Below are 144,179 nucleotides of genomic sequence, written 5' to 3'. Positions count from 1 at the left end.
TGGGCTGGTCCATTCCCCTTGCACATGTGTAGCAGAGGACTACCTTGTTTGGCCTCAGTGGAAAAGGATGAACCTAATACTGTTGAGACTTAATGCCCTAGGCAAGTGGAATGTCCCAGAATAGAAGTGGGAGTGTGGGTAGGAAGCACCCTTTCAAGAGCAAAGGGTTTTGAGTGAAGAACTCTAGGAGAAGGCACTGAGAGGGGGGACACCATTTGAAATGTAAATAAATAAAAATTTGAAAGACAGGTTTCAATATTTTCTCAATAAAAATAATTTATCAATAGAAACAGTCTTGATTTCTCACAGTTTGCTCTCACAGAAAATATTTATTTTCTACTGCTCAGCATTGGTTATGAGCATAAAGGACAATATTCTATTAAAATGCAAGGACATATTTCTGTTGTATTTTACAGGTGAAGGTTTATAAGTGAGATCCCGAGATGGCAGATGCTGATAGTGGTGTTAAGTGAAAAAACTGGATGTGACATGACCATTGTTTCTGGTTCTCTATCCTTTTAATGCAATTAATTTTTTTACTTATTGTCATATAAGCATTGTAAAAATGTATCATATTTTCATAGTTGATGAAACTACAAACAATAAATTTCAGTAAAATGTTTTAAATAGACATATTTTAATACAAAGAGACTCATTAATCACCACATCAATTATTTGAAGATCAGAATTCATTATTCTAAACAGCTATTTAAATCTCAAAAAAATCATTGTTACATTTATATATGTTTACATTATATTTAAATTTTGGCAAATTTCTTTGGTTCTTATAGTTTACCTATAAACCATTGTAGATTTATATTAAGGTGATACATGATTGGACAGTGGAGAGGTAGGCAAAGAAAAGGTAGGAAAATGGAGGAGGAGCAAAGATTGGGAGGAATACTAAGATGGAGCTTGAGAAGGGTGATCTAGAACCAGGTGGGCTTAATTGGTGTTAGGTAGATATGAATACTTTAAGGAACTCTATATATCTTTTATCTCACATAGAAGGGCAGTTCGTATCTTTGTCCATTAGATATAATTTATTGTGTAGAGAGTTTGTGGATTAAAAGTTTAATATATATATATATACCTACTATAAAAAGCAATTGGGCTAAAGAGTTTGTGTGTTATGGGCAGTGGAGGAAAAAGAAATGAATCGAATCTTATTACAAATGGTTGTGAGCCACCATGTGGTTGCTGGGATTTGAACTCAGAACTTCTGGAAGATCAGTCAGTGCTCTTAACTACTGACTCATCTCTCAAGCTCTAATCTGTATTTAAAGTTAAGGTCAGAGTTAAGTTACCCTAAAGTGCAATTCCAGTAACAAAATCAGTTGCACATTGTACATTAACCTGTGTAACCAAGAAAGATGTCTCCAAATTATGTTAGACGACTTTAGCATTTACAAACTAAAGGCTATCATTCCTCATTACTATTAGTAAAAATGTCATAAGTAAATATTAAAGAAAAATATAGTTAAACTCAAGAAGATTTATCAGAGATATGACATAACTACAATGCCCACTGCCCCATAAATTACAAATAATGTAGTATAAGATTATATCAAAATATTTCCAATACAAGAAAAAAACACTAAAAATTAAGCAGGCACTTATAAATTTTGTGGTAGAAAACTATATTTAAATATGTTTTTATTAAAACTGTGTGAAGGGCCACTATGAACATAGTAGAACATGTGTTCTTGTTATATGTTGGAGTATCTTTTGGGTATATGCCCAAGAGTGGCATAGCTTGGTCCTCAGGTAATACTATGTTCAATTTTCTGAGGAAACACCAGACTGGTTTACAAAGTGCTTGTACCAGTTTACAATCCCACCAGCAATGGAGGAAGGTTCCTTTTTCTCCACATCTTTTTCAACATCTGCTGTCACCTGAGGTTTTGATCTTAGCCTTTCTGTTATGATGTGGAATCCTAGGGTTGTTTTGATTTGCATTTTCCTGATGACTAAGAATGTTAAACATTTCTTTAGGTGCTTCTTGGCCATTTGAAATTCCTCAGTTGAAAATTCTTTGTTTAGCTCTCCACCCCATTTTTAATAGTATTATTTGGTTTTGTAGAGTATAATTTCTTGAGTTCTTTGTATATATTGGATATTAGCCCTCCATGTAGGGCTGGTAAAGGTCTTTTGCCAAACTGTAGGCTGCTATTTTGCCCTATTGATAGTGCCTTTGCCTTACAGAAGTTTTTCAATATTATGAGATTTCCATTTGTCTCTTCAAACCTGGGCCATTAGTATTCTGTTCAGAAAGTTTTGCCCATGCCAGTGTGTTTGAAGAGCTTTCCCAGTTTCTCTTCTATTAGATTCAGTATATCTGGCTTTATATAAAGGTCTTTCATCCGCTTGAACTTGAGCTTTGTAGAAGGAGATAAGAGTGCCTCAGTTTGCATTCTTCTGCATGCTGATAGTCACTTGCACTAGCACCATTTGTTGAATATGCTTTCTTTTTTCCACTGTATGTCAAAGATCAGGTGATCATAAGCATTTGGGTTTAATTATGAGTCTTTAATTCTATATCATTGACCAACCAACACCATGCACTTTTTATCAGTATTGCTCTCTAATACAGCTTAAGGTTAGAGATGGAGATTCCTCCAGAAGTTGAAAATAGTTTTTGCTATTCTGGGATTTTAGTTATTCCAGATGAATTGGAGAATTGCTCTTTCAATCTCTGTGAATTTGTAAATTGTTCTTTCCAGCTCTATGAAAAACTGAGTTGGAATTTTGATGGAGATTACATAGAATCTATAAATTGCTTTTGGTAAGATGACCATTTTTACTATGTTAATCATCCCGATCTATAAGCATGGGAGTTCTTTCCATCTTCTGAGATTTTCTTCTATTTCTTTCATCAGACACTTGAAATTTTTTTTTAATTGAACAACTTTATTTTAAAAAACAAAGATAAATGTACAAATTCTAATAGCATTTTTGCATAAAAGCATAAAAATACATTTTTGTCAGTACTCGATTTTTTAAAGGTTTGATAGTATGCCTTAAAATGTTACTAGTTACATTGAGCATTAAGTACATGTAAAACAAGATGTAACATGAAAATAGTCAAAGTTTTCTTGGAGTGTAAAGATTAAGCATAATGATTTTTCTTTTTCTTTTTCTTTTTCTTTTTTTTTTTTTGGCCTTTGTTTTTCTTGAACTTCAAATAGTCTGTAAGTTGTTTCTGGGGTGTTCAGGGCTTTCTGGGGTTAATATCCAATTATCAGTGACTGCATATCTTGAAGTTCTTATTGTCATAGCAGCCTTATTTATTTATAATAGCCAGAAGCTGCAAACAACCAAGATGTGCCCCAACAAAGGAATGTATACAGAAAATATGGTACATTTATACGATGAAGTACTACTCAGCAATTAAAAACAATGACTTTATAAAATTTGAAAGCAAGTCTTTATAGAGTTAGAAAAAGCAATTTTCAAATTCATCTGGAGAAAATATGCAACCCAGGCTGACCTTAATGTCTCAGTCCTCTTCCATCCTTTTCTAAATGCTAAATTACAGGGTATTCTACATACTCTGCTCTTACTTCTGTTCTCTATTTATAGGGAGAAGATTTTAAAATAAATCTAATGTCCATGTAGAAAAAAGTTCAACATAATGGAATATACAAATAATCTATTTTCAGTGCATGGTAAATAAAGGCTCATCTGTAAAATGCTAAGAAATAAATCATTGCAACAGAAGCTCGGTCATAGACTGAACACAATGGAGTCCTACAGGACCATAGTATAGAAAGTGGTGTTGATTAAATGATGAAATCGTCCCATTACATTCAGAATACATAGGATTTGCCAGTGAAAGAAATAGCATTCAGACTGGCTGTGATAATAAGAATGCTTGAGTTCCTCCCAAATTCATAAGTTGAAACTGAATTTCATATATGAAGCAATTAAGAAGTAGGGCTTTAGAGAGGTGAGTGTCTCTAAGGATAGAGTCTTTCTCCTGATGAGAGAAATTTGTTTTTTTTTTCTGATTATCATCCATCAGTTTTATTTTTCTCATATAGATTGACTATTTACATTTTTGTGTTACCAAAACTACATTTTATTTTATTTTATTTCATTTTATATTGAGCAACTTTATATTAAAAAACAAAGATAAATGTACAGATTTTAAGCATTTATATATAAAAGTATATGAATACATTTTTGTCAGTACTTGATTTTTTTAAAGATTTGATAGTATGCATTAAAATCTTACTAGTTACAATGAGCATAAAGAACATGTAAAACAAGATATAACCTGGAATTAGTCAAAGTTTTCTTGGTGTGTAAAGATTAAGCATAATGGATTTTCATTTTCTTTTTCTTTTCTTTTTTTTTTTTTTTTTTTTTTGGCCTTTGTTTTTCTTGAACTTCATATATAGTTTGTGAGTTGTTTCTGGGGTTCATAATGGGATTAAAAGGTTTGCCTTACCCCTCAACTACATAATAATTGGTAAGCAGAATACTCTGTAAATTGATGTTCACCAGGAATCACATACCATATTGTTGGTCATTCGATTTTAGACATTTTCAGGATTAAGTGTTATAAGAAACAAGTTTATATTGTTATAACATATCTAAGCCTTTATACTTTTTATAGAGGGCAAAATGTACAAAGGCATAAATTTCAGAGAAAGGAAAAGATTTATTGGTTAAAGGAACAACTCCATGCAAATGTAGAATTTGCAACTATGCCAATAGAAATCAGGGAATATTTTTCCTATGATGGTCACAGTGTGAAGTGTCTGACAGAGAGGAAACAGCAATTAAGTTAATTTAGTGTACAGACACAAATTTGCATAACAAATTGTTAATTGAGATAGTAAAATATGGCTGTTATTTTTTTAAACAACTATATTTTAAAAAACAAAGATAAATAAACAAATTTTGAGCATTTTAGCATAAAAGTGTATGAATACATTTTTGTCAGTGCTTGGCTTCTTTTTTTTCCCAAAGGTTTGATAGTGTGTGTTAAGGTCTTACTAGTTACAATGAGCAAAAAGTACATGTAAAACAGAATGTAACCCGGAATTAGTCAAACTTTTCTTGGTGAGTAAAAATTGAACATAATGGTTTTTCTTTTTTCTTTTTTCTTTTTTTTTCTTGAACTTCACAGAGTCTGAGTTGTTTCTGGGGTGTTCAGAGCTTTCTGTGGTTAGTATCCCATTATCAGTGACTGCATATTATGTCTGTTCTTTTGTGACTGGGTTATCTGAATCAGGATGATATTCTCTAGATGCAACCATTTTCTTAAGAATTTTGTTAAGTCATTGTTTCTGATAGCTGAGTAGTATTCCATTGTGTAAATGTACCACAATTTTTGTATCCATTCATCTACTGAAGGACATCTGGGTTATTTCCAGCTTCTGGCTATTATAAATAGAGCTGTTATGAACATTGTGGTGCATGTGTCTTTGTTGCATATTGGAGTGTCTTTGGGGTATATGCCCAGAAGTGGAATAGCTGGATCTTCAGGTAGTACTATGTCCAATTTTCTCAGGAACCACAAGACTGATTTCCAGAGTGGTTGTATCAGTTTATAACCCCACCAACAGTGGAGAAGTGTTCCTCTTTTTCCACATCCTCAACAGCATCTGTTGTCATCTGAGTTTTGGATCTTGGCCAATCTGACTGATGTGAGGTGGAATCTCAGGGTTGTTTTGATTTGCATTTCCCTGATGGCTAAGGATGTCGAGCACTTCCTTTGATGTTTCTCAGCCATTCGGTATTCCTCAATTGAGAACTTTTTGTTTAGCTCTGTACCCCATTTTTTAATAGGGTTGTTTGGTTCTCCTGGTGTCTATCTTTATGAGTTCTTTGTATACCTTGGATATTAGGCCTCTATCTGATGTGGGGTTGGTAAACATCTTTTCCCACTCTGTAGGCTGCCATTTTGTTTTCTTGACAGTGTCCTTTGCCTTACAGAAACTTTGCAATCTCATTAAGTCCCATTTGTCAATCTTTGATCTCAGAGCTCGAGCCATTGGTGTTTTGTTCAGGAAATTTTCTCCTGTGAAATATGGCTGTTCTAACTTACTCAGTTGTGTTCTAAGAAAGTCAAGGCCATTCACTTAGAAATTTTCTGGAACATTTTGAATATAAAAGAAAAAGCTAGAGAGAGAGAAACAGAGAGAGAGAGAAATAAAAGAAAAAAAGGAAGAAAGAAAAAAGAAAAGAAAATAAAAGAAGCATATCTCTGTATTAATTTCATCTTCATTATAGATATTTTGAGCACAACAATGCTGGCTTGCTACTGAAATAAGAATTTTCTATCTGGTGAACCCTGATACTTCATAGTAACTCAAACTTTCCTCTTAAAGGCCTTCTTCTTTTGTCACAAACTCAAACCTAGAAGCTTTCATTTCTGTTTACACAGTATTAAGAACAATATGTATGAACATGCCTAACTTTATAATAGTGAAGTATTTTTTTTTAATCTTGGGCCACTGGCATAGAAATACTCTTGTTGTTTCTGCAGAACAGCGTTCTCTGACTTCCCTCAAGAACAGACTCTTCAAAGGAGTCTTCAGTTTTGTATGATAGCCAAACCATAACAAATGGCTGAATAATGAAGTCCGCCAGACACCGGGCACTAGCCCATGGAAAGTTGTAAAGCAGCAATCAAATATTCAGTTTGCAAATCAGATCTTCATGTGTTCTAGCCGGAAGACTATAAAGGTGGGTCTCTTTCATGTCTTCAACAGGGATCCCTCCACCCTAGAGTGAGTAAGTATTTCCCTCATTTTCCTCCATAATGAGTTTTTCAAGTTGGGAACAGTTGTAGGGAGTGGCTCCATTTCTAAGAGGATGAGTTGACATGGCATAGTTTACTTAGTGCAGCTCCTCCCTGTTTCTGTCCATACTGGGCCTGAGCCATGCTCTCTAGGTCTGTGGCTCTTCTGGCCAATACTAAGGTCTTGGAGTCAATGCGGAAATATTTCAGTTGGGCCTCTGGGTGATATTTTAAAAACTGACCTGAAATGAAGCTCACTCTAAATTACTCAGACATTTAGTCACTGCAATGAGCAAGTTTGAGATTGTAGTATTAGTACACTTAGGACTAATCACGTTCACCAATGTTAATGTATTATGACCTCAGAATCTCTCTAAATGTTAAAATAATGTAGAATGTTTATCTACTCTAAAATACTCAACTTGTGGGATTTTATTATATTTTTTACAGCAGTGCATACTTTCTGTTGCTTGTCATAAAGTTTCAGCCCATATCTAAATAATCTTTAAGCTTTCAAAGCAGCTGAAAGCTTTCATAGAATAGATAAATGTCTGAAACTTATACAAACTTTATTTCAGTCAGTAATATGGGCCACATTGTTATGTATTACACTAGTTTATATGTGTGCAGCTAATACATTTAGGAAAACAGTATAGGTTCTAAATATATATGATAAAATTTTATGATTTTACTTTATTGTACTGTAATTCATTTCTGCTTTTAAAAAATGCATATAATTTTTCATAATAATGTATCATTCACTAACGAGGCCGAAAAGATTACAGGAAACATACTCAGAACACTGGCAGAAGTATGTTCTTCTTCTGTGTACAAAGGATTAGAGCATTTTTGAAAGTCAAAGTCTCAGATAAAGATGTAAATGTTCCTTCCCAGCCTCTGTATTTCACATTGATCCTGGAAATAAGAGAGAAATTCAGTTGGAAAGTCCAGAATCTCTGTGGTTAAAATTTTTCTTAATCACTGTATATTTGCTTACAGTTGTAAAGCACTTTGTGTTTTTTATACTATACTTTACAACTGTCCACTGCAGTTCACTAGCTCTGTGAAGACTTATAAAAGTTCGTCCCTGTTAGCTATTAATTCTTCACCATGGTAATAGTCATTGTCTCAAAATTGGTCATAATTCTGTGTATATCAACTCATTTTTCTTACAACTATATGATGCCAGGGGTTTTAAATATTTACTTTTAAATTATCATATATACAACTGGTATTAATTTTATTTTATAAAATTTAAGCATATGAAATTTTATATTTTCTTAACTGAAACAATATCCTCTAAGATTCCCATGTTACTTACTGACAGTAATTATACTCATACCTATACCACACAAACACCTTACAAAGGAAGAGAATTTCAGACCAATTCCCTTCATGGACATCATTGCAAAAATACTCAATAAAATTCTTGCAAACTGAATCCAAGAACACATCAAAATGATCATTCACTATGACAAAGCAGGCTTTATTCCAGGGATGAAGAGATGTTTCAATATAAAAAAAAACCATCAACATAATTCACTATATAAACAAACTCAAAGGGAAAAAAACACACATGATCATCTCACCAGATGCTGAGAAAGCACCTGAAAAAAATCAACACACCTTCATGTTAAAAGTCAAGAGGACAAAACAGCATCCAACAGATTGGAAAAGGAACTTTACCAATCCTACATCTGTTAGAGGGTTAATATCCAATATATACAAAGAACTCAAGAAGTTAGACTCCAGAAAATCAAATAATCCTATTAAAAATGGGGTAAAAAGTGGAACAAAGAATTTTCAACTGAGAAATAGAGAATGGCCGAGAAATACCTAATAAAAATGTTCAACATCCCTAGTCATCAGGGCAATACAAATCAAAACAGCCCTGAGACTCCTTTTCACACCAATCAGAATGGGTGAGATAAAAAACTCAGGTGACCGCAGATGCAGGTGAGGATATGAAGAAAAAGGAACACTTCATTGGTGGTGGGATTGCAGGCTGGTACAACTACTCTGGGAATCAGTCTAGCAGATTCCTTCTAATAGCCCCCAAAAATTGGACACAGTACTACCTGAGGACTCAGATGTACCACTTTTGGACATATAACCAGAATACAGTCCAACCTATATCAAGGACATATGCTCTACCATGTTTATAGCAGTCATATGTATAATAGCCAGAAGCTGGAAATAACCCAGATGTCTTTCAACAGAGGGATGAATACAGAAAATATGGTACATATACACAATAGAGTACTACTCAGCTATTACAAACAATGACTTCAAAAACTCCTAAGTAAATGGATGGAACTTGATACTATCATCCTAGTGAGATGAACCATTCACAAAATAATACACATGATATACACTCACTGATAACCCAAAAAGCTTGGAATACCCAAGAAAAATTTCACAGACCTTATGAATCTTAAAAAGAAGGAAGGCCAGAATGTGGATGCCTCAGTCCTTTTTATAAGGGAGAACAAAACAGGGACAAATAATGGAGCAGGGATTGAAGAAAAGATAACTCAGAGACTGCCTCAACTTGGGATACACTGTACATACAAATACCAAACTCAAGCACTATTACTGATTCCAAGAAGTGCTTACTGGAAGGAGCCAGATATAGATACCACCTCAAAGGTCTACCAGAGTCATAGAGATAAAGTTGAAGATTCTTGCAAATAACTATCAGACTGATCAGGGGACCTCAATGAAGGAGGTAGAGAAAGGGCTGAAGGAGCTGAAAGGGTTTGCAAACCCATGAGAAGAACAACATTATCAACCAACCAAACACTCCAGAGCTAAAATACCAACAAATGAGTACATATGGAGAGACCCATGGCTCCAGTTGCATATGTAGCAGAAGATAGCATTGTCTGGCATCAGTGGGAGGAAAGGACTTTGGTCCAGTAAAGGCTTGTTTTACCAGTGTAGGGGAATACCAAGGCCCTGAGATGGAGTGGGTGGTTGGGAGAGGGAGCATCTTCATGGAAGTAAGAGGAGGAGGATTGGGAGTAGAAGGAAAGGGGGATAACAGTTGAAATGTAAATACAGAGAATATCCAATGAAAAATGAAAAAAACACAGATTAAAATTAAAAGAGAAATTGCAAGAAAGAAAACTGAAGGGAAACTATTAGAGTTAGAATGTACATCAAGAATCCAATATTTACATTGCAACTTTTAATGTTATGGTAGTTTTGCTAAAAATTTTTGTTAAATTATTTTGCAATGCTACACAAGACTTATGTCAATGTAGCAACATCTTACACACAGAGGGTTAATTTGTTCATGCTGCTTATTCTTCACAGGATAACTATAGCTTTTCTTAACATTGACTTCCATTTTAAGATCCAACCTATCATTAAACGCCCTGACATTGTGTCAAAGTCAAAGAGGACAGCCATGTAAAAACCAGAAAATATTGGAAAGGCTTCTGGTCCACTGTATTACACATTATTTTTACTCACATGACAATGGTCAGAGCTACTTGTAATCCATGCTGGCAGTGGATATGATTCAGACATGCAGTCTTCTCTTGGCTATGCCCTTGAATGACATATAGCAATGGGCAGCAGGACATTGAAATGTTTTCTCAGAGGGAATTAGGAATAACAATATCGCTTTCTGCATAGACTTTTAAGTATGTTTTGTTGTTGTTGTTTATCGGTTTGTTTTGGGGGTTCTTTCTCTACACTCTTTTATGAATACAGTACAAGTGACTTAAAAGGGTATAATTGCAGATGTAGTTCAAAAAACAGTAGGAAAAAAAGGAAGAAAAAAGGAGGAGATAAAAAGGAAATAGGGGCGTAAAGGCTGAACAACTGGTGAGTGGGGGACCTAGGCTGCTGGGGAGTGGAAGGATCTCTGCGGAGTGCACAAAGAAAGTGCATCCCCTGCCTTGACCTGCCCTGTCCTGCTCGATCCAGTGACCTGGAATAGAACTTAGGAACTTCTGTTTCCACCCGGAGGCGACTTCAGGACGCAGAGTGGAGCCTGGCTCATCTGCCACCCGGAATGGTGGCTCGTAGAGGCTGAGCAACTGGTGGGTGAGAGACCTGGGCTGCCAGGGAGCAGAGAGATCTCTGCGGAGGGCACACTGAAAGTGCACCCCCTAGCTTGCCCTGCCCTGCCCTGCCCAATCCAGCTATCAGGAACAGAAATTTTGAACTTGTTTCCACTCGGGGGCGACTTCAGGACGCAGAGCAGAGCCTGGCCCATCTGCCACCCGGAACGGCAGCTCATAAAGGCTGAACAACTGTGACCTGGAACAGAACTTAGGAACTTCTGTTTCCACCCCGAGGCGACTTCAAGACGCAGAGCGGAGCCTGGCCCATCTGCGACCCGGAACATCGGCTCGTAGAGGCTGAGCAGCTGGTGGGTGGGAGACATGGGCAACCAGGAAGCAGAGAGATCTCTGTGGAGTGCACACAGAAAGTGCATACCCTGCCTTGCCCTGCCCCGCCCTTTCCTATACAGCGACCAGGAATAGAACTTTGGAACTTCTGTTCCACACAGACGACTCTGACATAGAACAGGGCTCGACCCATCTGCCACCTGGACCAGTGGAGATCCAGGGACACAGACCAGATACAAGGGAAAGGCAAGAACATATCACTGACGCCAAAATGGCAAGAGGAAAGTAAAAAAGTATATCCCAAAGAAACCAAGACAACCTGGCAACAAGAGAACCAAGCTCTCCCATAACAGCAAACATCGGAATTCCAAACACTCCAGAAAAGGAAGACACAGACCTGAAATCATACCTCAAGAGGCTGATACAGATACTTAAACAAGAACGGGAGGAAAAGCAAAAAGATTAAGAAGCTTTTAAAGAGGAAACAAGAAAAACACTCAAAGAACTCAAAAAACTAGAGGAAAACAGAATCAAAGAGATGAAGGAATGGAAGAGGGAATTTAAAACAGAAATTGACACAATAAAGAAAACACAAAAAGAGATAACCCTAGAGGTAGAACACCTAAAAAAGAAATCAGGAATCACAGAAGCAAGCATTTCCAATAGATTACAAGAGATGGAAGAGAGAATCTCGGGGGCAGAAGACAAGATTGTAAAACATAGACAAAACAGCCAGAGAAGATGCAAAAAACAAAAAGCTCCTAAACCAAAATGTCCAGGAAATCCAGGACACAATGAGAAGACCGAACCTAAGGATAATAGAAATTGAAGAGGGAAAAGAGTATCAACTAAGAGGAACAGTAAATATATTCAACAAAATCGTAGAAGAAAACTTCTCTACCCTCAAGAATGAGATGACCACGAGCATAAAAGAAGCCTTCAGAACTCCAAATAGGTTGGACCAGAAAAGAAATACCTCCCGACAAATAATAGTAAAAACATCAAGTGCACAAAGCAAAGAAAGAATACTAAAAGCAGTAAGGGAAAAAGGTCAGGTAACATATAAAGGCAGGCCAATCAGACTCACACCCAATTTCTCAACAAAGACTATGAAAGCTAGAAGAGCCTGGACAGACATCATGCACACCCTAAGAGAACACAAGTGCCAGCCCAAGCTGCTATACCCAGCAAAACTATCAATCACCATCGATGGAGAAATGAAGATATTTCAAGACAAATCAAAATTTACACAATATCTGACCACAAACCCAGCAATACAATGAATTATAGGTGGAAAACCCAATACAATGAGGGAAAATACAGCCTAGTAAAACATGAAAACTACTAAACAAGAAAACTAAAAGAAGAAAAAGACACAGACACAACTCAACCCAAAAAAGCAATAATGGCAGGAAACAGAAACAACTATTCCTTTATATCTATTAACACAAATGGACTCAACTCCCAAATAAAGAGACATAGGCTATCAGACTGGATATATAAACAAAATCCAGCTTTTGCTGCATAAAGGAAACTCATCTCAGAGACAAAGACAGACACTTTCTGTGAGTTAAAGGGTAGGAAAAACTTCCAAGCAAACAGCTCCAAGAAGCAAGCTGGAGTGGCTATTCTAATATCGAATAAAGTAAATTTCCAACCAAAGTTATCAAAAAAGATAAAGAAGGACACTTTTTACTCATTACCGGGAAAACCGGTAAGAAGAAACTCTCAATCCTTAACATATATGCTCCAAATAAAAAAGTACCCACATTAATAAAAGAAATCCTACTAAAGGTCAAAAAATACATTTCACACCACACAATAATAATGGGAGACTTTAATACCCCACTCTCAAAAATGGACAGATCATGGAAACAGAAACTGAACAAGGACACTGCAAAACTAGCAGAGACTTTGAACCAACTAGAATTAATAGATATATACAGAACATATTATCCTAAAGTAATAGAATACAATTTCTTCTCACCACCCCATGGCACCTTCTCGAAGATTGACCACATAATTGGACACAGAGCGAGCCTCAATCGATATAAGAAGATTGAAATACTCCCATTCATCCTCTCAGATCACCATGGTCTAAGGCTGGTCTTTAACAACAACAAAGACAACAAAATGCCCACATACACATGGAAACTAAACAATGCTCTGTTAAAGGATAGCAGGGTCAAAGAAGAAATAAAGAAAAAATTAAGGACTTTCTAAAATTCTACGAAAACGATAACACAACATACCCAAACCTATGGGATACAATGAAAGCAGTATTGGGAGGAAAACTCATAGCCCTAAGTGCTTCCAAGAAGAAACTGGAGAGAGCTCACAACAGCAACCTGACAGCACAGCTAAAAGCCCTAGAACAAAAGGAAGCAGATATACCCAAAAAGAGTAGACGGCAAGAAATAATCAAAATTAGGGCAGAAATAGACCAAATAGAAACAAAAAGAACCATTGAAAAAATCAACAAAACAAAGAGTTGGTTCTTTGAGAAAATCAACAAGATTGATAAACCCCTATCCAGACTAACTAAAGGGCAAAGAGAGAGTATACAAATTTAAAAAATCAGAAAGAAAAGTGGTGACATAACAACTGAAACTAAGGAAATTCAAGAAATCATCAGATCCTACTACAAAAACTTATACTCCACAAAATTGGAAAATCTGGAGGAAATGGACGAATTCCTAGACAGATACAAGGTCCCAAAGTTGAACCAGGACCAAGTAAACCATCTAAATAACCCTATAACACCTAAAGAAATAGAAGAAGTCATCAAAAGCCTCCCAACCAAAAAAAGCCCAGGTCCAGACGGGTTCAGTGCAGAATATTATCAGACATTTATTGGGGATATAACACCAATATTCACCAAAATATTCCAAAAGATAGAATCAGATGGAATATTACCCAACTCATTTTTTGAGGCTACATTAACCCTCGTACCTAAACCACACAAAGACCCTACAAGGAAAGAGAACTTCAGACCAATCTCACTTATGAACATTGATGCAAAAATACTCAACAAAATCCTTGCAAACCGAATCCAAGAACACATCAAAACCATCATTCATCATGACCAAGTAGGCTTCATCCCTGGGATGCAGGGATGGTTTAACATAAGGAAATCCATCAATGTAATCCACCATATAAACAAACTTAAAGACCAAAATCACATGGTCATCTCACTAGAAGCTGAGAAAGCATTCGACAAAATCCAACACCCCTTCATGTTAAAAGTCCTGGAAAGAACAGGAATCCAAGGCCCATATTTAAACATAATAAAAGCAATATACAGCAAACCAACAGCCAACATCAAACTTAATGGCGAGAAACTTGAAGCAATCCCACTTAAATCAGGGACTCGACAAGGCTGCCCACTCTCCCCCTACCTATTCAACATAGTACTGGAAGTCCTGGCTGGAGCAATTAGACAGCAAGGGGATACAAATCGGAAAGGAAGAGATAAAAACATCACTCTTTGCCGATTACATGATAGTGTACTTGAGTGACCCCAAAAATTCCACCAGAGAACTCCTCCAGCTGATAAACAAGTTCAGCAAAGTGGCCAGATACAAAATTAACTCAAGCAAATCAGTAGCCTTCCTATACTCAAAGGACAAACATTTGGAGAAAGAAATTTGGGAAAAGGTTCCCTTCACAATAGTTACAAAAACTATGAAATACCTTGGTGTGACTTTAACTAAGCAAGTGAAGGACCTGTATGACAAGAACTTCAAACCTCTAAAGAAAGAAATTGAGGAGGATCTCAGAAAATGGAAAGATCTCCCATGCTCATGGATTGGAAAGAACAACATCTTAAAAATGGTCATCCTACCAAAAGCAATCTACAGATTCAATGCAATCCCCATCAAAATTCCAACCCAGTTCTTCATGGAATTGGAAAGATCAATGTGCAATTTCATATGGAATAACAAAAGACCTAGAATAGCGAAATCCATCCTCAACAACAAAAAAACATCTGGGGGAATCACTATCCCTGACCTCAAGCTATATTACCAGGCAATTGTGCTGAAAACTGCATGGTACTGGTACAGAAATAGGCAGGTGGATCAATGGAATAGAATAGAAGATCCAAAAATGAGCCCTTATGTATATGGTCACCTGATTTTTGACAAAGGAGCAGTAAACATTCCATGGAAAAAGGACAGCCTATTCAACAAATGGTGCTGGTCCAACTGGCACTCAACATGCAAAAGAATGAAAATAGACCTATTTTTATCTCCTTGTACAAAGCTCAAGTGTAAGTGGATTAAAGATCTCCACATTAAACCAGATACACTGAAACTATTAGATGAGAAAGTAGGGAAAACCTTAGAACACATAGGCACAGGAGAAAATTTCCTGAACAAAACACCAATGGCTCAAGCTCTAAGGTCAAAGATTAACAAATGGGACTTAATGAGATTGCAAAGTTTCTGTAAGGCTAAGGACATCGTCAAGAAAACAAAACGGCAACCAACAGAATGGGAAAAGATCTTTACCAACACCACATCAGATAGAGGCCTAATATCCAAGGTGTACAAGGAACTCAAAAAGCTAGACACCAGAGAATCAAATAACCCTATTAAACAAATCATTTTCAGTTGAGGAACACCGAATGGCCGAGAAACAACTGAGGAAGTGCTCGACATCCTTAGCCATCAGGGAAATGCAAATCAAAACAACCCTAAGATTCCACCTCACACCAGTCAGATTGGCCAAGATCCAAAACTCAGATGACAGCAGATGCTGGCGAGGCCGCGGAGGAAGAGGAACACTTCTCCACTGTTGGTGGGGTTGCAAGCTATTACAACCACTCTGGAAATCTGTTTGGCGATAACTCAGAAAATTGGATATAGTACTACCTGAAGACCCAGCTATTCCACTTCTGGGCATATACCCCAGAGACACTTTAATACACAACAAAGATATATGCACCACAATGTTCATAGCGGCTCTATTTATAATAGCCAGAAGCTGGAAGGATCCCAGATGTCCTTCAGAAGACGAATGGATACAAAACTTGTGGTACATATACACAATGGAATACTACTCAGCCACCAAAAACAATGACTTAACCAAATTCTTAAGAAAATGGCTACATCTAGAGAATATCATCCTGAGTGAGATAACCCAGTCACAAAAGAACAGACATAATATGCAGTCACTGATAATGGGATGCTAACCCCAGAGGCTTGCACTCCCCCAGAAACAACTCACAGACTGTATGCAGTCCAAGAAATAAAGAAAACAAAAAATATACATATATTCACAAAACACAAAAAAAAAATAAAATAAAATAAAATAAATGTCTAAATGGGAGGTGTTAATCAAATCCCTCCCCTCAGAGCTAAAGGAGTCCCACAGAAGAGGAGGCAGAAAGATTTATAAGTGTCAGAGTGGAGGGGGGACACTAGAAAAATGTAACCCTCTGAATCAAATAACAAGTCACATGTGAGCTCACAGAGACCTACATTAGGTCCTCTGCATATATAGTATACTTACTTGCTTGAGATTTTGCCTAGGACCTCTGACTATGAGGGTCTCTGATTTTTTTTGCCTGCTCCTGAGACTCTTTTTCTCCTGTTGTGCTGGCGTCTTTACCTTCAATATGAAATTATTTGTACTGGATAATTTTGTTTCAACTTGACACAGCTGGAGTTATCACAGAGAAAGGAACTTCAGTTGAGGAAAGGCCTCTATGAGATACAGCTGTAAGGCATTTTCTCAACTTGGGATCAAAGGTCCAGCCCATTGTGGGTGGTGCTATCCCTGAGCTGATAGACCTGGGTTCTATAAGAAAGCAAGCTGAGCAAGCCAGGGGAAGCAAGCCAGTAAGTAACATCCCTCCATGGCCTCTGCATCAAATCCTGCTTCCTGACCTGCTTAGGTTCCAGTCCTGATGTCCATTGGTAATAAACAGCAATGTGGAAGTGTAAACTGAATAAATCTTTTCCTCCCCAATTTGCTTCGTAGTCGTGAGGTTTTGTGCAGGAATAGAAACTCTGATGAGGACAATATTGTTTCATCTTATCATATTTTGTCATGTTTAGTTATTATCTCATAGAAGCTCATTCTTTTCTAATGAAAGACAGAAAGGGAACACATCTAGAGGAGAGGAAAGGTAGGGAGAAGCTAGGAGGGGAGGGCGAGGAAACTATACTAAGGATATATTGTATGAGAAAAGAACCTTTTTCAATAAAACTAATAACATCTGCATAAATACTGATGTGATATTGGCATTGCATAAATATACTCTATATTCTTGTGGTATAACCACAGGCCACAATGAACCTTTCAGGAGCTCACACATCACCATCTCAGAGCACAACACTGTTGAGATATCAGGTAGTATTTCCTACCTGCTCAAACAAGATAAGAATGCAGTTTTAAAAAGATGCAAATGAAAACAATTTCTTAATTCCTCAGATATTACCTTTTGGCAAAGAACTATCCTATTTGACCCTTATATTAACCTGTGATTCTATGGCAGAGACTGTATACTCCTGTCTATGTAAAAATAAATGAAGAAACGAAGACGTAGGGGGTTTAAATTGCACAGGTAGTTAGCATCTGTGCCAAAAAAAGAGAGTATATTTTCTGCCTGAATCTGGTGCCAAATCTATAATCCTTAGTCACATTGAGAAAAAATATTATAAAGACAATTTATCTTGGATCACATTCGAGGGAATTATTTGTACTCACATTAAAGAGCAAATACATTTATAGGTTTTTCTAACATCTATGCCAAGGATAGTATTACATAAAATTGCTACTGTTTCTAGCTTTCACATATTAAATATATGAGACATTATCTGTCTCTGACTCAGGTATGTTTTATTAGTGCTGAAATATAACCTAGTTATTGTTAAATATCATAAAATTTATTTGCTCAAATTTTTAAGAAGAAAAAGAAGTGAAATGCAATGAAAGAAAAGAAGGAAAGTTCACGACAAATGTCATTCAAATTAATGAACTGCCAGACAGACTTTTTATATAAATTACCTGAGGGCTCTTACTGACAGTGGCTTATTTCTTGGGATTTCAGTGACCAGTTTCACTCCTTTAACTAGAATGGAATGCTCAGGTCTATTCTAACCTTCAAGGTTTACACTCCTGTGGGCATTATCAGACACTAAAAGGTTGTAGTTTCACCAACCTCGCTCACACAAACCGCTGGCTCTTCCACTGTGTCTGTGAGCCCAGAGCTGTTCAGAAGAAGGTATTATATTTTTGGTATTGTTTTTAAAACACACTTACCTCTTTGAGTAGAGCTTTGAAAGTAGTTGTCGATAACAAAACTAGACCTGATGGGCAACTGAACACTTGACTACATTTTCCAGTTGGACATCCCCAAAAGGATTATCGTACTCATCTCTGGTTCCAATGAAGGGGAACTTTCTACAGAATTCAGAATAGGAGTCTCTTGGCCTACTAGGCACAGAAAATCCTGCCAAATTCAACCTGGATAGCACAACTTCGGGTTTGTACAAACAGAGTAGTGGCATATTGGATATCTGTGCCCTTCTTTCATATCATTGACAGCAAACGTTGCTTGTTTGCCTCAGATATTATCAGAAAGATTTCTTTGGAAAAGAAACAGAAAGTGAGAAGAAACATGATAATAAGACAATGAGATAAGTAAGCTGACTTTGAAAACAGATCCCAAGCGAATAAACAGGAATTTTGGCTTAGAAGTCTTTTCTTTGGGGATTGATTGCATTTCACTGTTTCTTTGGTGTTTCTTGATATTCATGTTAACCAACATTAGAAATATTGGAGCATAATCTTTATTCTCAGAGGAAAGCATAAACTTATCCATATCAGCTTATTTTTTCCACATAATTCTACCATATAAGATGTCACTCAGACAGATATTAGCCATGTTTAACTCTGTTGAAGTGTTTATGAATTCTTCCCATAGTCTCTCTAAGTAACACCCATGAGAACATGCCAAGAATATGTGATAATGATTGGTAATTGTCAAGTTCAGTCACAATTACAAACGTGTAGTGGTTTGAAAATTAACTCTCTGCTATTCAGAATGGAGGCAGTACAATTATTAAAGTCTTGTATGTAAGAGTCTGTTAGAAACTAAACTCTTTAAGAACCTGATATTCTAAATTAATGCCTTATCTAACATGTAGCCAGAAACTTGATGGCCCTCTACAACTCCCCATATTTTTTCTCTATAAAAAAAGTAATGTTCAGTGAAAAGTATGAGTCTAATACAATGTAAAGGAAGTCTCTATATCAATTATTAAGTTTAGTTTAAAGTAACACATTAATATGAGACATTATTTTTATACATATAAACACTAGCCCCAGAAAGCTCTGAATACCCAAGAAACAACTCACAGACTTTATAAAGTTCAAAAAGAAAGAAAGCCAAAATCTGGAAGCCTCAGTCCTTAGAAACAAAAGAAAGAAAGAAAAATCATGTATTCATCATATATTATTATGTAACAAATTTTATGAGCTATAATAATATTTTATAAAATAAATTAATCAATTAAAAAACATTTGTCTTCAAAATCATAGGTTATGCAGTTCAAATAAGGGATGATATGTAAATTGCTTCAGACAGAATTTACACATATATGAATATACTTTAGTGTAAATCCTATATTTGACAATTTCTTCCTAGAGAAATATTCAAGGGGGTAGAAAATGAATGATTAATTATGATGGTAACTGCAGCATTGTTTTTATGTTATATCATGGTTCTTGACTTCACCCCTCCCCCAAACTTATTGTCTTTGATTTAAGGACAGTGAGTACAAGGACTAACAAATCCTGAGGGATTTACCACTCTTTCCCCCAATTTAACTCTTAACTCCAGTTAGAACTAGAAAAACATATTCCAGATTCCAGTGGCTTCCAAGACTGGCCATCTGAGCAAGTAGCATGATCTGAAAAATATCAAGAAGCCCCACCTGCAAAACATACCCTTTCCTAAGGGACATTCCTGGAATTCCCATCAATGAGGACAAACAGAGAGTCCTTTGAACACACATAGCAGTGCTAATGTAGCATTTGCCTATGTAACAGTTTGGTTATAAGATTTAAAAAATGATTGGACATAACCTTGATGGAGAAAAAGAAGTGTTTAAACATTTATCTTTGCTCTGGCAAAATGGTTTTGAGTCCCATACCAAAAGAAAAATTCTGTTTAATATTTGCCAGCTTCTTCATACCCTGAAACCATCTAGTACATATATTATGTGCTATTATACATTTAGTATCATATTTCTGCCTATCATAACATATATGGCTTTATAAAAGAAACTTCAACAACATTTCAAAATACTCTTACAGGTCCTTAGAAAACATGAGTTGATTTGACAAGCTCCTTTCTCAGGCAGATATTAACCTAGAAAAAATGGCCAATATTAACCTAGAAGTAAAAAGGCTTACAAATAGCAAACAGGAAATTCTCAAGCAATAAGCATGCAACATTATTTGGCATTTCAACTCCAAAACAAAGGAGAAACTTGGTAGGTTTGATGTCATGGAATTTTTTTTTAAATCATGATTTCTCATTGCCAGGAACAACTTTTTGCTAACTCTCTGATAATCCTAAGAAGCAAGGCTACAGCTATAGGCTGCACTATGAACTCCTGACCTTCACCTCAAAGTACTTGTTTCTGAAACTCCCTCAAAAGAACCATCTTATCTAGATAAAAGATTTTTTTCTATTGGAATCTTATGTCTAGCGTTCTTTTCTTCAGCACAGTCTCCTCTGCCTTTTAAGTGTCTCTGAAGTCACACTTTATCACACATTATTGCCACCTTGACTAATAATAACATATTCTTCAAATTCCTTTTAAACACCCATAGCCTTTTATCACCAAACTCAAGAATCTGGCATTTCTTCAATGAAGGGATTCTGTACATAATACACTGGAGCATTATTAAAGAGGTAAACATGTTTGCTTCCTTTTAAAAATTTAGAATCCATTATACATTATACTGAGTAAGCTGTTCATGGAGTAGGGCAAATCACTTAACCACCAGACTCTTGTGATGAGACAGTCAGAGATACTCAAAATGTTTCTGGATAATTGGAGCTGTTATAAATTTATGAAATTCTTTGGTAAATGGATGGAACTAGAAAATATCATGAGAAAGATAACCCAAACACACACACACAAAAAAATACACACATGGTATGCACACACTGATAAGTAGCCCAAAAGCTCTGAATACCCAAGATACAATTCACAGATTTTCAGTTCTTAGAAGGTGGAACAAAAACATTCACAGGAGGAAATACAGAAACAAAGTTTGGAGCAGACATTGAAGCAAAGCCACCTTATAGATCCATCCCATACATAGACACCAAACCCAGACAATATTGCTGATGCCAAGAAGTACATGCTGACAGGAGCCTGATAAAGCCATATCTGCTAGAGCCTGACAAATATGATGCTCTCAGCCAACCACTGAACTGAGAGGTTCCCAATGGGGGAGTTAGAGAAAGGACTGAGGGAGCTGAAGGTGTGTGCAACCCATAAGAAAACAATATCAACTAACCAGAGCTCCCAGGAACTAAACCACCATCTAAAGAGTACACATGAACAGACCCTTGGCTCCAGCTGCATATATAGCAGAGGATGACCTTGTTGTGCATCCATGGGAGAAGCCCTTGGTCCTGCCAAGGCTCAATGCCACAGTGTAAAAGTGTAGGGTAATGTCAAGGTTGGGATATGAGGGGGAGAGTGAGTAAGTAGGAAGGTGGGGTAGCAACCTCATAGAAGCTTGGGGATGGAGGATGGGATACAGAGAACTGGGAAAGAGGATAACATTTGAAATGTAAATAAAAAATATTCAATGAAAAATATCAGAATAAGAAAATCAGTTGTGGCTGGAGCAGTGTCTTTAAATCTAAAATGCTTTTATAGAAGACCTGAATTCCATACCAAGCACCCACATAGTAGGTCAGAATCATCTAGTTCTAGGTGAGATGATGTGCTCCTCTGACCTCAAGCATGAAGCAGGCATGGGGTACATAAATGTACATACAGAAAAAACTGTCATTCGCATAAAATATGGTAGTATAAGAAAGATAGTCATATGTTACTCTCACAAAACTGTAATATTGGATATAGTTTCAGTTTGTCAGGATATGAATATGTCAAATAATGGACTATGGATTAAAATGTGGCTTGAATTGTACATCATAAGTTTGACTTGTGAGTTGAAACAAAATCTAGGCTAAGCAAGCCATAATATTTTAATTTTTCAATATTTTTATTAGTAGTATATACAATTCACAAAATAATGATTTTAATTACGACATTTTCATATATATGCACATTTATCCCTCATTACCCAGGATATTATCCAGCCTCCTCCTTCTGATAATAAGTAGCCTTTCACCTTCAAAGAGTCCTCTTTTTACTTGTATATCTTGTGTTTTTAAATCTAGATTTCACATGTGAGAAAATACATATTTGTATATTTGAGTATGTTTTATTTTGTTTTACATGAAATCTGTTTCTATCCATTCAAGGAATTACACGTAATTATTCTTTACACCAGAATAATACCCCATTGTACATATGGATCATATTTATATCTATTTCATTAAGCAAAACGTAGATATAAAGATTAGCTTGAAGTAGCATACAGCCATAGACTTGAGTCAACTGTTCCCTTATTCCTACTGATTTCTTTTTGTGATCCAAAGTCATGATGATTAAATAGTTCTTTAAGTATGTTACAATCCATTAGCTAGTAGAAATAAAATGGATAAATTTTACAGAGAGAAAAAGTATGCTTTTGTTTGCAAATTATTTTAAGGTCATGTATGGGACTAGAAACAATTCAGTGTTGTGAAAAAAACTATATATGAGACAAAACATTTACTAAACAAACTGAATGAAAAATGAAAGGATACAAAGGGTACTTGGGGATCTCTTTTGAATTAAGTATACAAACGAATATACTTTGTCTTAAAGAAGTAAAGGACATATACAGGTACTATGCTGTGGTTCATACAGAACGTTACTATTGAGATTAAAAGTAAGCTTCTAAAATCATATTTTACATGAGAATTGAATAATAATGTATTGAAGCCATGTTTTTCTGTGTTAATATTATAAAGATATAGATAAGGAATTTGCATTATAGGGCCTAGGCTCATATACTAATATGATAAATTTGGTGACATCTGTATGAATGGATTATACATTAATACATACAATTTTTCCCTTTCTAAGACTATGGCCCAAACCTTCATTAGATCCTTGAAATTTTAGATATTACCAAATACTGCATTCACTGTATTTTGTCTATTACACATGTACTATCAAAGTTTAGTTTATAGATACAATAAGAGAAGAGTAATAATATTTAATAAAAAATGGAATAGCTATACAAATAGGCTGTAGTATGTTAGCATCATTACTTCTGTACTTTTTGAATCACAAGTAATATAAAGATAAATGAACAGAAGAAGATAGAAATTGTAAGATATAATAAGGAGATGGTCAAGTAATCTATATCTTTATAATATTAATACAGAAAAACATGGCTTCAATACATTTTTATACAATTCTCATGTAAAAATATGATTTTAGAAGCTTACATTTAATAGGAGGACATTGTAGGCCATGGGGATACACTAGACAAAGAGATGATTCATGTACTAAGAGAGACTGTGAGATGTTATCACAGTGCTCAGAACAAACAACACAACTTAGCGCATGAGTTATTTCTGTAACTTTCCGCTTAATAGTATTACACTATGTATATCTATAAATAAAATTACAGAAAGTTAAAAAATAAAAATATAGATCAACTGTTATACTACTCACATATGTGCAAGTAAACATACATGTATGATATTCTTTGCCAGGTGAAAGGCACAAAAGTGACATTTCTAACATCGATCATATCTAGTGCCCACACAGAATATTTCAATACCATTGTCATCGATACAACTTCTACAGCTGATAAACAATTTGAGCAAAGTGGCTGGATATAAAATTAACTCAAACAAATCAGTAGCCTTCCTCTATTCAAAGGATAAACAGGCTGAGAAATAAATTAGAGAATTGACACCCTTTACAATAATTACAAAGAATATAAAATACCTTGGTGTTGACCCTACCCAAGCAAGTGAAGGATCTGTATCACAAGAACTTCATGTCTCTGAAGAAGAAAATTAAAGAAGACCTAAGAAGGTAGAAAGAGCTCCCATGCTCATGAACTTGAAGGATCAACATAGCAAAAATGGCCATCTTGCCAAAATTAATCTACAGGTTCAATGTAATCTTCATCAAAATTCCAACTTAATTCTTCATTGAGTTAGAAAGAGCAATTTGCAAATTCATTTCAAATAGCAAAAATCCCAAGATAGCAAAAACTATTCTCAACAATAAAAAAAACCTCCTGTGGGAATCACTATCATAGACGTCAAGCTATATTACAAGGCAATTGTGTTAAAAAAAAATCTCATGGTACAGAGACAGGCAGGTAGATCAATGGAATTGAACTGAAGACTCAGAAATGAACCCACACATATATGGTTACTTGATATTTGACAAAGAAGTTAAAAACATTCAATAAAAAAGGGCAGCCTCTTCAAAAAATGGTGCTGGTTCAACTGGCAATCAGCATGCAGAAGAATGCAAATCAATTCTCTCCTTGTACAAAGCTCAAGTCGACATGGATCAAAGACATCCAAATAAAACCAGGTACACTAAAACTAATAGAACAGAAAGTGGGAAAAAGCTTAGAACACATAGGCACCATGAAAATTTTTCTGAACAGAACACCAACTGCTTATGCTCTAAGATCAAGAATCGACAAATGGGACCTCATGAAACTGCAAAGCTTATGTAAGGCCAAGGACACTGTCAAAAGGACAAAATGGCAGCCAACAGATTGGGAAAAGATATTTACCAATCCTACTTCTGATAAAGGGCTAGTATCAAATATATACAAAGAAGTCAAGAAGTTATACTCTAGAGAAGCAAATAATCCTATTAACAAATAGGGTACTGAGCTAAACAATAAATTCTCAACTGAGGAATATCAAATGGCTGAGACCTAAAGAATTGCTCAACATCCCTAGTCATAAGGAAAATGCAAATCAAAACCACTCTGAAATTCCACCTTATACCAGTCAGAAAGGCTAAGATCAAAAACTCAGATGATAGCAGATGCTGGCAAGGATGTGGAGTAAGAGGACCACTTCTTCACTATTGATGGGGTTGAAAAATGGTACAACTACTCTGGAAATCAGTCTGTAAGTTTCTCAGAAAATTGGATGTAGTACTACCTGAGGACCCAGCTATACCACTCCTGAGCATATACCCAAACAATGCTCCAACATCTAACAATGACACGTGCAAAACTATGTCCATAGCAGCCTTATTTATAATAGCCAGAAGCTGGAAAGAACCCAGACTGTTTTTTTTCAGCAGAGGAATGGATACATAATTTGTGCTACACATAGACAATGGAGTACTACTCGGCTGTTAAGAACAATGAGTTCTTTTGTGAATGGGTTATCTCACTCAGGATGATATTTTCTAGATGCAGCCATTTTCTTAAGAATTTGGTTAAGTCATCGTTTCTGGTGGCTGAGTACTATTCCATTGTGTAAATGTACCACAATTTTTGTATCCATTCATCTTCTGAAGGACATCTGGGTTCTTTCCAGATTCTGGCTATTATAAATAGAGCTGCTATGAACATTGTGGTGCATATATCTTTGTTGTGTATTAAAGTGTCTCTGGGCTAATATGCAGTCACTGATAGTGGGAAGCTAACCCCAGAGGCTCGCACTGCCCCAGAAACAACTCACTGACTGTATGAAGTCCAAGAAAAAAAAAAAAAACAAAAAAAAATCAAAAAACAAAAAAAAAATAGTCATGCTCAATCCTTACCCACCAAGAATACATTGACAAATTCCGGGTTGTACCCTGTATTACATGTACTGTCTGCTCATTGTTAAAAAAAAAAAATCTTTACACACCAAGAAAACTTTGACTATTTCCAGGTTGCGTCTTGTTTTACATGTACTTTTTGCTCATTGTAACTGGTGGGATCTTGATCACACTATCAAACCTTAAAAAAAAAAAAAAAAAAAAAAAAAATACTGACAAAAATGTACTATATACTTTTATGCAAAAAAATGCTTAAAATCTGTACATTTATCTTTGTTCTTTAAAATAAAGTTGTTAAAAAAAAGAACAATGAATTCATGAAATTATTAGGCAAATGGGTGGAACAAGAAGCTATCATCCTGAGTGAGGTAACCCAGTCACAAAAGAACACTCATAGTATGTACTCACTTGTAAGCAGATACTAGCCCAAAAAGCTCAGAATAACCATGAAACAATTCATACAACTTATGAAGCTCAAACAGAAGAAAGGCCGGAATGTGGATGTTTCCGTCATTCTCAGAAGAGAGAACAAAACAGTCAGGAGAAGAAATAAAGAAACAAATAGAGGATGGGAGAGGGAGCACCTTCATGAGGCAATGGGAGAGGTAGGGGGGTTTGGATTGGGGAAATGGATAATGTCTGTAATGTAAATGCAGAGGATATCCAATAAATAAAAATGTGAAAAATAAAAGTAAAAGACTGGTTGATTAACATTGATAAAATAAGAACCTTGGCAATTACAAGAGAAAAAAATTCTCTACTGTCATTCCAAGAATTCTAAATTCCCAACCTTTTATAAAACAAAAAAGTTACTAACATATGTATTCTATTACTGTCATTAAGCAGTATTGAAAGAGAATTATATTATATGCAAATTTAGTGCCCCCCCTAACCCTTCTAATATCACAATATGAAAGAAAAACAATACTAGCCATAATATTTTGAAGGAAAATAAATGATCAATGATAGGCATTTAAAGTAAATTCTGTTGAATATGTATATATATATATATATATATATATGTGTGTGTGTGTGTGTGTGTGTGTGTGTGTGTGTGTGTGTACATATATATATAGTATTGCTCAAATATTGATATTATCTACTATGTTGATTTACTATGCCAAATCAGAACATAGTATGTATAAAGTTCACATTTTTTTCTTAGCATTTTCAGAATTAAGAAACTAAATTAGGTATGTAGCTCCCCTTTACATCCCATAATTTTATGTCTTAGTTCCCTTAATACTATCATAAAACTATTCATTTTAAAAATATATTTTCTAGTTGATGGGTTAAAGGAGATAACATCTATTAAAGATGGCTAGAAAATATTCCAACTTCAATATTTTTAAACATTTAGAACTGGATAATATATAAATCCCAGGAGAATAATTTTCAGACTTGTTTCCCTGACTGGACTATAAAAGATCTATTTAACTTCTAGCTAATGGTCAGACTAGATATGGCTAATGGTTTAATCCTTTTCCCCTGGACTGTGCTTAACACACAGAGCCTTCTATTTTATGTTTTTTAAGTTTCTGCATTTATTTAAATAAGAATGATACCAAGCCAAGTAAAACACCAGTTGGGTAAAACTGAGTTCCAGAAAAAATGAAAAAAGAAAAGCCATGAACCAGTCCCACACATACAAATGAAAGGCCTGGTAGACTCTGAACTTTATTTTCTCTTTACATAGCTACTAATTAGGAGTGGTGGCTGTAAGACAGAACCTAAAACTATATCCTAGAGAAACTGGAGATTTCAACTATGTTCTTCTAGGAAGAAATGATATGTACTCAAAATAACCAATTTCAATCGCAACAAGCATCAAGATATTTTGTTTTCTACACTGACCTACTTTACAAATATATTTGTAAATATCAGATTCCAACCTTTTTCAAAATTCTATGTAGATATTTTAGACATGGGCCATCCTTTCCAAATAAATGTGTCTGTCTGTCTGCCTTCCTGCATATTTGCCCATCCCTTCTTTTCCTTCCCACCTCATATATGCATGTGTGTGTGTGTGTGTGTGTGTGTGTGTGTGTGAGTGAGTGAATGTGTATGTGTGTGTTTGTTCGTGTGTGTGTGTGTGTGTTCGGAGAACTGATATGGAGGAACCAATGGCTCCAGCTACATGTGTAGCAGAGGATGGCATTGTCTGTCTTTAATAGGAAGAGAAGTCCTTGGTCCTGTGAAGGTGCATTTTCTCAGTATAGGGGAATGCTAGAGCAATGAGGTTGGAGTGGGTGGGTTGTACTGGGAACATCTTCCTGGAAGCAGGTGGGGAAAGGAGGAGGAAGGAAGAGGAGAAAGGGGAAAAGGGGGATAACATTTGACATGTAAATATATAAAATATCTAATAAAAATAATACCAGAAAAAAAGAAGCATGAAACTAGTGACACACAGAGACAGATGGTATTAGATCTGCAGTATTGGATTCCTCTGGGAAAAGCAAGTATCAGAAAAGATGCTACATGGTGTGTAAAACCATATGTTAGTATGTATTACCATTGGCCATTGGAGAGTAATGTTAACACAGTAACATGACTGCTCTGGCTAGAGACCACATCTAAAGAACTCCTAGGTCTGTGTCAACTGTCTGGAATATAGAAACATCTTAGATACACACCTTTAATTCCAAATAATATAGGTAAGTTTAGTTTATAGAAGCAGCCATGTTTGAAAGTGATATCTAATTGAGGATCAGACAAGGTGATGCATCAGAGAAAGATTTATCAGAATAAGTCAGACATAGGATATACCCAACTCTCTTGAGAACTGGACTGGAAAGAAGAGTTTTTAAGAGCTGTGCAGGAAAAAATCAGTCTGTTCTGTTTATTCAGTTGAGTTCAGTACAATGAAATTAAGTCAGTCAGCTGGGGTCAGTGCAATGAGTGCCATACAGAGGAGCTGAGTTTAATCAATAGTTCATGTCATTCAGCGTAGCTTAGCACTGTCAGCTGAAGCCAGAGAGTAAGAAGGAACCAGTAAATCAAAACAAATTGCCAGTGTTAGTTTGAGGCAAGTATAGTGAGGGGCCAAGAGAAGCCAGATTGAATTGGTCAGTTTAGAGAGAAATTTGAGTCAGAACATCTGAGTTGAACCAGCCACGCAGAATTCAGAAAGACCTAGAAAATGTAAGCTTAGTTGGAGTAAGTCCCCAAGACAATAATTACTGCTGGCAAGTAAAAGTTACATTTAGAGGCCATAGTAGACATCTAGGCCACTAGATTCATAAGGTTGCATATAGATTTTTCTGAGATCTCCAATGGATTCCTTGGTAAGCACAAATACAACTCTAGTAGGTAGTTGGTATGATTCCCTTCTTTATCTGGTTCATTTTCTGTTGTGTTGTCTCATTAAGGGAGGACTCTGAGCTGATTTAAGGCAACTCCAACAGTGGTCTAAGTTTCTCTCCAGTATGTAAGCTTGCTTTTCCTTAATTATTTCACTTGTAAAAAATAGCATAAATTTCATATAGTTATTAGAATCATAACTATAATTTTCACATTAACATATATTCATATACATACATAATCATATACATATACACACAAACACATATTGTGTACTTTGCATATACAGATGAGCATGTCAATATATATATATTAACACTATGAATCTGGATGTGTATATATTTTATTCATTAATAATAATTAATAATGTATATGCCCCTTTGTCACATATACTGTTCTCAGTCTTACACTTCAAAACAGAAATATGTGCTAAGTTAAGCTGTTATCACAAAACATAAATATCTAAGTGAGAAATACTATGATCACAAATAAAATATATTCATTTGTTAAAAAAAAAAAAACCTGTGTGTGCAGGATGCATATGTGTGTTTCCAAAATATACTAAAACATATATAAATCCAAATATTTTTTAAAGTCACCTTGGCTGGATAAATGACTCAGCAGTTAAGAACATGGGCTGCTCTTCCAGAGGTCCTGAGTTCAATTCCCAGCAACCACACAGTGGCTTATCTGTAATGGGATCTGATGCCCTCTTCTGGTGTGTCTGAAGAGAGCAACAGTGTATTCACATAAAATACATAATTCAAGGAAAAAAATCATTGCCTTATTTTTCTGATTGGTTCTACTGAGGGAGTGGCCATTATTATTTTAACACTCCATGTGCATTACACTTACCCAGTGAATAAATTTTATTTAAATTATTTTTCTCAATATACAAAGCATTTCACATTATTTCCTGTTTACTCATTTTGGTGAATGATGAAAGATGTTGCACAACTGATTTAAGACAGAGAGAAAAGGTAATAGAGGTAAGAAACTCCCTTATCTGGTGGCCTTTGTACTATTGGACATTGCTTGTTTTCCAGGAAGAGGAACAACCAGTCCATCTGTGGAAACCAGTGAGGGATTTCTTAGGAAGATGGTAACGCATGTACCTCCTGATCCAGCTCTATCAGACTTGGGCAGACATACAAAGGATGTTTCATCCTACCAAAGAGATATTTGCTAAAAACAAATTTACTTGCTGTACTCATAATATTCTGAAGCAACCTAGAAGTCTCTCAAAAGATGAACGGATTTTTAAAATGTACACGAAACAATAGACTATTACTAAGTAGTTAAAAAGAATGGAATCACAAAGTCTATGGGTAAATGCACAGAACTTGAAGGAATATCCTTGAGTGAGGTATCCTATACCCTGACAAATATGGTTATACTTATATGTGAATATGAACTGCTAGCTCCATGATAAAAAAGGTACAATTCATAGAACCACAGAGATTTGGTATAGAATAAAGGGGCTGAGGCAGAGGCATAGATCTCCTTCAGAAGAGAAACTAGAAGAAATAATTATGAAAGGATGAAGGTAGGCAACTGAAGTGAGAGGATCAAGGAGGGAACAAGGGGGAATATAGAAACTTGGGAGTAAATACAGGGTAAATACAGCTAAAATTGAGGCCCCTTTGAAAGAAACGTAATGCAGTAGAAGTTTCCTAAAATATATATATCAATGAAGGCTATCTAAATAAATGTCTTCAAATAATGAGCGATCCAGTGCTAGAACTGGAAATTTCCAGTCACCAAATGAAACTTCCAGTCACCAAATGAATCTTCCAGTATTATGAATTGATTACATTTAGTTGAGTCGTTTGCCTAAGAGATTCCAAAGAAATTCCCAAAACAAGCAAGGTTGTTGCTAAGATTTAGGTTGCTCTCTACAAACTAAAAGAATAATGCCAGTGTCCAGAACAATCCCTAAACAGATTATTGAACATATAGATGTCAAGTTGGTGATTACTTAGAACCTTCACACTTATATGCTAGCATTTATGGTACAGGAAGTTACTCTGCACACTACCAAAGGAGAAACACAAATAGTAACAGAGTTGCAAAAGCGCTGATCTATAAAAGTGTCCTGCCTGCAAGATAGTCCAGAGCAATGGTGCCACAAAGCTTAGGGAGATAACCAACCAGTGTCTAATTTGACTAAGGGTCCATTCCGTGAGATAGACAACGTACTAGAAACTCCTCAGGAAACTAAAATTCGTGAGACTAGATAACCCAAGGATCTAGGAGAAAATCAAATGACACTGTTCTGCTAAAGGAGCAGAGCAATAAAATGCCTCCTAATGATACTCTACTACTCTCATAAATCAGGTCATTGCTCAGTCATCAGAGAGCTTCCTCCTATGCTGATGGGAACAAACACAAAGATCCTACACCCAGACCACATTCAGAGTGTAAGAGGCCTTACAACACTTAGCACTAAAAGATAAGTCTCCATCAGATCCCTCCCCTTAGAGCTCAAGGAACCTTGCAGAAGAGGAGTAAGAAATAGTGCGAGAGCCAGAGGGGATGGACAACAACAAGGAAACAAAGAAGGCCAAATAGTGAAAGCCTCATTTCTTCTTAGGATAAAAAATAAGTGTATAGCATCCTCTCAGAGTGTGGTACACCTAGACCTTAAATCATTAATAATCCAAGAGCTAGGAATATAGCCTTGTTGCAATTTTTGGTATTCAAACATCATTATGATTAATCTATACACACCAAGAAAACTCTGACAGTTTTCATGTTATGTTCTGTTCTACATGTACTTTATGCTTATGGTAACTACTGGGATTTCAATGCATGCTATCAAACCTCTAAAAGAATTGCAAAAATGTTTTAAAGATCTATACATGTATCTCTCTTCTTTAAATAAAATTGTAAGAAAAAAAATGTAAAGTTAGGAGATGGTATCAAAATAGGATAGAGTGAAAAATAGGACATAAGAGAATATATGAATACTTTGCTGCCAGAAATATAGAAAATACTAAAATGTTTTATCTCATATAAAATAAATGAAAGAAAACAAAATGATGCAAAATGGAATATTTTTTAAATTAAGAAAATTGAAAATGTATTTTAAAACATTATATGAATCTAAAGTAAACATAATTATTACTATAAAAATGCTCTCTAAATCTACAGGATAGATGTGCATTTGAATGCATGGAGCAGCATGCACAGGGCCCACATGGCTTTACACCATATAGGGTTGTAGAACTATAAGCAGTGGACTCCAATCCTCCATTCCAACTCAGAATCTATCTTCAATTAATAACCACTGGCAAATAAAAATGTCATTTTCTCCAAGTTTCACTGGGGAAACTTAGGCCACATGCCCAGCAGTAGAAGGCCAACAGAAATGAAACTCAATAGCACCTTTGGAGATTCTTTGTCTCATAAGGTAGTAGCAGAGCTTTTTCTTTTACTCTATTAGGTAAGGTAAAAAAGAGACTACTAGTACAATCAAGTGTGTCTCTGTGTTGATATGTTTCTTATGTCTTTTCTTGAGCATGTTTCCTTATAGATTTGTTGTTGTCCTTGTTTTGTTTGTTTGTTTTGTCCTATTCTGATGAGTTAACCTTTTTTATCTCATTACATTATATTATTATCCTTTATAAACCTGTTAGTTTACTAACGACAGACAGAAAGGGTATGGATTTAGATGGCGAGAGAGTTGGGAAGGTTCTGAGAAGCCCAGAGAAGGGGGAAAACAAAATGAAGATGTGAGGGCAAAAATCTATTTTCAGCAAAAAGAAAAGAAATCCCAGACATGTACACAAAGTTATTAACCATATGTTGACAAATTCAGTTCAACTAGAATAAAGAACATAACTATACAGTAGAAGTTGCAAAAAAGAAAGGGAAGGAAGGAAGGAAGGAAGGAAGGAAGGAAGGAAGGAAGGAAAGAAAGAAAAGGGAGACAGAAATCTTGAGATTTCTTCATCTTTACAAGAATCTTCTTCAGTGAAACTTGAGGGAATTTTTCACTGAAGTATTTTCATCTACTTGTAAGAAACTTTGCATGACATTTTTCTATGAAATACTATAAAATTTGTTTTTACTATTTCCTGCTTTCTACTCCTTTTGGGTGTTTGACACAGGAATAAAAATATTTTTGACTTTTCAAAATTGTAAAACTGGCAAATATTTTAGTTACCCATCCACCCTTTCAGTAACACCTTAATTTACTCAAAGACCACTGTTCTAACCTAGGGATTTGCACCAGTTCAATTTAAACTTTCTACCTGAATAGTGTAATGTAACGTCTGATCCCAGGTACTGAGAGAAAGACAGTTACCACCTGAGCTACAGCAAAAACCAAGTGCACTCTTGCCACATGTATTTCTCTTTCCAAGTACATACTTTTGAGCAAGACTTGTTCAGACACTGTAGTTGGAATGGTAGTCTGTTTATTTGAGACTTGAAACTTATTTTTTAACATACTTGATATACAAAAGCACAATCTGAAATTTCATTGTTCTCAGATATGAACCAATGCCAATGTCAGCTTATTTCACTCAGTTATGGAGAGCTTTGATGGAGTAAAACTTATCAAGGAATTTATTCACAACATTTTCCATAGAAAATTCTTTAAATGCACCTGCTATCATTTATAAATGTATGTATTATAATTTATATGCACAAATTCTCTCAATTGTATATTGTCTATAAATATGTACCAAAATTACCTACTTTTGAAACCTTAATTATAGTATAAGTAGTCTTAAGTGTTTTGAATAAGATGCTAGCTAGAATTGTCATTTTAGATTATATGTAGTTATATACACATTTAAACATATACAAAATATTACCCCTCATCACTTCTAAAATGTAATTACACAAACAGATACATCTGTAAACACTAACTTTTATAATCTACTGCCAAATCCTAATGAGAAAATAAAAAAAAAAAAATACTTCTCTTCCATAGGACAGGATGTAAAACTAAATGCAACTTTAGTGGGCCTGTAGTCTGCTCTTGGAAAAATCCAGAAAAAGTGTTGTAATGTGAGTTGAAGACAGACGCTGAAAATGATCCATATTGCACAAGGATCTGTAGAACAGTACGTCTAGATTGCAGCCCTCAGCCACTAGCCAGCCAGCTTTGCCCGTGTTTCCATGATCCGCCCTGTCTTCACTCTTTAAAATACGAACAGGCTTCTTGTGGGTGGGATCAAATGACTGCCCCTCTCCCTTCACCTGTGAAATTTCAGAGCCTAGTTGAAAAGCACTATTGTTTCCGAGGAATGCCAGTTCCAGTCCAGGAAAGAAAGTCTTCATTTCAACAGGAATTTGGAGACTGCGTGAGAAGGCCAGCCAGTTACTTGGTGAAAACTGTGGCGATTCATTCAAGTTCTGAACAGTTATTGTCACAACCCTGGTCATTTACTTTCGACTCCTAAGCATTCTGACTAATCTCTTTTGTGCCCTTAAGTCCTGGGAACTTGAACAAGTGTGTTTGAATATACATGGCAAAGCAGAAAAGGTATACATATGAAACACAACATGTGAACCAGCAATGAGCTACCAGAGGAAATCTCTTTCCCTTAATGGTGAGCTCGAGTCAAACACAGGACATATTGGCTTCTCTGCTCCCGCTTCTACTCCTATGTTCACAGCTCTTAAGTGCACACATGTGAATAAGTTTATGTGTGTAATCAAGAATTTGAAGTAGGCTCCCAATAAAATGTATTCATTACAAGAATTTAAAATAAAGATAAGGTACACGGACTCATTCAACACTGCAGCAGAGGGGCCTTGTCTGAGAGAAATTAAAAAGCAATTCTAGTGTGAAATTCAGAATAGAAGGAAAAAGTATGTTGCAATAAAAGGAGGAGAAGGTAGCAGACGTTCTGATTAGAGTTTACAGGGACTGCCAAGCGGTTTTCCTGTCTGACTCCATACTGCTGAGATTCTCTGACATTTTCTAAAAGATGATTGGGGAATTTTCTAAAGTTTATCATTTAGGTGATAATATATTTAAGAATCCTTAATGTACACATTGTCTATTAAATTTTCAAAGCACCACCTAAGCATTCAAGCAGAATAACACATAAAAGTAACATCAATAAACAACTAAGACACCAGTAAATTTAAATGCAAAACATCTATATGCTTATGCAAAAGAACACAAAACAAAACGTACTGATGACCAAAAGTGAACACAACTCTGGACTGGAGGTTTCCAGAATTTGTTTTGTTTTAGTTTTCTTTTGTTTTTAATGTAAGCAGCCTTGACTATAAATTGACATTAATTCCTATTGACATCTAAAGAGGATTTGGGGTAAGATGTTTCAGACAGCCTCTCACTCATAACAAAGCACTGCTAGTTTCTACTAAACTGTTACCATGTAATTATTTTCCAAAAGGAATGTTCAAAACTCAAAAGAAAAAAAAAAAGAAAACAAAGCTAATAAATTCAATCGATGTCTCTTTTTTTCTTCTTTTTCCCTTCCTCAGATGTTTCCTGTGATTTTGGCAAAAACCTGAGGTGGTGTCATTGTTAGTAACAGGACTTGGGGTAGGTGGTGCACAAAGGAAGCTTGTCCTTTTGGGACCTGGTTTTGAACCAGTTTCAGAGGACAGAAAAACTACTCTTTTGTGGCTGCTAAAGTTCAGGAATGAATTCTGGCCGCTGTATCCAACTCCCTAAAGCAGAGTCCACATTACCAACATCTAATTGGCAGGCTTTGCTCGCAAGCCCCATCAGGGCCAAGGTAATGAATGGATGTAGTGAAGGTATCCTGAGTCATTCTACAGTAGCTCCTCTGAGCAGGAAGGCTCTGCCTTCTAACCTCCCCAGATGAGTCACCCAAAGAAAAGAGAGAGCCCTCTGTGCTTCAAGAACAGTGACATGACATAGAAGTTTCATTAAATCAAATGCTCAAAAAAATGATTTCTTCATTTGATCTAGAAAGCAAAAGAGTCTTAGGAGGAAAACCATTCTTAATGATCACTTTATTCTTTAGTTTCCACTCCAAACACATTCATATTTGGAATAAATCCTCATTTAAATATGGTTGAATGGGGATTCCTCCAGGCCTCCTCCAGAGTATTATTTAGGCAACCAGAGAAGAAATTTGGCCTTTGCAAGCTAGAAAAACCTAAGAATTTATTTTTATTTCTAAGAAGCCTCCACTGTTTACATTTGAGAGAAAAACGTGTCTATCACTTGTAATCAATATATATCAACAGCATTAAGTATTTCATGTTCATTCGGCTTTATCTTGCTAATTTTTAAAAACTTTTATGCCAAATTTTTATCAAGAAATATTTTCACCACTCTTCCAAATCTAACAGCCATAATTGAACACTGACCATTTCTTCAGTGTCAACAACACTACTTCGCTCAAATCAGGAGTGTAGAAAAACGGCTACAAATCAAATAAGTCAGCAACACAAGAAAAAGCTAATGGGTAATTCTTTAGTGTTGGAGAAAGCATTGTCACTTTCTTCAAAGGGACACATAACAGGTACTGTGTATTTTCTTAGCAAACATAGTCCATATTGATTCTCTTTTCATAAATAAGGAGTTGCTACGTATACTCCACAAGGGACAGGCACTTGCGCCCAAGCCTCCTAACCCATAGGTTTATGTTCCAGTTCCTTTCAATAAATAACAACAAAGTGAGTTGTCAAGAACAAAATCCACACCGAAAAGTTAGTTGCTTTGAAGTGTCTCATCACCTTACTGGAGTTTCTGCACGGACAGTCTAAAAGACAACTCACTGATGTTTGAATCAACTACAGACAATGGCTCCTTCACAACCCAGCCTTTAATTGATTACAGCTGTGTTTATGGAAGCAGAAGAGAATTTACCAAAAAAAAAAAAAAAAAAAAAAAAAAAAAAAAAAAAAAAAAAGACAGATTCCCTTCATTTTGAGAGAGTTTTACTGGCATTCATGACTGTGCCCTTTCTCCATTGAACAACCCTGATTTTTTTTCTCTGTCTGTGCCCACTCGAATGCCACCTAACTAAATAAACTTTTTTAAAAAAATTACTTTAAGTTTCTTTTTTTACAAAAATTACCTACTCACTGCTTCCCCTAATTGGTAAATTCACACTCTCTTCAATATTGTTATGCTGCAGTAGGAAGTACGAAAATAAGGTCTGGTTTCCCATGATCCACGTCACAATTTTTTACATATTAGACAAGATAATTAAGTAAAAAATCACTAGAAGTGAAATCAGTGGCATCTCTTCCGTCAGAGGGTCTAAAAATCTGTAGGGAGGAAGTTAAGGAGATCAAACTACTTAGCTAAGCCACACAAGTATTAGTACCTGCTTCATTATTTAATTTTCTAAACATAATAAAAATTTAAAATTGCATAACATTTGTATAATGTACCAGTATTGCATAATATAATCATTCCAGTAATTTGGGATTGTCAGAAATTAAAATTTAGTTATACTGACACAATTTCAGATTTTCATATGTCTGCTAACAGTGACCTCTACAGGTCAACTAAAACATGTCCTTAGATGAGAACTGACTCAGATATTTGGCCTGAGTTGTGGCATTAATACTAAACTTAGAGGAGTGTTCCTCTTTCTGTACATCCTCACCAGCAGGTGCTGTCATCTGAGTTTTTGATAATTCAAGAGCTAAGAATGCAGCCTTGTAGCAATCCTTGGTATATAAAAAATGAAAAACCATTATGCATAATCTTTACACACCAAGAGAACTTTGACTATTTCCATGTTATGTTTTGTTTTATATATACTTTATGCTCATTGTAACTAGTAATTTTTCAATGCATACTATCAAACCTTTAAAAAATCAAGTATTGACATAAATATATTCATATAGTTTTATGCAAAAATGCTTTTAAAATCTTTACATTTATCTCTGTTTTTTAAAATAAAGTTGTTTAATTGAAAAGAATATTAAGCATAGAAACATAAAAGAAACTTAAATGACAAATGATGCATCATATTTATAAATATAACAAAAACTCTTGCACACATAGTACCTGAGGCCTCTAATTTCAATCCAGAGTACTCCTTGGTAAGAACAAAAACTAATCCCTTTACCCACATAGAAACAGAAATACCTAACATGCATACTACGATTAATAATCAGCTGTCAAAAGTGCAGGTGTCACAGTGTGCATTTTTTTCTTAGAAGTAAATAAATTAAAATTTGACATAAAGGAATAAATCTATCTCCCTTGAGGATATTGGTAGTAGGTGATTTTCCTTACCAAATTCTTCTTAAAACAACACTATAATTATTTCTATAACTACATATTTTATTTTATTTTATTATTTTTCTTTTTATTGGATATTCTCTGTATATACATTTCAAATATTCCCCTTTCCCCTACTCCCTTTCCACCTCCCTCTCCACTTGTTTCTATGAAGCTGCTCCCTCTTGATAATCTATATAAATAAACTGAGGAATGTTGTTGTAGTGTTTAAGACACATGCACTACTTTGGAAAGTCATTCTAAAGAATTCTAGCTCAAATGAGCCAAACTTATTTTGCAATGTCTAGACTTTCTTCCTACGTTGTAATATTTACCTACACTTATATCTTAAGTTTTCAAAAAGGGATATTTCGAAACACAGAGGCATTCTCCCTACAGTATGTTACCATTCCTTTTCCCACAGCTCCCCTCCTCACACATTTTGCACCTTTTGCTCGCCTAGAGTTTTACTTTGACTTTCATTTTACGTGTACACAAGTGATTATATCTATGTAAGTCTAAAAGCTAAAAAAAAAAATCTGTTTTTTTTTTTTTTTGGTACCAATATAATCTCTCTCTCTCTCTCTCTCTCTCTCTCTCTCTCTCTCTCTCTCTCTCTCTCTCTCTCTCTCTCTCTCTCTCTCTCTCTCTCGTTCTGGAATTAAAGGTGTGTGCCCCTGTTCCCAGCTGGGCATAATTTGTCTAATATGACTAATAGTTGCATCTTCTCTGTTGCAAATCTTTGTTCCTCCTTGAAGCAGAAAAGTCTTCATCATGCATATAAACATACATGACACATTATTTACCTGCATCTCTATTTTTGAACACCTAGGCAATTTCCATTCTGCAGCTATTGTGAGCACTGCTTCAATAAATATATATTGATGAACAAGTGATCCTGATATGTTCACTTGATGTCCTTTGAGTAAATTAGACAGACATGGTATAGCTGAGTCATATGGAAGAGCTGCTTGTAATTTTTAAAAAAACCTCCATACTGATTTCATTGGTGGACAATGAGTCCGTATCACCAGCAATTACATATCTTTCTTTTTGTCTCCTCATCAGCAGAATTTATTTTTACTTGTTTGATTAATGGTGTTAATCTTAAAGGGGTAAATGGAGTCTTGCCATAATTTTGATTTTTATTTCTTTAATGACTAGTAAAGTTAAAGTATTTTTTTCCATACGTATACTTGCAACTTGATTTTCATCTAATAAGGATGTTATGCTCATTTTATTAGCTCATTTATTCATTTTTATGTGATTTGTTAATTTCTCTGTTCTGTGTATACAGATGTTAAGCACCTATAGGACCCAGAGCTATTTACGATTTTCTGTGGCCCATACCTTTAGTGCATTAAATATTTCCTTTGCTGTACAGAAATTTTTGATTTCATGAGATAACATTTGCTGATTTTCAGCAAATTTCCCATGGCTGGAGCACTATTCAGAGAATCTTTACTTATGGTAAGAGCTAGAAGTGATTTTCTATTACTTTTTCTTAATAACCTTGGAGTTTTGAGCCTCATTCTAAGAGCATTATTCTTTCGAAACAGATTGTCGTGCAGGGGAAGAGGTCCAGATCTAGTTTTATTTTTTCTGTGTGTTGATACCCAGTTTTCAAGAACCATTTGTATTTTTTCTCCATATGTGTTTTCAGCTTGTCAAAAGTATGGTGTCTGTTGCTGTGTAGGTTGATGCATAGGGCTTCTGTTCTACTGATCTGCATGTTTGTTTCTGTGCCAGTACCATCTTGATTTTGTTACTGTGAGCCTGTGTTCCAAATGGCTTTGGAATTGTGATAATAATTACATTGAATCTGTAGACTGATTTTGGCTTTAGAGCTGTATTCACCCTAATCCATGATCTTAGAAATAATTTCCATCTTCTAGTGCCATCTGCAGTTACATTCTTCAGAATATTCAAGTTTTCATTGTAGAAGTCTTCCTCTACCTTGCTTAGGTATATTCTATTTTTTTCTAGGTTATTGGTAATAATATTATTTGTCTGATTACTTTCTCAGACTGTCTATTACATTACTTAGAGACATAATTTCACAGCAAGTTCCTTGATCCTCTTTCTCCTTCCTTTTCTACAATGTTTGCTGAGCTTCAGATGCTGAGTGTCTTATAGATGTATCCCTAGAACTGGGTTCCTTTTTAGTTTTATTCTATACAGTTGTATTCTATGTGACTACATATATAATACAAACAATCAGTGTTTCCATATTTCCTAAAACTTGTTGCATGCTATACAGTGTGATATTAGAGAAACTTTCCTAGACTGCTGAGAAAAAAAAAAGTGTGTATTTTGCAATTTAGATGGAATGTCCCAGAAAATTCTGCTTTTCTATTTGATCAATAGTGTCACTTAATTCAAGTGATTATTCATTCATTCTCAGGATGACCTACCATTTTGTGACAGTGGAGTATTACTATCATTTCTTGTTGGTCTTAGGGTGATCTGTGGCTTCTAATCTTGTCCTCTTTCCTTCATGAAATTGAATGATTTTATGTTTGGTTTTTATAGGTTTGGAATTATAATGTTCTCTTGAAAGATTATTTCCTTAATCTATATAGAATTACTTTCTTTATCATTCTCTATTTTAAGTCTGCTTTGTCAAGCATCCTATTCACACTTGCTAGTTTCCTACTTTGGGACTGGAATATCTTTTTCCATTCTTTTGCTGAAAGTAGTATCTTTCTTTAATGGTGTGATGCATTTCTTAGAGGAAAAAGTGAATTCTGATTTTTAATTTTGCAAATATCTGTCACCACAATAATAAAATCTACTATTTAAAGATTCATGTTAATTCCTACCATTTAGTTTATTTTGCATAGTTCTGTGCTTTATTATTATTACTCATTATATAATGGCAATGTTAAGCTACAAATGCTTTGAGTTTGATACAACAAACATGATAGTATAAAGGTCCAATTGACAGAAAATCAAACACTTGGGTTCATGGGGTTATAGGAAACCTTATCAAGGAGTACGTTGCTTTTTTAGTGGTATTTGAAAAACCACATAGGAACACTGGAAAAAACTATACTATTTGATATTCTGCAGAAAACAAGGTAAAAAGTAGAATTTTTTTTTAGTGTCTGAATGATTTTTCTGTGATTTCTCAATTGTTTCTTTCAAGGTGAATAGTTTACATATTAAGTAATCATAATAATGTTGTGCTGAACCAAAAGTGAGCATCTCTATAATGCTTGTTAGCAGAGAGTACACATTGATACAACTGTTTCTCACAAACTCGCAATGAGAGAACCTCAATTATGATTACCTTTATCATCACTTTTCAGAAGAAACCAAAGCACAGATCTCTCACAATCTCCTGGTAACAACATAAAATTTGAAACCAATGAGATAGATTTTAAAGTCTGTGAATTATTCACCAGACAGTACAGCCTCCTCTTTAGTGTATAGGCAGAAGCCAGATTGTGCATACAGAGGTTTTTAAGTCAAACACAGATTCACTACATAAAAGTGTGTAGACTTGAGTTCAGTTCCTCTCAGCCTCAGTTTCCTCCTTTACACACTTGAAAGAGATCATACATGATCTCTTATAAAGATATGTACAGTAGGGTTGGAGAAACGTCTTGGTGGTTATGAGCATTTGCTTGACACAAGCTAGAGTCATCGGAGAGGAAGGAGCTATAGTTGAGGAAATACCTCCATGAGATCCAGCTGTAAGGCATTTTCTCAATTAGTGGTCAATGGGAAGGATCCAACTCATTTTGGGTGGTACCATCCCTGGGTTAGTGGTTCTGTAAGAAATTAGAATCTATAAGAAAGCAGGCTGAGCAACCCAGGGGAAGAAAGCCAGTAAGTAGCATCCTGCCATAGCTTCTACATCAACTCTGTTTCTATGTTCCTTCCCTGCTCAAGTTCCTACTCTGACAGCAGTGTAGACATTGAATAAACCCTTTCCACCCCAATATCCTTTTGGTAATGATGTTTCACTGCAGCATTAGAAAGTGTAACTAAGATCCTGCTCTTCCAGAGGATCTGATTTTTGTTTCGAAGCATCCACATCAGGCTGTATAAAACCATCACTCCAAGGGGCCCAACACCTTTTCTTAGCCTCCACAAATACATGCACTTATATAAATATACTAATACATATACAAGAACATGGACACGCCTAAATAAATAAATAAATTAGTGGAATACATAAATAAAACAAAAATTAAAGATTTTATCATTATTAAATTATGAAGCTCTTAGAGACAATTCAGCACAATTATTTTGATAAGGAAGTTACTTCTTCTCTACTGGGTGAGAGGGTGAGAAAGATTAAATATGTATGATGTATAGGCAAATACTTTTATAAGGCCAGCTGAGTATAGATAATCAACCACTAAGGAAATATTTTAACACATAGATAATGCATACATTTCAATTTGAATTTAGAGCTTTTTAACAAAATCAGTGCTTGGAAATACTGATTTCTAGTACATGGAAACTTGACAAACTTTAACAAACAGTTCTTTCAGCCAATAGTTCAACACATGAATTTATGTAACTTTATCTCAATTTACTCTCCTGAAAAAATACATCACTTTAATGTTTTCACATTGTACTTTGAAATTACAAAACTATCATTGGTCTCAATAAAATACTAACTGTTACATTCTAGTTCCAACTACATTAGCACTCTTCTAAATGAATGACACTTAAATACCACGGACATGGGAAAATCTCCAAAGGTTCCTAACTCTGAGATTGCCTAGGGAGACTCCCAAGAGCATCCATCCACACTCACCTTTGGAGGTCCTAAGACTAACCAGCTTTGTACCATATTGACCACTGTCCTACTCAGATCAACACATCATCCTAACTAATCTGCTTGGGACAGCCTGTAGAAGTTAGTGACACACATGGTCTCCTGAGACCTTTTGTATAGAGTTAGACTCACCTGTCAGCCAACCTGGGTCTGATGGGACACAGCCTGCAGAGAGAGTGGACTCTGCCCGAGGCACAGCCAACAGAGTAATGTATCCTTACTTCCATCGTTTGGTCTATATACTCTCCTCTCCTAACCTTCCCAAGAAGACCTGCAGCCATCAGAAGCATCCATCCAATATCAGGGAAAACCAGATGCTAAAGGAGAGTATACAACCACAAACAAGTTCCAGGGCAAGATGGCACCAGAGCCCAGCTTTCCTGCTAAAACAAACCCTGGATATTATAATAAAAATTAAGCACAAGGAAAAGATCTTAAATTTAGTCTTATAGGGATGATAGGGACCTTTAATAAGGGCATGGAAAAATTCCTTAAAGAAATACAGGAAAATACATTTAAACTAGTAGCATAAAAGAAGAAGGAAATAAATACAAAAAATAGGTAAATCCAAGAAAACAGGTGAAGGGTATGGGTAAAACTGTCTAAAACATGAAAAGGGAAATGGAAGCAATAACAGAAACACAAATTAAGGCAATTCTAGAGATTAAAAACCTGGGAAAAAGGGCAGGAACTACAGACTTAAATATCATCAACAGAATACAAGAGGTGCATGAGAAAAATCACAGGTGTAGAAGATATGATAGAAGAAATCAATATATCAGTCCCTAGAATGTTCATAACATAAAAAAACCCAGGAAATATGATACACTATGAAAAAAACAAACCTAAAAATAATAGAGATAAAGGAAGATTCTCAATTCAAAGCCCAGAAATCATCCTCAAGAAAATTATAGAAGAAAATTTCTCTAACCTAAAGAAAGAGACACTTATAAAAGTACAAAACCATTACAGTATACCAAACAGATTGAACCAGAAAAGAAAATCCTCCTGTTACATAATAATCAAAACAGTAAATATACAGAACAAATAATCATAAAAGCACCAAGTTAAAAATGGCCAAGTAACCTACAAATACAGAACTATCTGAATTATGCCTTACTTCTCACCAAAGTGTCTAAAAGCTAGGAGAACCTGGGAGGAGGACTTGCAGACCCAAAGAGACCACAGATGTCTTCACAGACTACTATATCCAGCAAAACTGTCAATCTTCATAGGTAGACAGACCAAGATATTCCATTACAAAACCAAATTCAAACCATACCTTTCCATTAGTTCAGTCCTAAACCCAAATCTAATGCAGCCAATTATTCTCAAGAAAATACAAAAAATAAATAATTTTACATCATTAAAACCAATACAAGAAAAATACACACACACACACACACACACACACACACACACACACACGACTGCAACCAACATCAAAATATCAGGAAGTAACAATCATTGGTCATTAATATCTCTCATATTAAGAGATATTAAGAAATTAAGTAAATTTTCCATTAAATTAATTTCCCAGTAAAAAGTCACTGGCTACTAGAATGGGACAGTAAACAGAATCCATCATTCTGCTGCATACAAGAAACACATTTTAGCAACAAAGATAAGCGTTATCTCAGTATAAGGGGTTAGACAAATTTTTTCCAACCAAATGGATCAAAGAAACAAGCTGGATTAGCCATTCTAATATCTAATAAAATAGACTTTCAACTGAAAATAAAGAAAAGAGACAGAGAAGCACATTTCATACTCATTAAAGGAAAAAATCAAAAAAGAATATCTAAATTCTTAACATCTATGCCTCAAATGCAAAGGCATCCACGTTCATAAAATAAACATTACTGAAGTTTAAATCACACAGTAATTAATCCCATACATTAATAGTTTGAGACCTCAATACCCCACTCTCACCAATAGACAGGTCATTGAGACAGAAACTAACCAAAGAAATAACAAAGCTAACATATTTTGATTCAAATGTAGGTAACAGATATCTACAGATTATGTGTTTGACCCTGTAAGACTCCCAAAGTCGTATTCTAGGTGCACTGCACCACAGAACACAACTTGCCAATAGATCACTGCAATGGAAAGAGGTTTATTTTGATCCAGTGCACATATAGGGCGCATGGGGTTGCTCAGCCACACAGGGAGAGTCAACCCCGAAGTCAAAAAGCATACATCTTTTATACCTTTTTGTGGGGGGGGGGGGTTCGAACTACTATATTGTGATTGGTCAGCAAAGCAGCAGTACAAATTTAAACTCTTTGGTCAGAAAGGGGAAAGGGAAGGGGGAGAAACTTGGGCAGTAAGGTTGTTGACAATTTGCAGTTCTTGGAATTCAGTATAGAGAGGGAAAAGGGGGTAATTTCTAAAGCAGTTACCTTTGTTTTGTCTTAAACGCAGGTTGGTCAGCATAGCCTAGTCATTCTGACCTGTCCACTAAAACCTTTGTTTTTTTATATTTTTAGAACCTTGTTTATACATTTTCAAAAACTTTGAGGGGTTTAGGCTGATGATGATGTATATTTGGACTTTTCTACAAGACCTGTGGCTGTCAGCCGGTATATTCTGTCTTCGTTTATTTTCAAGAATGGCTTTTTTGAAAACTCTCAGAGCCCCTAAAAACTTTATTTTTACATTTTCCTTTATAGTTTCTAACTTTGTTTTTTACATTTCAACCAAAGCACAAAAGAATATACCTTCTTATCAGCACCTCATAGAACCTTCTCCAAAATTGGCCATAAAATTGGTTACAAAGCAAACCTCAACAGATACACAGAGACTGTAATAATCCCATTCATTTTATAGATCACCATGGATAAAGCTAAACTTCAACACCAGAAACAACAGAACATCTACATGATCATGCAGTCTTAACAGCTCTCTAGTCAATAATCACTGGGTCAGGGACAAAAGACAGAATGAAATTTAAGAATTTATAGAAATGAGGGTACAGCATAATCAAGCTTGTGGGACATAATACAAGCAGTTCTAAGAGGAAAGTTCACAGCACTAAGTAACCTCGTAAAGAAACTGGAGAATTCATATACTAATGAATAAAAAGTACATCTGAAGCCTCTAGAAAAAAAACAGAAGCAAACATATACAGAAAGACTAGGAAGCACAAAATAATCAAACTCTGGGTTGAAATTAATCAATTAGAAACAAAGAAAACAATACAAAGAATCAACAAACCAAGAACTGGTTCTTTGAAAAATCAACAAGATAGACAAACCCTTAGGCAAACTAACTAAAAGCCAGAGAGATAATATCCAAATCAACAAAATCAGAAGTGAAAAAGAAGACATAAAACAGACACTGAGGATATTTAAAAAAAAAAAAAAAGGTGTTATTTCAAAAGCCTGTACTCATCAAAATTGGAAAATCTAAGTGAAATGGATAGGTTTCCATTAAAAGACAGATTCCAATTACCAAAGCTAAATCAAAATCAAATAAACTATCTGAATGGTCCTATAACCCATAAGGAAAATAAAGTCATTAAAAGTCCTGGGTCAGATGGTTTTGGTGCAGTGTTCTACCAGAATTTCAAACAAGACATAATGTCAATATTCTTCAAACTATTCCCCAAAATAGAAACAAAAGGAACACTCAAACTTGTTCTATAATGCCACTCACCCTTATACCTAAATAATACAAAAGCTCAACAAAAAAAAGATAATTTCATATCCATCTTCCTTACATATATTGATAAAAAGATACTCAATAAAACACTCCCAAATCAAATGTAAAAACATCATCCACCATAAGCAAGCAGGCCTCACCCCAGAAATATAGGGGTGGTTCAATATATGAAAACCCACCAATGTATTGAAGCATATAAATAAACTGTAACAAACAAAAAAAATTCACATGATTATCTCACTAGATACAGAAATAGCATTTGACAAAATCCAATACTCTTCCATGACAAAAGTCTTGGAAAATGCAGAGATACAAGAGGCACCATTAGAATAATAAAGCCAAAATACAGCAAGCCAATAGCAAACGCCAAATTAAATGGAGAGAAACGTAAAGCATTTCCACTAAAATCAGGGAAAAGACAAGACTGTCCACTCTCCCCATTTCTACTCAGTACAGTACTTGAAGTTCTAGCTAGAGCAGACAACTAGACCAGGGGATAAAAATCGAAAAGGAAACAGTCAAAATATTGATATTTGCAGATGATATAATAGTTTATCAAAATGACCCAGAACCAGAAAACTTCTACAGCTAAGAACACCTTCAGCAAAGTGACTGAATACAAAATTAACCCAAAGAAATCAGTAGCCTCCTCTATACAAGTGATAAACAGGCTGAGAAATAAGTTAGGAAAATAGTACCCTTCACAATAGCCACAGATAGTATAAAATACCTTGGTGTAATGCTAACCAAGCAAGTGAAAAATCGGTATGACAAGAACTTCAAGTCTCTGAAAAAAGAAATAAAGGAAGATATAAGAAAATGAAAAGATCTCCCATGCTCCTGGATTGGTAGGATTAACATGATGAAAATGGCCAGCCATCTTTACAAGAAGCAATATTCAGGTTCTATGTAATCCCCATCAAAATCCCAACAAAATTCTCCATAAATTATGAAAGAACAATGTTGAACTTTATTTGGAAAAACAAAAAGCTCAGAATAGTTAAAACAACCCTGAATAATAAGAGAACTCTGGAGCTATCACTGTCTCTGACTTCAATCTGTACTGCAGAGTGTGATGGCTATTTCTGACTGTCAACTTGACTACATCTGGAATTAACTGTAATCCAGAAATCGATCTCTGATCCAGATCATGAGGCCAGAAAACAGGCTTGTGACACTGATCTTGACATGGAGATCTTGAGGTATTGTGTCTATGAAAGGTTTAGACCCAGGCAAGATGGTACATGTCTTTAATGTCAGGAGAATGAAACAAGCAGATCTCTGAGTTTAACGCCAGCCTAGGACAAAGAAAGTTTCATATCTAGCCATATTAGTACACATCTTTAATCTAGGCCACACGTTCTTCTGGAGGCTCTACATGAGAAGACTTGAAGAAGAAAGACTCACTCTTCTTTGCTTGCTAGCACTTACTTCCCAGAACATCTGTTGGAACATCTTCATGATTCCAACTAATACAGAGGACTGGGTGAAACAACTAGTCTTATAGGACTAAGCAACTACTAGATTTTTGGATTTCCCATTAATAGCTGTCAATTGTTAGCTACTAATTGAGTTAGTAGGACTATAGACTGTAAGTCATTTCAATAAATTATATAATATATAAACTTCCACAATGGGCTGGGCCCTCTTCCCTTGATCAGTAGTTGAGAAAATGCCTTACAGCTGGATTGCATGGAGGCATTTCCTCAACTGAGCCTCCTCTCCCTGTGATAACTCCAGCTTGTGTCAGGTTGACACAAAAGCAACCAGTACACTTGTCATGCTAATATATCTGGCTCTGAGACATTTTTGTTTGGCAGACCACTGGCCACGGTGTTTAGGATCTTGACATTCTATCACTAGATTTGACCCCAGAAAATATGGTGTATTATAGAGAAGATAATATATTATATATACTATTAGATGTGTTAGAATACAGAAATTTTATCCAGTTTCTAAATAAACAAAACAAAGCAAAAGAGAATAATATGACAATCATAAAGGTTTAATCAGGTAATGTTTTATGTTGAAATATAAAGTTAATAGTGTCAAACAAAAACAATTATTAAATAACTTGTTTAATAAAAACTAGAAATTCTTGAAAATAAAGAGGCTACATTAAACAATTGATATTTTGTAAAACAAAGGTTGAGTTTAGGAAAAGGATAAGTTTAGGTTTCTCTCCCTGGAGTTATAATTAAAACATGAATTAAGTATTTATTTTAGGATGATTTGTTTATGTCCTTTATATTTATTGAGAAAATTAGAGAATATATTTTGATGATATTCCTTCATTTCCCCAAAACTTCTCTCATTCTATTCCCTACGCTCCCAATTTCCTGAGTGTTTCTCTTTCTCTGTCTCACACAAAAGATACCATAAAAAGAAAAGCAAAGCAAAGCAAAACAAAACAAAACAAAATGTTAGAACAGTGTACTTCAGTACTTATACCACAACTAAAATTTTAGCAATAGATTCAGAGTGGCATCAAAATATAATTACTTTAGAGATTTTGGTAATAACTTGGAAAATTTGGAAAGCATAAAAGAGTAGTTCTGTTTGGCTTACTTTTCATAATTCAAAGAACTACTCAAAAAAATAAACAATAAAATCTGAAATATAGAATCAAACTTACAAAGAAGAAAAGATATTTATCAAACCGAAATCCTGTAATGCTAGAAATAAAGCAGTATTAATCTAATAGATAAGTGAACTTTATATCTAAATAATATAATGTCATCATTAAACTTTTGTCTTTCCTTTACCCTACTGAGGCACAATTAAAATATGTGTATATATATGTATATACATATATACACACACACACACATATATATATTATTCAGATTTGGGAAATCTTTATATTATATGAATAATTAACAAGGAAGCAAAGCAAAATAATGCATTTTATATGGACATAAACATTTATAGACAAAATTATTGTCAACATAACCATAGATGTTCCTACAAAGATTCAACATAAATCAATATAATAACAATAAATATATGGCCAAACCATTTTAACAGTCCTAATATTTTCCTTTTATTTAAATTTTGATGTCATATATTTTCTAGACATGCACTTTCCCATATACTATAACCATAGAGCATAAATATTAAGAAGACTGTATACACTTCTTTCTCTAGTACTAGAAAATCACTAGTCCCTTGCCATCTATAGTAACAGCCAGTCATGTGTAGTCATTATTGTCAACTTAACTTCATTTGGTATTACAAAACATGTAGCTGGATGTGTCTGTGATAGTGTTCTCCCCAAGGTGATGATTGTCAGAGAGCATAGTATAGCTAAACAAAATTTGGAAACTAAAAGACAGATTAAAATCCAAACGATACCTGAGAATGAACTAAGAGAAATTTCAGTTCCTTCTGCCCTTAATTAAGACCATATGGGATTCAACTTTACACATATTTATTCTTCTGGAGAGCTATAATTTTTATGATGGTACTATTCTTTGTTTCTTTTTTTATTGAATATACTTTGTTAGCATTTCAGATGTTATCCTGTTTCCAGGTTTCCCTTCCATATACCTCATATACCATCTCACCTGCCCCTAATTTTATGAGAGTTCCCACGAACCCCCTCTCATACTCCACCTTGACATTTCCCTATACTGGGGCATCAAATCTTGGCAGAACCAAGGGCTTCTCTTCCTATTGATGCCCAACAAAGCCAGTCTCTGCTACATATTAAGCTGGATCCATGGGTTTGTCCATTTGTACTATGTGGATAGTGATTTAGTCCCTGGGAGCTCTGGTTGGAAGGTATTGTTCTTATGGGGTTAAAACCCTTTCAGCTCCTTCAATTTTTTTCTCTAACTCCTCCATTAAGGACCTTGCTCTCAGTTCAAAGGTTGGCTGTGAGCATCAGTCTCTGTATTTGCCATGATCTGGCAGAGCTTCTCAGAAGGCTTTATCAGTCTCCTGTCAGTATGTACTTCTTGGCCTCAGCAATATTGTCTAGATTTGGTGGCTGTATATGGGCCGGATCTCCAGGTGGGGCAGTCTCTGGATTGTCATTGTTTTAGTCTCTGCTTCAAACATTATCTCCATATTTCCTCCTGTAAATGGTTTTACTCCTGCCTCTAAGAAGGACTGAAGAATCTACACTTTGGTCTTCCTTCTTTTTGAGCTTCATGTGATCTGTGAATTGTATCTTGGGTAACCACAGCTTTTGAGCTAACATCCACTTAATGCATACTATGCATGTTTGTTTTGTGATTAGATTACCTCACCCAGGATGATATTTTGTAGTTCCATCCATTTACCCAAGAATTTCATGAAGTCATTGTTTTTAACAGCTGAGTAGCACTCCATTGTGTAAATGTACCACACTTTCTATATCCATTCCTCTTTTGAAGGACATCTGGGTTCTTCCAGTTTCTGGCTATTATAAATAAGGTTACTTATTTATTCCATGAACATAGTGGAACATGTGTCCTTGTTATATGTTAGAGCAAATTTTTGGGGTATATGCCCAGGAATGGTATAGTTGGGTCCTCAGGTAGTACTATGTCCAATTTTCTGAGGAACCTCCAGTTTGATTTCCAGAGTGGTTGTACCAGTTTACAATCCCACCAACAGTGGAGGAGGGTTCCTTTTTCTCCACATCCTCACAACCATCTGTGTCACCTGAGTTTTTTATTTTAGCCATTCTGATTGGTGTGAGGTAGAATCTCAGGATTGTTCGAATTTGCATTTCCCTGATAACTAAGAATGTTGAACATTTCTTAAGGTGCTTTTCAGCCATTTGACATTCCTCAGTTGAAAATTCTTCGTTTAGCTCTGTACCCCATTTTTAATAGGATTATTTGATTCTCTGGGGTCTAAAGTCTTTGCTTCTTTTTATATATTGGATATTGGCCCTCTATTGGATGTAGGGTTGGCAAAGATCTTTTCCCATTCTGTTGGTAGCTATTTTGTTCTAATGACAGTGTCCTTTGCTTAAAGAAGCTTTGCAATTTTATGAGGTCCTATTTGTCAATTCTAGATCTTAGCATATAAGCCATTGGTATTCTGCTCAGCAAATTTTCCCCAGTGCCCATGTGTCAGAGGCTCTTCCCTAATTTCTCTTCTATTAGTTTGAGAATATCTGGTTTTATTTGAAGGTCTTTGACCCACTTAAACTTGAAATTTGTACAGGCTGATAAGAATGGATAGATTTGCATTCTTCTACATGTTGACCACCAGTTGGACCAGCACCATTTGTTGAAAATGCTGTATTTATTTTGCAATGGATGATTTTCGCTCCTTTATTAAAGATCAAGTGACCTTAGGTGTGTGTGTTCATTTCTGGGTCTTTAATTTTATTCCATTGATCTACCTTCCTATCTCTGTATCAATTCTATATGGGTTTTTATCACTATTGCACCATTATGCAGCTTGAGGTTAGGGATGTTGATTCCCCCCTTAAGTTCTTTTATTGTTGAGTATAGTTTTTGCTATCCTGAGTTTTTTGTTACTCAAAATGAATTTGCAAATTGCTCTTTCTAATTCTATGAAGACTTAAGTTGGAATTTTTGACGGGGATTGCATTGAACCTTGCTTTTGGCAAGATGGCCATTTTTACTATATTAATCCTGCCCAGGATCGTAGGAGATCTTTCCATTTTCCGAGATCTTGTTCAATTTTTTTCTTCAGAGACTTGAAGTTCTTGTCATACAGATCTTTCACTTGCTTGTTTAGAGTCATACCAAGATATTTTATTTTATTTGTGAATATTGTGAAGGATGTCATTTCCTTAATTTCTTTCTCAGCCTATTTATCCTTTGCATAGAGGAAAGCTACTACTGATTTGTTTGCATTCATTGTATATCCAGCCACTTTGCTGAAGTTGTTTATCAGCTGTAAGAGTTCTCTGGTAAAATTTTTGGGGTCACTTAATAAATTATACTATTATATTCTCTACAAATAATGATATTTTGACTTCCTTCTTTTTAATTTTTATCCCTTTGGCCTCCTTTTGCTGTCTGAATGCTCTGTCTAGTACTTCCTGTACCCTATTAAATAGGTAGGGAGGGTGTGGGCAGCCTTGTCTAGTCCCTGATTTTAGATGGATTGCTTTAAGTTTTTCTCCATTTAGTTTGATATTGGCTACTGTTTTTCTGTATATTACCTTTACTTTGTTTAGGTATGGGCCTTGAGTTCTTGACCTTTCCAAGAATTTTAACATGAAGAGCGGTTGAATTTTGCCAAATGCTTTCAAAGTATATGAGATGATTATGTGTTTTTTTTCTTTAAGTTTGTTTATGTAGCAGATTATTTTGATAGATTTCCATATATTGAACCATCCCTGCATCCCTAGGATGAATCCTACTTGACAGTGATGGATGATCATTCTGATTTGTATTTGGAGTCTGCTTGCTAGAATTTTATTGAGTATTTTTACATCTAATATTAAGTGTAAATACCTGCATCTGATTCTTTCAGCTGCTCGTTGGGCCTTTTAGAGGGAAGTCATGATAGGCCCCTGTTTGTAAGCACACCATAGTATCAGTAATAGTGTCAGGCCTTGAGGCCTCCCCTTGAACTGGATCCTAAGTTGGGCCTGTCCCTGGACCTCTTTTCCCTCGGGCTCTTCTCCATTTTTGTGCTTGTAATTCTTTTGGACAGGAACAAATCCAGGTCAGAGTTTTGACTGTGGAATGGCAACCCAATTCCTCCCTTAGATGCCCTGTCTTTCTCCTGGAGGTAGACTGGCCAAGCCAGCTCACTCAACTGGGTCTAAAGGGAAGGAGTGAGGATTAAAAAATTAAAAAAAAGACAATTGGACAACACTATAACATGACTTCAGCCAGAGCTGAGGCTGAAGCTAGTTTATTGTTTCCTAGTCTGCTGTTATACCATTATACCTACATGCAAATAATAAAATCATTATAGGTCAAGGAACAGACAAGGCAATAAACACAAGGAGTCAAGGAGCAAGCAAACCAATAAAGAAATTATTTCTAGGGGCTTATGATGACCAAGAAATAGGAAATGTCAGACATTCCTCAGCTGACCCCCCTCCTGAGCTTTGCACTAGTCCAAATGTAAATAAATATTCTTACTCTGAGCCTATCTCCTATGCCTTAGTCCAAAGTCAAATTCCTGCCTGAGCCTACCTCCCTGTCCTAGCCCAAGGTCAAATTCCTACAAGGTGGCCCTAAAAGCTCTCCACAGTGGACTATATAAGTTCCCTTTCCCCACTGTAGGGTATGTCATCTAAGGTCCCTACCTTTGGGTTCAGAGAGTCTCTCACCTTCCAAGTCTCTGGTACATTCTAGAGCCCCCCCTCCTAAATCCCTAGGTTATCTGTTTCCTTTTTATTTTCTGCTAGCCCTTAGGGATTCTGCCCTGTTCCCCTCACCCAATATCTGATCATGTTCCCCTGTTCCCAATCCTGTCCCCTTTCCCACCTAGGTTCCTCCCTCCTGTGATTGCTTTCTTCTCCCTCCAAAGTGGGATTGAGGTATCCTCACTTGGTCTCTTCAGCTTGTTAAGCTTTTTGAGTCCTGTGGATTATATCTTGGGCATTCAGTACATTTTTGGCTTTTATCCACTTATTAGTGAATATGTAGCACATATGTCCTTCTGAGTCTGATGAATACTTACAGTATATAGTCTATAAAATACCACTTAGGATGCTATTTTATGGTTTCATCCATTTGACTACAAAGCTCATGGTATCCTCTTGACCTCATGAAACTAGAAAACATCTGAAATGCAAAGGACATAGCCAGTAGAAGAAATTGGCAACCTACAGATTGGGGGAAAAAACCTCCCCTAACCCCACATTCAATAGAAAGCTAATATCCATTATATGTAAAGAACTCAAGAAGCTAACCACCAAGAAACGAAACAACCCAATCAAAAAATGGGCTATAGAACTAAACAGAGGAATCTTGAATGGCTGACAAGCACTTAAAGAAATGTTCAAAGTTCTTAGTGATCAGGGAAATGCTAATCAAAATGACAATGAGATTCAAACTTACACCAATCAGAATGGCTAAGATCAAAACCTCAGATGACAGCACATGTTCACAAGGATATAGAGAAAGGAACACTCCTCCATTGCTGGTGGGATTACAAACTAGTACACACACTGTGGAAATATATATATGTCAATACTATATCACTGCACATATTAAATCCCAGCACTCAAGATGTAGATCTCTGAATTTGAGACCAACTTGGTCTATAGAGAAAGTTTCAGTACAGTCAGCTCTATACAGAGTAAAACTATCTCTAATACCCCATCCTCCAAAACACACACATTAAAAAAAAGAAAGATCCTACAGGAGAGAGCCAATCCCTGAGACTAATAGCAGTCTACTATGCTTGCAGACATGAACTTAGCATAACTGTCTCCTGAGAGGTTTCATCCAGTTGCTGATGGAAACATGTGCAGATGCACAGCCAACCAGGTAACTCTCAGGAGTCTTATGGAAGAGTTGAGGATAGGACTGAGCTAGCAGAGGGGTCAAGGACACCACAAGAAGACCTAAAGAGGCAAAAAATCCTGGTCACATGGGTGCTCACATAGACTGAACCACCAACCAAAAAGTATTCAGGGACTGGACCTAGGCCCCATATTTAGGTTCTGTAACAAATGGATCAGAGGCCGTCTCTGTTTCCTGCTATTGCATTCCCTCCCCCTAGCTGGATTGCCTGGGTGGGTAAGGATAAGCTTAGTTCTGCTGCGATTTGATGTCTCAGTGCATGGTGGTACCTAAAGAGACCTCCCTTCTCCAAGAAGGGGTAGAAATAGTTGTGGGAGGGATTTGTGAGGTTTGGACTGGGAGGAGAGGAGGACTGGGGTGCTGCTACTGGAATGTAGAGTGAATAAATAAATTAATTAATGGAAAAGAAAGAAGGAAAAAACAAAAAGAAAAATGTAGGAAGAAAGAAAAAATAGAAAGAGAGAGAGAACAAAAGAAAGAAAAAGAAAGAAAGATCAAAGGAAAAACTTCCATTTAGTTTTCAGTGAACTAACTGTAGTGTTCCTTGATTTCTTTGAGTGTTTTTTGTGTTTCCTCTTTAAAAGCTTCTATTTGTTTATGGTTGTACTCCCATTCTTGTTTAAGTGAGTTATTCACGCTCTTCTCAAAGTTCTCCATCATCATCTTGAGGTATGGTTTCAGGTTCTGAGTCTTCCTTTTCTGGAGTGTTTGGCATTCCACTGCTTGCTGTGATGGAAGAGCTGGGTTCTGATGTTGCCAGGTTGTCTTGGTTTCCATTGTGTAAGTTCTTTTGCTTTCCTCTTGCGATCTTGTTGTCTGTGATTATATGTGGTCTTATTGTCAGTGATTGGTACCTGTTTCTCCCGTGTACCAGGCCTGTGTCCCTGAATCTCTGCTGTTCCAGGTGGCAAATGGCTTGAGCATTTGGTCCACATGCAAGGGCTTTCCAGGCGGATGCTGAGTCCCTATGACAGAGCTCCTGCTCCGCTGAAACAACCAGAGGGTCACACCTACTGTGCACTGGGCCTAGCCCTCTCTGTGTCCCGGCTACTCACAGCGCAGTCTCGCCAGGCCTGTGTCCTTGGATCTCCGCTGTTCCAGGTGGCCAACTGTAGTGTTTCTTACAGAATGATGGCCAACTTTATTGGTTATGTCAGTTAAGAAGAAATGACTCTGCCTCCCAGCAACTGTTAATTGCCTATACATGGTTATGGAGTACCAGAGAACTGCGAACACTTCTCTACTAATAACTTCTACTTTCCTATAAATTGGGGAGGGGCAGGATTCAGAGCCCTTTCCCAATCCATGACAGAACATTGATGGGCCTGACCTTGGCTATTGTCTTTTTTAGTTAATCACAGTTACAGGAGTTGAAGAAAACAGAGGCTATAGTATGTCTAGAGGGAAGAATTCAAAGATAAGAATTTTCTTCTAGTTTGCCAAAAATGTTACCAATGCTCATTCTAGTAAGGAACAAATAGTGTATCAAAACTCACATGTAAAGAACAAAATCATACAAAAGGATGCTCAATAAATGTTGCTAAAAGTTCAAAATCAATATGAATGGTAATATTCAAGTTTTAGAAATATATCTAACCAATACAGGTAATAGGGTAGAAGGGATTATATTACATTGTTACAAAGCACTGTCAATATTGGTAAAGTTTTATATGTATTTCTTTCATTTTGTTGGGGAATAGAGTTTCAACATTCAGTACAAATTGCCTTCAGGAGAATAGTAAAGTACATTTTCAAATAGTAATTACTTTTAGCTTAAATTTTTAGGATGACTTAGTATTGAATATTTGCGGAATAGAACTGTAGCTGGAAAATGTACTTAAATGATTCCTTCTCACTATGATAGCTCATCTCACAAAGCCTCAAGCTGGATATAAGACAACTTTGTGAATCCAACCAATATGAGAGAAAATATGAAAATGGGATATAAACAGTAATAAGAAGAAATAGAAGTGAATGGAACATGTCACATTCATACTATAAGCTTTTCCAAGAAATCCCTGCCAATCCTGAGTGTTTTCTTAAATCTAATCTTTTAACTTAAGAAAGTTTGTCCCTGTGTTTGAATTCTTCATCAACATTGGTAATGACAAAATCCTCATTATTTCTAGGAAAACTTGAAGAAAAAATCAATAGAAATATTGGAATATTTTATGTCCCCTGCTTTTAAAAATTCTGTATAGAAATAAGGAATAATTATATTTTTGCCTATGCAGAGACATAGTAATTCAATGTTTCTGCTACCCAGTAATTAACATGATGCAGCTTTAAGTCACAAAATGATGTCATTAAAACAGCCTATTCAGTGGTAACTGAATCAAAAGTTTACTAGTGACCAGGTCCCAGAAATTTTTCTGTCTTTCTGCCCCATAGTGAGAAAACACCATATATACAACAGTAGAAAGTGCTTACAAGACACTTGGGATAACTGGTGCCTTGATATATTTCTCTGACTCAAGAACTGTGAAAATTAAATGCCTCTCATATTTGTAGAAAAATAGCACATGGTATTTTTCTACAACATCCAGAATGGACTACAACAAAAGGAAAACATTTTATTTTAGTTCATAATATGTAGCATCCAGTCATAAAAAGTATGATTAAAATTAGTTTTGTAAGTCCATATAATTCAAAAGATAATTCAAGAAATAAATGTGAATATAATAATTCTAAATACTACTGCGATCAAAGCTATTACCTCTGTCTCACAGTGTTATTGTTTATTTTGTATGTTCACAATTATAATATATTTGATAAAGTTAATTTACCAAACCATATTTAATTATCTGTAATTGATATATAAATTGATCTTAAGTATTATATGTGAGATTAGACACTAACATAATGTAAGGTATTTTGTGTGCTAGTCAAAACAAAATGTATTTTGGAAAAGTAATAAAGATTCTTAGTTTGACAGGATCCAGAAAATTTAAATGTTCATTCAAAATATTTTTGTTTTGTAAAAGATACATGTTAATATAGCAAGAAGAGGTTACAGGGATGATAAAATATCATTATACAAAAGATGAGCTTGTTTTGGAAGATACAGGACAAAATGGAATGAAAAGGAATAAGTCATAAGTAGTTCATATTGCACGAATAAGCTGTCCCCCTTTTGTAATTTTAACAGTCAAAAACCACATATTCAACATTTATCCCTAATGGAAGCCATAGATAATTTGTGAAGGCTTAAAGCAGGCATTTACGTTGCCTAGACAAGATTGCCATCTAGTGCCAAGGAAGTGCAAACACAGAATGTAGACTAAAAAAAAAAAAAAAAAAAAAAAAAACTAGTGAAATGATTAATGATTGAAAGAATACAAATTAAGTAGAATTCAAACTAGGACCTGAAGAGGAAAATCATCCACATACATTAAAAAATCAACAATGTGAATTAGAATATTAACATGGAATAAAAAATCTGGAAGATGGACGAAAATCTCAGGAAGGAACCAGATTTTTTGAGGATGAAAACTATACAGAAATGTTGTAAGTGAAAAATTCAAGCAAGCCCATCAGCTTGAGATCTGGCCCATCTTCCAGTTCACATCTCTAACCACTCAGAGACCTGGCTGAAGCCATCAGACACCAGCTGAGAACCTTACCTCATTCCCCTGTCTGCCTGCCCATCTTGGCAAACGTAGCAGCAACTCCATTCTGTTGCTGGAGGCCTGCAAACATCAGGAACCACCAATTCTGCCCACATCCCTGGAGGACTCCTCCCCCCACCCCAACCCCACCAGGACAACCAGCAGCTGGAAGCCATTAATGTCCCTGAGCTTTGCCTGCAACTCTGGAATCCTGCTGTCACTAGGAACAATAAGCACTACCTGCAATCCCAAAGACCCGATTACCTCAGGGACTAGAACTGCTAATTGAAAACCCGCAGCCTGCTCCCATCAAGGACTACCACGCTTGCCAACACTAGAGACAAAAGGCCACTGAAGAGTACTATTAACCTTGATTTCTTTTTTGCCAGTTTGCATCTCCTTGATCTCCTTTTGTTGTCTTATTGCTTTGGCTAGAACTTTTGAGCACCATATTGAATAGATGTGGAGAGAGTGGACATCCTTGTCTTGTCCCTGGTTTTAGTGACATTGCTTCAAGTATCTCTCCATAATTTGATATTGGCCATTGGTTTGTTGTTTATTGCTTTTATTATGCTTAAGTATGGGCCTTGAATTCCTGATCTGTCCAATACTTTTAACAGGAAGGGGTGTAATATTTTGTCAAATGCTTTTCCAGCATCTAATGAGATGATCATGTGATTTTTTTTCTTTGAGATAGTTCATATAGTGTATTGCATACGTTAATGGGTTTTCTTACATTGAATCACCTTTGTATCTCCAGAATAAAGCCTATTTAATCATGGTGAATGATCATTTTTAGGAGTTCTTAGATTTGGTTTGCTAGAATTTTATTGAGTACTTTTACAGTGATATCCATAGGTGAAATAGGTAAAAAGTTCTCTTTCTTTGTTGGGTCTCTGTGTGGTTTAGGTATCAGAATAATTGTGGCATCATAGAGTGAATTAGGTAGTGTTTCTTCTGTTTCTATTTTATGTACTAGTTTGAGAAGTGTTGGTATTAGCTCTTTTTTGAAGGTCCAGTAGAATTCGTACTAAAGCCATCTGGACGTAGGCATTTTTTGGTTGGGAGGTTTTAATGGTTTGTTCTATTTCCTTAGGAGATATGGGCCTGTTTAGATAGTTTACCTGCTCTTGATTTAACTTTGTCTAGGAAATCATCCATTTAACTAGATTTTCCCGTTTTGTTGAGTATAGGCTTTTGTAGTAGGATCTTGTTTCTGTTGTTTATGTTTCCCTTTTCATTTCTGATTTTGTTAATTTGGATATTGCCTCTGTATTCGTTAGTAAGTTTGGCTAGAAATTTATCTATCTTGTTAATTCTCTCGAAAAATCAGCTTTTGGTTCTGTTGACTCTCCTTATTCTCTTTGTTTCTATTTGGTTGATTTCAGCCCCAGTTTGACTATTTCCTGCCTTCTAATCCTCTTAGGTGTGTCTGTGTCTTTTTGTCATAGAGTTTTCAGGTGTGCGGTTAAGTTGTTATTATAGGGTCTTTTCAGTTTCTTTACAAGGGCACTTGCAAATTTTTTCTCTTTGAAATGCTTTCATTTTCTTAAGAAAATGGATGCATGTAGAGAATATCATCCGGAGTGAGATAACCCAGTCACAAAAGAACAGACATAATATGCAGTCACTGATAATTGAATACTAACCCCAGAAAGCTCTGAACACCCCAGAAACAACAACTCACAGACTATATGGAGTTCAAGAAAGGAAAAAAAAAGAAAAGAAAAAACCATTATGCTTAATCCTTACACACCAAGAAAACTTTGACTAATTCCAGGTTACATCCTGTTTTACATGTACTTTATGCTCATTGTAACTAGTAAGATCTTAATGCACACTATCAAAACTTTAAAAAAAGGCACTGACAAAAATGTATTCATATACTTTTATGCAAAAATACTTAAAATTTGTACATTTATCTTTGTTTTTTAAAATAAAGTTGTTCAATTAAAAAAAAAAGAAAAAAAGAAATGCTTTCATTGTGTCCCATAAGTTTGGGAATGTCAGGTCTTTATTTTCCTTAAATTCCAAAAAATCTTTGATTTCTTTATTTCTTCCCTGACCATATTGTCATTGAATAGAGAGTTGTTCAGTTTCCACAGGGATGTAGGTTTTATGTTGTTTTTGAAGATTAGCCTTAGCCCATGGTGATCTGATAGGATGCATGGGATTATTTCAATCTTTAGTCTGTTGAGGTTGTTTTGTGATCAGATTTGTAAAAGATTCAATGAGGTGCTAAGAAAGTATATTCTTTCAATTTAGGGTGATATGTTCTGTATATATCTGTTAAATCTATTTAGTTCATAACTTCTATTAGTTTAGTGTCTCTGTTTAGTTTCTGTTTCAATGATCTGTCCATTAGTGAGAATGGGGTGTTGAAAACTCCAAATCTTATTGTGTGGGGATCAATGTGTTTTGAGTTTTAGTAAAATTTTTTTTATGAATGTGGGTACCCTTGCATTTGGGGCATAGGTATTCAGAATTGAGATTTGGTGGATTTTACCTTTGATGAATATGATGAGTCTGTCCCCATCTTACTTGGCAACTTTTGGTTGCAAGTCTATTTTACTGGATATTAGAATGGCACCCCTTACTTATTTCTAGTGACCATTTTCTTTTCTTTTTTTTTTTTCTTTCAGCCTTTAATTATGATGTAGTATCTCTTTTGTCTTTGAGGTGTGTTTCTTGTATGAAGCAAAATGCTGGGCCTTGCTGGCATATCCAGTCTGTTAGTATTTTTATTGGGGAATTGAGCCCTTTGATATTGATACTAAAGACACCTTGGGAGGTGGGAGGTGGGAGGTGGGGGACCTTGTAGAATATACCAGGTGAAAGTATCTCAAGACTCCAAGGGTAAGACTAAAGCCCTAGATAAAATGACCAGTAGTGGGAAGAGGAAACTTGGAGAATCCACCTCCAGTAGAAAGACAGGCCATCAACTGAGGTATGAGGTTGCTGTCCCACAGTCAAAAACTCTGACCCAAAATTATTCCTGTCTAAAAGAACTGCGGGGACAAAAATGCAGAAGAGTGTAAGTGAAAGGAGGTCCAGTGATAGGCCCAACTTGGGGTCCATCTCAAGGGGAGGCTCTAAGGCCTGACACTATTACTCATGCTATTATGTACTTATAGACAGGAGCCTGGCATGGCTGTTCTCTGAGAGGCCCAACAAGCAGCTAACTGTGACAGAGAAGATACTTAAACTCAATCAATGGACAGAAGCTGTGGACCATTGTGGTTGAATTAGGGAAAGGATGAAGTTGAGGATGGCAACCCCATAGGAAAGCCAGCAATCTCAACAAATCTGAACCCTCAGGGTCGCTCAGACACTCAGCATAGACTAGCTGAGGTCCCTGACATATGTAGAGCAGAGAACTGCGTAGTTTGGCCTCAACGATAGAAGAAGCACCTAACCCTTCATAGAATTGAGACCCCAGAGAATAGGGAGGACTGGTGGGGTGTGTGGAGTGGGGATGGGGTACATTCTTTTGAAGATAGGGGAAAAAGAATGTGATGAAGAACTGTCAGAGGACAGAATGAGACAGGGATAATACTGGAGTGTAAAAAAAATTAAAGATAAAAAAATAAAGATGTTAATTGAATACCATAAAAAAATACTCAACAAAACCCAGGAAATAGTTCACCACCAGAAACCAGCTCTTCTACTACAGCAAGCCCTGGATATCTTACTATACCTGAATCATAAGAAAATGACCTTAAATATAATCTTATGAAGATGATAGAGGACTTCAAAGAGGAAATGAGTAAATTGCCTGTTTATAAAAAATACAGGAAAATATAGCCAATCATGTAGATTAATTTCCTTAAGGAGTAAATGAATAAGTATAAAGAAATACAGGAAAATACAAGCAAACAGGTAAAAGAAATCAAGAATATACTTGTTCAAGACCTGAAAATGGAAAAAGAATCAATAAAGAAGACACAATCTGAGGCAACTTTGGAGATGGAAAATTGAGAAAAGAGAACAGGAACTACAGCCACAAGCATCACAAAAATTCAAGAGATGGAAGAGAAACTCATAGGTGTAGAAGACAGGATAGAAGAAATAATACATCAGTCAAAGAAGATGCTAAAGGGAAATGGTTTATAACAGAACAATCAAGAAATTTGGGAAACTATGAAAGAACAAATCTAAGAATAATCAACATAGAATAAAAAAAATAGACTCCCAATGTAAAAGCCCAGGAAATAGCTTCAACAAACTCATAGAAGAAAACTTAATGCAAAGAAAGAGATGCCTATAAACCTACAAGAAGCTTACAGAACACCGAATAAAGTGGTGTAAAAAAGAATATCCTCCTGCCACACAATAACCAAAGCATTAAGTATACAGAACAAAGAAAAAATATTAAAAGCTCCAAGAGATAAATGTCAAATAATATATAAGGGCAGAATTACACCAGACTGCTCAATGGAAATTTTAAAAGCCAGAGTGCCTGGGCAGATGTCTTAAAGTCTCTAAGAAATTACAGATGCCTGCCTAGACTACAATACCTAGCTAAACTTTCAACCAGCATAGATGGAGAAAAAAAGATATTCCATGACAAAAGCAAATTGAAACCATAACTTTCCACCATTTAATTTCAACAGAGGATATTAGGGAAAAAACAAAAACAAACAAACAAACATAAAAAACAACTCCAACAGAAGGACAGTAACTCCACCCAAGGAAACAAAAGAAACAAATAGTTCCACACCAGCAAAACCAAAAGAACACACAAATACACACACACACACACACACACACACACACACGGGAACAAACAGATAACAAGTCATTAATATCTCTCAGCATCAATGGCCTCAATTCTCCAATAAAAAGACACAAGCTAACAGCGAATGCATAAGCAGGATCCACCTACAGCTGTATACAAGGAACAAAATGATAGATGTTACCTCAGAGTAAAGGCTGGCAAAAGATTTTTCAAGCAAATGGATTCAAGAAACAAACTGTAGTAGCCATTTTAATATCTAGTAAAATAGACTTTCAGTTAAATGTAATCAAAAGAGATGTGGAAGGATACTTCATACTCACTGAATGAAAAAAAATCCCACCAATGTAACATCTCAATTCTGAACATCTATGCCCCAAATTCAAAGACAACCACCTTCCAAAAGGAAACATTACTTAAGCTTAATCACATATCTAACCTACACATTAATAGCAGGAGACGTCAACACCCCACTCTCACCAACTGACAGGTCATCAAGACAGAAATTAAACACAGAAATAATGAAACAGGTTATGACCCAAAGAAACATAACAGACATGTACAAAGCCTTTCACTCAAACACAAAAGATTATACCTTCTTCTCAGCCCCTCACAGAACCTTCACCAAAATTGGCCATATACTTGGCCACAAAGCAAACCTCAACAGATACTGAAATAACCTCATGTATCTTATCAGAACACCATAAATTAAAGCTGGACTTCAACATCAGAAAAAAACAGAAAGGCCACATACTCATAGAAATTGAACAACTCTCTATGCAATAACCACTGAGTCAAAGAAGAAAGAAAGAAATCAAAGACTTTCTAGAATTCAGTGAAAATGGAGGCACAACATACCCAAACTTTTGGGACACAATGCTGAGTAAAGGTTACCCTACTATGTGTCTCAATAAAGAAATTAGAGAGTTCTCACCTTAACAATTTTAAAGTACAGAAACTTGTAAACATCATGAGGTTCAACTTATTAATTGTGGATTTTATTGACTGAGCTACCCATGTTCTGTTAGGGAAGTTGTCTCCTGTACCAATGAATTCAAAGTTATTCCCCACTTTCTGTTCTGTTTGATTTATTGTATCCGGTTTTATTTTGAGGTCATTAATTTATTTGGACTTGAGTTTTCAGCAGGATGATAAATATGAATATATCTGTATTTTTATACATGCAGACATCCAGTTATACAAGCACCGTTTTTTAAAGATGATCTCCTTCTTCCTTTGTACAGTTTTAGCTTTTTTGTCAAAAATCCATTGTCTGTAGTTGTAAGGCATTATTTTTCAGTCTTCAATTCCATTCCATTGATTAGTGTGTCTGTTTCCATAGTGATACCATGCACTTTTAATTACTATTGATTTCTACTACAGCTTGAAATCAGGTATGGTGATATTCCAGAAGTTCTTTTTTCAGTGGGCGGTTATTAAATATTTTATGTATTTACATTTCAAATGGTATCCCCATTCCTGGTTTGCCCTCCGGAATCCCCCATCTCGCCCCTCCCCTCAGCCACTCCCACCTCACTGCCTATACTGGCTGGTTTTGTGTCAACTTGACACAGCTGGAGTTATCACAGAGAAAGGAGCCTCCATTGAGGAAATACCTCCATGAGATCAGCTTTAAGGCATTTTCTCAACTTGGGATCATGGTGGGAGGGCCCAGCCCATTGTGGTTGGTGCCATCCCTGGGCTGCTAGACCTGGGTTCTACAAGAAAGTAGGCTGAGCAAGCCAGGGGAAGCCAGTAAGTAACATCCCTCCATGTCCTCTGCATCAGCGCTCCTCTTCCTGACCTGCTTGAGTTCCAGTCCTGACTTCCTTTGGTGATGAACAGCAATGTAGAACTGTAAACTGAATAAACCCTTTCCTCCACAACTTGCTTCTTGGTCGTGATGTTTTGTGCAGGAATAGAAACCCAGACTAAAACACTGCCCTAGCATTCCTTTCCTCTGGGGAATTGAGCCTTTATAGGACCAAGGGCCTCTCTTCCTATTGATACCAGACAATAGCATCCTCTGTTACATATTCAGCTGGAGCCATGTGTACTGTTGTAGTTATCTTGTTCAGTTTCCAGGTTCCACATTGGGGTCACCTTCAGTTTCAGGTGTTCAGACTTCTGGCCTCCAAAAGCGCCCACATGCATATGGAGCAAATACAGATAAGCAAACACACACATATGGATACAAATAAGAATGAAAAACAAATAAAAGTGTGACATAGTAAAGACTTTGTGTTTGCTCAGTTAAAAATTAACATTACATGATGGTTGGGAAAGTCAAGGAAACAAGATGTTAAGGGAGCTGTTCACAATGCACCCATTGCTAAGAAGCAGACTGCAAGGAATATCTATGCTTAGCACAGCATTTCCTTTTTAAGTAGCCCATCATCCCACACTAGGGAATGGTGTCATCCACAGTTTTTCCAAGTAGATTAATCTAAGCATACCCAGATCTTACAAGTATACTCTGACTTGTCTCCTAGCTTGTCCAGTTCTTGTCAAGTTGATAATTAACACTCACCATCACAAATACAGAATAGTATCTCCAATGGCATATATTTGTCAAGGTGTTAAAAAAAAACCATAGGGATAATATGAAAAATTTTTATATTATAATAAAATATCTAATTATATTATATAATAAATAATATTGCAATCAAGTACAAAGTTAAACATTCCACTGAAGATTTCCCTTTGCCAACACCTTTCAGGGTTGTCCCTGAAGTGACACTGCTGTCCAAGTGTGAGTGGTGCCTGCATAATGTACTGAACCATCAGTAAACTATGCAATAGTCTTCCCTTCCTTGGTCAACTAATCATGAGGCACAGCCAGTGAGGCTATAGGTGTATGACTGGCAGCCAACTCTATGGAAGAAAAAACATCAGAGGCATTTAGGTATAATTAGCATGGAGCCATGTCTTTTGAGATAGGAAACCAAACTCTAATATGGGCTACACTTTCTACTGTAAACATTATAAAGCACATGGAAGAAAGAAGACTGCTCTTTGACTGCTTGCTCCTGATTCATTAGGAAGTTCATTCCTTAGCTGGCAATAGAGCTTGTATTTTAGCTTATTGAAGACCAGGGGAGTCATACAGACTTGTAGACTGAATGAACTACTTGATATTGGACCTCTTGTTCATAGGAACACTGTTGGATTAGTTGGACCACAAACTGTAAGTAATTCTAATGAATCGTCTACCTATCTATCTCTCTCTCTATCTATCTACCTATCTATTAGAAAGATTTATTCTATCAGTTCTGTTTCTCTGGAGAATCCTAATACAGATTTTGTTACCAAGAGTGGTTTCAGAGCAATAGAAGTATAAAAATGAATCTTTTAAGTATCTGGAATAGGCTTTCCAATTTGCCAACACCTACAGTTATAAAAATCTCTCCAGTTACTGAAGTCTCCCCTGGATTTGGTATATATATAAACTTTTAACAGTTTGTAGAAAAATAAGGACAATGATGATGCTGGGTGGTTGCTCATAAAATTTCTGCATAAGCTGAAAAGGAAATAAATGAGCTTTTGATAACATTAATAGTCTTCTAACATCTCAGAATCCAGTGAAAGACAACAAAGAACTTAGTAACCAAATTGACAGTCTTTATATGTGCACAAATCTTTTATAGGTTTCTTTTTTTTTTAATTGAACAACTTTATTTTTAAAAACAAAGATAAATGCACAGATTTTAAAAGCATTTTCACATGACATTATATGAATACATTTTTTTCATTACTTGTTTTATATTAAAGGTTTGATAGTATGCTTTAAAAATCTTTTTTTAACTTTATTTTGTAAAACAAAGATAAATGTAAAGATTTTAAACATTTTTTGCTTAAAATTATACATTTTTGTCAGTACTGTTTTTTCAGACATTAAAATAAATTTTACATAAAATCATGTGAATATGTTTTTTAGTCAGTACTTGATTTTTTTCAAGGGCTTGACAGTATGCATTGAAAACGTACTAGTTGCAATAAGCGTAAAGTACATGCAAAACAAAACGCAACATGGGAATAGTCAAAGTCTTCTTGTTTTGTGAATATATGTATATTTTTTGTTTTCTTTATTTCTTGGACTTCATACAGTCTGTGAGTTGTTTCTGGGGGAGTGCAAGCCTCTGGGGTTAGCATCCCACTATCAGTGACTGCATATTATGTCTGTTCTTAAGTGTGTCCTGGAAGAGATCTTCTCTACAGCAGTCACAGAGTTCAAGTTGTGGAAAATAAATCTGAATAATGGATGAATTACACTGAAAAAATAAATTCCCTTCCTTAGACAATGTTGACAGTTAATGTAACAGCATTAACTGTAAAGAGTGGGATCTATAACTTGGGATGGTAATGTGTGGGAATATCTTGCTGTAGACTGAATATGCTTGGCTTATTGAAAGTAGTACTGTTAGGATGTATTATGGCCTTGTTGGAGGAAGTGTATCACTGTGTAGATATACCTTGACAGTCTTCTCTTGGGGGTCTTCAGTTCAGTATGTAACACTCTTAGCTTCTTCAGAGAGTCATACATGCATGGACTCTCCCTTTGTGACATTCACACAGCCACACTGGTCATGATTCTTCTCTAACTAGCAATTGTTACTGCCTACATAACCTTGGCAAGGTCCAAAGGGATCTTGTAAATTCAGGAGCTTGCACTAGTTTTATGTTTTGCTTACTTCCTGAATCATCACATAACTTAGAGGACTAAGCAGGGATGTTTAATTCTGAGCAAATCTGCATGTATTCAGCATCCAATATATCCTATGGTTTCTAGCACAGACAGGATCCACAGGTCCAAACACAAAAGGGTAGAAAGTGAATAGTTCTAATCCCTATCACCCCCAGTGACCCACTAAGATTTTCTTTTCTTCTTGTTTTTAGTATAAGGAAAGGTGGTTGGTTGATACAGAGTACCATGGTGAAATTGGATTGCTTCCTCACAACACAGGTAAGAAAGCTTATGTTTGGAGTACCAGAGATCCTTCAGGGTGTCTCTTGGTTCTCCCATGTCCTGTTATTAATGTTTATTGAAAACTATAACTGCCTAATCCAGGTAGGCTGACAAAGGGCACCGACCCTTCAGGGATTAATGTATGGGTCACTGCATGTGATAGTTTGTATATGCTTGGCTCAGGGAGTTGCACTATTAGAAAGTGTGGCCATGTTGGAGTAGGGTTGTCACTGTGCATATGGGCTTTAAGACCCTCACCCTAGCAGCCTGAAAGCCAGTATTCTGCTAGCAGCCATCAGATGAAGATATATAACTCTCAGCTCTGCCTGTACCATGCCTACCTGGATGATAATGGACTGAACTTCTGAACCTGTAAGCCAGACCCAATTAAACGTTGTCCTTTATAAGACTTGCATTGGTCATGGCATCTGTTCACAGCAGTAAAACCCTGACTTGGACACCCATGAAATGTGGCTAGACCTGCTGAGGTAGTTACCAAGGGTAGAGAAAACATAGAATGGGTAGCAGAGGAAGGTATTATAAATAGAAGCAGGGACACAAGGATTCTAATTGACATGAGTAATTTTATTTTGTTAAAATGTATTTATGCAGATACTTGTTTTATTTCTTCAATTTCTTTGTCACATAACATCAATCAAGTGGGTATCAATGAATATCATATTTAAGTTTGAGATAATAAAAGAAAATCCCTCAATGTCCTTCTATTTACAATTTAAAATGTATTTGGAGTTGTATAAGGAGTAGCTATGTTAGACATAATTATGATCTGGTTAAATATATAATTATTTGAGAATTTATATGAGATAGTTCTATTGTGTTTAGGCATTATTATGACTTGGTTATTGTTTTAATTTAGATATTAGTTATGAGATGATTGTGTGCCAAGCTGATAACTGGTAGACTTGTAATGGCCATTGATTGTCAGTTTGACTACAACTGGAATTACCTATAAACTAATAGTGAATGACACATTGGTGAGAGATTGTCGATTATTTGTAATCTGGATCTTTGAGGAAGAGAGACACCTTCATTCCAGATCCAATCAGGGCCAATCACACAGAAGGAAGCTTTTGCACTTTGCCTGCCTGCTTTCACCTTTCTACCAAGTCCATTCCTTCACTGGGATTAGAGCCTACATTTTTGGATTCCAGTGTATACCGAAGAATATTGGAGACAACAGACTTGTGGCTGAGCAGCTACCGGATTCTTAGACTTTTATTTATAGACAGTAATTGTTGAATTAGCTGGACCACAGCCTGTATGCCATCATAATAAACCTCATCCCCACACCCCTCCTTCTGTAAATTAAATTACTATAGAGAACCCTGACTAATACACTAGCCTACAAGCTCCATAGGTCTTTTGGTCTTTATCTCTACAGCACTGATATTACCAGAGCAGATTACGACACTTAACCTTTTGTTTTAAAATTATAGTACAATTACAGCAATCAACAACTTTTAAAATATTGATTCTGGATTCAAACTCAGGTCTACCTGCTTTCAGGGTAAGTATTTTATGGACTAAGCTATCTTTTCAGTCCAAGCAGATTGTTTAAAAATCAAAGCAGAAGTCAACATTAATATGTAAGCTGAGGGGCAGAGCAAGAAAGGCAACTAAATTAGATCATTATAAATCTAAGTACTTTTTGAGGTAGTTCCATTAGGCCCAACCAGTGTAAACCCTCAGCTATGTAAACACAGAACCCATTTTTTTTTTCTATTAGTTGAAATGAACTTCTGGATCAAAAAGCACATGTACATTTTAGTTAGGTAAAAAAGCAATCAAGATGGGCATATGAGACCTGCCCTGCCCTACGGTCAGAGCTTCCAGGTATGCAGGTGTGTGGTTTTGGATTTCTGTTGCACAGAATGGGGTTTGTGAGCATTATTAAGAATAAAGCATACTTTAAGAGATACCATGTGAGATTTAGAAAGTTACAAGAAGGTAAAAATAACTACTATGCTCAGAAATGATTGGTAGTTGATGTAACTTCTCGATTGTTTATTCCTGTAAAAAGGGGATATGATAGGCTGCATAGTATATGTATATGAACTATCAAAATACAGGTGAGAGTTGGCCTAACAAATTACGCTATAGTCTACTCTACTGGCCTGCTGCTGGCCCACAGGCTTTCCAATAGGTTTGGAATGGAGGAGACTAGAGATGAATAGAATTCAGAAAACATTGATATGACTATCAATGCCTGGTGCCTGCACTTGCTATTTGGATGCCCGTTTTGACCAAATTACAAAGACCAATAGGTTTCTTGGTACCTTGAAGGGAGCTGTGACTGGAGACTTGTCTATTCCTTATAGTACCAAACAATCCCCTGGTTTTGATTTTGAAAGCAAAAAGTTCAATGCAGACGTACCTCAGAAGCACATCATGGGTCAGAATGTTGCAGAATATTGGATTACTCAAAAGAAGGGCATGCTTCCTCGGAGCTCAGAAATAAGCTGGTGAGATCTAAAGCAATTCTATATACTTAAAAAAAATAAAGATGAGAAACTTATTGACCAAGACATAAAAAAAAAAAAGATATACTTTAAGAGTTTATGATTGTCATTTGCTCCCATAAATATAATACTGTACTGGTGGGGGGGGTGCACATATTAAATGTTTTTGAGTCTGAAACTTGGGAACTAATAATTTCTTGTGAGATGGAACTAGATTTTCTGAGTGCTCCCCACTTTCTTTTTGTCCTTCCTTTTGTGTCCTTACACAGCTCCAGTTGTCAACCATACTGACCTCAAAACCACTAAGATCCATCTGTCTCTGCCTCATGAGAGCTGAGATGAAAGGTGTGTGCCACCATGCCCGGTTTCTGCTTTCTCACAGTGAAATCAGAGATTTCCAAACATAAAATGTAACTGTTTCTTCCACACACTATTAAGCATGTCGGTTTCTGTTCATATGATCAAGGTTCCGAACAAACCTCACAAAGTCTTTCTGTAGTCGTTCAGTATTTTGGTAATTTTTCTCTCCATCCGATGCTACCTCAAAGCGGAACTTTGATGTATTGTGTACTAAGTGGCTCTTATCAATGAAGCAAATTGGGAGAAGTAAACGACACCCTAGTTATACGGATACACATTTGGATTAATCTGTAAGGGATATTATTTCGGACCACTGTGGCCTAATCTCAATTACAGGAGTGTAGACTCCAATTTAGGTGCAAGGGATCAGATCTCACCTACTGATTAGCAATGTGACTTCATCTACGTTAGTATCCTCACTTGTGGTTAGACGAGAACTTTCACATATGTATGCTTACACTTTCTTACGCTTATTCATGGAAGTAGCCAATTGTTTAACAAACAGTGGCAAGAACTTTCAGCCTCTATATGCATGTTCTCTTGCCTACACGGTCTAATCCTATGCTGGATACCTTGGTGTTTCACCACTGCTAAATGCTAGGTACACACTTTACATTTCCAGAGAGTTCTCCATTTCACCAGCCAGATTCACTGTCTGAAAATCTGGATTAAGATCCCGGGGAGTCGGGGGCGACTTCAGGACACAGAGCAGAGCCTGTCCCAGCTGCCACCCGGAACCTGGGCTGCTGGGGAGTAGAGAGATCTCTGAGGAGTGCACACGGAAAGTGTACCAGGGACACAGACCAGATACAAGGGAAAGGCAAGAACATATCACTGACAACAAAATGGCAAGAGGAAAGAGAAAGAGTATATCCCAAGGAAACCAAGACAATCTAGCAACATCAGAACCCAGCTCTCCGATAGTAGCAAACATAGGAATTCCAAACACTCCAGAGAAAGAAGACACAGACCTGAAAACATGCCTCAAGACGCTGATAGAGTTACTTAAACAAGAAAGGGAGGAAAAGCAAAAAGATTCAGAAGCTTTTAAAGAAGAAACAAGAAAAACACTCAAAGAACTCAAAGAACGAGACGAAAACAGAACCAAAGAAATAAAGGAATGGAAGAGGGAAATTAAAACAGAAATTGACACAATAAAGAAAGTGCTAAAAGACATAACCCTAGAGTCAGAACACCAAAAAAAGAAATCAGGAGTCACAGAAGCAAGCATTTCCAACAGATTACAAGAGATCAAGGAGAGAATCTCGGGGGCAGAAGACAACATTGCAAACATAGACAAAACAGCCAGAGAAGATGCAAAAAACAAAAAGCTCCTAACCCAAAATGTCCAGGAAATACAAGACACAATGAGAAGACCGACCTAAGGATAATAGGAATAGAAGAGGGAGAAGAGTATCAACTAAGAGGCACAGTAAATATCTTCAACAAAATCATAGAAGAAAACTTCCCTACCCTCAAGAATGAGATGACCACGAGCATAAAAGAAGCCTTCAGAACTCCAAATAGGTTGGACCAGAAAAGAAATACCTCCCGACACATAATAGTAAAAACATCAAGTGCCCAAAGAAAAGAAAGAATACTAAAAGCAGTAAGGGAAAAAGGTCAGGTAACATATAAAGGCAGACCAATCAGACTCACACCCGATTTCTCAACAGAGACTATGAAAGCTAGAAGAGCCTGGACAGACATCATGCACTCCTTAAGAGAGCACAAGTGCCAGCCCAAGCTGCTATACCCAGCAAAACTATCAATCACCATCGATGGAGAGACAAAGATATTTCAAGACAAATCAAAATTCACACAATATCTGACCACAAACCCAGCACTACAACGAATTATAGGTGGAAAACCCAATACAAGGAGGGAAAATACAGCCTAGTAAAAACAAGAAAACTCCTAAACAAGAAAACTAAAGAAAAAAAAACACAAAAAAAAGCAAAAATGGCAGGAAACAGAAACAATTATTCCTTGATATCTATTAACATAAATGGTCTCAACTCCCCAATAAAGAGACATAGACTATCAGACTGGATACATAAACAAAATCCAGCCTTTTGCTGCATACAGGAAACTCAACTCAGAGACAGAGACAGACACTATCTCAGAGTAAAAGGGTGGGAAAAAAACTTCCAAGCAAACAGCTCCAAGAAGCAAGCTGGAGTGGCTATTCTAATATCGAATAAAGTAAATTTCCAACCAAAAGTTATCAAAAAAGATAAAGAAGGACACTTTTTACTCATTACCGGGGAAATCTGTCAGGAGGAACTCTCAATCCTTAACATATATGCTCCAAATAAAAAAGCACCCACATTCATAAAAGAAACTCTACTGAAGCTCAAAAAATACATTTCACCACACACAATAATAGTGGGAGACTTTAACACCCCACTCTCACCAATGGACAGATCAGGGAAACAGAAACTGAACAAGGACACTGCAAAACTAGCAGAGACTTTGAACCAACTAGAATTAATAGATATATACAGAACATACTATCCTAATGTAAAAGAATACACCTTCTTCTCACCACCCCATGGCACCTTCTCGAAAATTGACCACATAATTGGACACAGAACGAGCCTTCATCGATATAAGAAGATTGAAATACTCCCATGAATCCTCTCAGATCACCATGGTCTACGGCTGGTCTTTAACAACAACGAAGACAACAAAATGCCCACATACAAATGGAAACTAAACAACACTCTGTTAAAGGATAGCAGGGTCAAAGAAGAAATAAAGAAAGAAATTAAGGATTTTCTAGAATTCAACGAAAACAAAAACACAACATACCCAAACCTATGGGATGCAATGAAAGCAGTATTGAGAGGAAAACTCATTGCCCTAAGTGCTTCCAAGAAGAAACTGGAGAGAACTCACATCAGCAACCTGACAGCACAGCTAAAAGCACTAGAACAAAAGGAAGCAGATATACCCAAAAAGAGTAGAAGGCAAGAAATAATCAAAATTAGGGCAGAAATAGACCAAATAGAAACAAAAAAAACCATTGAAAAAATCAACAAAACAAAGAGTTGGTTCTTTGAGAAAATCAACAAGATTGATAAACCCCTAGCCAGACTAACTAAAGGGCAAAGAGAGAGTATCCAAATTAACAAAATCAGAAAGGAAAGTGGTGACATAACAACTGAAACTAAGGAAATTCAAGAAATCATCAGATCCTACTACAAAAACTTATACTCCACAAAATTGGAAAATCTGGAGGAAATGGACGAATTCCTAGACAGATACAAGGTCCCAAAGTTGAACCAGGACCAAGTAAACCATCTAAATAACCCTATAACACCTAAATAAATAGAAGAAGTCATCAAAAGCCTCCCAACCAAAAAAAGCCCAGGTCCAGACGGGTTCAGTGCAGAATTTTATCAGACATTTATTGGGAATATAACACCAATATTCGCCAAGCTATTCCAAAAGATAGAATCAGATGGAATATTACCCAACTCATTTTTTGAGGCTACAATAACCCTCATACCTAAGCCACACAAAGACCCTACAAGGAAAGAGAACTTCAGACCAATCTCACTTATGAACATTGATGCAAAAATACTCAACAAAATCCTTGCAAACCGAATCCAAGAACACATCAAAACCATCATTCATCATGACCAAGTAGGCTTCATCCCTGGGATGCAGGGATGGTTTAACATAAGGAAATCCATCAATGTAATCCACCATATAAACAAACTTAAAGACCAAAATCACATGGTCATCTCACTAGATGCTGAGAAAGCATTCGACAAAATCCAACACCCCTTCATGTTAAAAGTCCTGGAAAGAACAGGAATCCAAGGCCCATATTTAAACATAATAAAAGCAATATACAGCAAACCAACAGCCAACATCAAACTTAATGGCGAGAAACTTGAAGCAATCCCACTAAAATCAGGGACTCGACAAGGCTGCCCACTCTCTCCCTACCTATTCAACATAGTACTGGAAGTCCTGGCTGGAGCAATTAGACAGCAAAAGGAGATCAAGGGGATACAAATCGGAAAGGAAAAGATAAAAACATCACTCTTTGCCGATGACATGATAGTGTACTTGAGTGACCCCAAAAATTCCACCAGAGAACTCCTACTGCTGATAAACAAGTTCAGCAAAGTGGCCGGATACAAAATTAACTCAAACAAATCAGTAGCCTTCCTATACTCAAAGGACAAACATGTGGAGAAAGAAATTAGGGAAAAGGTACCCTTCACAATAGTTACAAAAACTATGAAATACCTTGGTGTGACTCTAACTAAGGAAGTAAAGGACCTGTATGACAAGAACTTCAAACCTCTAAAGAAAGAAATTGAGGAGGATCTCAGAAAATGGAAAGATCTCCCATGCTCATGGATTGGAAAGATCAACATCTTAAAAATGGCCATCCTACCAAAAGCAATCTACAGATTCAATGCAATCCCCATCAAAATTCCAACCCAGTTCTTCATGGAATTGGAAAGATCAATGTGCAATTTCATATGGAATAACAAAAGACCTAGAATAGCGAAATCCATCCTCAACAATAAAAAAACATCTGCGGGAATCATTATCCCTGACCTCAAGCTATATTACAAGGCAATTGTGCTGAAAACTGCATGGTACTGGTACAGAAATAGGCAAGTGGATCAATGGAATAGAATAGAAGATCCAGAAATGAGCCCTCATGTATATGGTCACCTGATTTTTGACAAAGGAGCAGTAAACATTCAATGGAAAAAGGACAGCCTATTCAACAAATGGTGCTGGTCCAACTGGCACTCAACATGCAAAAGAATGAAAATAGACCCGTTCTTATCTCCTTGTACAAAGCTCAAGTGTAAGTGGATTAAAGATCTCCACATTAAACCAGATACACTGGAACTATTAGATGAGAAAGTAGGGAAAACCTTAGAACACATAGGCACAGGAGAAAATTTCCTGAACAAAACACCAATGGCTCAAGCTCTAAGGTCAAAGATTAACAAATGGGACTTAATGAGATTGCAAAGTTTCTGTAAGGCTAAGGACATTGTCAAGAAAACAAAACGGCAACCAACAGAATGGGAAAAGATCTTTACCAACACCACATCAGATAGAGGCCTAATATCCAAGGTGTACAAGGAACTCAAAAAGCTAGACACTAGAGAATCAAATAACTCTATTAAAAAATGGGGTACAGAGCTAAACAAATCATTTTCAGTTGAGGAACACCGAATGGCCGAGAAACATCTGAGGAAGTGCTCGACATCCTTAGCCATCAGGGAAATGCAAATCAAAACAACCCTAAGATTCCACCTCACACCAGTCAGATTGGCCAAGATCCAAAACTCAGGTGACAGCAGATGCTTGCGAGGCTGCGGAGAAATAGGAACACTTCTTTTCTGTTGGTGGGGTTGCAAGCTAATACAACCACTCTGGAAATTTGTCTGGCGATACCTCAGAAAATTGGATATAGTACTACCTGAAGACCCAGCTATTCCACTTCTGGGCATATACCCCAGAGACACTTTAATACAAAACAACGATATATGCACCACAATGTTCATAGCGGCTCTATTTATAATAGCCAGAAGCTGGAAGGAACCCAGATGTCCTTCAGAAGACGAATGGATACAAAAATTGTGGTACATATACACAATGGAATACTACTCAGCCACCAGAAACAATGACTTAACCAAATTCTTAAGAAAATGGCTGCATCTAGAGAAGATCATCCTGAGTGAGATAACCCAGTCACAAAAGAACAGACATAATATGCAGTCACTGATAATGGGATGCTAACCCCAGAGGCTTGCACTCCCCCAGAAACAACTCACAGACTGTATGAAGTCCAAGAAATAAAGAAAACAAAAACTATACATATATTCACAAAACAAGAAGACTTTGACTATTTCCATGTTGCGTTTTGTTTTGCATGTACTTTACGCTTATTGCAACTAGTACGTTTTCAATGCATACTGTCAAGCCCTTGAAAAAAATCAAGTACTGACTAAAAAACATATTCACATGGTTTTATGTAAAATTTATTTTAATGTCTGAAAAAACAGTACTGACAAAAATGTATAATTTTAAGCAAAAAATGTTTAAAATCTTTTTAAAAAATAATAAGCTGTTAGTCTTTTGTGTAGATGGAAATATCTCAAGAAACACTTCTTGTTATGATTAATAATTTGAGTCTTATTTGTAACAGATAAGAGACCAATGTATTTTCCATGTATTTTCATGTTAAAAAAAAATAAATCTTGTTTTGAAGACAAAAAAAAAAAAAAAAAAAAAAAAAAATCCCGGGGAGTAACAGCCCTTACAAGGTTCCTTCAGTACTGGGTCTCTGGGGCTACGGCCTCTTTTATTTCACATGACTGATGTTCCTCGACTAGATTTCTGGCCTTCTAACATTGGCGTCTCTTTCAGCCTATAGGTTATTTCAGCGTCTCCTTAAAAGCATGGCTTCCAAGGCGTTCGCACAGCGACAGTCCGAGAAAAGAAGCGCTGCTCTCCGCGAAGGAATTCTCGCGAGATCAACTAAGCGGGATTTCCCTGCGTCCAGAATCCTTAGCGCGAAGCGGAACAGGACTTGAGCTCAGCCTCGGAGACCGCGGGCGTTTGGCCGGAAGCTGGCGCGGAGGAGGCTCTGTCTCCGCCGGTTCTGCATGGAACATGGCGGTGCCGGAGCCGCCAATGCCGCTGTCGCGCGGAGGCCCGGGTTCAGCTTCGCTCTCTCCGCCTCGGGGCGACCGCACCCTCCTCGTCAGGCACCTGCCGGCCGAGCTGACGGCTGAAGAGAAGGAGGACTTACTGAAGTATTTCGGGGCGCAGTCGGTGCGCGTCCTCTCTGATAAGGGGCGCCTGGTAAGCGTGAGTAGCTGGGGGGGGGGGGGGGGGGGGGCTGGAGGAGGCCAGCGCTCTGCGCGTGCGCAGCTTGCCTATCCGAGAGGTGAGCATCGAGTTGCGCCTAGAGCGGGTTAGAGGCTGAGCCACTGAGGAATCATTTGCGAACCCAACCCCTCGATTTCAAAACTAGCCCAGACTTAAGAGATGTCATTTCCTTTAGATCCTTACAGACGTATACAATTGTTTTGGCTTTGTGGCTTTTTTTTTTTTTTTTTGAAAATCCTGAGTTGTAGAGTAGGATATACATGATAGCAAAAAAATTGAGTGTGATAGACTTGTTACATTTTTGGCAAGTCATAAGCATTTTCCGAAGTAATCTTTCAGGGAAAGGTATTTTTAGAGTTGAAAGCCCTTGTGGAATTCTCAGTTATTTTCTTTTCGAGAGTGTTTGATTTTTCTGGTCACAAAGGTACCGATTATTAATAAGTTTATAATGTCTCGGATGGAGCCAGACACCAGTGGGTTTAAAGTTTCAGAGATCTCTTAATCGTATAGTCAAAGTCAAAGTTGAACCTTACTGAATAAGACGAAAGACCGGTTTGGAACACTTATTAAGTGTTATATAGTCCAAAAGAGTATTTTTAAACTAAATCAAAATACACTAAGATCACCTTGGATCATATTGGACATATTTAGACTTCTAATAAACAACTCAAACTTACCAGTAATATAATCCATTCACCTATTCATGATGTTTTTTAAAATAGAATTTAAATGAGAAATTAAGACTTACTACTGAAACAAATTATAAAAATAATGCAAAAAGAGATAATGTAACTTGAATGATTTCACTGTTAGTAAATGCATTTACGTTTTATCTTGTATAAGGTCTTTGAGTGTAATGAAAAAGTATTCCATATGTATACATGTTTTATGATTGATTTTGTTGGAAAGAGAAGGTGCTTTAAGCTTTATTTTACTTTTTATTATGTATATTTGTGTATGTCTATTTTAGGGGGTGAGGAGTATAGGTGCCCTTGGAGGCTAGAGAGATTTAGGGCTGGAGTTACAGGAGGTTGGTTATGAAGTTGCTGGACTTGGATATTGGGATCCCAATGAGGTCCTTGAGAAGAGTCATACTGACTTTACCCATCCCTCTAGCCCCAGGAGTAGAGATTTTTAAAGCTGTGGTCTGTTGAACTCTTTGCTACTATAAAATATATGGTGTTTGTCCATGTTCATTTATGTTCAAAGGCAAGGCTGAAAAGCTTTCAAGACCCTAGAAGATTCAAAACTACTAGATTGAAACTTGTAACCAATCAGTTAAATAGTCTGAAATTTCCATCCTTTCTTTTTCTATACTTTTATTAATATGTTAAATTTTAAATACCATGTTTTATTAGACACTATAATCATATTGGAAATAATATGTGCCTTGATTTTATTTCAGAAACATACAGCATTTGCTACTTTCCCTAATGAAAAAGCAGCAATAAAGGTATGTCTTTTTTTTTTTTTTTTTATTAGTAAAGCTTTCAGAGATTTCTTATCCAGTTTTTGGACAAAAGTGGGAAGTAATAATGAATTGTCATTTTTAAAAGCACAATCATTAGTGCTCTGAGAGGCTTTCCACAAGGTCACAATTGGCTTGACAGATATCAGAGCTTATCCAGTGCTTAGATACTGAGACTTGAGAATATAGATTATTAAGTAAGACAAGGATGACTTCAAGTATCATTTTAAAAGAAATTCTGAAGAATATTAGATAACTATATCTAGTGTTTATGGTTCAAAAGCACTTTTATTAGTGTTAAAAGATATAAACCCATTGATCATTTGGAAAAGCTATCACTTTTGAACTAGGCCTCAAATGATTCATTGAATTTTGAGAAGAAAACAAGAAGAAATTGTTCTTTCAGGTTTAAGAAACAATAGAATTGGCCATAAGGCAGGCACGAGCTAAAGGACTGTGGTAGAAATAGAACTAAAAAAGTGAGACTTTATTCAAGTGGACGAAAGGTATTGAGTTTGGCTTAGTAGGTGGCCTAAAAGAGCGTGATACTATTGAGAAGGTTAAAAATATGCTTAGACTGATAAAAAGTGTCATTGGATTTGATGTACAGAAAACTTACAAGTAGACTACAATGGAAGCTGTTGTAGAGGCAGAGGCAATATGAATCTGAAAAGGGCATTAAGAAAGCAGAGAAGTACATGAATGCTTTGCAGAAAGTTTGCGAGTCTTACTTTACAGAATAAAGTTAGTGTAGTATTGCATAGAGTGCACAAGGTCCTATGTCCAGTCCCAGTACTACAGGAGTGAAGTTTGTAGCTCTTAGTGATAGAAGATTTGAGAACAAAAAGTACTTCAGGATCTTAAGTATTTTTCTTAGGCAATATGAATCTGAAAAGGGCATTAAGAAAGCAGAGAAGTACATGAATGCTTTGCAGAAAGTTTGCGAGTCTTACTTTACAGAATAAAGTTAGTGTAGTATTGCATAGAGTGCACAAGGTCCTATGTCCAGTCCCAGTACTACAGGAGTGAAGTTTGTAGCTCTTAGTGATAGAAGATTTGAGAACAAAAAGTACTTCAGGATCTTAAGTATTTTTCTTTTTATTTTAAAAATTTGTTTGCCACTTGCACACATGAGAAGGTCAGAGGACAGTGATTGGTTACTACTTCCACAGTATATGGCTCAGTCTTGCCAGCAAACACCTTTACCAGCTAAGCTATCATTCCATTCATAGTTCAGATCTTTGGGCTGAATAGCTTACAGGACTAAGGAATATGAGGGTCTTTGCAGAAGCATGTAATGAATTCCTATGTTATCTGCTAATATTGAGGTGTCAATAATGTTGGAGTACTTCTATGGAAATAGTAAACATTTCAAGATATTTTATAGAACTGAGCAAACTTAAGAAAATTACTCTTAAGTATGTAAACGGCTATGGTGGGCCAAAGAAAGATTAGCAAGGAGAAAATTTGGCTAGTTTTAAAGAAAAAAAAAAGAAAAAGAAATTGTAAAAGTGAAAAACGTTATATAGATGCAAAAACTAAGTTAGAGATTTTGTCATGACATACTGAGAAGTGAGCATAGTCTTACTAGTCAGGGTTAATCAGGACTTGTTGTTGAAACAGAGTCTCAATGTCCTGTCTACCCTGGAGCTCACTGTGTAGACCACAGAGATCTACCTTGCCACAGCCTCTGCTTCTGCTTTCTGAGTTTTAGACTAAATGTGCCACTATACCCTGCTTAGAGGCTTGTCTTAAGACAGGAAAAAAGTAGAAATAACTCAGATCTTCATGAGGGAGGAATACCATAACTTTTAAAATATATCTTATCTCAGTAACAGACAAATCACACACATTAAACGTAGAAATGATCTTAAGTCTATGTGTGTCCCATATGACACAGGTGGATACTATATTTAGACTTATTGTCTCCACTGTCCTTGCAAAAAATGCAAAAATATAAAACGTGAAAAGACCTGAAAATCTGAATTCAGATTCCAGCCATTTCAGATAAGAGGTATTAAACTTGTTTGCTTCCATATTTTGGACTATAATTGACTAAATTTTATATGATTATTAAGGAATATGGTTCTTATACTTGAGAAGCTGTAAAGCATAATACTTTTTTATATGTCTACAGCAGTGTTTCTCAATCTGTGGGTCACAAACCATTTGGGGATCCAGTATCAGACATTCTGCATATCAGATATTTAATTATGATTCATAACAGCAAAATTATGGTTATGAAGTAGCAACACAATACTTTTATGTTTGGAGTCATTACAACGTGCGGAACTATATCAAAGTGTTTCAGCATTAGGAAGGTTAAGAACTACTACTTTAGAAGGTAGCTAAAGAAAGCTCGATGATAAAAGATGAGATTTAGTAAATCAGTCTAAACTTCTGTATTTAGATAAAGGGACTGTTAATTATGATAACACATGCTCAGTGGAAAATACAGGTGCAAATGCTGGGATTCGGAGTACACAGTTCACATTTAGTCTCCTCAATGTCTCAAAGTAGAAAGTAGTGTGTTCTAAGGATGGGAGAAGAAACTGTTAGGCTACATATCAAGGAAAACATAAAAAAGTTTCTCTCAGAGATTAGTGTAGTTTAGGCCAATATATGTGATATATAATTGTCTGCTGTCAGTAAGGGTCACTTGAGATTTTTGAGGTTGGAATTCATTGGTAACCAGAAGCTTTATTATTTTTTTGTCAGTTACAAGCAAAGTTACCAGAGAATTGGAGTAAGTTAGATTTCATTTTACTAGAGTACTTTGTTTATCAATCATGGTAAAGTAGCCTGAAATAAGACATAACTAAGGAAATTTAGTAAAAAGCATAAATTCTCATCTTTTAAGCTGAGTAACAAGTTTTTTTTGTTTGTTTTTGTTTTTTTATATCATATTTTATATTGTTGTACCTAAAGGCATTGACAAGACTCCATCAGCTGAAACTTCTAGGTCATACTTTAGTTGTTGAATTTGCGAAGGAGCAAGATCGAGTTCATTCCCCATGTCCCACCTCAAATTCAGAGAAAAAAAAAAGGTATGTAGACATTCAGGTTTTCCTACGATTTTGAAATTGTGTGTGTGTGTGTGTGTGTGTGTGTGTGTCTGCTTCAATGAAAATACGACAAAAATGACAATAAAATATGTTGAGAGCATATAAGATGTTTCTCTAGTAATTGTGAAAAGTAAGTAGTTTTGGTTCTAGTGCTGAGGACTGAGGCTTGAAAGATTAACAAGTTACGGGAAAAAGAAGTGGGGTGGGGGCATTCTGCTTGTAGTAGAAGAAGGGCAACTGCAGGCTAATTACCCACTGTCCAAAGCGCATGGGATAAATAGTAGTTCATTTGGAATATTCACTAATACACAATTCATTGTCTTTGAAGTATTTTCACAAGCCTAAACATGAAATTCATTTATTTCCTCTCTGCCTTGTGCACATTTCCTTAAGGTAATTTATATAATATTTTCAGTGTGTCTATGTTTTGTGAGGTTACCAAAAGACTTTTCTAATTAGTACTGCCATGTTGCCTCAGTTTCAGGTTTCTTAGCATTTCAGATTTCAACCTACAGTAATAATAATAAGCAGAAAATTACAGCTTGTTTGTTGCTGTCCTCACATTTAGCCTTTGTAATGTTTGGCTGTGGGTCTGTGTACCTGTTAGCATCTGCTGCAGGAGGAAACTGATGATAACCAAATAAGGCACTGTTGTATGAGAATAGCAGATTACCATTAAGAGTCATTTTATTGATACATTCTTTTTTCTTTTTTTAAGACCAATAATATTTGGGGTTTATTCTGGTCTCTGGGATATCTAGTCTCTGGTTCTTGGTTACCCAAGCAGTGTGAGGCATGGGTTTCCTCTTGTGGAGTAGGCCTTACATCAAATCAGACATTAATTGACTACTCCCACAGGTTCTGTGCCACCATGCTGTAGCATATTTTGTAGTCAGATTGTAGGTCAAAAGTTTTGTGGCTGGGTTGGTGTCCACATTTCTCTTTTGGAATCCTGCTAAGTATCTTTCCACACTAAAGACACTAGAATGTAGGGGTAAAGGGTTCATGTAGGCAGCAGCTTGACTTTTCCCTCCTTGTTCGGTGAGTTTTAACGCTGTTGTCCTTGGCAATGGGACCCCACTGTCGTTTTGTTAAGAATAATCCTTTGTCTTAGCAACATCCTGGGACATTTGGGAATTGCCATGAGATTCCCATGGCCAACAACTCAATTGAATATAACCTAGTCCTGCAACTGGCAACAAGAGTTGTCAAGTTGAGATTCCATGTTTCTGATTAGTAGGTACTTCATTAGGATTACCCTCAGACAGTCTAGGAAGTTACCCTTTTACAAGGTTTTCACACCACCTCTCAAGTGCCTCCCAATTCTAGCTGTTTCTCCCCCAACTCTCTCCCTCCATTCCATCTCCCCAACAGCCTGGTCCCCCTACTCTAGTTCCCTCCTGTCCCTCATCCCATCAAATTCCTCCCCTCAGAGCTCAGGAAATCTCAAGAAAGAGGAGGCAAAAGAGTTTTAAGAGCCAAGGGGAAGATAGAGGATATCAAGAGAACAAGGCCCTTTGGATTGTCTAAACAAGGTGTGTATAAGCTCACAGAAACTGAAGCACCAGACAGGTATACGTGGTCTGCACCAGGTCCTCTGTGTATATGTTGTAGCTGTTAGCTTGGTATTTTTATGAGACGCCTGACTGAGAACAAGTGGGTGGGACTCTTCTAGTTACTTTCTTCCTCCTCTTGGGTTGCTGTGTCCAACTTAAATATAAAAGTTTTTGCTTCATCTTACTATATTTGAATTTGTTATGTTTGGTTGTTGTCTCTTAGAAACCAGTTCTTTTAAGTATGAGAGACAGAAAGATCTAGAGGGGAGCAGAGGTGGGGAGAAATTGGGAGTAGAGTGAGGGGAATATAATGAGGATATATTGTATAAGAAAGAAAAAGTGAAAAACTTAAAGAACAATATTTTAGTTCCAAGATATGAATTTTTATAGTTCTTTAGCCTTTGCAGTTATTTTTATACTAATTGAACTTAAAGTGAAATAACCAAACTACATTCATCATCCAGGAACTTGGCTGAATTATAACATGATAGCCCTTAATGTAAGACCCAATCTTATTAGAATCAGAATTTAACAGATGAGGGTGAAAGAGGTAGTAAGGCCTTGCAAGTCTGGAGTTTGTCGAGAAACACATAAAAAAAAAAAAAAAAAAAAGTTAAGTACCTTAAAACTCTTACAATGTAATGTGTATTTTAGTTTCTCATGATCATTTGGAATTACTATACCATGTTCATAAATGTGATGACTAAGTGGTTTAATTGTGCTTCTCCTCTCATCAGTGCTTTTGTGAGAACTTCTTTACAGTTTTCTGTTTTGCTAATAAAATTGTTTTTATGATGACATGTTTGAAAAGACTTATTTTCTATACACAATTTCTCACTTTTTTCAAATAGAAGATCATCTGTGACTTTGTATGTTCTAGGTTGGATGACACTGTGGAAAATGATAAAGAGAAGAAAGAGCCTGATGTTTTAACAATAGAAAATGGAATTGCACCAAATCATGGGTTTGTATTTGTGTGGGTGTGTGTGTGTGTGTGTGTGTTTAATTTTTTTGTTTATTTTTTGTTATTGTTGTCATGTGTCTGTCCATCTGTCTGTCTGTGTTTCTCTCTGTGTGTATTTTGTATGTACATAATGTAAATTAGGTAGTTTTGAAAGTCAGCTTTTTAAATATGTCATGTGTGATTTAATATATTGAATAAATGTTTTGAGGTGTGAGTTTTTTTTTTTTTTCTCACTGAATTTAATAAAGATGTTTGTTAAAGTGTTCAGGGATATAAGTAAACTCTGTTAAAATGCTTTTGTATTTTTAAGGTAATAGGAATATTAAGTAATAAGATAACTATATGACTATTAAGGTATATTGTCAATTTTCTGTGTTAATAGATTATCTAAAATGAGTTATGCATATGGAATTACTAAAATGTACCTTAATTCATTTTGTTTTGGTAGGCTGACTTTTCCTCTAAATTCATGCCTCAAATATATGTATCCTCCACCTTCAAGCACAATCCTTGCAAATATAGTTAATGCTCTGGCAAGTGTCCCCAAATTCTATGTACAGGTATGCAGAATCAACTATCACTTTTAGTATGAAGTTCATAATTTGGATCCTTAGATACTGTGCTGATATTTGTATATATTTATAGCATTACAAACAACTGATTACAGAGAGCCAGTGTTCTATGTAATGTTTTAAATGAACTGTTGCATACTACTCTCAAGTAAAGGCTTCATAAATACACTGAAAATGGATACTAATAGGGGTCTGCACTGGGAAACTGGTACTTCAGGGTAGCATTGACTTTCAGAAATCCTTAAAGAAAAAATAAGGTATGTTCTTTAGCAAATGTTTGAAAAACTTAACAGAATGTTACTTCTCCCAAGTATAAATATGTGTGATATGTATTTTCTTTATTCTTTGTTTCATAACTGAAAGTGAAGAGGACAGTTAATTATATGAGAACATTTTCAGTAGGTTTTACATTGCAAAGACGTGGTACTCTAGTAATAGGAATTAAAATCCGTAATAGGAATGGCAAGCAATGTAGGATTTAGGTTGGTTTAAGAAGTATTAAGGCCAGAGAGGGACTTTGGTTTACTAAGTAAATCACTGATGTTAGTCATAACATTAATTCCATGTGACTTTTAAATATTTTACACTTTAAGGTGCTTCATCTTATGAATAAAATGAATTTGCCCACACCATTTGGACCGATTACTGCACGACCTCCTATGGTAAGAAGTTCTTAGAAATTTTCAGGAGCCATAGTTTTGTTCCCTGAGAACTGCTTTGTTTTTCCATAAAACTATACATTACAAAGTTTTCTAGCAACTTTGTATATTAAACAACTAACAGTAAAGCGGAGAAGTGAAAGTGGGAGGGAGTGAGATGTGAAGAAAATGCTTTCTTAATAAGCCAAATTTCTTCCAGTTTTTTGTCCTCTGGTGACAAACTTATCATCCTATAAATATAAAATAAATTTACTTGAGTTATCTAAATATTCCATTGCTATGATTTTAATTCACATTCAGCTGATTTCATTTGGTAAGGATAAATAAGGGTACCAAAAGTCTATCAATAATTTACATAGTAGGCTGTCTGCTCTTGAAATTATTTCACTGTGGTACTGGATATTTATAAATAATATTAATGGAAAATTATTTTGGCTGTTAAAATACAAATAAAAAGTTTTTCTAGGTGTTAGTTATTATTCTATTATATAAATTGTTAGCTTCCTATTTTTATTGTAACACCTTCGCAGACTTGTTGCTTAGGTATTTGTTAATATTAGATAGTGTTAATACAGTTAAGTTAGACTGTTAAGTTGTTATGGCTATCCCATTTCGTATAATAGGGAAGATGGATATTTCATTCTTAAGATTCAAGTTGTCTTTACTATGTGCCTGTTCATGTGCAGATCAGATATAAGGGAAGGGGGGACATATAGACGTTTTAGGCTCTTGCTGCATGGGCTAATTTACATGTTGAAATGCAAGGCATATTTGCAAGTATTGTATAGTTAGAAAACAACACCATTATCTAGCAGGCTGCCATCACAGGTGTTTCCTGAAGGTACTCTTGAGTTTATAAAAGAGAAACGAGAATCAAGTATTAATGTGGAATGAGATTTTGTTGATGAGAATCAGGAATTTGTACAAGATACTTTGTTCTGTGAATGCCTTTGGTTTCCATAGTGTTTGCTTTGTTCTTTTCAATAGTATGAGGACTACATGCCATTGCATGCACCCCTTCCACCTACATCCCCTCAACCGCCTGAGGAACCTCCTTTACCAGATGAGGATGACGATTTATCTAGTAAAGAATCAGAATATGAAAGCAGTGATGAGGAGGACCGTCAGAGGTTTGTGATAAAGCAGTCATTTTTGTTCTAAGAATAAGGATGTGGGAAAAGTTTGTCCTTCCTGTATTCCACATACACTTATTCAAAATTTTAGAGTGCATTAAAATGTATTTCAAACCTTTCTATGATCTTTTAGCTCAGTGGATATAAAAATTTATAGTAATTTTTGTATTACAGTATACTTGAACCTCATTGCTTATGGTTCTTTATTTGTTAATTTGCTTATAAAATTTTTTGTAGCTCCAAAATTACCTGTTTTGTTTTTTTCTTTAAAAGAAAAATTTATTTTTTTCTAAATTGTCTTGTTTCTTTACAAGGGCCTGCTGTATTTATAAAGTGTTTTATAGATATGAATGTAAAGAGTGTCCTGAAAATTTTAGTCACTTGACACATGGGCTCACGAGTGAGATATAAAGTAGCCAATTGTTATACTGAAGTGCTTGGAAATTAATTTATAGTAAAAACAAAAGTGTATTTTGGTTTATGATTGGGAAGGTACCAGCTATGTCCCCATTTCATTAGGTCTGTGTGGACAGTCCATGTGACAAATCATAAGACAGCACATACTACTCATTTAACAGCTATACAAACAAAAGAGAAATGGAGAAATCTCCATCCCACAGTCTCTTCTAAGTAAGCCAAGGTCTAACCTCACCAGGTTCTATCATCCTTGAAATCAAGTTTTCCACAAATAGACCACTGGGAAATATTTCCTATCCAATATAGAGCAGTTATATCCCAACTTCCTGTTTTAATTTTCACACTAGTTATGTGGATCATTTTTATTGATGGTCTACTTATATTTCATGTTTTTTATACTTTGGTTTTATTACTAATTATTACATTCAAATTTTCAGTTATAATCTTTAAATACATTCTAATGATGCTAAGTTTAAGAAAACTGTACCTAAAAGAAAATTAGGCCAAAGTTGAAGTAGTATTGACTATAAGTCATTAATAGTTGTTAAATAAGATATCACTCATATAAAACATAGGTGTGTATTATTATTTACTAGGAAAATGTTCAGGAACAAAGCTCATACTTGTCTGGATGTAGCATTTTATTCACTAACTAGTATTTGCTATGATAACATAGAAAATAGCTTCATAGATAAAAAGCATTAATTGGCTTCATATTTTGAACATCCGATTGTCCTGTATTGTGTTCTCTTCAGAATGATTGCTAGAGAAATTTTATAGGATTCTTTGCACAATCATTCATGTTAGTAATTACCAGTAGAACTTTGGTTGGCTTACCTTGAGATTCTATATGTTTATGTAAAGATTCCATAAAGTAATTATAAATTTTTAAGTTTTCTGGCATGTAATCTAAACCTTTCTTAGTACAAGAATTGGCCAAACATTTTCCTTTGAAGTCCAAAGACTAAATAAATGGTTTTTAACTTTGTGAATCAGGTGTGGTGTAGGTCACATTTCACAATTGTGACTCGGTTCTATTTTCATGGCTAGAAATCAGCCATATTTATAGTTCCAGAATAGGTGTGGCTGTGTTCCAAAAAACTTTTATGTGTTTACAAGAGCAGGTAGCTAGCTTTATTTGGTTCTTAGACCAGTCCCCACATCATGATGATTAATGGGTTAATGATACGAATATTAATTAACTATACATGAAAGTCACATATAAAAGGAAGTGTTAGTATGAGTCAGAATCCAACACAGATTCTTGGAATCACATATATTCAGCAATAATTTTATTAAACCATGTCTATCTAAGTAGTGATTCAGTATGAAGTATCTCTCCATGGAAAATCAACATGATTCAGATTACCAAGTAGGAAAGGATAGAATTTATTTGGAATAGAAATATTCTGCCATATTGTAAACTAAAGAGTGGTATAAAACATTGCATTTTGTTAATTATTCTCTTTAAATAAATAATAGTTTTATTTACTTATTTTAGTAAACTTGTAGCCCTATTTAGAAATACTTTAAAAAGTAGAAGTAATGATCTTAATTAGAAATGCAATAATATTCTATCCTACAGTCATTTTTATTTTTATAGGTTTCCATTTAAAAGTATAGCATGAAATGCTCGCCAAGATTCATGTTGAGTTTTAAAATTTCTGATGCATATTTTTATAACCTGGGCGTAAAGCAAAATCTTTAAAAAATATATTTAGCTGTTATATATGTCTTCATTTCTTTATGAGTCTGTTCTTGTTTTAGAAGGTTAGTATAGTTTGGGTGAACAATTTTAATATAGGTACATGATTGAAATATTGAAATAGATGTATTTTTAATGACATTTTTGTTAATGTGTTAGTTTGGGGAAATCTAGAAATGCTCTTCCTCTTTAACTCTAGCTGCTTTGAATTTGCTATATAAATCAGACCACATTTGAAATCTTCCTTCTTTGTTCCTGAGTGTAGATGCTATGAGTTTTTATGAAACTTGGTTGCTGTGAAGTTTCACACAGTGAAGCTAATGCTTATTCTTTTACCTGTTTATTGGGGAAAAAAGCCTAAAGTTTTTAGCCATGCTCTCCTCTTTATTTTTTTGTGTTGGTATATTTATTTTACTTTCAAGTTTTATAAATGAAGTCTTAAAAGTGTTATTCTAATTGCTAGTTGTTTTTAATTGCTCCTCTGTGAAAGATACCAAAATACCTAAACAAGATTCATTATAAACATTAACTGTTCAGGATCATAATGGAGAAAAGTTGTACAAGGGTTACCAATCGCTTACTAATTGAAAGCAACTTTATTATTTGGAATTTTCTTTATTTGTTCAAGTAATCATGTTGTTCATATAATTTATTAGCAGTAAGTATATACAGAAAAATATGTGTTGTACAATAAATACAAATAAAAATATGTAAGAATAAATGTTCTTTTCAAAGAAATGTAATTAAAATAAAACCCCCAAAATAATACAGTATATTTGTATCTCTTGTTAAGTTGTATATCATTTTATTAGACTAGCTAAGAACTCACAATGAAATTTTTTAAAAAACTGATAACGTAATTAGGTTATTTTTTTTCTTATTTGTTTTTTTTTTTTTTTAAGAAATAAGATTTAAATGGTGCAGGTTAATTTAGAAAGTAAATTTTGGTCAAACTGATAATATTTATTGCTGGCCTTAAAGTTATCCTAGTTTTAAATATATATTTTATATTAGAGATATAAGCCATATTCTAGAATGTCAACTCTTGTTTATTTTTCCTTTTCTTAACATAGAATGAACAAACTAATGGAACTAGCAAATCTTCAGCCTAAAATACCCAAAACAGTAAAGCCACGCCACGTGAGAAAAAAGCGAAAAATAAAGGACATGTTGAATATACCTTCATCAGCTTCACACAGGTAATTTTGTTTGTACTTATGAAATGGCTGTCTCTGTGCTGTATTTACCTGTCTAGATTGTTCTTCAGTGTGTTAGTTTGTCAGCTTACTTTGTTGGCCTCTGGGTTACTATTTGCCAAACTAGTAAGTTCTCATAGTTTTCCTTGTTTGCCGGCATTTAATAATACTCAGTCTTTATTTCTCATTAACATCTTTTTTCTGATTAGGCATGCTTATTATTTCTTACTAGTGATTGCAATTAACTTTTCTGTTACATTAAAATGTAACAAATTACATTTTAATAGGAAGAATCTAATGTATAAATGATAAAACCTTAACTTCTTTCTGTTTTGACATTACAGTCCTATGCTTTTAATTCCTTAGCCTTACCTGTGCAGCAGGAAGATTGTAAGCCATGTTTTCTAGTAGCCATATTACACAGTAAAAATGAGCAAGTCAGGACTACTGATAATTATTTCATTCATTAAACTCAAAATATTATTTTATCATGCAGTCTGTAGGAAAATGTTATTGAGCACTTGGACATTTTCTTTACAGAAATTCACTAATTACATGTAGCTAATGACTGCGATTGCATACTAATGCGCTGATGTCAGAGTGTATAGCATAGACTGTATTAAAACGCTGCCAGATGTGGTATATACCTGCAGTCATAGCACTGGGGGAGGGATGCAGAATGAGTACAAGTTCAAAGTCATTCTCTGCAACATATGGCAAGTTTGCACCTGAGCTTAGTTGTCTGGTAAGATAGTTTTCTGGGAAAAGTCTCCCGCGACCAGCGGTGATGTCTCTATTTTGATCCTACATATTTACATGGTGGAAGGAAAGACTTTCTTCCACGGTTTGTCTTCTGAGTTAAACATGTACTGCACCACACATACAAAATAAATGTCAAAGAGACAAAAACACTATTTTATACTGACTGAACAAGTGTAGCCCACTGTCTGAGATCCATAGATAAGTGCTGACCTTTCATTGACAACATGATTTTAAACTTTGAACAGTCTTTATGCTCATGTTTAATAGTACATTACTAAACTATTAAGGTTTATTGGCCTACTATGTCTAGTCACTATATGCAGGGCCTAAAATATAGTGTGTATATATATACATACATACATACATATATATATATATATATATATATATATATATATATATATATCCGCAGTAGCCTTTTAAATTAAGGAAGATAGGAAATTGTGCTTAGAATTTTATTTTAAATTATAAACTTACATGTGATTGTTTGTAAATACCAGTTTGCATCCTGTGCTGTTACCTTCGGATGTATTTGACCAACCACAATCTGTAGGAAATAAAAAAATTGAATTCAATATATCGACCAACATGCCTGCAGCATTTAACAAAGATTTAGAGATGGAACAAAATAATGAGGAAAAAAATTCTGGTAAGAACATCTTGTTACTTTATATGCTAACAACTTTTTTATGCTCATATAAAAGTTATATTAGTGTTTGTCAGCTTTATTTAAAGTATGCAGTTATAGACTTTACAGTTGGTTGAGAACATGCATGGAGCTCTGGGTGTCACCAGTACTGCATAAACTACACATGCTAAGGCAAACTTGTAAATCCAGTGCTTGGTAACTGAAGGCAGGAGACTCAGAAATTCAGGTATATACTTGGCTAATAGTTGGAAGACAACCTAGATTAAATGAGACTAACTAAAGTGTAAAAAGAAAAAATATTTTTTTTTTCAAAAATTAAATTGCATGGTTAGGTGATAGACTTCATATCATGGGCTAACTGAATTTCAGCTGTTCTCTAAATAAAATTTAAGTTAAATGAAAAGATTGTCATTGTTGCTTTTTATTTTCTGATATTTTGATAGGCGCCTCTGTCCCAAAATTCTATTAAACACATGCAGTCCTCCTTTCCCCAGTGCTAAAATCAAGGGTATGCACCAACATTCTTGACTTCTTGTTATATTTTTGCTAGTAGTCACATATACATGAAATTTAGGGTTCTTGCTGGTTTAAATACTTATATTAACTATTATTAATAGTTAAAAGTTAAATTCTTATAATAACTATTCATTGTCTGACTGTTAAGATATTGTAGGATTTTATTAACAGGATTATAATTTAAGGAAATTAGCCTTGCTACTATGCTCAAGTTGTCAGTTTGCGCGCGCGCACACACACACACACACACACACACACACACACACACACACTTACACACTTACACACACAGTCACACATGGGCATATGCACATATATTTTACCTAAGACTCAAAGGAATAAAACATCCCAGTGCTCATTGAAACTCCTGCTTTATTAGTAACCATGGTATTGTTCCTCTAAAAAGATGTATTTTTATTTGTTAATTACATGTGTGAGTGTATTTGAAGGCAGATGGACAGTTGAGTGAAGATGGTCCCTGCTCAGCGCAGTCACCTGCTGAGGCCAGAAGAGGTTATGCGAATGTTGGAATGGAGTTTAAGGCTTACAGACCACCTATGTATTGGGAATTGTCCTGGACCTCTGCAAGAGCTGTATATGCTTTTAACTACTGAGCCATCTATCTAACATCACAACATCCTTCAAAATTTTGTTTCAGAATTAATACATGCTATTAGAAATTTAATCACAAAAATTTTAAAAGTTAATATTTCATATTTTTTTATTCTTTATTCTTCAAATGTGGCTGACTAGTAATTGGCTTTGTTAATGTTATTGTAGCCTTTATGATTTGAGATTTATGTTTGTAACAGAATAACTTACATAGCTTTGAAAAAGGATATATTTGGGTCACAGTTTTAGAAGGTCAGCCCTTTTACTTTGGGGCCTGTGAAAGAGCATGCGTCAGAGAAAACTGCCTACTTTGGTCACTCCTTGTGTTCTCTTTGCTTGGTGGTTTAGTGCCTTGGAGCTCTGGGGGGTGTGGCTGGTTGTTTTTCTTCCTATGGGGTTGTAAACCTCTTCTCCAATCCTTTCCCTAAGTACTCCATTAGGGACCCATTGCTCAGTCCACTCAGGCTGTGAGCGTCAGCCTCTGTATTCTAGTTTATGTGGAAGCGAGTAAGATTATTTAACAGTATTGTGATGAAGTAGGCAGTTCTCATAATTATTGTAGAATATCTTGAATGATTTGATTTAGAGTACTACTAATTTTATAATTTAAATAACTGTACATTTATTTTAACTTGTAATTGCTACTATCTCAGAGTAGGTAGATTAAATAGTCAATTGCTATTTACCAGTATACATACTCTTATCAAACACTGAACATTTTTATCAGGTTCCCATTGATAGATCAACCTGAATATGCTAATGCTTAATTCATTTTTTTTTTCCTATTTGCTCCTAACTAACACTACAAAACAAGCATTTGGCTCTTTGGTTTTTATCTGTAGTCACCTTCATGCTGCAATAATAGAACTGAATAGTCAAAGCCTTGGCCCACAAAGCCATAAAACACTGTTCTTCAGACAATTAGAGGAAAGGTTGTCCTGTTTTTGTTCTGACACATCGAGAAACACTAAAAAATGACTAAATGGTACTTTAGTAAATATAAAACAGGGTAAGAAATCTAAAACATGTTTTGAAACGAGTTGTTTTCATTTGTTTGTTTTGTTTTTCTTTTTTAATGACTGATGTTAATGTTGATCTCTAAGATTTACCAGACACCGGACTTGATGATTCAAATACAGGATTTGGAAAAATCTTCCCCAAACCTAATTTGAACATCACAGAAGAGATTAAAGAAGACTCTGATGAAATGCCTTCACAATTTATTTCTAGAAGAGAGTTGGAAAAGGGTCGTATTTCTAGAGAAGGTAATGTAATGACATAAACTGACACACAATTCATCTTAACTTTTTTGTCTTATTTCCATTTTTCAAGCTTTTAGAAGTGAGAAATTTTTATGGGTCATTTCCATTAAGTTAGAGATGTTAGTATCTTCAGTTAGTTTGTTGACACTTCTTTCTTAGAATTTTGTGTCTTACACTGCGGAAGTTCCTTACCATGCAGTTCAGTCAGTATCAGGTAATCATTAAGTGCCATGAATCTGAAGTTACTTAAGTTGACAAATCATTATCATATAACCTAAAATAGATACAAGGTGATTATTATAATTTGGTGGTTAGAAATCTGAATTTAGGATATTATATCCCAACAATATTCTTTATGTAACTTTAGAAAAATTACATAATAAATTTTAATCACCTCCTATATGACAAAATATCAGGATCTAGGCAACAAATGAAAGAGTCACTTAACTGGGCTCATGTTTTCAGAGCATTAGAATGTATGGTTCCAGGGCAGAGATATCATGGCAGGAATAACGGAGATCTCACCTCTCGATTCATAAGCTGTAGGAAGGGAGAGCACACTAGTAATTGTTCAGGTCGTTTGAAACCTCAGAGGTTGCTCCCAGTGATACACCTTCTACAAGGCCATACTTCCTAATCCTTCTCAAACAGTTCTACCAACTGGGGACCAAGTATTCAAACATATGGATTCAAACCAACACACCACTAAATTACTTTTTTTAGATATGATACACACACACACACACACACACACACACACACACACACATATGTAGTATTTATAATACAAATACCTTTCTCCACAATAATGAGGAATCAGCCTCCAGTTAATACCTTCGCATATAAAATCTAGTTTCCCAAAGCAGATTACTGGCAGTAAATATGAGGAACTATAAAGGAGTATGGAGATCTTTGTCTGAAATTCCTGGCTATTGATTTTTGAATGCATTATTCCTACATTGTGAATATAAAAGTAGTTAATGATTTAGGAATACTTCATTCATTCATTCATTCATTCACTTTATATCCCACTCACTGCCCCCTCCCATTCCCATTCACTTCCTCCCACAGTTCTTTCCCCATTCCCCCCCAGCCCCCCACTTCTCTGCGTTTCCTTCCATTCTAGCATTTCAAATCTCTGGGAGGTTAGGCGCCTCCAATGAGGGCAGACAAGGGCAGCCCAGCTAGAAGAACATGCCCCATATACAGGCTACAGCTTTTGGGATAGCTCCCACTCCAGTTGTTTGGGACACACATGAAAACCAAACTGCTCATCTGCTACATATGTGTGAGGAAGCCTAAGTCTAGCCTGTGTATGTTCTTTGATTGGTGATTCAGTCTCTTACAACCCCAAGGGTCCAGGTTTGTTGATTCTGTTGGTCTTTCTGTGGAGTTCTTATCGTCTTATAGGCTGTAATCTCTTCTCCTGTTGTTCCATAACAGTCCACAAGCTCCAATCACCATTTGGCTGTGGGTATCTGTATATGTCTTGAATCAGTTGCTAAGTGGGATTGCTCAGAGAACAGACATGCTAGGCTCCTGTTTGCAAACATAAGATGTTTTGAAATCTTACTGCAATTTATTTTCTTTAATTTTTTTTAATTTTACTGAAATTTAGGTAGAGTATCAATAGTGTCAGAGATTGGTGTTTGTCCATGGGATGGGTCTCAAGTTGGGTCGTATGTTGTTTGACCAGTCCCATAGTCTGCTCCATCCCAATACCTGCATTTCTTTTAGACAGGATAAGTTTTGGGTTGAAAGTTTTGTAGTTAGGTTGGAATTTCTGTCGGTCAACAGGATTCCTGCCTGGCCATAGGAGGCAGCCTCCCTAATGTTTATCTCCAATGTTGTGAGTCTCATAGATTCTTCTATCCTAGGGTTTCCATCTCTTCCTGAAGATTCCCCACCATCAGTTGTAAATTTCCATTCATTGTCATGGCCATCCAGCCTTCCTTCCTATCCCTCCCTGTACTCAACCCTGAACCCCGTCCCCCAACTCCACTCCTGATCTGGCAGAGTGATTATATAAGTGGTTATCACATACTTACAATAAAGTGACTCCTCTCAAATTTTTAGTATGGCTTTGGGATAAATTTTAGTTCTGTATAATTGAGAAATATTGCTACTATTGTCTGCTGTTAACATTTTTATAAAGCTTATTTTTGCCCTTTTAGCAGTAACAATAGAATGTTATAATTTTACTTAAATTATTAAAAAGATTTTAATTTTATATTTTTGTCTTGTTTCATTCTTAAAAAGAAATGGAAACCCTTTCAGTTTTTAGAAGTTACGAACCTGGTGAACCAAACTGCAGAATTTATGTAAAGAATTTAGCTAGACATGTTCAGGAAAAGGTAAGGAGAAATGTGCATTTGATTTTGTTATTTATTTTCCCACTGGTTTGTTTTCTTATTTGTCTTTTTTTTTTTTTCCTTTTTTTAAAAAATAAATTTCTAATTCTAGGACCTTAAATTTATCTTTGGAAGATACGTTGACTTTTCTTCAGAAACACAGCGGATTATGTAAGTGTTAGTTCTATTCTCTTATCTCTTCCTAATTCATCATGTTTTGTTGTACTTGATTTTTCTCTTCAGTGCCAAGATCCCCATGGTAAGTCATCTGTTCTCTTACATGAGAGCCCTTTTAGAAGTCTAGAACAGGGATGGACAGATTTGTATATACATGAGCAAATAAAATTTTTAATATTTCAAATTAGATCACATTTGCTAGTTCAATTTTTCCTACTATGAAAGCTGATATAAAGTGTACGTTAAGAAATGTTTCTGGTTATATTCTTCTAAATCCTTATTTATAAATGCATATTTTCTTGTAAGCTTTGTCCCAAAGCCTTTTACACTAAAGCATTATTAGTATGCAGCTTTTTACATTGCCTGAGAACTATGTGGAGAGCTTGGATCAATGGGTTCCTTGTCCCATATCCAAAGATAGGTTTTCTAGTTGTGTCAGGCTTCATGGATTTGCATTTCTCTTACCTGCCTTGTCTTTTTGGATATAATTTTGTTCCTGTGTACAAGTACATACAAGATATACTGTAAGGTTATATTTTCTGTATTACCTTGCCCATAATTACAATTTGAGATGAAGGGAAAATTTTATTTGGCGAAAGATTATATATCCTGAAATGATTTTCTACAAGAATAGAAATCATATCTAAAAGAGATTAGTAATTAAATCTAAAATGAAGAATTCACTTCATTCTCACTTGATTTGTGTGTGTGTGTAAAACACATGTACATGTAGGTGGGTCATTCATTATTTTGTGTGGTTACATACTGGTATGCATTCATCATACATCCTTTTTTATTTTGCATTTGTTTGAGACAAAGGTTTTTATTGGCCTAAGAGTTGGCAAGATGGCTAGTCAGGCTGGCCCGTAAGTCAGGGGTCATCTGTTTCTGTCTGTCTGGTGTTGTAATTATGAGCATATATAACCATACCCAGCTTTTTCTTTTATTTCCTTTCTTTTCTCCTCTTTTCTTCACTTTAGTGAGTGTTTAAAGGGTTCTTTGGAGATGAAAGCAAGCACTTTTCTAGTTGATCCGTTACTTAACCTTGTCAGTTGATAGTCAACTATATTTGTTTTCTACTTTTTGGCTTATAATATTAGATCATGTTTTTATTGTTTTAATTTTATTTTTATAAATAGCTCTTAAAAAGTTTTCTTTCAAAAATGTGTATATATTATTATACTGTGGAAAAAAATAACAAGATATTGAGAGGATTAAACTAGTAATAACAGGTGACTTAGGCCCCATGCTCTGAAAAGTCATTCTGTCTCTAGGTACCATTAATAATAATGTTAACTTTGAATATCACACCAGTCCCCAAACTACTCTAAAAGTCCACAAATGTTTATAATAATATAAAGCCAATGATGTAAATTAATACTTTGTTCCCTTAGCCTTCTACTTATGTATTTATTTTTAAATCACTCAAGTGTATATTATTGAACTCACTGCAAGCTATGTATAAAAAGATTAGTTAAAAAATTTTGTTTGGCAGTGGTGACACATGCTTTGAGTCCTAGCACTGAAGAGGCAGAGACAGGTCAGATTTACAAAGCAAGATCCTGAATAGCCTGGGCTACACAGAGGGTTCCTGTCTTGAAAAACAAAAGCAAAACCAAAAAAAAAAAAAAAAAAAAACCCTAAGCAAACAAGGAAACAAAAATAATTTTAGCTTGTTTGCTGGTAGTGGAACCCTGATCATAGTACAACCATAAAGTAAGACTTGCTTATATCCTTGCTAGTAGTATGATTTAAAAATTTTAATTATAACATAATTGTTGCTTTTTAAGACCAGTACAAAATAGAATTTTCAAATATCTAATTCTAATGTTGAATAGTTTTGGTGTTACTTTGAAATAGCAAAATTTTGGATTGTTTTGTCTTTTGATACATGATTTTAAAATTGTTGGGCTTTAAATCACAATTATTGGATTTTTTTGTTTGTTTGTTTTGTTTGCTTGTTTTTTTGGTTTTTTTTTTACTTTTTTTTCTTCTAGGTTTGATATTCGTTTAATGAAGGAAGGACGCATGAAAGGACAAGCTTTTGTCGGACTTCCAAATGAAAAAGCAGCAGCCAAAGCCTTGAAAGAAGCTAACGGCTATGTTCTTTTTGGAAAGCCCATGGTGGTTGTATCCTTGAAAGCAATCATCCTAAAACTATAAGCTCTTTAGTAGTGGGATATAAACAACTAATACCAAGTTATCACTTATAGTATCAACTTAGCTCAGATGACAAACTTAGTCATAATCTGAAAGTAATGTAACTTGAACAATGTAAGGTGAAGTCTAGCTAAGTTTATACATTTATTCAACTCTAAATTATTTCCTCATGTTAAATTCCAGATATACTTTTTACAAATGTACTTGAAGCCCCTGGTAGGAATTCCACTGTAGTTTAATTATAATTCATATTTCTAGTCTGGTACTTCAGTGACAATATAAATCATTGCCTAACTGTCTTGTAGAAAATTTAAGTTTTAAATTAGAAATCAGCAAAATATGGTGATAGAGAAAAGTGACAGTTATAAGGAAAGGCAGATAGCTTCTCTTTTCTTCAGATTGTGGAGATCATGTAAGAGTTAGCAAAAATAATTTTTAAGACTTCTATATTAGATTTTAGTATGGTATTTTATGAATATATATTATATTAGATCTTGATTGTCTAAAGCAGTATCATTTTTATGTTCACTATGAAAGCCTTAATGTTACCCTATTAGCAGTTTGCTCGATCTGCTAGACCAAAACAAGATTCTAAAGAAGGAAAACGAAAATGATACAAACTAATTAAGGTAATTGTGGATAAAACATTAAGTGATAAGACTTTTTCTTGGAGTAAATGTAAGGAAATATAAAAGCTTTCCATATTACTAATTCAAATATTTTAAGAGTATGTAAGAGCATTTCTGTGTATACTGTTCATACTCATTAACTTCACATTTATAACTAGATTAAGCTTCTGTGTAACAATTTTAGAGGATTTTATAAAGAGAATGTATTAGTGCTATTTTATGTTTTCTGCATGAAGATGTTTTTTTAATATCTAACCTGTGTTGTAATCACTGGAAGAGCTTGATAGAAACGGATTGCTGGCCCTTCCTTCAAGAGTGTCTGAGTCAGTCATTCTGAGGTGGGTGACCAGTAAGCCCATTTATCTTGTCAGTAAGGGATTTCTCAGCATGCAGTAACTGCAAATTTTGCAAGGAACAATATCTGGCAAGCCAGAGCTAGTTGGGTATCCTGGTACCTGACCAGTTGCATATTCATTGAGTTCATAGGTAACACTGAGGTGTGTGATTCAAGGAACACATTTTCAGAACTGAAGCAAATAGTTATTAAAATTCTCCAGTGCTATGTACTTCATCCCATTATTAACATTCTTCACAAAAAAATATATATAATTCTGAGGTATTTTTGTTTGAAACAGATAGTTTCAATACTTCAGTGAATGGATGATTTTAAATAGTAGAATTGAACATTTTAAATTGTTAACTTGTTACTTTGAGAAACAAGTGGAAAGAGTAGTTTCTGGAATTATGGGGGTGGGGAATAGGTAGAGATAATTTAGTTATTCTACTCCTAGAGTCTGGAAGAACACTAAAATCATCAGTCAAAATTGCTGTTTACCTGAAAAAAAAAAACCTATGAAAATAGAAATATTTGCTTACTGTTTAATCTTTGTGAATTTCTTGGAATATTTTAAGTTTACTGCCAAGAGAGTCAGATTTCACAACATGCTATACAGGAAAAATGAAGAATTTCATTCTGTACTTTAATAAATTGTTTATAAATCTATTGCTAAAGATTAGAAAAAATAAACTACATTGTACTGTTCTTCTTTCGAAGCATTCCTGCGTAACACTGCTGTAATACTGTCATACAAGTGTATCCTTTCTTGTCGTATCCTTTCGGGGCAGTGGTTTTTTTTTTTTTTTTTTTTTGGTTTCATTTTGTTTTCTAGAAATGCTTTGTCATTTATTCAGATTAAGTTCTTTTATACTTTATTCAGATGAAACATTTCTAAAATAGTCTTGTTTTCTGGACAAATATTTTACGTGTATTTTAGATTCCAAGGTTAATTTTCTGTGCTATTACATAAGTCCATACGTTTTTATCCGGGAAAGTTAGTGAATCAGGTCACTTGGTATATACAATTGCTTGACCACAGAATATGCTAATATTTCTTCTATATGTGAATTCCTTTAACCTAATTCAGGAATATGCTTCCTGTTTTGTGTCATCCCATTTAGGTGTTGTTCTAGTTCCATTTTTGTTGCTGTGACAAATATCCTGACAAAAAGTGACTTAGTGAAAAAGGGCTTTATTTGTCTTACAATTTACAGTTCATTGTTGTGGGGAAGTCAAGGCAAAAGTTAAAAGCATAATATCCACAGTCAAGAGCAGAGAGAGAATAAACGCAGTTTGCTTACTCCGAGTTAGCTTTTCCTGTTGTATGCTGCTCATGCTCTCCTTTCCTAAAGAATGATACTACCCACAATTGGTTAAATCTTCTGTCAGTCAACAGTAAAGATTATATTATGAACTCATACCAACATAGTCTAGATACTGCTTTATTAAGACTTTTCCCAGGTAATCTAATATGTCAAGTTGATAATTAAAACTATCCAGCACAGTTGTTCTGTATAACGTGTTATAAACATTGATTGGAAATGATCTATTGAACACTAACAAGATTTCAATAAAAAAAAAAAACTCAAGATATAGAAAGATTAGTTGAATGCTTTTGACAAGTAGAATTTTCTTTACTCCTAATCTTTTCAAAACAAGAAAATTCCAAAAACAAAATTTAAACACACACACAAACACGAAAAGAACATATAAGACATGTTTATCTAGTTAACTACTTAGTAAATTGTCTTGTAGAAATAAGAACAATGATTCCAGGCTGTATGATTACTAGAATCTTGCGGAACAGACAGTCTCAAATTCTGCACATTTAAATTTTGAGAATTTTGAAATATATAATGCTGTATTGCCCATTGATGTTTTCTGTCTTAGAGTTTCTTTTAGTTATTTATTACTACAGAGAGAACCACCAAGGAAAGGAGTCTATATAAAAATGTTTCTTGAGTTAGGATTCTGTCTGAGAGCTAATAAATCAGAAACATTGGAATACTGTCTTATAATTTGAAAGTTTCCCTTAGTAGTAGAAGGGGACCACTGACAAATTTACATTTTTTCTTTTAGGAAAATAAAAATTCCCTAGATTCTGTGGGAAATGTTACTATTATAAGTGCTTTAAAACTATTCATAATTTTGTTACTTGTCACCCAAAGAGTAGAAGTTTCCCAAATTGAATTTGTAGTCTCTTCATATTCACAATTGAAGTGTTTTAGTTTATGAAGTATTATAAGTAGTCTTTCTTTACATCTATCTTGTACTGACATGATTCACTAATTTTCTGCAAATAAATATTTGGGCTTTTTAAAGTTACTTAATTGAATTATTATAATTATTTTTAATGAGCCTTTGTGATGTTTTAGGTTCCTTCTGAATTGTGGGTCTTTCAAGTACTGTGGAACTTTGAGAGAAGAAATTGACCATCTGAATTATGGAACTGTACGTAACAACTTTGAAAGCATTAAAAAATTACATATCTTCAAATGAGTTTTTGGAAATATATTCTAATGGCTTGTCTCATATATAATAAATTATTATTTTTTCAACATTGTCCATAATTTTTAATTACTTGGTTTATATGTCTAAGGAAGTATAACATAACAATAAATATGAACTTTTACTAATAATTTAATAGTATTATTTATACATTTTTCTTTATGACAGACTTTTCTATTCTTACCTATATACACATATAGGAATTAGAAATAGAAGTGAACCCTGGAACATGCTGATAAATGCTCAGCTGGTGGAAGTTTCTATTAAATACATCAGGGTATTCTGTAAAGGAAGAGTGGCACTATGAAATCAAGAGAGAAAACTAGGTAGTAGGTGCCTAAAAGTAGCACCTTACTATATATATATAAAGCTCAATTGCATGTTCTTGTCTGTTTATACTTCATGTGGCCAGATATGTGATGTGTGTTCTGTGAGGAATAAAGGTTAAGGAAGCAGTTATTTCCACAAGATTTTGGTAATTTCATAATCTTCATTAAGTAAGTCATACAGATAATCATTGAAGTTGCTGTTTCTTAGAAAGTGTTATAAAGGAAACACTTTGTAAATTAAGACAAAAAAGATACATATCTTGGGTATTCTGAGCTTTTTGGGGGGCTAGTATCCACTCACCAGTGAGTACATACCATGAATGTTCTTTTGTTACTGGGTTACCTCACACAGAATGATAGCTTCGAGTTCCATCCATTTGCCTAGGAATTTCATAGAGTTGTTTTTAATAGCTGAATAGTATTCCATTGTATAAATGTACGACAATTTCTGTATCCATTCCTCTGCTAAAGGGTATCTAGAAGCTGAATGCCTCGGTTCTTCTTAGAAGGGAGAACAAAACACTCGTGGGAGGAAATAATAGGACAAATAGAGGAGCAGGGATTGGAGAAAATATCATCCAGAGACATCATCATCCTGGGGATTCATCCGATATGCAACCACTAAACCCAAGCACTGTTGCTGATGCCAAGTAGTGCTGCCTGGCAGGAATCAGATATGGATGCTTCCTCAGAGTCTCTGCCAGAGCCATACTGATACAGAGGAGGATGCTTGCAGCTAACCATCAGATTCAACACGGTGACCCCAATGAAGGAGCTAGAGAAAGGACTGAAGGAGCTGAAAGGGTCTGCAACCCAATGGGAAGAACAAAATGACCAACTAACCAAACCCACCACAGCTCCCAGGGACTAACACAACCAATGAGTTATTATGTAGAGACCCATGGCTCCAGGTGCATATGCAGCACAGGATATCAGTCTCTGGCATCAATGAAAGGAGAAGACTTTGGTCCAGGAGAGGGTCGTTTTCCCAGTATAGGGGAATGCTGAGGTAGGAGAAGGAGGTTGAGAGGGAGCACCTTCATGGAGGCAATGGGTGGGGTAGATGGGATTGGATTGGTGGAAAGGGGATAACACCTAAAGTGTAAATACAGAGAATATCCAATAAAAAATAATTTAAAAAAAGATATATCTGAAAGAAGAAAGGGACAGAGTTTTACCAATATCTTGAAAATCTAAAAACTTGGCGCACTTGCATGTGGTGGTAATCAAGAACTTAGAAATGCTCTACAATCTTAGTCATCAGGGAAATGCAAATCAAAACAACCCTGAGGTTTCACCTCATTAGAAAGAATGGCTAAGATCAAAAACTCAGGTGACAGCAGATGCTGGCAAGGATGTGGGAAAAGAAGAACACTCCTCCACTGTTGGGTTGTAAGTTGGTACACCTGCTCTGGAAATCAGTCTGCAGGTTCTTCAGAAAGTTGGACATAGTACTTACTACCTGAGAACTCAGCTGTATCAGTCTTGGGCATATACCCAAAAGAAGTTCCAACTTCTAACAAGGATACATGCACAACCACATTCATAGCAGCCTTATTTATAATAGCTAGAAGCTGGAAAGAACCTAGATGTCCTTCACAGAGGAATGGATACAGAAATTGTGGTACATTTACACAATGGAGTACTTCTCGGCTATCAAAAACAGCTACTTCATGAAATTCTTAGGCAAATAGGTGAAACATGAAGCTATCATCCTGAGGGAGGTAACCCAGTCACAAAAGAACACTTATAATATATTCACTTATAAGTGGATCCTAGCCCTAAAAGCTTAGAGTACCCAAGGAACCATGCATGGAACTTATGAAGCTCAAAGAGAAGGAAGGCCGAAAAGTGGATGCCCCAGTCTTTCTTAGAAGGAAGAACAAAAAAAAAAAAAAAAAATGTTTATGGGAGGAAGTAAAAGGACAAATAAAAAGGACAAAGAGGACCAGGGATTGGAGGAAAGATCATCCAGAGACTGCCTCATCTGGGGATACATCCCATAGGTGTCCAATAACCCACACCCTGTTGCTGATGCCTAGAAGTGCTTACTGCAAGAACCTGATACGTATGCCTCCTCAGAGACTCTGCTAAAGCCATACTCATTCAGAGGAGGATGCTTGCATCTAACCATCAGACTGAACATGAGGATCCCAATGAAGAAGCTAGAGAAAGGACTGAAGGAGATGAAAGGGTCTGCAGCCCCATGGGAAGAAAAAAAAATCTGTCAACTATCCAAACCCACCACAGCTCCCATTGACTAAAACACAAACCAATGAATTCGCATGAAAGACCCATAGCTTGATGTTCATATGCAGTAGAGGATAGCATATTTTGACATCAACAGGAGAGGCTTTGAGTCAAGTGAAGGGTTGTTTTCCCTGTATAGGGAAATGCCAAGGTGCTAGGTGGGAGAGGGAATGGGGATGGGATTGTGGGAAAGGGATAATATCTGAAATGTAAATGCAGAAAATTTTCAATAAAAATATTTGAGGGGAGGGACTTAGAAAAAGAATGCTGTGTAGGAGTTGCTGCCTTCCACTGCTTACATAACAGTATCAAGGAATTTCTGAAACGCCATCATCACTTTTAATATGGAGACTAGACTAAAAAATTCTCAACAAAATTCATGCAAACCAAATACAGATATGCATTGAACAGTTTATATACTGTGACCAAATTGGTTTTATCCTTCCAATATAGGAATGAAAAATCATACACAAATCAGTAAATGTAATAAACTATGTGAATGAACTTAAGACAAAAATCAGATGATCATAAGCACATCCACAAAAAGAATTTGACAAAATCCAATAGGCTTTCATGATATCAGTCCTAGAAAATGTAATCCTGGATAGAAAATACCCCAACAAAAGTGTATATATGAAACACCCACAGCCAACATGATTCTAAATAGAAAAGCTTGAAGCAATGCCACTGAAGTCAAAAACTGAACCAAATATTATCTCCCTGCGTATTTTCAATACTGAGTCATTACTTGCTGGAGCAATAAGGTATATGAAGAAAATTAAAGAAGTACTAATAGGGAAAAGGGAATCAATATGTTACATGCAGAAGACATGATACTATACGCTAATGATACCCTGTACTTTTTTGCAAAACTTTCCAGAAAAGATAAATTCGGCAGTGTTACAGGATATAGAATTAGCTTGAACAAATCAATAGCTTTTGTATATAACAGGATTGTGGACACACTAATACTTACAGAAGCCTCAAAGTCAATAAGTATAGACCTAATCAAAGAACTGAAGAACCTCTAAATAAACATTTTAAATTTGTGAAGGAGAAAATAAAGACACTAGCACGTGGAAAGAAAAGGAGTTAGTAAACTTAATGTTATAAAAACTATTTTACAAACATTAAATAAAAGCAGTACAGCTCTAGCTTCTTTCATGGGAATATAGAAAAGTACCCTAAGATTCATTTGGAAACAAAAGAGCAGAGATAGCCAAGAGAGTACTGAACAAACCAAAAAGTCTATGGGGATTTTAATATATTTTTATAGAGTTGTAGGATCAAAAATAATATACTGTCAAAAAATGGTGTAGATCAGTGAGACAAAATTCAACACACTAACATGAGCACACATAACTTTAGCCATTAAATATTTATAAGCCTGAGTAGAGAAAGCATCTTCAGTAAATGGTGCTCAGAAAACTGATGTCTGCATAAAAAAGAATGAAATTAGACCCATATTTGTCACCTTGCACAAAACTTGACTCCACATGGGTCAAGTAGCTAAATTAAACCTGAAAACTGAATGCTCTTCATGATATAGGTGTAGAAAAAGACTTTCTAAATAGTACTCCATTTAGTTTAGAATTAAGGTCAGTGACTGGCTGATGAGACTTCATAAACTAAAAATCGGCACATACACCTAAAACCAGACAAATCTAGTTGATGAAGAGAAAGCCCACAGAATCAGAGACAGTCTTTACCAGATAGACATAAAAGAATTAATATCCATAGTATATAAAGAGTTCAAAAATAAAATAACAATAATCAAATAACCAATTGGCTTGAGCGATGAACAGAGAGTTCTCCAAAGAAGCACAGTCTAAGAAGTATCTTTTTAAAATGTCAGCACTTACAATAAGAAATATGAAAACTAAAACTTTGAGATTTCATCTCAACCAAGTAAACAAGCAAAAAAATAAGTAAAACAACCAACAATAAGTACTGGAGAGGGTTGAGGGAAAGGAGAACCCACATTTTTTGTTGGTTAAATTGAAAACAGGAGCAGTTACCATGAAAGGCAGTAAACCCTCCTTTAATTGTTTGTTAGGGTTGTCCACGATATTTCCAATACAACACAACCTTTTGCTATTGCTCTAGCTCCCTCCCAGAGGTGTAAAGTAAGTCCCTATTGCTGAAAACACCCTACACTTCAGAAACAAGGGCCAGAATCCCCAAAGCTGGAACTGATTTGAAAGCCTCCTCCCTGAGAACGAGATTTTATGCCATAAGAAGACACTAAACAAGCATCCAAAAGTGGGAAGCAACCAACAGTTCTACCCAACTATGATGTCTATGAACCAACACAAAAACCAGCATGGCACAATAACCCTAAGGGTGCAATAGAGGCATTCTCACCTCAGTGGCAAGCAACAGCTCTCCAAAATGTTCTGTTGTAATTGGAAACCTAGCCAACTACTCAGGTTGAGTGAAATCATGGTTATTGGAGAAGAACCTATTACTACTCCCTTCTCCCAAATTGTATTATCCCTAACTACTTTCTAAACAACCATACTTATACCCACAGATAAGTGAATTCCTTACTCTCATTGAGGAAACTTCACTGTGCAACATAGAGAAATAGTTATAGATATCTACAATCAAATAAAATGAAGACTTTTGGAGCCCAGTCTTAATGTATACATGTGCAAAACAACTTATGCACCTATGGTTCAGAGCATATTGAAGAAGAAAGGATGGAAAGATTATAAGAGCCAGAATATCAGAAAAGTTGCTGTAATACTGGCTCCTGCTTGTGTCAAATGCTACTACACCAGTTAATTCTCACTAAAATAACTGCTTAAACTTGAACTGAGATAGTACAACAGTAGGTATGCCGAAGTTGAAGGGAAAAGACTTTGTGCCAGAAACCAAAACTACAGGCAACTATGGAATGCTGACAGTGGGAGAAAAATAGTCCTATCCATATAAAAGCAGATAAACTGCATATCTAATACCAAGTCAGCCTTGAAAACGTACAGGTATCATATTCAGACTGAGTTTACTATATTTAGAAATATGTATGTATTTAAATATATACATTTGGCAGTAACTAATAAAAATAAGCCATAATTTTGAAAGAGAGCAAAGAAGAGTATGTGGGAGGAATTGAAGGGATGAAAGGAAAGAGGCAAAAATATAATTTCATAATATTAATATATAAGAAAATATTTTAAAAGAAAAATGTATTTCTCAAATATATCTAAGACATGATAGATTGTTTTATAGTTGTGTTTAAAGACAGTCCAACTGTAATAATTTTAAGTCAGGGTACTTTTTATGATTGAAAAGTGGTCTGCATTCATAATGTATGGTAAAATACCCATCTCTTTTAATTTCTTCATGCTGTCTTTTGATCAAATAGTATTTGCCTGGTTAATAGGATATAGCAAAGTTAATAGTCTATTTCAAATACCAAACCTTTTAATGTCTTGATATCAAATTTATGAAAATTAAAAGTTTAATATAAACAATTTTAAAATCAAGATAAAAGATAATTCAAAAATAATTTAAAGAAACTATGTGATATCAAGATTCAAATTTCTATAATCAGATTTGCCAAGCTGTTTTTATTATTATTATTTTTATTCAGTGATATGACTTATACCATTATATACTTTCACTGGGCTGTGTTCATATCTGGGAGCTTAATGTTAGGAACATCTATTTCCAAACACATATAGGTTGTGAGTAGATATTTTTTGCTGTCATAGAACCCCAGGCCTTTGGTTTTTATGGGATATTAGCAGAGAATGTCTACTGTTCTTCAAAACCTACTTTTGTCCTCATCACATAGCTTTCCTACCAGGCTGCTTCCTTTTCAGGCCTTCAAGGAGAATTTGTAGGGGAAATAGATGAAGCTCTTATCAACCTGATGCAATGCGGCATCCTATTGCCTTTGTCAGATTCTATCAGAAGCAATTCACAGGCATTGTCTACAGTCAGAGATGGGGGCCATTTCCCAAGTCATGAACACCAGGAGGTAAAGATTATAGGGGTAACTACAGGTCCCAACTGAAGGTGTAATTATATGACTATGCATTGTTGCATACGTAAAATATCACTGGCAATAAACCAGTTTATATATAAAAGTAATTTAAACAAACGAAACACCAAGAAAAGAATGATCATTTAGGGAGAATTGCTTTATATCAACATAAAAAATGCTAAGTAGAAAAGTGTGTTTAAAATGATGTTGCAAAAGTTCTAGGTTAACTCTTGATTGAAACTGTAATTTCTGTGAAATTGTAATTTCACATAATACCAACTGTGTTTTGGAAATAAAACATTTACACTGACATTTTTAGAACTTTTTAGGCACATGACACAGAAACCCAAAGGTATTGGATGCAGTCTATAAGAAATACTGTTTACTTATAGACTGCATCCAATATCAGTGATGAACACACAAACTTATATAACCATCATAATTTTATCTTCATTACATTTTAACTTTTAGTTGTTTATAAATAGTATGAGAAAATATTAGTCAACCCTTACAGGTGTTATATTCACATCTTAATTTAATAATTTTACATAGTCAAAGCCATCCAAAGGAATAATAATCCTGCCAGAGAGTCTGCCTTACTTGATTTGAAGCCATACTTCTGAACCATGGTAATAAAAACACAGTAACACTGCACAACGACAGACACATAGATCAGTGGTGTAGAGTAGAGGATCTATATATAAACCTACACAATTACAGGCTTCCAACTTTGAGAGGTTCCAAAAAAATAGAGAAAATAGAGAAGAAGAGCTTATTCAACAATCGTGCTGAAAACTTGTACGTCCACATTTAGAAGAATGGAGCTATGTGTTTCTTTCACATTGCAAGAAAAACAACTCCAAATGAATCAAGGACTTCAATATGAAATTCCAAACTCTGAATCTCTGGAATAAATACTCTCTCTCTCTCTCTCTCTCTCTCTCTATATATATATATATATATATATATATATATATACTTTCTAAATAGGACTTCACTTGCTCAGGAAATACTGCAATTAGCAAATAAAATCTTACAAATTTATAACGTTTCTGTACCACAATGTATACACTCAATCAAGTGAATAAGCAGCATACAGAATGGAAAAATTGTGACACACACACACACACACACACACACGATAGAAGAAAAGTATAGAAAATTCAAAGATCTCAAGATACTAAACATTAGAAAAGCAAACAACACAATCAAAGATTGGTTCATTGAATTAAACATAATTCTCAAAATAAAAAAGAATTACAAATAGCTAATAAATATTTGGATAAAACTTCCTTAGGGTCCATCTATGCCATTCTTTGATATGTACGCAAATGACTCTGCATCCTAATTCATGGATCTATGTAGAATTTTCAGTTAAAACAATCGGCCTAGGTGTACATTAACTAATGAATGTATAATGAAAAACAGGACATATGCTTAATGTAGTATCATGCAGCCATAAATATGAAACAATTTTAAAGAAAAGTTGATGAAAGTGGAAAATATACTGAATGAAGTAACTAGTCTCAGAAAGACAAATGAATCTAGAGCCATGCTTTACACTAAGATTCTGTGAGGTTAAATTTGAATGTATTTACAGAAGCCAATGAACAAGAATGAAGCCATGTGGGAGGCTAAAATAAATGAGGGATATCAACCTGGTCAAAAGCCTACGCCTGGGCGGGATGTGGATCCAAGTTGTGAATACATTATTACTTCCTAAATGAATGAATATATTGTCAAACTTTCTCCAAGGTATGTATTTATATAGTAGTAAAACTCTCAGTCTGTGGCAAAGACTTTGAGTTTTTACAGAGTGTTGGTTAGTAAATAGATTTACATATAGGCAAAGTGTTGAATAAAGGATTAAGAAAGAAAGAAAGATGGATACTAGTACTAGGGATACATGGTCCACTTCATGATGATATTCCAAACTGACATTCAAAACTTCTGCCAGGTGGAAAGAACTTTAAGACTTTTGAGATTTTTGTGTCCTGATAATTCATTGTGATTTTTGTTGCTAAACATTTTGGTTCTTTGAGGAAAATAAATCTCAATAAAAATTATTATTGGTATCTTGTGTCATGTCATATAGTAAGTTTTTTTTAGGCTAATCAAACTGGACATACAAACTCTTGAAGTGCCCTTTGAGGTTTAGGGTTTATACCTAGGGCCTAAAGCCAGGCAACCACCCTTCTTTCCTCAGACCTTCTCCCTTTCTTCTCCCCTTCACTCCTTCCTCCCACAACTTCCTCCCTCCACTTCCTCCATTCTTCCTTTTCTTCTTCCTCCTCCTCCTCCTCCTCTTCTTCCTCCTTCTTCTCCTCTTTATCCTCCTCCTTTTTCTCCTCCTCTTCCTTCTCCTATATCTATCTTTTTTCTTATTCTTTAGCTTGACATATCCTCATAGGGACATAGGTGACAGTACCAGCCAAACAGAGCTCTCAGGGACTAACCCAGAATCCAAAGAGTAGAAATGGATGGACCCATGACTCCAGCTGCATATGTTGCAGAAGATGGCCTTGTTGGGCATCAATAGGAAAAGAAGTCCTTGGTTCTGCCAATCCTTTATACCGCAGTGTAGGGGAATGTCAGGGATGGGAGGCTGGAAAAATTGGGGGCACTGTCATAAAGGCAGGGGGAGGGAGGATGGGATAGAGAGTTTGTGAAGGGGAAACTGGGAAAGAGGATAACATTTGAAATATAAATATAATTTATACAATAAAAATTTGAAAATCTCATATTACTGTAATTATATCATTTATACCCTCATCCCATCCTCCCATCTATTTTCTCTAACATTCATGGTCTCTTATTTAATTATTGTTACACTCTGCATACAATTGTATGTACATGTGCACACACACTTGTTCATGTGTGTATGACTTAAGACTAAGCACTTGGTATTGGATAATCTATCAGGGTCCTTGTCACAAGAGAAGACATATCCTTTCTCTCTCTCAGTAATCATAAATTGCCTGTAACTCTTCATCTATGGGTGAGACCTTATGAACATTTCCACATCCATATACAGTAAAACAAAGAGATGCCTTTATAAACCATGGTATCTAAAATAGATGGTGAGCATTTATCATTCAAACATTGAGTGAATTATTCATATTAATGTAGACTTCACATATTTTAATTTAATGAATAAATATGAGCTTCAACTACATTAGAGTTTCCTTTGAAGTGCCCTTTGAGGTTCTGGGGTTTTCTTGCTTGGCTTTTATTTCATTTACATTATTCCCAGGTTTGTTGCCTTGTGGTGTTTCCTGTTATCATTGTCCTAAAGTAGTAACACATTAAATAATAAGTTAGTGCTGAAGATGGTGCTCAGGTACTATGAGCTTATATTGTGGGTAATGTGCTGATTAATTTTTAACCAGAAACATCTTGACCCATTGAAGATGTTTTCCCCCCTCCATACCTCCATTACTTTGGGGAGCCCAAGATTTGGCAAAATGATGTGTTGCTTAAATTTTTGTGCTGTTAGCCTTTTGTTTCTTGGTATGTTTCTGATGTCTTATCATCCTATTTCTGAATTCTGGTCCTCTTTCAAACTTTTTCTTTTTAGAATAAAATCTATATTCACTCTTTTAAAAAAATCATCATGTGTGGGTGATCCTTATCTGCCATCTTTATCCATTCTAATAGCAATTACAAAAATCAGTAATGTGTATTTATTTCCACAGGAGAATATGATATGCCAATTACAAAACAGCCAAATGTGGTTGAGGCTATAGAATAATTAAGAGTTATTGTTCAAAGCAAAAACACACAGTAGATACTGGTGAGGAAAGGTGATACTGATTAACCAAGAATGGGTTAAAAATTCAGAGAGAGAGAGAACTGCCAAAGAATAGGACTTGCAGGCACAGATCCACCTGGCATCTTTTGAATGTCAGTTTGGAGTATCATCTTGAAGTGGACCATGTATCCTGGGCAGGAGAAATTATGCTTGACCTGAGACCCAGGGACATTCAGAAGTTCACTCTCTGGTGATTGTCCTGAAAAGGTCCCCAACAAATGATGTTTCACAACATGCTATGAACTCTATTGGAGGCCAATTACTCTTTCATAGGCTTATGTTCACATTCTAGAATTTCAGATAAAATGAAGTATTCAGACACAGAATTTTTATGAAAATAATATTACTCCTGTGGTATACTTGCACATTATGTTTATAACTTTTATATAAAATGCAGTAGAATCAGCAAATGGGACCACATGTGATTTATAAAGTTTATATATAGGAAAAAAGTACCAATAGATAAAAAAGATCAAGAATGGTGAAAATTCTTTGTTAGCTATACTTCAGATAGGGGGCTAATATTCAGAATTTATAAATAATAGGGAAATGAAGCTGACAATGGGAAAGTGGTTGAGTAAATAAATAGATATTATCAATGTTCAAACAAATTAAAATCACTATGAGATACCATCTCACTCTCATCAGAATGGCTATCTTAAGAAATTTGGCAACAAATGTTGAAGAGCATATCCAGGAAGGACAATCCTTCTACTGCTTGTAGAAATGCTAATTAATAAAGCTAGTTTGGAAATTAACTTGGATATACTTCAAAATATAGAAATAAAACTGCTGTGTTAGAGCTATGACACTCATGGGCAAGTACCTCAACAGTCCACAAAATTACCCCAGAAACAGCAAGAAAGTAAAATGAGCCTAGAGGGCCAATCAACAGCTGAATAGGTAATAAAAGTGTAGTGCAGTATACAGTATGGAGTGTTACTCAACTATAAAGAAAGGTGCATTAGTGACATGTGCAGGAAAATGGATGGGGTTAGAAAGTGTAGTGTTAAGCTATGAGAGAAAGAATAGAATATTTTCAAAAGTATGTATGCATTATAAAAAAGTACACGAAGCTATTTGCCCCTAATTTCAATTCCATTAGTGTCACCCTCCATGGTGGATTGTGAGTGTAACTTTTTGTGTATTTATAAAGTAACTCTTTTTCACATTCTAAAGAATTCTTCATTCATTACTATTTTGAGAAAGTGGCAGAAAGTTGTTTTTTAAATTACACTGTCTATTAATACAATACAAATTAGATTAGACAGATGAATCATAAAAGAGCATATAAAGCTATTTCTCCTAATTTGAATTCCATTGTGGTCACCTTCCGCCATGATGGATATGTGGATTCAGCTTTACCGAGTTACTGATTTCAGTTGTCACTTGCTCCATTTAAAACAAATGATTTTTCCCCAAAATGTTTTAAGATCAGGGTCTTTTAACTTAGAAATTTTCCCTTTTTTCTGTTCTATTTTAAATCATAAAAACTTTCTATTACCATGTTATTTAGTGTGTTATTGCTATACATAAAATATGGCTAAACGTTTCCAGTAATTTTGAACACATCTCAGTTTACTTTCTATGTTGTATTAAGACATATACAAAAAAAACCCTTTTGGTTTGTTCATTAGAAAAAAACTGAGGGAGCACTCATTCTGAAAGCTTTTATTCAACACAGAGTATTTCAGTACATAATAGTGTTCACTGTCACTCTAGAGAGCAGGAGCCAAAGGGTTCCTTAGAGAAAAAAATCGCCCATTATTCTTTCTACATGGTGCATTGCAGATGGTGGTGCCACATGTCTTACAGATATAGAATCCAAATAATACAATTCAAGAAGAATGGTGCATTAGTAATTTTCCATCTCTGTGACAAAAATACCAGAGACAATGGGAGGAAGGATTTACTAGTCTCATGGTTAGGGAGATTTCATTACATATCTGCTTTCTTCTTGTAAGCTGTGGTGAGGCAGAACATCATGACAGGGATCATGAGTTGGCACAAAACTCTTCATCTAATGTTCAGGAAGAAGAAAAAGACAGGAGGGAGCTGGGACAAAACATTCCTTCAAAGGCATGCCCTCAAGTGACTTTCGTATTCAACAACATACTCCTTTCTGATATCTCAGTCAATAATAACTTATGAATAGATTAATTCATGAATTTAGTTCAAGAAATTAATGCAGTAAGCATCTTCTGACTTTTTAATATTTTCATAAATTGAAGATCAAACATTCATTATGAGTATAGTTTTCAAGATGCTGGCCCCACAGATTCATGTATATATCAAAATTTAAATTACATTTAGCTATTCAAGAGTTCTAAAATCTTAATCATCCTGTATTTCTTACAATTGAAATCCTGAATTGTCTTAGACACTAAAAGAAATGTTTGATATGTGAGACTTTTTAGAAAATTTCAAAGTAAGCTATGACTGTAAATTGGGCCTTGGGAGAAAGGCTCATGTTCCAGAGGAAGAACAGAAAGACAGTGAGATTAAGAACAACAAAAGCACAGAACCCCATAAGAAAATATCAACTTTGGTGTATTCATCCTCAGGACCCTGACCACATTGCATTGTGATGTAAACTTCCAAGTCCTGAGGATTCCTTTCTTGATTCCTTTAGCAGCTGCAGCAGATATGATCTGTTTCTTATCCTGACTCTGTTCATGACCTGTGGCTCTCCTCAATAGATATCCCACACCGATTATATCTATATGGGTCTTATATAACGTCCTAGCATTGGCTTCATTTTCACTGTTTTCTGAATCATACTTTGGAGAGCTATCTGCATGATTTTGGTCCCACTGGCCTCCTGCATATGATGAAAGTATGGCAGAAGATTGTATGGCTCTACAAGCCTTCAGTTTTACACCTAAAACACTACAATTATAGGGATGGCATGGGTGTCTACTAATGGCTTCAGCAATATCTATACCCTCTTCAATCACTGCCACAATAGCCACTGAGAACCAGGATATCTAATAGTGCAAATGTGTAGTTGTGTGAGACAGGTCCTCTGGAGATATGTATATTAAAAATAAGTGTATTTCCAATAATCTACATCTTTTAATAGTTTAGTTTGCAATGGGTATGATCCGGTAAATTCCTGAGATACCATCAAAGAAGGCCCTTTGACTATTATTTCAAGATGAATATCTTTGCGTGTTTGTTTCATTCTCCTTTCCTTCCTTTGTTCCTTCTTCTTTCCTTCTTTTCTTCCTCCCCATCCCTGTGCTCTCTTCCTATTTTTCTTCTTTCCTTTCTTTTTCTCTCTCCCTTCCTCCCTTCTTTTTTTCCTGCTTCCTCCTTTCCTTCACCTTGTCCTCCTTCTCCCTCTTTGCTGTGTAGGCAGGAAAGAGAGTGTGAGCTTTCCAGGATCTCCAAAGTTTCAGCTGTTGGCTTGCATGTCAGAGATGTGCTACCTCTCATCCCAAAAAACAGGTATAACTGTAATAGAACAATATTGCACTGCAATGTAAATAAAATTAACATATATGTAAGAAAATTTTACATACACACCCTCCCCATATATGTATATATGCATATATATGTATACATATGTATTTATACTTTAAAATACTTTACAGTATATATATTTAAAAATTAATAATTTCAAATAGTTTGTCAGTGGCCATTTTATTTATTCTATTCCTTATTTATTGAATAAAATCCTACAAACTCTATCAATTGTCAGGGTGTATATTGTCTTAAATGAATATTTTTTCATAAATTGTATTGCCAGTCATTGAAGTAAAGCTATTCTTTTTTTTTAAGACTTTTATTTATTTCATATATGTGAGTACACTGTGGTTATCTTCAGACACACCAGAAGAGGGCATCAGTTCCCATTACAGATGGTTGTGAGCCATTTCTCCAGCCAGGAACTAAAGCTATCTCAGCTTCAGCATCTGTAGTCTCCTTGTACATTTGAATTGCTTGACAATAAATACTATAGCAATCACAAGTTCTGTGTCATTGAATTTTAAAATCTAAATTAAATAACACTGATTTTACACTGCATTTCACAAAATAATACATGTATTACATATATCATATGTGCAATGCTATCAGGAGCTAAGAAAGTGTTAGAAGAAGCCATGGAATATAGAGTTGCTACTGAAATCACATGTAGAGAAAGTTGCTGGACAAGAAGGCTAATGATTGTCACAAGATGAAAAATAAATCCAGCCACAAAGATGCTAAGGCACAAATCAATCAGTCACAGGTCCTCATAAAAGGTACTTTTGAGTGACAGTTTAGAATGTCTTCCCATACCTGATCATATATCATTGACAAGAGACATCATGCTTGAGGTGAAACCTGGGAAAAGTAAATTCTTTCTCTGGTGTTTCCTCCAGTGGAATCCTCTAAGAAGTGACCGGTCAAATGCTTTTGTGCCATCATCTAGAACTACTACTTCCTTTATAATCTTATGGAGCAAAGTTAGATATGTCTGGTGTTACTGATACCATTTTGAATAATCACAAATAGAATTTTAATTATCATGAATAAATAATCAGTTTGTCTTTTGATGTGCAGGTAGGTAGATAATGGCTTATTAGTTGTTTAAACATGATCTAGGGTTTTCTACTTCATCTATTGTGCCCTGAATGGAGTAATGTATTAAAAAACTCCCTTTTTGCCAAGTAGAGAAATCAGAGTAGTGTATAAATGTGAAGCTGCTATTCTGTTCAGCATTGAATGGCTCGGATCATAGCACAGCCTGTTCTCTCCAGTCTCCCTCGTGACTCTGACAGCAGAAGTGCAATGGCTCTCTGTCCAGAGGATACACACATTGTTCTTCCTACATGGTGCATTACAGAGATTACCGGTGAAAGATTCATGGAAATATATTCCAAAGCTAATGGCCAAAAATAAGAAGAATGTTTTTTTTAGATGATAATAAATTGTACTGCTCAGGTGAGAGCAGCCATTCTCAATCCAAACCAGAAGATTCTACCCTCAGAGGAAGGCAGCACGTGGTATGTAGTCTTTGAGTATGAATTTTATGTGCATGTCTTCATGTTATTTTGTCAATGCAACTGAGTTTGTGTTTAATATGGATGCTGCATGTTTGTCGAAATTCACAGACTTGTTTGCTTAGTGTTAGTGGAAGACATTGAGTGTTATTTTGAATGGAATTAAATGATATTCAGAAATTAATTTGCTTCACGTTAAAATAACTAAACATGCTCATAACTGCATATCTATATCATGGCACAAAGCAATTAGTTAAGGAAAATGTATCAATGACAGTTGCACAAGTTATAAAATTAAGTTATTAAATTTAAACATTCTCTCTCACCAATTTACATATAAATATATCATCAATAAGCCTGCAATATGATTAAAATGATGTTCCTTTTAAAACAGATGCAGTTTTTTATGAATATAATGCTACATGTATTATCTGATGTATACTTCTATTCTTAAAGATGATAAGAGTATTTTCTTTAATAGTTAGTTCTTCATGAGAAAAAGACTTTTCACTTTAGAAATGGTGTGACTACTAAACTTATTCAGATGAACTCTAGATCTTTGTTGACTGACATTATGCTGCTTTTTAGCCCTGTGGTCAAGTACAACAAATAGACACCTAATGTTACATTACAGTACAAGATGGTACAAGAGTTAGCAGAGAGAACTTTTAGACTTTGATTACAAATCTCCATAGGCCTTTGTTTGTATTACCAAAGAGATAATGTGTTTGAAAAATTGTATCATTTTATATATTCTTCATTGGTGATTTTGATTTTATTTGTTGAATTTCAGTGAAATCATGATAAATATTACAATTTTGTTAGCAAACTGTGCCAGTGGTATAACTGGATATATTGACCTTATCTCTATTTTACAATTTATAAATTATTTCTTTTCATCAGTTTTAAGCCACGAAAATACTTCTGAGTTAACTGGGAAATCAGGACTATAGCAACCATAGTTATTTATTTCCTACAGATTCTGACTGTTAAATTAATAATTTGTCACATGTTAGAGTTCACACAATGACATATGGATTACAGACCAGTAAGTAAGTACAAGTAGAAGCATGAGATATAAAGTGTCAGTATTAAAAACAAACTCGGAGAGCAAATCCCACGGTGGCAGGTTGATGTTACTGGCTGAGTGAATGCTTAAGAAACCCTCACAGCCCTGCCAGGACACAGAGCCATTATGCACTGGATCACAGGGCAGGTAGTTCTGAGTGCTAGTGGATGTCTTATCCTGAGGTGGACCGTGCAGCACTGACAGGCGAACCCACACCTAAACTGAATTCTGACAATGACTGTGAATTTTATTGTGGATCCACCTGAGTAATCCCCCCAACAAATGACTGTGTGATGTGTAGACAGTTGTCATTGCTTTGGACTGCCTTTGCTTATAGTCTTTAGTTGCAGGAGACAGAACTGGTGATCTATTAGCTCATGTTTCTGATGCTCCGGAAATATCCACAGGTAGAAATTTTTATTGGCAAATACTCTCACTGTTTCTTTGAACCTTGAAATCTGCATGACATAATTTCCATGAACAGAATACATGATTTCTACTATGGTAAAGAGGAAACTATATTGATTAAAAAACAATGTGAAAGTAAGCAACACATTAAACAAATTAACAATTCAGTAAGAACATGTATTTAAATGGGATATATACTAATAGTTTAATCTGTTACAAGAAAATTGTATTAAAAGCACTAACATATTCAAGTATGATTAAAACATTAATAAAATAATTGATAAAAGTAAGACTATAACAAATATTACTCATGAAAACTGTGACCTTCCAAAATAATAAAATATGCATGTAATAAAAAAAATTTTATACAAAATTTAGAGACCAAATAAATAGCTAATATAAATATTATATATTTCAAAATATTTTACTTTGCCTAGAAACTCAGGGATTGAGAGATGCCTCAGAACTTTAGATCACTGGTTGTTTTTCTAGAGGTCCTGAGTTCAATTCCTAGCACCCACAAGTCAGCTTTCAACTGTCTATAATGTATTCTGACACCCTCTTTTGATGTGCAGACATACATACAGACAAAACACTCATATACATAAATAAACTAAAAAGAAAAACAACAAAAATATCCATAGAAACTCAATAATTTCAAAAATTTTGTACTATTTTTATGTTTTCAAAAGACTAAGGTTGAAAGGAAAAAAAAGAAATTAAGAATATTAAGAAACAGGCTAATTGGGAGATATTTAAAGTACCACAGTAAGTAATAAAGGTCAAATAGACATCTACATAAACCCTCATGTACTTTTCCTAGTTGTCTACATGTGAAGTCAGAAAGTAGGTCCTCTAAAGACTTTGAACAAGACTGCATTCTACTGTGGGACTGAGATCACATAAGAGACATTTATTTTTATATTTGGCTAATTTCTTGTACAATAGGCAATTGTCACTAGAGTCTAGTGCTACAAGAAAGATTCTAATAACCATGTGTGCACATGTTTCTCTTTATGCATAGGTCAGCTATTCTGTAACACAAATATATATGTAGTACTTCTAGTAGATTTTGTACTATAATGTACAAAATTTTCTTTAAAAACATAGCAATTTGCAATATATTTTTTCGATTATAGTGTATAATTGAAAATATTTTCACACTCTAACAGAAATTTAGACTATAGTATGTATCTTTAATTTTGCCTTTATGTTTGAAAAATAAACATTTTATGTTAGTTAGTTAAGCTGTGTGATTTCTGACCACTGCTTCTTGTTGAAAAGGCCTGCTCATTCAGTATCAGATTCCTTTCTATTTTTATTTAGTACCCAGAGCCCTTACATCTTCAGTATTTTTATAATGCATTTTTAAAATAGTGATCTAGTTTATTGTTTCTTTTTCAATATTTCTTCTGGTGCACATTTAAGTAATCATAAATTAGTAATTACAGTAGTATCATAGATATTCGAGAATTATTTTTCAATCATTTACTTTGTAAAATTGCTGTTTAACTTAAAATTTGCTATTTAAGCATATGACATTTGTCTATTTTTCATCTTATGTTCCATAGAAATTAGATAATAATGAATGTGTCTTTCAATAACAAACCAAAAAAATTAAGAAAAAACAATGTGCTAAGGATAGTTTAATTAATGTGGAAAAAAAGTTTTTTTCAGAATTTTTTGAAACTTGTATCTCTGCTAGAGAGCTTTCCTAGCATCCAAAGAGTTCTAGAAAAAATATCCAGGACAATAAAAGGCAGGGGCAGGTGTTTAATAAATATGGGCAATTGCATTGGTTCTCAATTTCAACCTGAAATGACTGAATTAATTTATTACAAAACATTCTTTCATTGTTAAAATTTTACAACTGATTTATTCCCATTTGAGCATGATACATCTTCTAAAAGTGAAAGCTATGAGAACATGCAAATTAAATTGCTCATAGAAACCACATGTCTTTATTAATCAGTAGAGAAAATATGTTTTAGTCATTTTTTTAAAGTCCTGAAAATATCCATTTAAAACATTTTTAAAAGTCACTCATGGAAATTGAGTATCACTCTACTGAATGGAAACTGGGCCAAAATTAAAATTCAAAAATGGGTTACTCTTTAGAATTCAATGAAAAGGAATACACAGCAAACCCAAAACTTAAAGAACACAATGAAAGTTGTGCTAAGAGAAAAATTCATAGCACTAAGTGCCTACATAAAATCTCACGGTATCAATTTAGGAGTACACTTGAAAGCTATGGAACAAAACCAAGTAATTATACAGAACAGAAGCAGGAGGTGATAAACTCAGACCTCACAACAGACCTTTGATTCACTGAATCTGTTCCTGTCATGTTTGCATTTATTTTATTGATTTCATTTGGCTCAATGATAAACTAATGTGATCTTTAAACTTATTTTACCAGACTTTACCACGATATTGTATAAAAGTGATTTGGAGGAAAAGTTGAAAGTAGAAGAGGATTTTTTTTTGCTGAGAAAGCAGTGTTGAATTATGTTGTAATACAGGAGGTAAAGCAGCAGCTGCGGGAAGGCAGTGGCTTCCAAAGGACACCAGGGTGGTGGTGCCCAATCCCACGGAGGTCGCCGTAGGGCTCAGATCACAGTGCTGGCAGAATCCTTAATTGGAGAATTACATAAGGTTTGAAAGAGAGGACAGTGAAAGGACACAAATTTATAAAATTCTAATCTGGCTTTTTGTTTGAATTGAGAAGAAATCGAAACCAAAATAGTGAGATTTCGATTGTTTACATTTGACCCAAACTAAACTCTAGATTTGGAGGGTTGCTGACTTATACAAGTTGATGTGGTAAGTTACTCTTAAAATATATGATTTTATTTTTACTTTCGTCCCTCTTTATATTTAATTAGAGGTTTATCTTTATTTTTTATGCTTTGATTGCTGTCATTTAGGGTTTCTGGGTTTCAAGGTCATTTTTTGGCTTGTTGACAGAACACGTGGCTTGCCCAGCAGCACAGTCGTACTATTTGTTTTGGAAACACTGCTGAGCATTGGCTCCAAACTTATCTTTAACTCTAGAGACTATGCAACTTATGCTAAGCTTCAGTTGGTATGTTTTTCTCCTGCGAAGTATTGGTAGGAAAATGACTACAGTTTTGAGAGAGAATGCAAGGTAAAACATCAGATGAATTATGAATGTGTTTAAGTAAAGCAACCATAACTTGATTACCTTTATGAAATATATCTTCCTAATACTTTGGAATTAAAAAATAAAACACAGAAAATTTCAACACTAAAGATAATGTTAATAGATGATAATGTCAATACAGATGATAAAACTGCATGTGAATATAAATCATTGCAGTTTTCACTATAAAGATACTTATCTATGTATTCTCTGGGCTACTAACTACAAATAGCAAGAATAAATAAGCTGTTTCTTAGTTACCATTGTTAATTTATTTGTATTTTATAATGTTGTAGTTTGCCATAAATTTCAGGAGAATATAATAAGGAAATTAATTTTGTAAATAATGATTATTTGTATATGCAAACAAAGAGATTAGAGAAATAATTTAGAATTGACTGCATTTTTTCTTAACATTTAACTATTAAATTTATTAATGTTAACTTAGTGTCTTTAGATTCTTTGACTTTGATATCCATAAGAAGAGTTTCAGCTAAATGCCTAAATTTATGAGAGCTGGTGAAAAAAAAATCCTGAATTTATATTAGAGTCTTTTCTTTGTAATATTAATATGGAAATAATAAGACACCTATTTTATTTCAAAAAAATTAAAAAACAATAGTTTAAGAACCAAAAAAACAATAATAATTGCTTTTGAAATATGATGTATAATTTTCAGTTTTCTTTCTTAATATTAGATAAGATTGTTAATTCTTCTTTCACATTTTCATTCACATTATACATATTTATGGGATACTATTTGGCAATTCAATAGTATTCAAACACTAATCATATTAGGGTTGTCAGCATTTCCATACAGAGTTTTTGATAATTATGCAGTTTTTATTTATAATCTATGAGTGAATATAGTTCAAAATGGCATATAAAATATCTTGTGAATCACTACAGGGAAAGACATGTAAGCCTCCAAAATAAGCTATGATGAGGACCATAAAACTTAATACACACATATTTTAAGAAACAACTATTAGTTTTAATAAGTGTGCACCATGTATAAGTATTGTAACACTACAAAGTAGTGATAAATATTGAATATGCTTTGTTGAAAACGTAAGCATTTGTACTTCATGAGAGGAACTGTTTTGTTGTTAGGATGGTATCAAATGTTATAATATATTATCAAAATTATATATTCCTATTGAAGAGTAACATATATTCATATAATGTATAATCAAACACACACATATCATATATAACACAAGGCTACAAATATGTAACAGGTTTAGTGACTAAAGTGAATCTGTAACTCTATTTGATATTGTTATTATTTATAATTTCTTACTTGCTTACAAGTTATTATGATCATATTCTCTTCACTCTTCTCATACTCCTATACCCACACTCTCGGTGTCTTCTTAACTTTTCCTTTTATGTATCTTTTATTTTTCTGTGTGTGTTTTGTGCTGATTATATTTGCTAATAATGTAATATCCAGATGAGAATTATTACTTCACTCCATTCTCCAGATGTTATGCTCTTTAAAAATATATGTTTAAATACTTTGCTTGTTTGTAAAGCTATGCACTTGCACATACAATACCTTCAGAGGCTAGAAGATGAAGTCGTATTCCCAGGAACTGGAGTTACTCATGTTTCTGAGTTGCGATATGGCTGCTGGAAATCAAATCCAGGTCCTTTAGAAGACCAGGAGATACTGTTAATGCATAGCCATGTCTCCAGGGCCAAACTCTTCAGATCCTTTCAGACCCTTTTTCATGATGTTTTCTGGGGCATGTTGTGGGTTATAAAAATGTCCTGTTTAGAGCAGAACAGTCTGAATTCATTATTATCAACCCTTTGAAGAGTAGGAATCATTGCTTTGACTGTCTACACTGCTAAATAAGTTCGTCAACTAAAGCTGATACTTATACCAATCTGTGGTTGTAAATGTAAATATTTAGAAAGCAATTCAACTACAACTACATGTTTGCTCAATAAAATATTGTTAGTAGATTCTAACATTGAACCCATTATCTCCCAGGCCATAAACACTTGACCAGATTAAAATGAGCATCCTGCTTGTGGAAAAGTCCTAGAATCCAATCAGAAAGTCCCTGGAACTATTATGTTATTAATACATCTTGGCTGGAGTATTGGTATTATATTACAGAGTTCAAAAGTGTATCAGATCATGGCTGAAGTTTCTCTCTCAATCATTTCCTATATTATAAAATCTATTCAGTCTGGAGGAAGCACCCAGCTCAGTACAGCTCAATTTATGTGTTCTGTATTCAAAGACAGTGTTGTTTTGAGCAATAAGCTATTGCTGTTTTTGTTGTTGGGCAACCAAGATCACTGGCGATAACGATAGACATATTGTCTTGTGCGCTCAAATACTCATAGTGCATTCATCACCCCTTGAGCACTGTGGTTTTGCTTTTAAAATGTACAATTTCTGGAAAAAGCTTTTGTCTGCACACACTACTACCACCTTAATAAAACAACAGGATTTTTAAAAAATAAAATTATGGATTTTAATTAAAAATATATTTTTTAATAAATTGAACAACTATTTTTAAAAACACAAAGGTAAATGTACAGATTTTAAGCATTTCTGCATAAAAGTATATGAATACAATTTTGTCAGTACTTGATTTTTTTAAAGGTTTGATAGTGTGCATTAAGATCTTACTAGTTACAATGAGCATAAAGTGTATGTAAAACAAAATGTAACCTGGAAATAGTCAAAGTTTTTTCTTGGTGTGTAAAGATTAAGCATAATGGTTTTTTCATTTTCTTTTTTCATTTTACTATTTTTGGCCTTTGTTTTTTCTTGAACTTCATATAGTCTGTGAGTTGTTTCTGGCATATTCAGAGCTTTCTGGAGTTAGTGTCCCATTATCAGTGACAGCATATTATGTCTGTTCTTTTGTGACTGGGTTATCTCACTCAGGATGATATTCTCTAGATGCATCCATTTTCTTGAGAATTTCATAAAGTCATTATTTCTGATAAATGAGTAGTACTCTGTTGTGTAAATGTACCACAATTTTTGTATCCATTCATCTACCGAAGGATATCTGGGTTCTTTCCAGCTTCTTGCTATTATAAATAGAGCTGCTATGAACATTGTGGTGCATGTGTCTTTGTTGTATGTTGGAACATCTCTGGGGTATATGCCCAGAAGTGGGATAACTGGGTCTTCGGGTAATACTATGTCCAATTTTCTGAGGAATTGCCCAGACTGATTTCCAGAGTTGTTGTACCAGTTTATAACCCCACCAACAATGGAGAAGTTTTCTTCTTTCTCCGCGTCCTGGCCAGCATCTGCTGTCATCTGAATTTTTTATCTTAGTCATTCTGGTTGGTGTGAGGTGGAATCTCAGGGTAATTTTGATTTGCATTTCCCTGATGGGTAATGATGTTGAGCACTTTCTTAGATGCTTCTCAGCCATTCAATATTCCTCAATTGAGAACATTTTGTTTAGCTCTGTACCCCATTTTTAATAGGGTTGTTTGATTCTCTGGTGTCTCACTTCTTGAGTTCTGTGTTTACCTTGGATATTAGGCCTCTATCAGATGTGGGGTTGGTAAAGATCTTTTCTCAATCTCTTTGCTGCTGTTTTGTTTTCTTGACAGTGTTCTTAGCCATACAGAAATTTTGCAATCTCATTAATTTCCATTTGTTGATATTTGACCTTAGAGCATGAGCCATTGGTGTTCTGTTCAGGAAATATTCTCCTGTGCCTATGTGTTCTATGGTTTTCTCTAATTTCTCTTCTAATAATTTCAGTGTATCTGGTTTAATGTGGAGATCTTTGATCCACTTACACTTGAGCTTTGTACAAGGGGATAAGAAAGGTTCTATTTTCATTCTTCTGCATGCTGAGTGCAGGTTGGACCAGCACCATTTGTTGAAGAGGCTGTCCCCTTTCCACTAAATCTTTACAGCTCCTTTGTCAAAAATTAAGTGACCGTATATGTGAGGGCTCATTTCTGGATCTTCTATTCTATTCCATTGATCAATGTGCCTATCACTCTACCAGTATCATGCTGTTTTTAGCACAATTGCCTTATATTATAGCTTGAGGTCAGGAATAGTGATTCCAGCAGATGTTTTCTTGTTGTTGAGAATGGATTTCACTATTCTAGGTCTTTTGTTATTCCAGATGAAATTGCACATTGCTCTTTTCAACTCTCTGAAGAATTGGGTTGGAATTTTGATTGGGATTGCATTGAAACTGTAGATTGCTTTTGGTAGGATGGCCATTTTTACCATGTTAATCCTTCTAATCCATGAGCATGGGAAATCTGTCCATTTTCTGACATCTTCCTTGATATGCTTCTTTAGAGATTTGAAGTTCTTGTCAATCAGGTCCTTTACTTGCTTAGTTAGAGTCACACCAAGGTATTTCATGTTGTTTGTGACTATTGTGAGGGGTATCTTTTCCATAATTTCTTTCTCTGCATGTATGTTTTTTGAGTAGAGGATGGCTACTGATTTCTTTAAGTTAATTGTATGTCCAGCCGCTTTGCTGAGCTTGTTTATCAGTTGTAGTTCTCTGGTGGAATTTTTGGGGTCGTTTAAGTACACTATCATGTCATCTGCAAATAGTGATGTTTTTACATATTGCTTTCCAATTTGTATCCCTTTGATTTCTTTTTGCTCTCTAATTTCTCCAGCCAGGACTTCAGTACTATGTTGAATAGGTAGGGGGAGAGTGAGCAGCCTTATCGAATCTCTGATTTTAGTGGGATTGCTTCAAGTTCCCCACCATTAAGTTTGATTTTGGCTACTGGTTTTCCTGTATATTGATTTCATTATGTTTAGGTATGAGCCTTGGATTCCTGTTCTTTTTGTAGTGTGTAAAGTATCATGCTATACAAAAGACACTAGAATGTAGAAGTAAAGGCTCCATGAGGTACCAGCTCAAAATCTCCATATTCTGTTAGTTGTGTGTGTATGTGTAACAGGTCCCACTTAAAGTTTGCAGAGAAAAAATACCTTTGTTTGAACAACAGCATGGGCTGTCTGGAGCATTCCAGTTGGCATCCTTGTCCATCCACAATTCAAAGCACCCTTGTCTCTCTGCTGGAAGCCTTGTTTGGCTATGAGAGATGGCTAGTTGATGCACTCATTACTGAGATCTTCATTAGTATCATCTTCATAGATTCCAGGAAATTTATTCTTTACTAGGTTTCTAAATCACCCCTAAACTCCCAATTCCTGCCATTTCTTTCCATGCTCTCTCTTTACCCTAAATCCACCATAGCACCAAACCTGGTCTCCCCTATTTCTGTCATTACTCACCTCCAATCTGTTTATAAAATCTATTATATCTGTCCTTCTCAAGATTCCTGCATTGCCCCTACTACCTTCCATTTTAACTTACCCTGAGTATACAGATTGTATTCTTTTACTTAATGGCCTCTATTGCTTTATAAGTTAATAAACACATTATTTATCTTTCTGAGTCTGGTTTACCTCACTCAAAATGGTTTTCTAGGTCCATCAATTCATTTGTAAATTTTATAATGGCATTTTTGTGTATGTGTGTGAGAACTCAGCAATATTTTATTGTGTAAATGCACCATATGTTCTTTTTTATTCTTGTGTTTAGAAGTACCTTGGGCTCTTTTTATTTTCTGGCAAGTATTAATATAGTCACAATGATCATGAATGGCTATATAAGTTTGTATTCCCCCTAGAAATGAAATCATGTGTGCTCTTTGATTCACATCTTTGCCAGCACGAGCTATCATGTGTGTTATTGATTTTAGCCATTCTGACAAGTGCGAGATAGAATCTCAAAATAGCTTTGATTTGCATTTTCCTTATTACTAAGGATGTTGCAGATTTTATTTTAAACAGTGTTTTGCATGCCCTTGAGATACCTTATTGAGAATTCTTTGTTTAGATTTATTTTCCCATTTTTATCAGTGTAATATATATGTATAGGTCAATGTATATATATATATATATATATATATATATATATATATATATATATACATATATATGTGTGTGTGTGTGTGTGTGTGTGTGTGTGTGTCATTAGATGTCTATCAGATGTGGAATAGGTAATTTTTTTCCTTTTCTGTAGGCAGCCACTTTGTTCAATTTACATAAGCTTTTCAATTTTATAAAGTCTCACTTAATAATAATTAATTTTGGTGACTATGCTAATAGTTTTCTGTGCAGAAAGGCATTTCTTGTGCCAATGAGTTCAAGGCTATTTCTCACTCTGATCTTCAGGGACTCGAGTCTTATTCAAGATGATGACTATGTATCTATTTGCATTCTTCTAACAGAAACATTCAGATTGATGAACACCGGGTTTTAAGAATGGTATCATTATTTATTGTATAGTTTTGGCTCTTTTTCAAAAATCATGTTCCACATGTGCATTCAGTTATGTGTCAGTATTTAATTTGATTACTCTGAGCCACCCATCTGTTTATATGCCAAAATCATGTGGACATTATACAGCTCTGTAATTCAATCCAAACCTGGGAACGGTGGGATATCTAGCAGGTCTTTTATTGTTCAGGATCGTTTTTGCTATCCGGGGTTTTTGTTTTTCTACATCAAGTTGTGAATTCCTTTTAATGTCTGGTAAGTATTGTGTTGGAATTTTGATAGGAATTGCACTGAATCTGTAGACTGAGTTTTGGAGGATGGCCATTTTTAGGAAGTCAGTCCTACCAATGCAGGTGTATGGTGGATCTTTTCATCTTCTAATACCTTCTTTAATTTATATTTTCAAAAACTTGAAGTGTTTGGCTACAAGTCTTTCACTCCCTTGGCTAGAGTAATACCAACATATTTTATATCATTTAAGTCTACTATGGAAAGTGCCCCTTTTATGATTGCTTTCGCAGTCCATTGGTCAATTGAATATCATAAGACTATTGAGATTTTTTTTTTTTTTGTTATGAAGTTGATGTTGTATCTGTCCAACTTTGCTGAGATTTTTTAAAAAATCAGTTATAGAAATTTCTCAGGGGAATTTTTGGTTCACTTATCTATAAAAAGATATCATTTGCAAATAATAATCCTTTGACTTTTTCCATTCAATTTTTATGCTCTTGATCTTCTTCTGTTTTGTTATTGCCCTAGCTATAGCTTCCAATGCCATATTAAATAGTTATAAAGGATGGACTACATTTTTTGTCCTGATTTCATTGTAATTTTCTTGATTATCTCACTATTTAATGTGATTCAGTGGATATCATATTATAAAGTAGAACCTTAGAAATTTTGAGGAAACAAAGAAAATACTGATTTTTAGATAGATATATTCCCAAATTCTGTTACTGTCAACAATTACATAAGCCTGTATGACTTAGTTTAGCTTGTTATTTGTGTGTGTGTGTGTGTGTTTGTTTGTGTGTTTGTGTGTGTATATGCAAGTAAAAGAACTGAGTATAGTATATGTTTTATGATATAGTGCTTATTTACTATAGATTTGGATATAATTCATGTCCTTTTTTTACATGATTCTTAGAACCTGTTACATGCATCTTATGGACATTTACTGAGTACATGTGTTTACTATTTATTTTTTGGGCCTAGAAATATTAGAAATGAAATACATCTTTAATAACTTTGGTTTAGGAAGGTGAATGTGTAGATCTAAATATATCTATATATAAATCAAACAGACTTTAATGGCCTAACTTAAAAAAGCTGTCACACATCAAAAAGTTACTCCTTATACCTTGGAACAGACCTGGTACTTTCTCATTTCATCATCTTAATAAGTGATATCACCTTCAAATACCTTCATGCTAGCATTTCTATTTTTTTACTTGCTCTCAGGTTTCAGTTACTACACAGACCTGTTATTTTTTTTAAACAGTAACCCGCTCTGTTCATGTGACAAGTCACTTACCTCATTCGTGCAGAGTTATAAAAGTTTTCCCAATGACCCACCATTTCCATATTTACATATCTATAACCTGGTTTTTCTATGCTGGCAGGAGTCAACTTTAATTACATTTTTATCATAAGTTTTTCCCTTTATAGCTTTGATAGCTCTTTCTTCATTTCCTGGAAGTCTTGGTCCACTTGGCCCTCTGACATAATCTCATTTTACCTTTCCACTTTTTAGATGAGCTTTAGTCTTGCTGATATTTTTGTTCTTATTATTAATGCTTCTTAAATGTTTTAAGTGCATATGTGTAGGCATTCCTGACAGCAACATTTTGTAGAAGAAGAAACTAGAGATTAATTGATTACTCTGTTTATATTTGGAAAGGACATATAACATAATTTTATAGAGATACTTAAAACTATAAAAGGCTCCAGTTGTAATTCTCCTGAGTGAATGATGCCATGGTGTTATATAGTATAAATCAAATAATGCAGAAACACCCTATAAAACTCACCCAAACATACATATACATGCATGCACAAGCAAACACACCTTCATTTCTGAAAAGGCATAATGTTTGTTCATTAAAAAACATTAAGATTTATTAAAAATTCACAAAGCATTTAGATAGTTTTCCTGAGAAAGTTTTTAAATGTTTTTATATTTTAACATTGTTATTGGTAATTGCTTACAGTTTATAAATAACGAGTATTGAAATATTGATTTGTGTTGATATTTATTTCATTATATATTTTTTCAAAGAAAAATGAAAATTTTTGTGCTGCTTTTCCTCACTGGCTTCTGCTGGGCCCAATATGACCCACATACTCAATATGGACGAACTGCTATTGTCCACCTGTTCGAGTGGCGCTGGGTTGATATTGCCAAGGAGTGTGAGCGATACTTAGCTCCTAATGGATTTGCAGGTGTGCAGGTAATAGTGTACTCTGCTTGTATAAAATTGTTTTTTAATTTATTTTAATTATTATGAAACAATATTTCAGTTCACACATAACTTTCATGAGGAAGAAGAAATGGTTGGGATGGCAAATTATAGGTTGTTTCTAGACATCAAGAGGCCCTGCCTATTGTGCTGTCAAAGTTTTCAGTGATTCTAAAACAATGGAAATGAGTTTATACTGATTAAGAACTGCAAGACCATTGATAGTTTTCTGCAGGATTTATGTAATGTAAGCCATAAGCTGATTATCTTAACTTGTTTACTTGTAGGTCTCTCCACCCAATGAAAATATTGTAGTCAACAGCCCTTCAAGACCGTGGTGGGAAAGATATCAACCAATTAGCTACAAAATATGCTCTAGGTCTGGAAATGAAGATGAATTCAGGGACATGGTGAACAGGTGCAACAATGTTGGTGTAAGTGAAGTTATATGACCTTTGAAGTCAGTTTATGCAAAATCACGTTCTGTTTGTTTCTTATTCTTCTTGAGCAAAAAGCTTCACACTTTTAAATGTCTTTCTTTATATTTTAGCTATAACCCAAAATTAACTACTGATGTATGGGTACCTTTAAAAATTCTTTCATATGAACAATTTAATAAAGAGAACTTAAAAAACAAAACTTTGACTTTTAATCTTTGTAACTATACTCACTTTTTAGCAACTCTTTTCTGATTAGAAATTTAAAATTTCAGATGCAAACTTTCTACTATTTCAGGTGCTTTATTGGTCTGCCCACAATACCTGCACTATTTCTTCTTTTAATAAAAAACAATATTTACCTTTTTAAAATTCAGATATTAAGATGCAGATTAACTGCTTTCAAAATCAATAATGTCTGCTTTTAAGAAGAAACTTAACTGTAGGTTTGTAAAATGTCATTTTTGCTCTGATTTTTGTGATGATGCTTCTGGTTTTTCACATACTAGTTCTATAAATCCTGAAAATGTTAAGCATTAAAAATGATATCTGGGATACATTATGCACATGGTAGTTTTGGAAAAGCATTGGACATGTGGCTTATTTTTCTTAGTTAACATAGTATAAAAGTTTTAAACTCAAGTCAATATTTAAAAACCTTTCCCTAGTCATTTGATTACACAGGGAAAAAGCTAAAAATATAATGTATATAACTATATTTTTAAGTATACATAGTATGTTCAATACATATCTAATATGTTAAATATATGTGCTTCATTAGTGTGCTGCAGAGCTTAACCAACTTGACTTTAGGTCTCTAAGCTGTACTGAGGTACACATTCTTCTCTTCAGGTCCGTATTTATGTGGATGCTGTCATTAACCACATGTGTGGAGTAGGAGCTCAGGCTGGACAAAGCAGTACATGTGGAAGTTATTTCAACCCAAACAACAGGGACTTTCCCGGCGTTCCATACTCTGGCTTTGACTTTAACGATGGGAAATGTAGAACTGGAAGTGGAGGCATCGAGAACTACAACGATGCTGCTCAGGTGATGGGGAGGACCAGAATTCAGAAGAGAAATAAGTCTTACTCTGCACATAGATCTGCTGGGATACCATTTGACACATGGTTTAGACTCCTTATGAAATATATCACTAGGAGTTAGGAGCTCAAGTCAATCTTGAAAATTCTTCTCCTACTCTCTTGATAGCTCAGGAAAGATGCTAAATATTAAATATATGTTTTATTCCTGTACCAAATGAGAGAAGCAAGGGGTGGAGGGGGAAGGAAAAAGAAAGGACACAAAAGGTTTCCTCAACCAACTAATACTATCTGTTTTATTTACTTCTCATCCAGTCATTATAGTGGAAAATATCCACAATAGAATGTAAATGTTCCCAGTTATCAGTGAAAAGGCTTTATGAAGCTTTCTTTTCTTTTTTGGTAACTTTATTTACATTTCAAATGTAATGTATCCACTTTCTTTTTTCTCTGCAAATCCCCATTTCATTCCCATCCCCCATCTCCCAGCCCCCTCCTTCTTGAGAGAGCTTTCACATCCACCCACCCACTCCTTCCATACAGCCCTAGAATTCCCCGATGCTGAGGCATCTGAGCCTCCACAGGACCAAGGGCCTCTTCTTTTATTAATGCCCAATAAGGCCATTTTCTGTTACATATGCAGCTGAAGCCATCGGTTCCTCCATGTGTATTCTTTGGTTGGTGGTTTAGTCCCTGGGAGCTGGGGGAGGGAGGTCTAGTTGGTTGGTATTGTCGTTCTTCCTATAGGTTTGCAAGCTCCTCTTTCTCTAACTTCTCCATTGGCATCCCCATGCTCATTTTGATCATTGGCTGTGAGCATCTGCATTTGTCAGACTCTGGCAAAACCTCTCAGGATACAGCCTTCCAGGCTGCTGTCAGCAAGTGCTTCCTGACAGTCCTCAGTAGTGTCTGGGTTTGGTGCCTGCAGATGGGCTGGATCTCTAGGTGGGGCAGTCTCTGGACCGCCTTTCCTTCAGTCTGTATTTCACCCTTTGTTCCTGCACTTCCTTTAAACAGGAACAATTGTGGGTTAGTATTTTTGACTTGGGTGAACCTCAAAGCTAGAGACCGCATCCCTCAACCGGGTCATGCTTAACCTTTGGATGTGGTCTCTACAGGTTCTCTAGACCAATCAGTAAATACTTGTTTAGTTGAAGGAAACTTCCCTTAACAGGTGACACACGCACACACACACACACACACACACACACACAAACACACACACACACACACACAACACAATACAACACAACACAATTCTTTTTGTTTGTTTGTTTGAACAGGTCAGAGATTGTCGTCTGTCTGGCCTTCTGGATCTTGCACTTGAGAAAGATTATGTTCGTACCAAGGTGGCTGACTATATGAACCATCTCATTGACATCGGTGTAGCAGGGTTCAGACTTGATGCTTCTAAGCACATGTGGCCAGGAGACATAAAGGCAGTTTTGGACAAACTGCATAATCTAAATACAAAATGGTTTTATCAAGGAAGCAAGCCTTTCATTTATCAAGAGGTAATGTAATACATTATGTCCATATAAAGTGAAATTGTTTTGTTAACAGAAGATAGATGGAAGGTTATATTAAACATAATTTAATATGTTAATGTCTGAGTACTTTATAAAATATGCAATTTAACTTCCATTTATTTAGATATAATAGATTTAATTCTTTACCAGAATAAAGGTCTAAGGGAATGTAGCGAATTTATTTAGCCTGTGACATTATTCCACCACTTAGTATATACTCAGGGACCATTATGCAAAGATATAAAATCTTAGTTGCTGACTCGAGTCAGTATTTTTAGGCTTTAGTCTTGTCTTAAGTATTATTAAATGCATAAATTCTAGATAAATTGATTAATATTTTTATGGGCAATTTTCATATGAAGAATGTTAAGAATATTTGTATTTGTTTTCTTTGGAGTATGAAATGAATTTGTATGTGCCAAAATTGTTTATCTGATAGTAGGTACTTTGTTAATCTGAATATCTGAATTTTCAATTATATGTTAAGTGAAATATGTCAGCCATTTTTACTGGACAAGAAATGATATTGTCATTAAATTTCTTGCAGTACTGATGTATACAGTTAATAAAGGAATGGGCAGGAAAACCACTTTGAATGTGAACAATATAGGGGATTTGTAGGATATTATTTTTACATTAAATATTCTAATATCATTTTATTCAGTGACAGTCTCTCCCTATTTCTCTACTAGGTAATTGACCTTGGTGGTGAGGCAGTGTCAAGTAATGAGTACTTTGGAAATGGCCGAGTGACAGAATTCAAATATGGAGCAAAATTGGGCAAAGTTATGCGCAAGTGGGATGGAGAAAAGATGGCCTACTTAAAGTAAATGTTCACACTGTAATTTTGTCTGTTGCAGATATGTTGTTATATTATCCCAAAACACAATCATCTTATACCATTTTAATTTACTAAATATTTACCAAGACATTTACTACTAAGCAGATTGATTGCCCTCTAATAAAAAATCATCTGGAATCAATAAATTTCATTTTAAATATCAGTAACAAGGAGGCCTTCTAGTAACACAAAGCATGACTTACAGATTTTTTTCTGTCTTTGATATGAGTCTACTAGATTTTAGTAGTTATAACCTGCTAAAATCAAACAAGATTTTACTTGAAAAATTCTACTGCTCACAAATAAAACTGCAGTGTGGTTCTACTGTTGCACTTACACATATACTGCAAAAAATCAATTTGAAATGTTAAACTGCTTATAACACAGAGTGCAATAGTGAATCCTTTTTTATTGGTTTTTCATTGTATATACTGCGATATGAATATTTCATCTTCCTGGGTCAATCAACATGAGCAATGTGGATGAAATGCAAAAGCAATCTTATGTATTAATTACCTAGGAAAAATTTTCCTGTGGAATAATCATTTAGTTAGAGAATCATTAGTTAAATGAAAATGGATTATAGAAAGGGATACAGATTTAGGATACTCTAAATATTTCTTCAAGCAATAATATGTGCACATATTTTTAAAAACTAGGAACTGGGGAGAAGGTTGGGGTTTGATGCCTTCTGACAGAGCCCTTGTGTTTGTGGACAACCATGACAATCAGCGAGGACATGGTGCTGGAGGAGCATCTATCCTGACATTCTGGGATGCTAGGTAAAGTTATTATTTTTGTTACATGTCCTTCAGTGATAGTAAAATTTCTAGTTTTCTATTGTAATATTGTTTTGTAATTTTCAGACTCTATAAAATGGCTGTGGGATTTATGTTGGCTCATCCTTATGGTTTCACCCGGGTAATGTCAAGTTACCGTTGGCCAAGATATTTCCAGGATGGAAAAGTAAGTTTAAATATATTTTTGTTCTGTTTTTATTTCTCATGAAATTGTTACACAAGACACATGCCATCAGATATTTATTTAACACAATTTTATCATTATAAGTATGTTTATAGAACTATTTACTGCTTTATCAGTTTGAAATAATAACTTGAAAATGAAAGCACAAGAACACAAAATAAAACGTAGGGAAAAGGAAAATGTAGTTTGTACCTTCTGCATTTGGTTTGGGGATTGTGCATAGTAACACCTGAAAGGAGAAAACCAACTTCTGTTTATTTAATCAAGACAGATATTTACTAACTACTTTTAGTTTTCTATCGAATGTAAAGGATCTTTTCAGTTTAACTGAGGTTACATTATAAAAATGCATGAAATAAATTAAGCACATACATTTGAGGACTTATTCAAGAGTAGTAAATGTAACAAAATATTTTGCAATATATTAATCTGAATTTTTTTAAAAGCAGCTAAGGGTCTGGGGAGATGATTTAGAGAAATGCTCTTGTAGGAAGAATAGGAGTTCAGGTCCCTGGGGCCTTGCAATGCTGAGCTGATTTGGTGTCTTGTAACACAAGTGCCCAGCAGGTGGAGACAGCAGATTTCTCAAGTATCAAATTGGCCAGCTCTGGGGTAAGGGGAGAAACCTTGTCTCTATAGAGTGCAGAGAGAATGTTTATTTTAAAAAGATGTTTAAATGTGATGACAATCAGAAAATGCATATTAAATTTTTGGAAAATATTCAGAATATCAAAATATATTTATTAGCACTTTATTCAAAAGGTGGCATAAAACCAATTGATATTATATTTAAATACTTCACAGACATTGATTATTTTTATATTACCAAACTGTATGTCTATTTTATAAATAATGACACTCGAGCATAAAGAACTTATGTATATTGAATCAGATTTTAAAAGCCATTGATACTGGAACTTTGAAAAAAAGTATTGATTCATTGTGATTTCCACACATGCATGCCAAGCCCACTCATCTCCACATCATTTCATATTCTCCTACTCCCCTGCAACCTCCTCCCAAATAAAAAAGAAAGTAGAACAAGATAAACAAAAAAAAACACCACAGTATTGCCTTTGTCCACTTATGGTAACTTGCAAATGTCGATTGCAATGAGTAATTTGTCTGGTCAGAGGCCTCTGATTTCTGGTACACCATCAATACTGGGTGCTCTCCAGTTTGCATATGCCCTTGAGCATCAAAGGAGGGGTGGGGCTAGCTCTTCAAGGCTCACACCCTGGGACCAGCTTATCTGTACTCCTGCCATCAGGACCAGCACTATTACACTAGCTATACAGGTTTGGCTCAGGGTATGTTCTCTGGAGTAGGGCACTGGTGAGGAGCAGAGTCATCTCTTTATAGCATGTGGACATCTACATGATACCAGGTGGCAGCTCATACCAGGGATGTCCTAGTAGATGTTAGTGGTAATATGTGCCATAGGTGTCAACACAGATTACTGCTGCTACATGGAACCAAACCATACCCACAGCAGTAGTGATACTTTAACTTGGCCTCAAGTGGCAGGACAAGTTACTCACATAAGGCTATTTTTCTCTACCCTCATGTGTCCAGCTCTGGCTCTTCATAGTGCTGAAACCAGTTCATTTCTCTTTCTCTCACATCTTTCTACCACATACTTGCACATCATAGTGCAATCACTGTGGCTGGACCATGAAGCATGTAAACCTCTGCCTGCTTTCTGCCTGTCAGCACTGCTGAGTCTGATCTTTAATCCTCATCCTTCTAATGCTAAATCTCTTGCCATTTTAATGACATTAAAGAAAGAAGAGAGCTATTAAGAAACGGTTGCATGGATGACAGTGATTGAATAAAAATGTATAATTCTATGAAATATGGCATAAGACAACTATGGTATATACACTGACATAGTAAATACTCAGTAGTGGTCTGTATAAATACAGAAGGAGTTGGACACTAAGTATATACTATAGAGACTCAAATAACAGAACACTTTGAGTTAAGTGCAATGGAAATGCAACATGCATGTTAAAAACCTGAGGTTTCCCCCTTTAATTAAGGATATCAATGACTGGGTTGGACCACCAAATAACAACGGAGCAACCAAAGAAGTGACCATTAACTCAGATAGCACTTGTGGCAATGACTGGGTCTGTGAACATCGATGGCGTCAAATAAGGTGGGATGTCCCCTACAGATCTTGTCTAATAAAGAAATCCTTTAACCTTTTATTTTAAATTGATGTTTAAGAGCACCAGAATTTCACATAATATTGTGCTTTTAGGAACATGGTTGCCTTCAGGAATGTAGTCAATGGTCAGCCTTTTGCAAACTGGTGGGATAATGGCAGCAACCAAGTAGCTTTTGGCAGAGGAAACAAAGGATTCATTGTCTTCAACAATGATGACTGGTAAGTGGATATCACTTAAAGTAAAATTATATACTACTGTACTCTTAGACCTGTCTATTCACTTTCTGTTCACTTACAGCTTAATATCTTTTTATTACTGGATTTAAAAAAATATAAAATATAGTGACCTAAAAATGGTAGAAAAAAATGCTTGCTTTTAATGTGTTTGTCAATTTTTGTAGATCTTAAGTAGAGTTTTGATATTGCTGTTGTTTTTGATGCATTTTTACACTGTAATATGTACATGTTCTCATTCATATACTCATGTGACACCTGTACAAAAGATAAACATTCATTAAAAATCTTAAAATCAGTCAAAGGATGGGCAGTATTAGTGTCAAGTTATCACACCCTAGCTCTGTATCTCAAATTTTTATTTTTTTGTTTATTTGGCATACAATCTAAAAATATCTACCTCTGTGTAATAATTCTCTTTTTCTTTGTGATTAATCTTTTCAACACATTTGTATGCTTGGCCATGGCTGATAATTTTTCTCAGGAGACAGATGTGGATTAGTTCTACAATCTCCAATGACTGGCCTTCCATTTAAGATACATACTTCTTTTCCTTCTCCTTTAATAATTTCCTCCTATATATACTATACTTAGAGAAACTCTTGGAATAAATCTGAGTTATTTTTTGTTCATGTAGATGATTGTATTAGTCTTGTTTTTGAAGTAGGGATTAAACAACATGACCAAGGAACTTATACAGGAAAGAATTTATTTGTGCTTATGATATAGAGGTTTGACTCCATGAAGGAAAGGTATGAGGGCAGAAACTGGATATATATCTTTCATATATATCTATAACTGTTACATTATATATATGTATGTATATATAATTTATTAGGATTTGGACATTAAATCATAATTTCTATTAATACAGCACAAATTTTAGACAAGTATTTATTTTAGAGATAGTTTGCTTTCTTACTTTTGCCTATGCTGAATTTGATTTCATAATTAATTTTTTACTTTTTCAGGGCTTTGTCAACAACTCTACAGACTGGTCTTCCTGCAGGAACATATTGTGATGTCATTTCTGGAGACAAAGTTGATGGTGATTGCACTGGAAGAAAAGTCTATGTTGGCAATGATGGCAGAGCTGACATTTTTATTAGTAACTCTGATGAAGACCCATTTATTGCAATCCATGCAGAGTCAAAAATATAAAATTTAAAATAAAGACAAATTAAGAGCATCAAACATTTGTGTTTTCTTTTCTTTTTTTTAACAACATTTGTGTTTTCTATCTTTTATGTAATTTAAATTTTATAATTCAATCACATTTAGTAAAATCTATCGGCAATACACCTAAAAAGGTGAAAACTCATTAAAAGCATACATAATTATAAGAAAATTACATTCAGGGTTTTGAAATACTTCAGAAGAATATCACTAAATTATTTGTCAAAAGAAATTCTCAGATTTATTAAGCCATCCTGACAAATATACTGTTTTATCACTTATATCATTTGTTTCATGGTATCCTAATTTTTCATTACTTTGATCATACTTACTCCCTTATCTTCTACTATTTCCTTCTATTTTCACTAGATCATCTGTTCTTCCTAACAAACCTATCCATCTGACATGTTTTGCTTTGAGTTTTGATTTTGTGATGATTTTTCTAGTTTTCCACTTACCAGTTCTCTAAATATTCAACCAAATATTGACTATTATTGATCTTTATTTCACATTAACTTTTTGTCATGTTGAGAATAAAGCTACAAAATATCTATCTATTAAATAAGGTTGCCTACTGATCATGACTGGAAGGCTCATACTTGAACAAAAGCAGCTTACTAGTGGATAACAATAATAAGGAATATATTTTGCCCACTCTAGTGCCGATAAATTACTTATAGCTCCTTAGGAAGGGATTGGGCCTTCTGGCATCTTCCCCAATCCCTGGTGGAATCTTTTTGTTTGTTTATTTTTATTGAATATTTTCTGCATTTATTCTTTAAATATTATCCCCTTTACCCCTACTACCATTCCTCCTTCACCTCCACTTATTTCTATGAAGGTGTTCCGTCTTCCAACCACCCTCTTTACCTCAGCACCTTGGCATTCCTCTACACTGGAAAATTCACATTCACTAGACCAAAGGCCTTTTCACCCATTGATGCCAGACATTGCTATCTTTTGCTACATTTGCAACTGGAAATCATGGGTCTCTCCATACGTGCTCATTGGTTGGTGTTTTAGTCCCTGGGAATTCTAGAAGATTTGGTTGGTTGACAATGCTGTTCTTCCCATGGGGTTGCAGAACATTTCAGCTCCTTCAGTCCTTTCTATAGCCCTTTCACTGGGGTCCTTGTGTTCAGTTCAATGGTTAGCTGCAAGCATCTTTAACTGTATCTGTATGACTCTGGCAGATCCTCTGAGGAGACATCCATATCAGGCTGCTACCAGTAAGTACTTCCTGGCATCAGCAATACTTGGTTTTGTGGTTGCATATGGGGTGGATCCCCAGGTGAGGCAGTCTCTGAATGATCTTTTCATCAATCCATGCTCATGTATTTGTCCCTGTATTTCCTCTGGAGAGTGCTTTGTTCTCTCATCTCATTCTTGGTTATTTAGAGCTTTCTGGGGCTAGTATCCACTTATCATTTCGTACATACCATGTCTGTTCTTTTCTGACTGTGTTACCTCACTCAGGATGATAGCTTATAGTTCTATCCATTTGCTTAGGAATTTCATAAAGTCATTGTTTCTAATAGTTGAGTAGTAGTCCATTGTGTAAAAGTACTACAATTTTTGTATCCATTCTTCTGTTGAAGGACATCTGGGGTATTTCCAGCTTCTGGCTATTATATATAAGGCTTCTATGAACATGGTGAAGCATGTGTCCATGTTATATGTTGGAGTGTCTTTTGTGTATATGCCTAGGAGCAGTATAGCTCAGTCTTCAGGTAGTACTATGTCCAATTTTCTGAGAAACTGCCAGACTGATTTCCAGAGTGGTTGTACCAGCTTCCAATCTCACTAACAGTGAAGAAGTGTTCCTCTTTCTCCACATCTTTACCATCACCTGCTGTCACTAGGCCTTTGATTTTAGCCATTCTGACTGGTGTGAGGTGGATTCTCAAGGTTGTTTTGATTTGCATTTCTCTCATGACTAGGAATCTTGGACATTTCTTTAGGTAATTCTTGGCCATTTGGTATTTTTCAGCTGAGAATTCTTTGTTAGCTCTGTACCCCAATTTTTAAATAGGATTATTTGATTCTATGGGGTCTAAATTCTTGAGTTCTTTGTATTTATTGGATATTAGCCCTCTATCAGATGTAGGATTGGTAAAGATTCTTCCCAATCTGTTGGTTGCTGTTTTGGACTCTTGACACTGTCCTTTGCCTTACAGAAACTGCAATTTCATGAGGTCCCATTTATTGACCTCATGTTGGTATTCTGTTCAGGAAAATTTCCCCTGTGCTTATGTGTTCTAATATGATATTATACTTAAGTGACCACAGAAGTTCCACCAGAGAACTCCTACAGCTTATAAACAACTTCAGCAAAGTGGCTGGATAAAAAATTAACTCAATCAAATCAGTAGTCATCCTCTACTCAAAGGATAAATAGGCTGAGAATGAAATTAGGAAAACGACACCCTTCACAATAGTCACAAACAATACAATATACCTTAGTGTAACCTTAATCAAGCAAGTGAAATAAATGTATGACAAGAACTTCAAATATCTGAATAAGAACATTGAAGAATATCTCAGAAGGTGAAAAGATCTCCCATGCTCATGGATTCAAAGGATCAACATAGTAAAAATGGACATTTTGCCAAAAGCAATCTACAGATTCAATGCAATCCCCATCAAAATTCCAACTCATTTCTTCATAGAGTAGAAAGAACAATTTGAAAATTCATTTTGGATAACAAAACCTAGTATAGCAAAAAAAAAGAAAAAAAAATCTCAACAGTAAATGAACTTCCAGGGCAATCACCATCCCTGACCTCAAACTGTATTACAGATCAATCGTGATAAAAACTACATGGTATTGGAACAGAGACAGGCAGGTAAAGCAATGAAACAGAATTGAAGACACAGAAATGACCCCACAAACCTGTGGTTACTTGATCTTGGACATAGGAGCTAAAATCATTCAATGGAAAAAGGCCCTGGTTCAACTGGCAGCCAGCATGCAGAAGAATGGCAATGAATCCATTCTTATCTCCTAGTACAAAGCTCTTGTCCAAGTGGATCAAAGACCTCCACGTAAAACCAGGTACACCTAAATGAATAGAGGAGAAAGTGGGGAAGACCCTTGGTGAAATTTTAATGTGCCTAATTTTAGGCAGTCCCTTAGTAGTTGACTACTGGTGTGTGAATTTATTGTTGCAACAGCCATTTTATGTACCAAAGATAGTATCTAATAGCATTCCTTTTCATCCTCTTATTTTTATTTTTATCATAGACATTCTAACCAGTTTAAGATGGAATATCTGTGTTGTTTTGATTTGCATTTTCCTGTGCATTTCTTTAAGTGCATCTCACCCATTTGAGATTTCTGTGGTGAGACACATGTTCCATTATGTTCATATCAGCTTTATTGGTAATAGCCAGAAACTGGAAATCACCCAGATGATCCTCAACCAAAGAATGGATACAGAAATTGTGGTTCAATCACACAATGAAATACTACTCAGATATTAAAGACAAGGACATCATGAATTTTTTAGGCAAATGGATGGAAGTAGAAATTATCCTATGTGAGGGGTAACACAGACCCAAAAGAACATATACAGTATATACTCATTTCTAAGGGCAGATTAACCAAAAAGTACAGGGTACCCATGCTACACTGCCCAGAACTCTAAAAACTAAATAAAAAGTAAGGCCCAAGCAAGGATGTTTGTATTATATTCAGAAGGGGGACTAAAACAGTCATAGGAGGCAGATAAAGGGAGAAAACTTGGTGGAAGATGAAATGGCGAGAGGAATGGGAGGGTCAGATTCAA

At 35.2% G+C, this 144,179-nt stretch overlaps 2 protein-coding genes across 6 annotated transcripts; both read left to right on the top strand.

The window, feature by feature from the left end:
* The first annotated feature begins 78,217 nt into the window (after positions 1-78,217).
* On the top strand, positions 78,218-117,003 carry RNPC3 (RNA binding region (RNP1, RRM) containing 3). 4 transcript variants are annotated; one of them, XM_080915240.1, is made up of 17 exons: positions 78,218-78,453; positions 79,886-79,933; positions 82,877-82,995; positions 85,450-85,533; positions 85,982-86,093; positions 86,699-86,767; positions 87,752-87,894; positions 91,093-91,218; positions 92,478-92,626; positions 94,858-95,019; positions 97,276-97,370; positions 97,480-97,538; positions 99,542-99,674; positions 100,265-100,333; positions 103,046-103,121; positions 111,352-111,506; positions 116,920-117,003. In XM_080915240.1, the coding sequence occupies exons 1-14, from the start codon at positions 78,262-78,264 to the stop codon at positions 100,316-100,318; spliced, it is 1,545 nt and encodes a 514-aa protein (XP_080771366.1). In that variant the 5' UTR covers positions 78,218-78,261; the 3' UTR covers positions 100,319-100,333; positions 103,046-103,121; positions 111,352-111,506; positions 116,920-117,003. The 4 variants fall into 4 exon arrangements, with proteins under 4 accessions (XP_080771366.1, XP_080771363.1, XP_080771365.1 ...); XM_080915237.1 differs by having other exon boundaries at positions 100,262-100,333; XM_080915239.1 differs by having other exon boundaries at positions 100,262-100,333; positions 101,388-103,121.
* A 5,628-nt stretch (positions 117,004-122,631) lies between these two features.
* Positions 122,632-140,409, top strand: LOC308419494 (alpha-amylase 1). 2 transcript variants are annotated; one of them, XM_080915236.1, is made up of 11 exons: positions 122,632-122,853; positions 131,794-131,965; positions 132,262-132,408; positions 133,264-133,461; positions 134,738-134,968; positions 135,676-135,809; positions 136,484-136,606; positions 136,691-136,790; positions 138,851-138,969; positions 139,075-139,200; positions 140,187-140,409. In XM_080915236.1, the coding sequence occupies exons 2-11, from the start codon at positions 131,798-131,800 to the stop codon at positions 140,374-140,376; spliced, it is 1,536 nt and encodes a 511-aa protein (XP_080771362.1). In that variant the 5' UTR covers positions 122,632-122,853; positions 131,794-131,797; the 3' UTR covers positions 140,377-140,409. The 2 variants fall into 2 exon arrangements, with proteins under 2 accessions (XP_080771362.1, XP_080771361.1); XM_080915235.1 differs by lacking the exon at positions 122,632-122,853 and adding an exon at positions 123,063-123,178.
* Positions 140,410-144,179: the final 3,770 nt, after the last annotated feature.

The sequence above is a fragment of the Micromys minutus genome (assembly GCF_963924665.1).
Source record: "Micromys minutus genome assembly, chromosome: 4".
Lineage (NCBI taxonomy): Eukaryota > Metazoa > Chordata > Mammalia > Rodentia > Muridae > Micromys > Micromys minutus.
This window is presented reverse-complemented; position numbering and strand designations above follow the sequence as displayed.

Bases quoted from the DNA above. Each gene is read 5' to 3' on its own strand.
- RNPC3 (XM_080915237.1), top strand. From the start codon at position 78,262: ATGGCGGTGCCGGAGCCGCCAATGCCGCTGTCGCGCGGAGGCCCGGGT. The intron at 86,094-86,698 runs GTATGCAGAATC...TTACACTTTAAG, and splicing joins TCCCCAAATTCTATGTACAG to GTGCTTCATCTTATGAATAA. The intron at 95,020-97,275 runs GTAATGTAATGA...ATTCTTAAAAAG, and splicing joins GGGTCGTATTTCTAGAGAAG to AAATGGAAACCCTTTCAGTT.
- LOC308419494 (XM_080915235.1), top strand. From the start codon at position 123,090: ATGCAACTTATGCTAAGCTTCAGTTGGTATGTTTTTCTCCTGCGAAGT. The intron at 131,966-132,261 runs GTAATAGTGTAC...GTTTACTTGTAG, and splicing joins ATGGATTTGCAGGTGTGCAG to GTCTCTCCACCCAATGAAAA. The intron at 136,607-136,690 runs GTAAAGTTATTA...TGTAATTTTCAG, and splicing joins CTGACATTCTGGGATGCTAG to ACTCTATAAAATGGCTGTGG.